The 144,179-nt window shown below is 46.3% G+C and overlaps 1 protein-coding gene across 5 annotated transcripts; it reads right to left on the bottom strand.

The window, feature by feature from the left end:
* Nucleotides 1-56,472: 56,472 nt before the first annotated feature.
* On the bottom strand, nucleotides 56,473-125,768 carry CASKIN2 (CASK interacting protein 2). 5 transcript variants are annotated; one of them, XM_063960624.1, is made up of 21 exons: nucleotides 125,681-125,768; nucleotides 123,016-123,639; nucleotides 107,745-107,796; nucleotides 92,665-92,762; nucleotides 92,411-92,556; nucleotides 90,353-90,448; nucleotides 90,045-90,175; nucleotides 89,787-89,895; nucleotides 89,582-89,690; nucleotides 89,381-89,475; nucleotides 89,164-89,281; nucleotides 86,783-86,905; nucleotides 86,537-86,655; nucleotides 86,350-86,395; nucleotides 86,146-86,219; nucleotides 68,437-68,547; nucleotides 62,572-62,673; nucleotides 61,857-61,995; nucleotides 60,242-61,753; nucleotides 57,050-57,293; nucleotides 56,473-56,950 (listed from the first exon to the last, which is right to left on the bottom strand). In XM_063960624.1, the coding sequence occupies exons 2-21, from the start codon at nucleotides 123,107-123,109 to the stop codon at nucleotides 56,857-56,859; spliced, it is 3,612 nt and encodes a 1,203-aa protein (XP_063816694.1). In that variant the 5' UTR covers nucleotides 123,110-123,639; nucleotides 125,681-125,768; the 3' UTR covers nucleotides 56,473-56,856. The 5 variants fall into 5 exon arrangements, with proteins under 5 accessions (XP_063816694.1, XP_063816692.1, XP_063816695.1 ...); XM_063960622.1 differs by lacking the exon at nucleotides 125,681-125,768 and adding an exon at nucleotides 125,372-125,479; XM_063960625.1 differs by lacking the exon at nucleotides 125,681-125,768 and adding an exon at nucleotides 125,372-125,479 and having other exon boundaries at nucleotides 56,473-56,947.
* Between the last annotated feature and the right edge of the window lie 18,411 nt (nucleotides 125,769-144,179).

Raw genomic sequence — 144,179 nt, 5'->3', positions numbered from 1 at the left:
CGGGTGAATTTGTGAAATGATCCCGGAGCCCCAGTGCAGCATGCTCACTCTCAATGGCTGCCAAGCAAGGCCCCAGGGTTCTGTGTTTCTAGTCAAACCTATTACTCGTGGGAAAGCCAGATAGTTCCTTCTGACTCATCCTCAACCTCAAGTTCCTGAACATTTACCTCCCAGTTCCCAGATTCAAAATGTAGTCTCTCCGGTCTATTGTTCATGCTCTGGAACCAGGGGATTTTCTTGTGTTTCTAGATGTCAAGGACGCTTACCTGCACATCCCAATTTGGGAGGGACACCAACAGTTCCTTTATTTTGCAATTCTCTCAGACCACTACCACTTTCAGGACTTATTTGTTAGGTTGTCCACATAACCTCAAATATCTACCAAGGTTATGTCGTTGATGGGGGCCACTGTACTGCTCCAGGGGGTTAAAATATTTGGACTACCTACTCCCAGCAGGCTAATCAGAAAACATGCTGTAAACTCAAGTCACCATGATGATCCAGGTTCTTCAGTCTCATGGGTGGATCATCAATTAGCGCAAATCCAGTCTGATGCCTTCTCAATAATTGTATACCTGAGGGCCATTCTTGGACACTCCGGCTCAAAGAGTGTTTCTTCCTCGGGACAAGATTATCTTCCTGCAGATGCTGCTCCAGTCCCTGCTCAGATGAGTGTCCTTGCATATTTGCATGCGGGTCTTAGAAAAAATGGTGTCCATCTTCGATGTGGTGGAATTTGCCCAGTTCCATTCAGGTAGTCTCCAGACGGTAATTCTGTTCAAGTGAAACGGCTTTCATTCAGATCAAGTTTTCACTCCTTTTATTTTTCCTAGAGCCTTACCACTCATTTCTTTGGTAGCTTCACACAATTCACATAGACAAAGGCCGTCCAAATGGGGAGAGGTCACACAGTTGCCACATTTTGCTTCCCCTACTATTAATCAGGAGATTGTAGCTCCATCCTCACCAAGTGAAGGAGTTTCTCGGTCGTCTGTTGAATTTTTGGACTTGCTCTCCGCATTTATATGGAAGGTCTAAGACAGAGGTTCTCAAACTCGGTCCTCGGGAGCCCACACAGTGCATGTTTTGCAGGTAACCCAGCAGGTGCACAGGTGTATTAATTACTCACTGACACATTTTAAAAGGTCCACAGGTGGAGCTAATTATTTCACTTGCAATTCTGAGAGGAGACCTGCAAAACATGCACTGTGTGGGCCCCCGAGGACCGAGTTTGAGAACCTCTGGTCTAAGGACTTTTGGTGGTTGTACCCTCTTTGTTCTTTATTTGGTATAGTCGAGGGGTTTGAACGCTTCCAAACAAATGATTGCTAGACAGATTCAGGAAGTACTGTAAGTTGCCATTCTTATATTTTGGCTAACATTTCTGTGGCTCATTCTGTTGCTGCTCATTCTACTTGGTCAATTGTGACCTCCTGAGCGGCTCGGGTGGAGCAACTTTGCAGGGCTGCCACCTGGTCCTCGACCTCACTTTTATAAGGGTCTAGATCCATATTAATTCCTTCGCCTCAAGAGACGCTGGTTTGGATGAAGGGTTCTCCGTGCAGCTCAGGAGACCGTTTCCTCCCTTAGTGGACAGCTTTGGGATGTCCCAATTGGCTGAAAGAGAAAAGATTTTAATTCTTGCCTCATAAATTTGTTTCTTTAATGTGATGGAGGACACTGTATGCTGTAACCATTCGCTCCTGATTTTTGTTATTTGGTTGTGTTTTAGATGTGCCAGGCCACCTGATCCTCACTTGGACGTATTGTGGGCCTAATTCAGAGTTGATGGCAGCAGCAAATTTGTTATCAGTTGGGCAAAACCATCTGCACTGCAGGGGGAACAAATATAACGTGCAGGGAGAGTTAGATTTGGGTGGGGTGTGTTCAAACTGAAATCTAAATTGCAGTGTAAAAATAAAGCAGCCAGTATTTACCCTGCACAGAAACAATATAAACCACCCAAATGTAACTCTCTCTGCACATATTATATCTGCCCCTCCCCCCTCCTGCAGTGCACATGGTTTTGCTCAACTGATAACTGCAGCGCTCAACTCTGAATTGCCCCCTGTGTATCTTGTTTCTTTCTCTTCTCTGTCATTCGGGCCTTTGTTAGACAAAAACTACCTGGCCTGGGCAGAGGGGGTAAGGTATAGGGGAGGAACCGCCTAAGCTGCCCTGAAAGTTTAACTCTCTAGTGCAAAGATTCCTCCAGCACCAACTATACCCCCATGCTCTTAGGGAAACATATTTATCAGGTAAGAATCAAAATCTTATTTTTTTATATGCAGGTGTAACTTAACCACTTCCCATATGAATTCCGGTGGGCAGATCTAAGGAAAGACCTGCAAGTACAAGATCACCTAGTTGCAGGGACTTCCGGGCCTGACACAATAGTCAATCCAAGAGTGGAACTTAACCCCACAGACTGCATGTGTGCCAGCCTCCTGTTCCTAAATGTACTTTTAGCAAACGTTCCTCTCCTATGGTAGAGTGTCATTGAAGGGTCCTCCCCATGATTTAGCCACATCTTTGGATCAAATAGTACATTTTCTCAGGGAAACTAACGGACTAAATTCTCAGTTGAAGTGGGCACCATTTTAGGTGTCCTACTTCTTGGACAACTTATTTCATCTGCTGTGAGGGTTAATGATAGGCAGTATTCTCCTTTATTGGGTATAGAGGTTTCATATTCAGAAGGGGTGGGCCAGTATGATGGGGCCATTTTGGGTCACTCAGGGTCTTGTTAAACAGCTCCCCTTACTAATTGGACTTTAGTGTCCTGGGGGCTAAGACCATGAGTTCAGGTGCCCAGTAGGTTTGTCCTCAGTTTTGACATATCTATGCTGGACACTAGCTGTGGGGGTTTACACACTTTCACTTTCTTTGGCCAGTTTTACCCCTCACGCATTGTTGGTCACGTGGCAGGCAGAATTAGTGTGTAGCCATTCCCAGGGCTTGGGTTTGATTTGCAGAGGTGTCTTTGCCCCTGATTTTTCAGTGTCCCTGAGACAGTGACTCAAGACTCACAGCACCTGATCTGTAGTGATGGGGGAGGGGTGGTGTTGGGGTTAACTGTTAACTCCTCATGGCCAATTCTCTAACTCACTGCCTCGCCAAGTCAGAATTCTGCCAGTCGCACCAGCTTTAAATCTGCACTAAAAACACACCTTATTATGGTCTACCAGCCCTCTTCCTATAGCTCCACTTCCTAGTGACGACTGCTGTTCATCCCTACCATTAGTAAAAAAAAAAAAAAAAGGTCTTGTAGGCAGTACATATCGCCGATAATCCTTTGCATTGTTTCCCCGTCATCTTCTGGGACTTTTATACCGTATGTTCACAGTTCTGATGTGTACAGGCACATTGAGTACTGCACTAAATTTCCCTCCATACAATGCATCGCTGTTAAATGGAATATTTATAGTCCATACACTGTTATAAGAATCTTTTCTATAGTGTATTGCAGAATTTGAATGTTATTTATTGCATGGTGTAAAACTATAATAAATCCAGGCATAAAGTAACACTACTATTTCAATTATCCCAGATTTTTACAGAATGAAACAATATGGGACTTTCATTACAGTGCATCCGGAAAGAATTCACAGTGCTTCACTTTTTCCACATTTTGTTATGTTATGTCCAATCAACTGAATTTACCAGAGGTGAACTCCAATTAAGCTGTAGGAACATCTCAAGGATGATCGGTGGAAACAGGATGCACCTGAGTTCAATTCTGAGCTTCATGGCAAAGGCTCCGAATACTTATGTACATGTAATTTCTTAGTTTTTTCTTTTTAATAAATTAGCAAAAATCACAAAAAAACTTTTTTCACGTTGTCATTGTGAAGTATTGTGTGTAGAATTTTGAGGGAAAAAAATAAGAATTTACTTACCGATAATTCTATTTCTCATAGTCCGTAGTGGATGCTGGGAACTCCGTAAGGACCATGGGGAATAGCGGCTCCGCAGGAGACTGGGCACAAAAGTAAAAGCTTTATGACTAGCTGGTGTGCACTGGCTCCTCCCCCTATGACCCTCCTCCAAGCCTCAGTTAGGATACTGTGCCCGGACGAGCGTACATAATAAGGAAGGATCTTGAATCCCGGGTAAGACTCATACCAGCCACACCAATCACACCGTACAACTTGTGATCTGAACCCAGTTAACAGTATGATAAACGTAGGAGCCTCTGAAAAGATGGCTCACAACAATAAACAACCCGATTTTTGTAACAATAACTATATACAAGTACTGCAGACAATCCGCACTTGGGATGGGCGCCCAGCATCCACTACGGACTATGAGAAATAGAATTATCGGTAAGTAAATTCTTATTTTCTCTGACGTCCTAGTGGATGCTGGGAACTCCGTAAGGACCATGGGGATTATACCAAAGCTCCCAAACGGGCGGGAGAGTGCGGATGACTCTGCAGCACCGAATGAGAGAACTCCAGGTCCTCCTCAGCCAGGGTATCGAATTTGTAAAATTTAGCAAACGTGTTTGCCCCTGACCAAGTAGCTGCTCGGCAAAGTTGTAAAGCCGAGACCCCTCGGGCAGCCGCCCAAGATGAGCCCACCTTCCTTGTGGAATGGGCTTTTACAGATTTTGGCTGTGGCAGGCCTGCCACAGAATGTGCAAGCTGAATCATACTACAAATCCAACGAGCAATCGTCTGCTTAGAAGCAGGAGCACCCAGCTTGTTGGGTGCATACAGGATAAACAGCGAGTCAGATTTTCTGACTCCAGCCGTCCTGGAAACATATATTTTCAGGGCCCTGACTACGTCCAGCAACTTGGAGTCCTCCAAGTCCCTAGTAGCCGCAGGCACCACAATAGGCTGGTTCATGTGAAACGCTGAAACCACCTTAGGGAGAAATTGAGGGCGAGTCCTCAGTTCTGCCCTGTCTGAATGAAAAATTAGGTAAGGGCTTTTATATGATAAAGCCGCCAATTTTGAGACACGCCTGGCTGAAGCCAGGGCTAACAGCATGACCACTTTCCATGTGAGATATTTTAATTCCACAGTGGTGAGTGGTTCAAACCAATGTGACTTTAGGAGACTCAACACTACATTGAGATCCCAAGGTGCCACTGGAGGCACAAAAGGAGGCTGTATATGCAGTACCCCTTTGACAAACGTCTGAACTTCAGGCACTGAAGCCAGTTCTTTTTGGAAGAATATTGACAGGGCCGAAATTTGAACCTTAATGGACCCTAATTTTAGGCCCATAGATAGTCCTGTTTGCAGGAAACGACCCAGTTGAAATTCCTCTGTAGGGGCCTTCTTGGCCTCACACCACGCAACATATTTTTGCCAAATGCGGTGATAATGTTTCGCGGTTACATCCTTCCTGGCCTTGATCAGGGTAGGGATGACTTCATCTGGAATGCCTTTTTCCTTCAGGATCCGGCGTTCAACCTCCATGCCGTCAAACGCAGCCGCGGTAAGTCTTGGAACAGACAAGGTCCCTGCTGGATCAGGTCCTTTCTTAGAGGTAGAGGCCACGGGTCCTCCGTGAGCATCTCTTGAAGTTCCGGGTACCAAGTCCTCCTTGGCCAATCCGGAGCCACGAGTATAGTTCTTACTCCTCTCCTTCTTATGATTCTCAATACTTTGGATATGAGAGGCAGAGGAGGGAACACATACACTGACTGGTACACCCACGGTGTTACCAGAGCGTCCACCGCTATCGCCTGAGGGTCCCTTGACCTGGCGCAATATCTGTCTAGTTTCTTGTTGAGACGAGACGCCATCATGTCCACCTTTGGTTTTTCCCAACGGTTTACAATCACGTGGAAGACTTCTGGGTGAAGTCCCCACTCCCCCGGGTGGAGGTCGTGTCTGCTGAGGAAGTCTGCTTCCCAGTTGTCCACTCCCGGAATGAACACCGCTGACAGTGCTGTCACATAATTTTCCGCCCAGCGAAGAATTCTTGCAGCTTCTGCCATTGCCCTCCTGCTTCTTGTGCCGCCCTGTCTGTTTACGTGGGCGACTGCCGTGATGTTGTCCGATTGGATCAATACCGACTGACCCTGAAGCAGAGGCCTTGCTTGACTTAGGGCATTGTAAATTGCCCTTAGTTCCAGGATATTTATGTGAAGAGACGTTTCCATGCTTGACCACAAGCCCTGGAAATTTCTTCCCTGTGTGACTGCTCCCCAGGCTCTCAGGCTGGCATCCGTGGTCACCAGAATCCAGTCCTGAATGCCGAATCTGCGGCCCTCTAGAAGATGAGCACTCTGCAACCACCACAGGAGAGACACCCTTGTCCTTGGAGATAGGGTTATCCGCTGATGCATCTGAAGATGCGATCCGGACCATTTGTCCAGCAGATCCCACTGAAAAGTTCTTGCATGGAATCTTCCGAATGGAATCGCTTCGTAAGAAGCCACCATCTTTCCCAGGACCCTTGTGCACTGATGCACTGACACTTGTCCTGGTTTCAGGAGGGTCCTGACTAGCTCGGATAACTCCCTGGCCTTCTCCTCCGGGAGAAACACCTTTTTCTGGACTGTGTCCAGAATCATCCCTAGGAACAGTAGACGTGTTGTTGGAATCAGCTGCGATTTTGGAATATTTAGAATCCACCCGTGCTGACGTAGCACTACCTGAGATAGTGCTACTCCGACCTCTAACTGTACCCTGGACCTTGCCCTTATCAGGAGATCGTCCAAGTAAGGGATAATTAAGACGCCTTTTCTTCGAAGAAGAATCATCATTTCGGCCATTACCTTGGTAAAGACCCGTGGTGCCGTGGACAATCCAAACGGCAGCGTCTGAAACTGATAATGACAGTTTTGTACCACAAACCTGAGGTACCCTTGGTGAGAAGGGTAGATTGGGACATGGAGATAAGCATCTTTGATGTCCAGAGACACCATATAGTCCCCTTCTTCCAGGTTCGCTATCACTGCTCTGAGTGACTCCATCTTGAATTTGAACCTTTTTATGTAAGTGTTCAATGATTTCAGATTTAAAATCGGTCTCACCGAGCCGTCCGGCTTCGGTACCACAAACAGCGTGGAGTAATACCCCTTTTCCTGTTGTAGGAGGGGTACCTTGATTATCACCTGCTGGGAATACAGCTTGTGAATAGCTTCCAATACTGCCTCCCTGTCGGAGGGAGACGTTGGTAGAGCAGACTTCAGGAACCGGCGAGGGGGAGACGTCTCGAATTCCAATTTGTACCCCTGTGATACTACCTGCAGGATCCAGGGGTCCACTTGCGAGTGAGCCCACTGCGCGTTGAAATTTTTGAGACGGGCCCCCACCGTGCCTGAGTCCGCTTGTAAAGCCCCAGCGTCATGCTGAAGACTTGGCAGAAGCGGGGGAGGGCTTCTGATCCTGGGAAGAGGCTGCCTGCTGCAGTCTTTTTCCCCTTCCTCTGCCCCGGGGCAGAAATGAGTGGCCTTTTGCCCGCTTGCCCTTATGGGGACGAAAGGACTGAGTTTGAAAAGACGGTGTCTTTTTCTGCTGAGAGGTGACCTGGGGTAAAAAGGTGGATTTCCCAGCCGTTGCCGTGGCCACCAGGTCCGATAGACCGACCCCAAATAACTCCTCCCCTTTATACGGCAAAACTTCCATATGCCGTTTGGAATCCGCATCACCTGACCACTGTCGTGTCCATAAACTTCTTCTGGCAGAAATGGACAGCGCTCTTACTCTTGATGCCAGGGTGCAAATATCCCTCTGTGCATCTCGCATATATAGTAATGCATCCTTTAAATGCTCTATAGTCAATAATATACTGTCCCTATCCAGGGTATCAATATTTTCAGTCAGGGAATCCGACCAAGCCACTCCAGCGCTGCACATCCAGGCTGAGGCGATTGCTGGTCGTAGTATAACACCAGTATGTGTGTATATACCCTTTAGGATATTTTCCAGCTTTCTATCAGCTGGTTCCTTGAGGGCGGCCGTATCAGGAGACGGCAACGCCACTTGTTTTGATAAGCGTGTGAGCGCCTTATCTACCCTAGGGGGTGTTTCCCAACGCGCCCTAACCTCTGGCGGGAAAGGGTATAATGCCAATAATTTATTAGAAATCAGCAGTTTTTTATCGGGGGAAACCCACGCTTTGTCACACACCTCATTTAATTCATCTGATTCAGGAAAAACTATAGGTAGTTTTTTCACACCCCACATAATACCCCTTTTTGTGGTACTTGTAGTATCAGAAATGTTCAAAGCCTCCTTCATTGCCGTGATCATGTAACGTGTGGCCCTACTGGACATTACGTTTGTCTCGTCACCGTCGACGCTGGAGTCAGTATCCGTGTCTGGGTCTGTCCATACGACCATCCAGTCAGGTGTCGACTCCATAGGGGGTGACATCACTATTACAGGCAATTGCTCCGCCTCCACTTCATTTTCCTCCTCATACATGTCGACACAATCGTACCGACACACAGCACACACACAGGGAATGCTCTGATAGAGGACAGGACCCCACAAGCCCTTTGGGGAGACAGAGGGAGAGTTTGCCAGCACACACCAGAGCGCTATATATATACAGGGATAACCTTATATAAGTGTTTCTCCCTTCTATAGCTGCTGTATTTGTATTATCTGCCAATTAGTGCCCCCCCTCTCTTGTTTTACCCTGATTCTGTAGCAGGACTGCAGGGGAGAGTCAGGGAGCCGTCCTTCCAGCGGAGCTGTGAGGGAAAATGGCGCTTGTGTGCTGAGGAGATAGGCTCCGCCCCCTTTTCGGCGGCCTTTTCTCCCGCTTTTTTTAGGAAAACTGGCAGGGGTTAAATGCATCCATATAGCCCAGGAGCTATATGTGATGCATTTCTTTAGCCATATAAGGTTTAAAACGTGTTTTATTGCGTCTCAGGGCGCTCCCCCCCAGCGCCCTGCACCCTCAGTGACCGGAGTGTGAAGTGTGCTGAGAGCAATGGCGCACAGCTGCAGTGCTGTGCGCTACCTTATTGAAGACAGGAACGTCTTCTGCCGCCGATTTTTCCGGACCTCTTCGCTCTTCTGGCTCTGTAAGGGGGCCGGCGGCGCGGCTCCGGGACCCATCCAAGCTGAGCCTGTGATCGTCCCTCTGGAGCTAATGTCCAGTAGCCAAGAAGCCCAATCCACTCTGCATGCAGGTGAGTTCGCTTCTTCTCCCCTTAGTCCCACGATGCAGTGAGCCTGTTGCCAGCAGGTCTCACTGAAAATAAAAAACCTATTTAAACTTTTACTCTAAGCAGCTCAGGAGAGCCCCTAGTGTGCACCCTTCTCGTCGGGCACAGAAATCTAACTGAGGCTTGGAGGAGGGTCATAGGTGGAGGAGCCAGTGCACACCAGCTAGTCATAAAGCTTTTACTTTTGTGCCCAGTCTCCTGCGGAGCCGCTATTCCCCATGGTCCTTACGGAGTTCCCAGCATCCACTAGGACGTCAGAGAAAATAAATTTATTACATTTTGGAATAAGGCTGTAACATAACAAAATGTGGAAAAAGTGAAACGCTGTGAATACTTTCCAGATGCACTGTATTCACACTCAAAGCACAGACATCAGCATTAGCACTTTTCCTACAATCTAACTTGGCTTTAGAAGAATTTAATTTGTTTTTGTATTTTTAGGCAGTGAAGAAAATTAGGCTAGTAGTTATTGTTTGAATAGATTCTGGAAGTCTTTTACTGATACAGTACAGTAGTTTGGAGTGGGAGGTTATGCATCTCAACTTTGAATGTATTCACCTGAATGGTCAACATCCCTATAGTCTAGTTCACAGGTTCTCAAACTCTGTCCTCAGGACCCCACACAGTGCATGTTTTGTAGGTAACCCAGCAGGTGCACAGGTGTATTAATTACTCACTGACACATTGTAAAAGGTCCACAGGTGGAGCTAATTATTTAACTTGCGATTCTGTGAAGAGACCTGCAAAACATGCACTGTGTGGGCTCCCGAGGACCGAGTTTGAGAACCTCTGGTCTAGACTGAATCAAAATAAACATGGGAAAACTGGATTTTGGGATTTGAATCAGGGAACTGAGTGGCACCCCGTCTACGCTTAACTTTAGCACAGTTGAGAAAATGTTCTGTGTACCATCAAGCTTTATTTTTGTGTTTTTCTGGATCTGTTCTGTGTGGTCAGATGGGGATATAGAGGAGGAATTTAAGAAGTTTGTATTCCATAGCCCAGTGTCCTCCAATTGATTACAAAAAATTATATAATGTACTTTAAGTATAGAGGACAGGAAGCCGGCGTTTCTGGGTGGAAACTTGCCGTTTTCTAGGGGTGTCAGAAAATATAGGATTTTAATACCTACCGGTAAATTATTTTCCCGTAGTGAATAAAGGATACTGGGGAACTTAGTATGATAGGGTATAGATGGGGTCCAAAGGAGCTGGTGCACTTTAAAACTTCAATAGTGTGTGCTGGCTCCTCCCCTCTATGCCCCCTCCCACAGCCCAGTCTACGAAAACTGTGCTCGAAGGAGACAGACATACTTGAGAGGAGGAAAATATAACAAGACAACAGAGTGGTGAGATCATGAACCAGCACAAAATATAACAAAAAAAGAAAATCTAGCAACCGCTAACAGAACAGAACAGCAACAGCTGATCCAAACAACTTTCACACAAGAACTGAACTTTCAGGAAAATTTTAAGCACGGAGGTTTGGGCCCAGTATCCCTTATGGAGTAAGAGAAAAGGATTTACCGGTAGGTATTAAAATCCTATTTTCTCTCGCATCCATAAGGGATACTGGAGAACTTAGATGGGGACTTCCCAAAGCTCCCAAAACGGGCGGGAGTGTGCTAAGTTGCCTGCAGGACTGATTGACTAAATTGAGTATGCTCTGTTGTCAGGGTATCAGACTTGTAGAATTTGACCATAGTGTTTGTCCCTGCCCAGGTAGCAGCACGGTATACTTGCAAAGCCGAGACCCCGTGGGCAGCTGCCCAGGAGGAACCCACCAACCTTGTAGAGTGGGCCTTGATTGACTGCGGAACTGGCAAGGCTGCCGAAGAATAGGCCTGCTGGATAGTGAGCCTCAGCCAGTGAGCAATAGACTACTTTGAAGCAGGACACCTTCTCTTGTGAGCATCATACAGCACAAAAAGAGAATCCGATTTCCCGACACGAGCCGTCCTCTGGACGTAAATCTTCAGGGCTCACACTACATCCAACGACTTGGGAGTAGAAGAAGTGTCAGAAAAGACCGGAACCACTATCTGTTGATTGATGTGAAATGCAGAAACCACCTTTGGCAGGAACTGCTGACGCGTTCTGAGCTCAGCTCTGTCCTCATGAAAGACCAAGTAGGGGTTCTTGCATGACAATGCCCCTAACTCTGAGACTCGCTTAGCCGAAGCCAAGGCCAACAAAATGACAGTCTTCCACGTAAGGTACTTTCTTCTACCGTCGTCAAGGGTTCAAACCAAGAGGATTGTAGAAGGTCTGCATACCAAGCCCTTTCCAATCTGGAGCAATTAGAATTGCCTGAACACTTTCCCTTCTGATTCTTTTTAGAACTCTTGGGAGTAATGGAATTGGAGGGAACAGATATACCAACTGGTAACTCCACGGTGCCGTCAGAGCGTCCACTGCTGTCGCCTGAGGGTCCTCCTTTCTGGAACAATAACAATGAAGCATCTTGTTGAGATGAGAGGCCATCAGATCTATCTGCGGGCAACCACACTGATCCGTTATCTGCTGAAACACCAGTGGGTGCAGGTCGTGTCCGCTTAGGAAGTCTGCTTCCCAGTTGTCTATTCCCAGAATGAAGTTGGCCGATATCACCCTTGCATTCCTTTCTGCCCAGAGGATTATTTTGGAATCCTCTCTCATGGCTGCTCTCCTTTTTATTCCTCCCTGTCGGTTTATGTAAGCTACCGCCGTGGCATTGTCCAGCTGGACCTGTAAGGCTCGATCCTGAAGAAGATGAGAGGCTTGAAGCAGAGCATTGTAGGTTGCCCTGAATTCCAGGATGTTTATTGGAAGAACGGCTTTGTGGTTTGTCCACCTGCCCTGGAATTGAGCCCCTTGTGTGACAGCTCCCTAACCCCGGAGACTCACGTCTGTTGTTAACAGAATCTAATCTTGAATTCCGAAACTTCGACCTTCCACCAGATGGCAGGTCTGTAACCACCACAGGAGCGAAATCCTGGCCTGCGGTGAGAGGCATATGATCTGGTGCATCTGCAGGTGCGCACCTGACCATTTGTCCAGGAGATCCAGCTGGAATATCCATGTGTGGAATCTTCCGAATTGCCTCGTAGGAGGCCACCATCTTTCCCAGTAGGCGTATGCAAAGATGTACTATGACCTTGTTCGGTCTCAATTCAGAGCGAACTACGCCTGAAGAGTCTTTGCCTTGTCCATAGGGAGGAAAACCTTCAGAGCTACCGTGTCCAGAATCATTCCCAGAAACTGAAGCCTCTGTGTTGGTTCGAGGTAGGATTTCTGTAAGTTGAGAATCCAACGTGGTATGTTAGTAGTCATGTTGTGAGGCTGATACTGTCCCATCAGCTGTTCCCTGGACACTGCTTTTATCAAAGCACTCCCTGAATCTGGAGTTGGAACATCATTTCCGCCATGACCTTTGTGAATACCCTTGGAGCCGTGGACAGGCCGAAGAGTAATGCCTGAAACTGGTAGTGGCTGTCCAGTAGCGCAAACCTGAGATAAGCTTGATAAGGCGGCCAAATCGGGATATGGAGGTAAGCGTCCTTTATATCTAGCGATACCAAGAACTCCCCCTCTTCCAGACCTGAGATCACTGCTCTCAGAGATTCCATCTTGAACCTGAAAACCCTCAGATAGTGGTTTAAGGATTTGAGGTTCAAAATCGGTCTGACCGAACCATCCAGTTTAGGTACTACAAACAGGATGGAATAATGGCCCTCATTCCGAGTTGATCGCTCGCTAGCTGCTTTTAGCAGCAGTGCAAACGCTAAGCCGCCGCCCTCTGGGAGTGTATCTTAGCTTAGCAGAAGTGCGAACGAAAGGTTAGCAGAACTCCTCGAAAAGATTTCCATGCAGTTTCTGAGTAGCTGCAAACCTACTCCTACCTTGCGATCACTTCAGACTATTTAGTTCCTGTTATGACGTCACATACTTGCCCTGCGTTCGGCCAGCCACTCCCCTGTTTCCAGAGGCACGCCTGCGTTATCTTCTGACACGCCTGCGTTTTTTAGCACACTCCCGGAAAACGGTCAGTTACCTCCCAGAAACTCCCCTTTCTTGTCAATCACTCACCGATCAGCCTAACGACTGAAAAGAGTCGCTCGACCTTGTGTAAAACTACATAGTTTTGTGTGAAAGTACTTTGCACTGCGGCCCATACGCATGCGCAGAACAGCTGATTTTCCCCCCCTGATCGCTGACCCCCAATATCCATTGTTTTTCTGATGAAGTGGAACTAGAACAATGACCTGATTCTGAACCAATTTTTGAATAGCCACCTGTAATGTTTCCTGAATTTCTTTGGAAACTGGTAAGCTTGACTTGAAAATCTGTGAGGTGCAGCAAATTCGAACTCTATCTTGTAGCCCTGGGAGATCAGATCTTTTAGCCAGGCATCCTGGCAGGAGCTTCTCCAAAAATGGCTGAAATATTTGAGATCAGCTCCCACCCAGAGATCCCCCAGTAGTGGAGGGACACTGTCATGCTGAAGCTTTTGTGGAAGTAGAGCTGGTGCTCTGTTCCTGTGAACCTGTGTCAGCTGGTCTGTGTGTCTTTTCTCTAGTGCCTCTGGGTGCGTTAGAGGTGCCTCTGGCTCTGCCCCTAAACCTCGCAGGCCCAAAGGACTACAAAGATGGTCCCGGGATAGTACATCTAGCAGGTGGAGCCGCAGACGGGAGGTATGTGGATTTTCCAGCAGTAGCCTGCGAAACCCATTAGTCCAATTCACCTCCAAATAATACTTCACCTGTGAAATGCAAACCTTCCACACCATTCTAAAGGCCCGTACACACTGGTCGATATATCGGCCGTTCCCTTGAACGGCCGATATATCGCGGGACCGTCGGCCAGTGTGTACGGCCGATACGTCTGTGAACTCCGTCGTTCACAGACGTATCGCGTCGGCCGCGCAGCACAGCCGACGGCCAATATATCTACCGATATATTGGCGCGTCGCTGTGTGTGTACGGGGCGGTCGGCCGACCGCCCGTACACATGCTGCGGCGGCCGGCGGTGATTGACAGCTGAACTTCATGACAGCTGAGGTTCATGACGTCAGTCCCCGACGGATCGGGCAGTGTGTATGCACAGCACACTGCCCAATCCGTCCATAGATATATCTGCAGATCAATTGATCTGCAGATATATCTATTAGTGTGTACCCACCTTTAGATTCAGCGTCAGCTACCCACTGGCATAACCACAAAGCTCTCCGAGCAGAGACTGCCATATTAGTATTTAGGGTATTTATTATGCCGATCTCCTTAATAGTTTCGCATAAGAAACCTGCAGTTTCTTGAATGTGTTATCACCAAATCAGCTAGTGATGCATCCCCAGCAAGGCCCTGTTTGAGGGTACCAGCCCAAGTGTGAATGGTCTGTGTAATCCAGCAGCCTGCTATAATGGGCCTCTGAGACGCCCCTGAAGCAATATAAATAGATTTCAAAGTGATTTCTATTTTCCTGTCAGACGGTTCTCTGAGTGCAATAGCCCCAGGAACCGGCAGCACTGTCTTTTTAGACAAACGTGATACCGACGCATCTACAACAGGGGGAATTTCCCAGAGTTTTCTCCCATCCTGGGAAAAGGGGCCATTAATTTCTTAGTCACATGAAATTTTTTATCAGGATTAATCCAAGGTTCTCTGAAAAGATCATACAATTCCTTTGAGTCAGGAAAAGTAACATTTACTTTTTCCTGCATAGAGAAAAAAAATACTGTGGAACCTCTGCTTCCTTAACTGGGATATTCAACACATCTCTTATAGACTGCATAAGTGACTCTACTCCCTGAGCTGGCGTACCTTCTTCTACTTCATGAGCAGATTCTATTTCCTCCCCCTCCTCCAGTATCTCTTCCTCTGACTCAGAGAGATCAGGTAGCCCCCGTTTTGTGGTAACAGTCTAGGAGGGGGAGGCTCCCTTCTGCCCTCTGTCTGCTTGTTAGTTAGATCAGAGACAGACTGCTGTATATGCAGCTTTTCTGGTTTTGCAGCAGCCAACTCGTATGACATGTCAGACATCATAGATTTAATGGAGGCCAGCCATGCCAGCTCCTGTAAATCTCCACCTGCCGCCACACTGTTCTGTGAGGGCTGGCTACATTGCTCACATCTAAGTGAGTCTGCAGGGGAGAGAGAAATCCTGGAGTAATATGAAAGACACTGATTTCTTCCCAACCCTTCAGACAGGGAGACAAACACCCACACCGGTATAAATCAAGCTTACCCAGCCTAGTATGTGCAGAGAGAGACCCAGAGAGAAGGAACCAGCACACCAGCCTCTATGCAAAATATGTAAGTTTGCTGGGCTGTATATACCAGTAAAATTAATCAGGAGCCTTGTAAAAGGTTCCCATAGCGGGCTCTCCCCCTTATCTAACACCCCAGTACCAGTTCTAGCCATTGGAGTATCCCTGGAGGAGCTGACTTTTCCCCTGCTGCGCTGGAGTGCAGTGAAATTGCGCCAAGAAGCCGCTGGTCCTGCTCTGAGTAAACTCCACCCCCTTCAATGGCACCAGAGCGTATGGTGTTATTTATACTGGCAAAGTCCCTATTTGTGAAGAAAATAAATATCTAAACCTATTTTCCCCCTCAGCGCCAGTGTTCGCACGGGGGGCATGATATCCCCCCATGAGGAGCCTGTATGCCGTCCCCGCATCCGTGCCGCACATGTAACCAGGGAACCCGGTTTTCACTTACCACTCTTCATTACTTCAGGCTCTGGCAGGGGTGTGCGTCGTGCTATGGGTCTGTGTGCTGGAGCGCCATGCCTGCGGTACACTGACACTTAAGGACAGATGTCCTGTCAACGGGATCTGGCTCAGCACCTTTCAGTAGGCCGGTGTCGGCCCCCCCTCTTTCCTAAGTACCCCAGTGCAGGTAGGCCGGTGCCCAGACAGCCTACCTGAAAACAAAGTTTAAATGAAATTGAAGAAAACTCTGTGGAGCTCCAAGAGTGTGTATCCAGCCCTGAGGCATAGAGGGGAGGAACCAGCACACACTAATGACGTTTTAAAGTGCACAGGCTCCTTTGGACCCCATCTATATCCCATCGTACTAAGTTCCCCAGTATCCCTTATGGATGCGAGAGAAACGCATGCGTGCCTAGGTGTTTTTAAGAAGGGTCTCTGACGTCAGCGATGACCACTTCCAACCTCTTGTGTCGCAAGAATTGTGAACGACTTTGCCTGGCACAGATGGGAAAAATCTTGGATGTTCCGGTAATTGAGGATAGTTCGGCGATCACACCGCATATTGTGATGCATTCGCAATTTCTGCAATGGGCGTTTTTCCTCTTTCTGGGCGCAAACTATTAGATTGCAGCAACTGATTTTTAGCAGAAATTGCAATCCTTGTTGAATAAGGTCCTGTGTTCCAAATCTCTAATCAGACCTGCCATTTCAGTGGAAAAAGAGGTATAAGTAATGAAGGCCGGAAAATACAAGATCTTTGATTTTGTAATTATAGTAACAATACACTAAGAAACCTGCAGAATATACAGCCGTGGCCAAAAGTTTTGAGAATAACACAAGGATTGGTTTTCACAAAGTTTGCTGCTTCATTGTTTTTAGACCTTTTTGTCAGATGTTACTATGGTATACTGAAGTAAAATTACAAGCATTTCATAAGTGTCAAAGGCTTTTATTGATAAATACAAGTTTATGCAAAGAGTCAATATTGCAATGTTGACCCTTCTTTTTCAAGACCTCTGCAATTCGCCCTGGCATGCGGTCAATCAGCTTCTGGGCCACATACTGACTGATGGCCACCCATTCTTGCCTAATCAATGCTTGTAGTTTCTTTTTCATCCACTAGGGGTCACTGGAGTACTCTTGGGATATGGACGGCTTCCACAGGAAGTAGGCACTGAATAAATTAATTTTGGAACTATACCTCCCCTCCATATCCCTGAGTACCTCAGTGTTTTTTCTGTGCTCGACACAGTTAGTAGGCTTGTGGCTTTGCTGCCACAGAGGTCCACATTTCATTGGATTTTTTCTAAGTTTTTCTTTTTTCAACGATTTACCACATCCCTTCCCCCCTTCCAATAGGCGTGGGTCCGGGATAAGTGAAGGCTGCTTTAGCAGCTGTGGGTGTCGGACCTCTCTAAAAAGAGCTCCCTCACTACCACCTGCAGGACTAAAACCTGCAGTAAAGGCTGGACGGAACTTACAGAGAAGCCCCGTCATAGCCCTCACCACAGGGTCCATGTATGTTGAATGGGGCGGTCAGCTCACGCTGCCGCCCCACTGTGTGGGATACTGTCTGTGTGTGTGTGTGTGGCCCAGGCCCTCGATGCCGCTTCGGGCTCCCTCTCCACCATAGCCCGGCTCCGTGTATAGAGAACGGTATACGGAGCATGGGGGGACACACAAATGAGAGTCAAAAGGCAGGTTTCTTAGCCTAGTGAGTAACCTTGCTGCCACAGTGATGTTCCCTGCACACAGAAATGTCAGGGTCACTGGATAAAATCTCATGATTCAACTCTTATTGATAAGGGAATACAGCAGCGCTGCATATGTATTACAAAAGGCTATGAAGTCTTTGTTAAAACAAGATTAACCATGTTTCCTGTTGTATTTCCAGAATTTCCTGTGTTACATCTCTCCTCCATTGAAGGCGCAGGGGTGTTAAGGGGAATTTGGGAGCAGGCATATGGCTGGCGTGCACTGCACTTGGCCAGATATATATTTATAGAGACACCTTAGTGCTATTTACTGAGTCGTGCAAGTTGTCTGTCTTTGTTTTTGTTTTGAGTATTGTCCGTCTGCATGAGTAAGACACCAGCAATTACTAATAAGCAGTTTCCCTGCCATGTCTAAAACATGGATATACATAATTATTTATATCATAACTGTTTATAATGATATTATCCTAAAGACTGCAAATCTGAATCATGGTTGTGGCAGCCAAATACTGGCTTTGTTCATTTGTTGTAAAGTAAGATATGTTATAACAATTGGTCAGCACATGGTGCTTATAAAACAGTATCTGTGGAGCCGTGTGAGTTCACTCACCTGCAGCAGCTTTTGGCTTAATTCACTTGGCCACACCACACTGGATACGCCCAATCTCATCTGATTTTGGAAGCTAAGCAGTGTTGGGCCTGATTAGCCACCTGGGAGTACAAGGTGCTGTAGGTATTTTTATTCTACAGCCACACCACACTGGATACGCCCAAACTCATCTGAGCTTGGAAGCTAAGCAGGGTTGCATACTGTTTTGCCATCTGGGGGAAACTGGTGATCCAACTAGATTGCATACTAATACATGCTAGTTTAAACTGTTAAAAATAGCTCAGTTTGGCCTTACACTATCAATATAAACCTACCATAGGTTTTACAGTCAGGATAGCTCTCCAGAGCGCGCTCCCGGCGCCGGCCACTAGAAGGGCCCATTAACTAAGCTGTGGTCAAGCAGCAGTCATCTCAGGTTTTAAGCCTGTGCGAGGTCACATTTAGTTTCAGACTTGTAAAAATGTGTTATACCTGTGTATCAGGGAGACTCTGTAGCCTACTGGTTAGGCTTCCCGCCAACAGTGTAGATGCTGCTTGCAGGGTCATTGGTTCGAATCCTGGGTTCAACTACTGTCTATACACCAGATAGTGTTAACAGTCTCAGTACATAATTGACCATGGGTTTCCTCAGTGAGTACATTGGAAATGCTTCCATATGGCTTAGCATACATGTTCGTGGATGATGGTTGTATCCTCAATTGGATGTTGCACTGTGTTTGATATTATTATAAAAAAAAAAAAAATGTATGTGTGTGTGTGTATATATATATATATATATATATATATATATCATCCAGTAATACGGCACTCTGCGGACTCATTCATCCAGGTAAATGATTCAAATAGTCTTGCTTATCTTTAGCAACGTTTCGGCTTTTTTATTAGCCTTTTTCAAGCAGCATCATAATCAAACAGTGCTCATAATCTTTCTTAAATACCCTTACCTTTCCCCGATGTCCCGGGCTCCAAACCGCGTCTGCGTACGTCACTGCCGGTTTCCTGGTGCAGCCTCATTCTCGCTCCGTGTGTGGAACACTAAACGTTCCCATGGCAACCAACACCAACGGCCCGCGATCACTGCCGTCCAGGTCTCCACACGGCGCCCACACACACAGACGGAACAAGTCCCACAGGTCCACACATGCAGCGATATATCATCACACGGGTCCATAGGAATCCGGGCATCTGTATGAGAAATAAACACCCATTGGAAAAAGTGCATGACAATACATTTAAAACAGTACTGACAACATATAATTAAAAACACATGAATTCACTATGGTTATATCAAGATCTAATATAATGCATCATATTGGTCTAGATTACAGGGTGATGATGTCATACAGTAAACTAGACAATACATGCCTCAAAAACCTCAGCGGCATTTTTTATATGAATATATTTAAATTCAGTTGCTCATTTAAACCTCTTGGTTTGACTGTGTCTAGTAAATAGATCCATCTGGCTTCACATTGCAGGAGCCTTTTTTGCCGATCACCTTGTCTCCCATCATCAGGAATGTGATCTATCACCATATGTCGAAAATTAGCCATATTGTGTCTTGCTTCCCTAAAATGTCTAGCTATAGGTTGGTCAGAACCCTTACCACTCAGGGAGGCTCTAATGGCCGATCTATGTAGGGCCATCCGCTCTCTACATGTGCGGATGGTTTTACCCACATAGCAAAGGCCACAGGGACACTTAATGAGGTAAATAATGTACGAGTTCATACATGTGAGAGAGTGTCTAATCTCATATCTGCGACCCGTGTGAGGATGGAAGAAATATTTGCCCGCTATCATATGGCTACAGGTGGTGCAACCAGTGCATTTATGGCACCCATTCATGCGTCCAGTAACACCATCCTTGATACGCATTTGTTTCGTGATGTCCGTATGTACAGCCCAATCACGGATATTCTTCCCCCTTTGATAACAGTGTCTGATTTTCGTATGTTTAAGGTTTTTGATATCATCCTGCACTATAGGCCAGAGATTTGCACTACTATCTCTGATCTTGTTGTGTGCTACTGTGTACCTATGTGCCCAATTAAGTGCTTTGTTGGACCCATCCACCGTACCTTTGAGAAATGTACTATCCCGTGATCTGGCCATAACTTTATTTCTAGCTGATCCTATGGTAGCATCCTTGTATCCCCGTGATCTAAATTTTTCAGACATAATGTTCAGATTCCTTTCCAATAGATTTTCATCACTAGTGATTCTCTTAACCCTTAAGAATTGGGAAAATGGCAAGCTATTGATGGTAGCTTGCGGGTGAAAGCTATCGGCCCTCAACAAGGTATTTCTGTCAGTGTTTTTAGAATATAAATTGGTATTAATTTTATTGTCCTCATCCAGTGTGATTCTAACATCTAGATACGTGATCTCCTCACGGCTAATAGTATGCGTAAACTTAATCGGACAATCTAAACCATTAACCCCTTCAATTAATTCTACTAGTTGGGAATACGAGCCACTCCAAAACATGGTGACGTCATCAATATAGCGCTTGTAAAACACTACATTGTCACGAACATCACGGTTAAAAAATAGTTGTTTCTCAAGCACTGACATGAATGTATTGGCATATACTGGTGCCACAGGAGAACCCATGGCACAGCCAGAACACTGATTGTAATATTTGCCATTAAAATAGAAATAATTCCGCTTCAATACCAATTCAAGTAATGTCATAAAGAATTCCACATCTGGGCCCTCATATAGTGGATTGTTCCTAATGGTGATAGCAACAGCCTCCAACCCTCCCTCGTGAGGAATGTTGGTATAGAGACTGTTGATATCTAAGGTACACATCCAAGTATTGAGGGGCAAATCACCCAACTCCTTCAACTTAAGCAGTAAATCAGTAGTATCCCTAAGGTATGTGTCTCCCGCCTGTACACAGGGTTGCAAAAAATGATCCAAAAATGTAGATATATTGCTGTAAAGCGAATCCCTGGCCGAAACAATCGGACGTCCAGGCGGGTTACACATACTCTTATGGATCTTAGGCAGGGTATATAGCAGCGGTACCCTAGGATGATCCACCTGTAAAAATCTGCATGTTTCAATATCAATGACACCATCCTGCGTAGCTTTCTCCAAAATTAGATCTATTTCAGATTTATATACAACAGTGGGGTCTGCGGGTAGTATCATGTAGACATTGGTCATAGCTAACTGGCTATAAATCTCAGCACAGTACGTTTCTACATTCATCAATACCACCCCACCCCCCTTGTCCGCAGGTCTGACCACGATGTCATTGTTATTACTCAAATCTTTCAAGGCTGCCCATTCAGATTTGGTTAAATTATTCTTATAGGGTTTAGGTGTTTTTTGGTCATTCAGGACCTGTGAGTCAAGTGCTCTCAGAAAACTCTGGATAGCCATATTGTTCGAAACAGGGTCAAATTGAGACTTCCTTTTAAACGTAGGACCCTCATCAGATCGTTCTCTCTTATCCTGTTCAGAAAAGAATTCTCTCAGTCTCAATTGTCTACCCAGTCTGAACTGTTCCACTTTCCATTCAAAGGCATCGAATGGTGTAGTGGGCACAAAACCCAAACCTTTACTAAGCACAGATTTCTCGGCATTAGACAGCACATGATTGGAAAGATTAAAGACAACCTCTACTTCTTCCCCTTGTTGTTCTTCTTTCCTTTTCCTCCTGCACTGGCCGCCCCTTCTCGTGTATTGCCTCTTCCTCCGTGTCCAGCACGGGTTTTTACCCCTAAAGGGGGCTTTCCTTTAGAAGTTGAGGGACCATCAGCATCAGTGGAATCCTCACCTGAGGATGAAGGGAAGTCACTGTGAGTGGACCGATCTCTAGCTCCTCGAAATCTCTGATTTCTCTGCCATCTCCTTCCAGTGTAGTTGGTATCTTGACTCCCTGCAAGCCACCGGTAGACACTCATCTCCTCATAATCCAAATTGACTCGATCGAATTTACGTTTCTTAAATGCTATTAATTCTTTTTTGTATAGCATAACCTGTGAATTCAGTTTCTCCATCCAGTCACAAGAATGATCTTGTACGAGTTGCTCTTTAAAATCTTTCTCCGTAGTCGTGATCTTACTCCTAATCGACTGTAGTTCCCTAGCAGATTCCTCCACTACCAGTGTCATTAGATCTAGGGAACACTTGTTCAATATGGCAATCCAGCGGCGCACAAATTCTTTGTTGTACCGTCCTATTGTGGGGGTGTTACGTACCCTGAAGCCCCTGGGGATCTGCTTCTCCCTCACATATTCACATCCCGTGCATCAGGAAATCAATTTCTTTCTTTTTCTGCCTTAGCAGCATATTGAATACCTCATCATTAGAGGTGGATCCCTCCGTGTCAGCAAATCTCTCTTTAAATAGTGCAGCTTCCCTCTCACTCTCCGAGAAAGAGAGAGTTTCCCCCGCAGGGACATCAGTCTATGTGAAACCACTGGCTGCATCCATATTCAATTTTCGGCAGCTCGTTATGGAACAGACGCTGTGATCAGACAGAGTTGAAAAATAAATGCTGTTCACTTACTCCTCCACGTGGTGCTTGTGAAGGATATGTAAAAACAACCGTGGGTGCTTCAGGTTTTCCGGGTTATCTATCAGATAAATCTGAACAAACCCAATGCAGCAAACGTGTAACCGGCACTCACACTTCAGTAATCATCCTGCCGAGGTGCACATTGGTGAGAAACACAATATCATCCAGTAATACGGCACTCTGCGGACTCATTCATCCAGGTAAATGATTCAAATAGTCTTGCTTATCTTTAGCAATGTTTCGGCTTTTTTATTAGCCTTTTTCAAGCAGCATCATAATCAAACAGTGCTCATAATCTTTCTTAAATACCCTTACCTTTCCCCGATGTCCCGGGCTCCAAACCGCGTCTGCGTACGTCACTGCCGGTTTCCTGGTGCAGCCTCATTCTCGCTCCGTGTGTGGAACACTAAACGTTCCCATGGCAACCAACACCAACGGCCCGCGATCACTGCCGTCCAGGTCTCCACACGGCGCCCACACACACAGACGGAACAAGTCCCACAGGTCCACACATGCAGCGATATATCATCACACGGGTCCATAGGAATCCGGGCATCTGTATGAGAAATACAGATATATATATATAATATGCTGACATTAAAAGTCTATTTTGCAGTAAGCAAGAATAATTGGTCAGCACTCAGTGCTTATTAACACTATCTGTTGAGCACTGCAAACATGGCCACACTGCAGCAGCTTTGCTTATTGTTTTTACAGGTGGCTCTGTAGCCAAGTGGTTAGGCTTTCCGGCCACAGTGAACATTGTGTTTGCATGGACACTGGTTCAGATCCTGGTTTAACAGGTGTTTAAAAAAAAAAAAAAAAAAATCCATGGTAGGACAATTTTTTTCTTTTAATGTTACTTCCTGGTTCTTTCTCGGAAGTTGCTGCCCTACAACACTTAGACTCTGGAGGAGCGGGGTGTTGTTAGGAGTTTAATTTATTAATTGTTTTTGTACAGCATGACTCTACAGGAAGATTCACTATTGCTGGTAACCACATGCACGGTAATGCAGGTTTATACACACGTTACTTCCGTGGTGTACTTACTGGTTGGAGTACATGATCTCTTGCACTTACATGTGCAGCAGAGTACTGCAATGGAAGCATGCTGGGCCCATAACCCAGAGGTAGGCAGATTGAAACTATCCTCTGCTATATGCATTTATGCATAATCAAACAAGCAGCTTCGCTGCAAAGTCGGTCACACAGTGTGTCGGACAAATACGAATCTGGGCCAGTGGCGCAATGTATAACGCATCTGACTATGCATAACAAGATTGTAGGTTCGTCTCCTACCTGGCTCGTTTAAGTTGCCGTGATCGTATAGTGGTTAGTACTCTGCGTAAAGACTGCACAGACAGTTTCAGTTACATTGTTGCGGTCGATTTGCCGCCAGCCCTCATAGCACCAGGCCAGTACGTCAGGTTCTCAGCGAAGGCTGAACAATTTCCAATCAGAGACAATTGCATTTATTGGGTGTTTTACTACATATCGGAGTATACCCTACACAGCAGTAGGGCTGTTGCTTCGCCCTGCTTTGGTAAGGGTTTGAGGTAACAAGGCTGTAGTGGCAGGGCATTCCAGTTCAGGTTTGCCCTAAATAAAGACCACCTTACACTTCTTGCTGCCTACAGCTTCTTTGGACGTTGGCAGTTGGTTCTTGCGTTTTCAGCTTCGCTAGTAGCGCATAACGTCCACTTTGGCTACGTTCCTAACAGGCGGAGTCGGATTCCAAACGAGATAGATCGCAGACCAAGTGGGGAGGAAAATCTGATTTCCTACCATTGTCTACGCGAATTCCTGAATGATTCCGTCTCAATGACTTCAATTCCTAGGTATGATTCTCAATACGGTAAATCAAAGAATTTACATACCCGAACAGAAAGTACAGGTCATTCGTCATCTGGTACAATTAGTGCTCAAGCCACGCACAGTCTCGGTTCACTTGTGCATTCGCCTATTAGACAATGGTGGCGGCTTTCGAAGCGCTTCAGTTCGGAGGACTTCACTCACGTCCTTTTCAATTGGATGTGTTCGCACAGTGGTCGGGCTCGCATCTGCAGATATACTGCAGAAGTGAGGTTGTCTCCAAGGGCCAGAGAGTCTCTACTCTGGTGGCTCAAAGTACAGAATCTAACCGCAGGGAAACGGTTCGGTGCCTGGAATTGGATAATTCTCACGGCGGACGCAAGTCTCAGAGGTTGGGGAGCTGTAGTTCAAAATTATCAGCTCCAGGGTCTCTGGGCGGATCACGAAAGATTGCTTTCTATAAATGTCCTGGAACTCCGGGCAATTTACAATGCGCTACTATAAGCAGTGCACAGGCTGCAGGCTCAGGCTGTTCAGGTGCAGTCAGACAATGCGACAGCAGTCGCATACATCAACAAACAAGGAGGAACGAAAAACCGTATGGCAATGCGGGAGGTACAGATGTGTCCACGTGCATCTTTGCTGTGTCCCGTCATGTATGGCACGGTTTTGCATGCTATATACTCAGAGATTTAGTCATGTCTTGTGTTTTTTTTTTCTTAATTTGCTGCCTTAATATGTTACTTTATACATATTCTTTTATGGCAAACAAAAATTTTAAAATTCATCTACTCACTTCTCATGAAAAACAGTTTAGCTGTGTTTTGCATGTTGTGCCAAATTTGTAAAAAAACAAAAACAAAGATGTAAGCAGTCACATCTGTAGCTTGAATTCTCTATTGGGCCGAGTATCACCAAATGATATTGTCGGCAGTAGTCATTCCGGGAGTGGACAACTGGGAGGCGGATTATCTCAGCCGTCTGAATTTTCATCCAGGAGAATGGGCATTAAATCCAGAAGTATTTCACAGGCTGGTCCAGAAGTGGAGTTACCCGCAGGTGGACCTGATGGCATCTCGCCACAATCATCAAACGCCCTAGATAGTGTCCAGAACGAGAGATCCAAAGGCAGTGGCGGTGGATGCGCTCACAATCGCGTGGCCATACAGTCTCGCGTATCTATTTCCACCGTTTCCGCTGCTCCCTCTGTGGCTAAAACGGATCAAAGGAGAGTCCGTCACAGTTATACTAGTGGCGCCTCTTTGGCCTCGGAGAGCTTGGTTCTCGGATCTCAGCGGTCTACTCGCAGTCGGTCTTTGGCCGCTCCCACTACGTTCTGACCTGTTACAGCAGGGTCCGTTCCTTTTACCCGATTTAGCGCGGCCGCGTTTGACGGGGTGGCTGTTGAGACAGCCCTCTTAAGAAGAGAGGGCATTCCAGAATCGGGTATTCCAACCATGTTACGAGCTAGGAAGCCGGTTACGGCAGCTCATTATTACAGAATTTGGCGTGCCTAGGTTAGATAGAGGTCTGAGTTTATCCACACTAAAAGTGCGGATATCGGCGTTGTCCATTTATTTTCATAGTAGATTGGCCCTATTGCCGTCGGTTCACACCTTTTATGCAGGGTGTCCTCAGAGTTCAGCCTCCATTCACTCTACCTACTGCGCCATAAGACTTGAATCTGGTTTTTAGATTTCTTAGTCTTTTTATTATGAACCCTTACAACAAGTGGATATTAAATTTCTCACTTGGGAAAATAATGTTTCTTTTAGCCTTAGCGTCAGCAAGGCGTGTTTCAGATTGGGTGCTTTGTCGTGCAAACCACCGTATTTAGTGTTTCATGATGACAGAGCGGAATTCCGAGCGAATTCTGCTTTTCTACCAAAGGTAGTGTCATCTTTTCACATCAATCAACCAATAGTAGTTCCTATGTTAACAGGAGACTCTGGTAGGTTGGATGTGGTACGCGCATTACGCATTTATGTATCCCGAACGTCGACTGTTCGTAAGACGGATAAGTTGTTTGCTCTCTATGATGCTGCCAAGATGGGTTGGCCAGCTTCTAGGCAGACCTTATCCAGTTGGATTAAAGTGACCATACGTCAGACTTACCTTCATGCTAGGTTACAGCCGCCTACATCGATAACAGCTCATTCCACACGTGCTGTGGGAACTTCATGGTCAGCGAGTCGTGGAGCTTCTACGACACAGCTTTGCCGGGCGGCTATATGGTCTTCGGTGCACACGTTTGTGCGCCTCTACAAGTTTTATATGTTTGCGGCATTAGCATCTAGCTTTGGCCGCCTAGTGTTACAGGTGCCAAACAGCTCTCCCGCCCGCGGGGGAAACTTTGGTACGTCCCAAGAGTACTCCAGTGACCCCTAGTGGATGAAAAAGAAAATAGGATTTTGGTACTTACCAGGTAAATCCTTTTCTTTGAATCCATAGGGGGCACTGGACGCCCACCCAGAGCAGTTTACCTGGTTTGGGGTAGGTTCAGTAGATCTTATGGTAACACACTTTCACCGACTGGTTCAGATTAACAAGTTATGGTGTCAACTGTTTAGTTCTCAGTAATGTTGGGTCAACTTTATTGTTGTCCGTTATGTTATATGTAATGCTCCATTGTCAACCTCTCTATCGCTCCTGTTCGGCTCAGTAAAAAACACTGAGGTACTCAGGGATATGGAGGGGAGGTATAGTTCCAAAATAAATTTATTCAGTGCCTACTTCCTGTGGAAGCCGTCCATATCCCAAGAGTACTCCAGTGCCCCCTATGGATTCAAAGAAAAGGATTTACCTGGTAAGTACCAAAATCCTATTTTTTCAGAATTTGCGGGTTTTTGTTTGTCCACCCTCCTCTAGAGGACGGACTACAAGTTCTCAATTAGATTAAGGTCTGAGGCGTTTCCTGACCATGGACCCAAAATTTTGTTGTTTTGTTCCCCGAGCCACTTTATCGGTTTTGCCTTATGGCATGGTGCTCTATCATGCTGGAAAAGGTATTGTTTGTCACCAAATTGTTCTTAGATGGTTGGGAGAAGTTGCTCTTGGAGGATGTTTTGGTACCATTCTTTATTCATGGCTGTGTTCTTAGGCAAAATTGTGAGTGGGCCCACTCCCTTGGCTGAGAAGCAACCCCACTTGAATGGTCTCAGGATGCCTTACTGTTGGCATGACACAGGACTGATGGTAGCGCTCACCTTTCCTTCTCCGGACGAGGGCAGCAAAGAAGCCACTTCTCTCCAGGAAAAACATCAGGTTCAGACTGATATTCTGCAAAAGGTACAGGCATTGGACTGCTGAGGAGTGGGGTAAAGTCATTTTATCTGATGAATACCCTTTCAGATTGAAGCGCAGCGAGACCGCGAGGGGACACGATACGCTCAACGCCAGTATTCCAGCGGTTTGGATTCCGGCGTCTGTCTGCTGACTGCCGGGATCCCAACAGCCGGCATATCATACTGATCCCAATGGATCAATTACTTCTTTACTTGATTATTTTTTTAATGCTGGGATGTGTAGTTTCACATAGAATTTAAGGACAGTTGGTATAACCTCTGACCTCTCCCACCTGTGTCAGCAATGTTACTTACAGAGTGTTTTGGCATAACGCACATCCCCAACACTTTGGTTATGTTCCATACTTACTCTTCACATGCCTCATGGTGAAAACAAGGACACTCCTGAAAATTAACTAATAACGTCACATTATTCACAGCCAATATTGTATAACAGTATAGAACAAAGGAAAAAGGTAGACAGCCATGATACACTGGCCAGAAGTGAGGATGTCCCAAAAAGTACAAAAGTAAAGATGAAAAGGTAATGCTAAGAAAAACATACATAATAAAAATAAAGTGCTGATAAAAAAAAAAAGTGTGTGCATGTCGGGCCCAATGTGCACAGCACACACCTATTGCCAAGTCTTAAAAAAATCAAAAACAGAAAAAAAAACTTCCACACAATAAGCACCCTGCCTCACTCCCCCTATAACAAACACACCAGCCCTCCCTAAAGTTTAAAAACACAATCTGAGCCAGTCAACATAGATTTAGGTCCACAGTGCACAGACAACATTGTTCATTGTGCAAAGCAACATTGTTGCGCTTCTATGAAGCTTTGTTGGAAAAATTCTGTAGGCCACATTGCAAGCTATGAGACCTAACTATGTACTTGTAAAATATGTAGTGGAGCCTTCACACGACTCAACTACATCTTTATTATTAAGTTACTTATATAGCACCAGCATATTCCATTGCACTTTATAATTGTGAACAAAGCCAGTAATAAAACAAGACTGGTTAATAACAGAGAAAGTGGTAAGAGTGCCCTGCTCACAATAGGCATTTGATACATGAGGATACATTCGATGTACTGCATATTGCTCCAGTCAGATTGCAGAGGTTCTTGGTGGGGGTTGTAATATCCAGTCAAGCAGCAATGTTGGCCTAGGGTTAGTGGATTTTAGGAGTGTAGAAAGAGAACATATGTAAAGTTAGGTGTGGACTGTGTGGAAGGGAGGTAATTAGTAGAATAACTTATGTATGTTATGTGGATGGTTCTGGAATTTGATAAGCTTGTCTGTAGTGATGTATTTTTAGGGAAAGTTTGGAGGCTAGAAACGTCTTATTGTGCATAAGAGGGCGTTCTGCAGAGTGGGAGCAGCCCCCAAAAAGTTCTGTAACAATGAATGGGAGCAGGTAATGTGTGTGGATAGATATCTTGGGCAGAGTGGAAGGGTCAAGTTGGGAGGCTGAGAGGCACAGAGTGAAGGGGGAGGCTGGCTTGTTTTTATGTGGATCTGGATTGTTTCAGTGTTTCTCGCCCCCAGTGTGAATAAAACGGGGTGTGACACATGGTCATGCTCCTACAAAGTCATACCGAAGACGGGTGCACACAAATAGGGCGTGGCCTTGTGCGCATGATACTGGCTCTTTGACATGACTATAGATATTTTTGGGCTCTTTTCCTCTGACTGGTTGTCCACCCCTCATCTAGAGCCTTCAGGTCTGGAAGGTTCAGTGGGAAAGGCTGAATAAATACTATTTTTTTGCCTCTTGGTGCTTCTTTCAAAAGGTACTACTGACTCATCTCAATGGCATTACAGTAGTCTGTTTTCCAGTTTAGTTCACTAATCAGGGCTGAACTACATACCCTGTCCCAACCTAATCACAGCAGAACCTGTCTATATACAGATGAAGAGGTGGAGATGGCGATAAATAGAGAAAGAGGGGACATTTCAATTCTTGCTTATATGCTGCCACCTACATATATTAATAATAATGTTATAATAGGATTTTAATTACCTACCGGTAAATCCTTTTCTAATAGTACGTTGAGGATGCTGGGGTCCACATTAGTACCAAGGGGTATAGACGGGTCCATTAGGAACCACTGGCACTTTAAGAGTTTAATAGTGTGGGCTGGCTTCTCCCTCTATGCCCCTCCTACCAGACTCAGTCTAGACACTGTGCCTGAGAAGACGGACAACTTCGAGTGAAGGATTTTACACAGATAGTGGCGAGATTCACACCAGCTCACACAAACAAGGCAAACCAAGAGAACTAGCTTGAAAACTCAGCAACAGCTGAATAACATTACTGAGCCAAGTAACATGGCAGTACTTAACTAAGATCAAAGCAGTACGGAATCAAGTAACCACTGCAAGATAACGAAGCGCTGGGCAGGCGCCCAGCATCCTCTACTGACTACGAGAAAAGGAGTTACCGGTAGGTAATTAAAATCCTATTTTCTCTTACGTTCTAGCGGATACAGGGGTCCACAATAGCACCATGAGGATGTACCAAAGCTCCCAGAATGGGAGGGAGAGCGCGGAGGCTCCTGCAGAACTGATTGACCAAACTTTAGGTCCTCAGAGGCCAAAGTATCGACCCTGTAGAATTTTGCATATGTGTTCGACCCAGACCAAGTAGCCGCTCGGCAAAGCTGTAAAGCCGAGACCCCCCAGGCAGCCGCCCAGGAAGAACCCACCTTACGAGTAGAGTGGGCCTTAACAGATCTTGCACACGGCAGTCCTGCCATAGAATATGCATGCTGGATAGTGAACCTGATCCAGCGAGAGATCGTCTGCTTAGAAGCAGGACACCCAAGTTTCTTGGGATCATACAGGACAAAGAGAGATTTTCTGTGACGAGCAGTCCTCTTCACATAGATTTTCAGAGTCCTTACAACATCCAAGGACTTTGATGGAATTTAGGAGTCCGTAGCAACTTGACACCACAATAGGTTGGTTGATATGAAAAGCCGACACAACCTTTGGAAGGAACTGCTGACGTGTCCAGAGCTCAGCTCTATCTTCATGGAAGATCAAATAGGGGCTTTTACAAGACAAAGCCCCCAACTCCGACACACGTCGAGCAGAAGCCAAGGCCAACAAAGTGACAGCCTTCCACGTGAGAAACTTGACTTCAACCTCTTGTAGAGGCTCGAACCATTTCGATTGGAGGAACTGTAACACCATGTTAAGATCCCAGGGTGCCGTAGGCGGCACAAAGGGAGGCTGGATGTGCAGAACCCTTTCAAAAAAGTCTGAACCTCAGGGAGGGAAGCCAGCAGTTTCTGGAAGAAAACGGATAAGGCCAAAATCTGGACCTTTTCGGATCCCAACCTCAGGCCCATATCCACACCTGCTTGCAGGAAGAGGAGAAACCGTCCCAGTTAAAACTTCACCATAGGAAACTTCTTGGATTCACACCAAGATACATACTTTTTCCAAATGCGATGGTAATGTTTAGACGTTACTCCTTTCCTAGCCTGTATCAGGGTAGGAATAACCTTGTTCGGAATACCTTTCAGAGCTAATATCTGGCGTTCAACCGCCATGCCGTCAAACGTAGTCGCAGTAAGTCTTGATAAGCGAACGGCCCCTGTTGTAACAGGTCCTCCCGAAGAGGAAGAGGCCTCGGATCTTCCAGCAGTAGCCCCAGAAGATCTGCGTACCAAGCCCTTCTTGGTCAGTCTGGAGCAATGAGGATTGCCTGAACTCTTGTACTCCGTATGAGCTTTAGAATCCTTGGAATGAGTGGAAGTGGAGGAAATACGTACACCGACTGGAACACCCACGGAGACACCAGAGCATCCACCACCACTGCTTGCGGGTCTCTCGACCTGGAACAATACCTCTGAAGCGGAAGGCCATCATGTCTATCTGAGGAACCCCCCAAAGATGTTTCACTTCCGTGAACACCTCCGGATGGAGGCCCCACTCTCCTGAATGGAGATCGTGTCTGCTGAGGAAGTCCGCTTCCCAGTTGTCCACTCCCGAAATGAAAATTGCTGACATCGCCAACGCGTGTTTTTCTGCCCAGAGGATGATTCTTGTGTCAAAGTTAGAAAAATATCACTATGCACACTGCCATATTTGCACCTCATGCGAGTGCCTGTTGCACGTTCATGAGCCCTGCCGTACGTGCGCATACTCGCCGTTGCGGGCACCCGCAGGCGCACAGTGTGCGCATTTACGGTAAAGTTTATGTGCGTCTAGCGGGCAACTCGTTCATAACATATTTTAACCATATAATGTATTTTGTAGATCATGGTCCCTTTGATAGATTCTGAAAGTTTAGTTAATATAACATGTTCATGGACAAAGAGATCCCTCTTTGTTTGATACGAAGGGTCAGACATGGGTCATACAGTGGTGTTTAGTATCCATCGGAAGAGTATTTAATTAGCAATATTCCGGTGTTGGTTTGAAGCGGATTAATCGCTCGTGCGAATAGTTATGGACATAAGAAGTTTATGTCCATTTACTATTATTTGCACTTACTTATCCATGCGGCGTGAAACCTAGTTTCCCACCCACCTGAGCAGTTGGAAGTAGACACAGCCCACCTGTATGAATCAACCTATGACCTTCTGTTATAATGTGAAGACGAATTCCTGTGTCCAATGAACAATGAGATTGTAGGGACCATTGAATTGTATTGTGTGTGGGGCATAAATAGACAAGCCGATCATATCCAGCTCTCACTCTTCAACGGTTCTCATTGCTGATAATCGGGAGCTGGATATCCAGAGGCGCATGCGATCGTTCCCCTTTGTGCGTAAGTTTTCTCCGCAATCATATTGTCTTTCTTGTTGTTGTGAGCCATATCTCTCTCTCTCTCTCTCTTCTCTTTCTCTCTCGTTTCTCTTATATAGTTATTGTACGGATATTGTATTTCCTGTGTAGTTATCTGGTTAGTTAGTCTATGTTATATTGGTAGTGTATGACTTGTATTGTATTATTCTTTTGCAAGTATAACATTCATATAAGGCGTTAGACCCTAAGCCCGGTATTTGTGTATTTCTTATAGTGTTAAGTATTCTCAGAGCGTCGGTGACGCTCGAACAGCTTTTAAGTTAATAAGGTTACACTGTGTTGCATCTACACCCTATCACTACACTAAGGTTTTACTGCATATTACATTGTTTATGGTTTAGATAGAAAGGTTTTACACTGTGAGCGTCTGCGCCGCTGGTGATCTCCTCGTGGTCCCGAGCGTCCGCTACGCTGATAGCGTATCATTACGTTAGTCGGCAGCCAATAGCGTGCCTGCCTGTGATCTCTTGGCCGTGAGCGAACGTGACGCTTGAGCGTCTCGACTACGGCTAAGCGATTGTTACGCAACGTGCGTACCCTTACGGTATTCCATACGTTAATAGCGTACAGTGTTCTTAGACCTCTTAAAGGGTTTTAAGTAAGATAAATATTTAGCTTTATCAATTGGCGGCTCGTCCGTCCTTCACATATCTATACTAGGTAATTTCAGCAGACATTATCCATCAGCAAAGGGCGGGAGATCATATTCCTCGTAGTGCTGTCTGGATAAGCGTCTGCTTCGCTTAGTAAAGGGTGCTGAGGGAATCCGGAACCGGAGGTAAGAACAACACGCTAGTGTCTTTTAAAACTGTTTATTTCTATCTTGCGTACGCACACACGCATATCTGCATTTCTTTTTATTCGTGCATTTTCATATATCACTCTCCTGTTTGCCATTTTATAATTGATAAACGTGCTAAGAGAAATTTGTCGCTATTTCATAGTTAAAGTATAAAAGTAATACATTAAGGGATAAATTGCAAAGCACGCACGCAGCTCTACCTAAAGATACAAGGAGAGATTGGTGTGGTGCTCGGTAGATGATCGAGGATCATCTACATTGATAAACGTGTAAAATTGTGTTACGGTGGATATTTGCTTTGTGTACACGTGTCTCTAACAAAGGGTGAGACTCGCGTACGCAACTCAAAGGCCGACGCACGCAGCGTATATTACGCAACGTAGCGTCCGGGTACGCCCACGTAACTCAAATCACACGCTAGTGTTATTGTAACAGGCGAAAAGGTGGCAACGCGATAAATAGCGCAAATCTATTTTAGTGTCCGAAATTTAGACTAACAGATCCTTCTCCAAATTTACAACACATCTGGTCTAAAAGGAAAGAAAATTTCTGCGCAGAAACAGAAATAGAAATAGAAACAAAAGTGTACATGTGGTGAGTGAGTGTTTGCATATATAAGTTTATACAATTTTTTTTTGAGGTTGAACCACAAGAAGTCGAGTTCTCGCAGGGTACATACATGTAAGTGATGTGCATGGTGGCAAGGGAGGCATCCTTTGTTAAACATAGAAATCTGAGTATTAGAGTATAGCAGACCAGGAGGTCATACTGTAGCACAGACCAGGAGGTCCGGAATTGACCAGGAGGTCCAGGTACAGCAGACAAGGAAGTCCGCTATAGAGAAAAGAGCACAACCCAGGGGGTTGGTGCAGAACCCATATAGGCCATTAAAGCTCATGCTGAAGGAATTCGCAGCCGCAATTTTCGATTCCACTGGTCGCTCCGCACATAAGATTAGTTGCTTATGTGCTGAACGATTGTACCGCACGTAATTGTGTGCATTAGTTAATCTGACCAGTACCATTTGTGTACGAAACGGGTCATAAACACTATTTGTACATTCTGACGTGATTTGTGTAATTTTTTATTTTCTAAAGGGAAGTTCGCTGGTGACTCAGGAATTATCCAACAACCAACAGTTACTGGAAAGGGTTAATGCTCTGCGGATCACACTCACATGTTCCAGTAAACAAAGGTTCATAGGGGCCCTGGGTCGAGTACGCCAGCACTAGGGCAGTGTGTAGGTCGTATTGGTCGGCGTGGGCGAGTGAGTGGGGTACTCGGTAAACCGCCACCGTCAGCCTATCTCGAACATTTTGGTTTTGTAAGGGTTCGCTGAAGACCCTGATTGAAGGTCAGAGGTGGTGAAAGCAACACCTACAGGTATGGGGGCCAATTGTTCAGGTAGGGGGCGATCAACCTCGGTTCGGGTTGATTCAGTAAACCGACCAATCGGGTCGGCAAGGTACGTAATGTGTGAAAAATACGGTTCACACACAGAGGTTTTATGTGATGAATGGGAGAGAATGACGGTACAAGACGGGGAGAAGTTCCCAAGAGTAGGCAGCTTTAGCCCAGAAGTGTTACAAAATCTAAGGAGGAGGATATGTCTCATTAAATCAACAAAGAGATGAATCAAACATTATGATTATTTGCAGTTATGGCAACAGGAGAGTGAAATACAGAGAGGATTGGCTCAGGCGGCGGGATCTAATCCTATCAGGAAACTGATAGCCACGGCCCCGCCGCCACCATACATATCAGGAGAGAAATTGGTTGCGGAGAATGACGCATTAGGGTGTAACAAACAAACACTTAGCAACTGTGTAAATGTTAATAAGTTAACCAATGCAAGTATTAACCCGTGCAAGTTGTACCCTGTTTTGAACTTTCCCCAGGAGTGTGATCAAGAGGACGAATCGGCAACAATATCGGCGCTCTCTCTAGCAGCCACCATATCAGAAACAACAGTAGGCACGGCCCAACCCTTAAGATTAGTAACAAAGGCCCCTAGCGGAGGGACAGGTGAGGTCGTATCTACGGGTAAGTACGGCACCATACACTATGCTGAAACCATTTCACCACAGGCTGTAGAATCTACACAGAATGATGTTGCTATACTAAATCCTGTTAGGGTAATAGCAGTGCCAAATGGGAAAACTGACACGTCAGGAGTCACTCCTGTTAGGAACATTGCCATGTATAGCCCATTTTCCCGAATGGAATTAAGAACCATAGTGTCTGAATTCCCTGACCCTAGGAAAGACTTAGTTGCTAGCCAGAAATACATCAGAGACCTAGGGAACACTTTAGAGCCCAATAACAAAGACTGGCAGGTATTGCTGAGGGCTTGTTTACCCTCCAATGTCGACTCGGCTCAATTTTTAGCTGACTGTGGATTGGATCAGGATGTACCTCTTACAGATGTGTACAACAAAGACAATGTAAAAAGGATAAGTTTACAGTTAAAGGAGTATTTTCCAGCTGTAGTTAAATGGAACAAGATTTTCTCCATTAAACAAAAAGAGTCAGAAACTGCTGCAGAATATTTTCACAGGGCATTACTAGATATGGCAAAATACACAGGCATAGAGGACATTAAAACAAACATAAACCATCGAGAAGTAGCAGTATCTGTACTAATGGATGGTTTAAAAGAGGCATTAAAGACAAGGGTACAGACCACGCAACCATGTTGGCGAGGTCTGTCGGTGGCTACTTTGAGAGAGGCAGCTGTGGATCACGATCGGAATATCACCAGACACAGGGAGTCACAAAGTGATAAGTTAATGGCCGTAAGTATACAGGCCCTGACCACAAGGCAGCCTTTGTATAGATCACCAAACCCTGTGGGTAAGTCAAATGTGGTAACCTGTTATTCCTGTCATAGAGAGGGACACTTTGCACGAGACTGTAAATCGAGAAACATACAAAAGTCTTATCAACCCCCTAGACAACGACACGACACACGACATTGGGAGCAGGGTCCGCAGAAACGGAGTTATGAGCCACATGCAGGGGAAACAAAAAGATACCCCCCGAACAGAGACTGGCAAGCCTCTGGTAGTTCCCATTTAACCCCTTCACAAGTAGTTGCTGCCAACGGGATTCAGGGAGGTCACCATACCCAATAGGGGTGTGGCCATACCTGTAATCTGCAGCCAGTAAAATTGATTGCAAGTCTTGGAAGTGAACCCGAAATTGCAATTAATGTAGCTGGTAAATCATTAAACTTTCTTGTAGATACGGGGGCGGCCAAATCAGTGATAAATTCGACAGTGGGCATGAGAACCACTGGTAAGACAATTCCAGCCATGGGAGTAACGGGAGTAGTCCAGCATTACCCTGTTAGCAAACCAGCCGAGATTACAATAGGGCCTTTACATACCAAGCATTCCTTTTTGCTGGCTGCATCGGCACCGACAAATCTCCTGGGAAGAGACTTATTGTGTAAAATGGGGTGCGTCATTTATTGTACTCCTGAAGGTGTATTCTTGGACATACCTGAGAATCACGCTCAGGAAGTGCGAGACATGTTAGACTCCCCATCAAAATTAATGTCACATACCATTATGACAAATAGGACTCCATCCCAAGTAGAAGAAATGACATCCCAGATACCAGAGTCACTGTGGACTAAAGACGGACAAGACACTGGATTGATGGCAAACGTAGCTCCAGTAGTTGTGCAAGTAAAAGATGGTAGGATAGCTCCAAAAATCCCACAATACCCTCTGAAGCCAGAGGTGGAGTTAGGAGTATACCCAGTAATAGAGCGCTTGCTACAACAGGGCATTCTGGTAAGAACGTCCAGCACTGCCAATAGTCCCATCTTCCCTGTGAAAAAGAGTGGGGGGAGGGGTTACCGGCTAGTGCAGGATCTAAGGGGGATTAACAAAATAGTTGAGAGTCAGTTCCCCGTAGTGCCAAATCCAGCTGTCATCCTTATGCAAATCCCTCCCACTGCGAAATTTTTCACTGTTATTGACCTCTGCTCCGCTTTCTTTTCGGTACCCCTGCATCCTGACAGCCAATATTTGTTTGCATTTACATACAGAGGAGTCCAATACACATGGACTCGATTACCACAAGGTTTCATAGACAGTCCAAGTATATTTTCCCAGGCTTTGCATGATTGTTTACAGTCTTTCCAACCAGAGAGTGGATCAGTATTGATACAGTACGTGGATGATTTACTACTATGTTCAGATTCATTGGAAGCATCCCTGAAGGATACGAAACAGCTCCTGTTTCATCTTTCAGACACAGGACACAAGGTTTCCAAAGACAAGTTACAATTATGCCAAACTAAAGTAAAATATTTGGGACACTGTCTAACACAAGGACTGAGACACCTGACCGCTGATAGAATTCAAGCAATTAGAGACATGACTCTGCCACAAACCCAGCAACAGATCAGAACGTTTTTAGGAATGTGTGGGTATTGCCGTAACTGGATCCCAGGGTTTTCCATTCTAGCGTTACCTTTGCAGGAGATGGTCTCCTCAAACAAACCGGATCGGATTTCGCATACAGACGAGTCCGAGATGGCATTTGAGAAACTTAAACAGTGCCTAACACAGGCGCCAGCATTAGGTATGCCAGACTATGGGAAACCCTTTGAGCTGTACGGAACAGAAAGTGCTGGTTGCGCGTCAGGCGTCCTAACCCAAAAGCACGGTGATGCCAGCAGGCCAGTAGCATACTACAGCGCTCAGCTAGATACGGTAGCGCGATCCCTCCCCACATGCTTGCGAAGCGTTGCTGCGATAGCATTGCTAGTAACGAAAAGCGAAGATGTAGTGCTAGGTCACAACCTCACAATTCATACACCACATGCAGTGTCAGCCTTGCTAAATTCTGCCCAAACCAGGCACGTCTCATCAGCGCGGTTTACAAGATGGGAATTGGCACTAATGGCCCCCGTAAACATCACCATAAGGAGATGCAGTGCATTAAATCCTGCAACATATCTCCCAGGTGTGCCTGGACAGGCACAAAGGGTGGAGGATGAGAGTGGTGGGGAAGGAGGATTTAATACAAAGGATGACACACATGATTGTATGGAATATTTGACCCAAAATTTCACGGCAAGGCCTGACATCAGTGACAACCCACTAGAAGATGTAGACTTTACTTTCTACACTGACGGTAGTTGTCACAGACAGTCGGACTCGGGAGACTTGTGTACTGGATACGCAGTCGTAGACGACCAAGGCACCATAGAAGCTGAACCGCTAGGCCCACCTCACTCAGCCCAGGTTGCTGAACTGGTCGCCCTAACCAGAGCATGTGAATTGGCTAAGGGCAAATCAGCCAATATCTACACCGACTCTAGATACGCATTCGGGGTAGTCCATGATTTCGGAGCCCAATGGCGCCTCAGAAATTTCATGACGGCAGCTGGTACACCGGTAGCGCATGCAGCTCACATCAAAAGGCTTCTAACAGCGATACAGGAACCCGACAGAGTGGCTGTTATCAAGTGTAAAGCACACACATATAGCCAGGACCCAGTATCACTTGGTAACAGCCGAGCAGACGAAGCTGCTAAGTTAGCAGCCGGTACCCCCAGACAGACAGACACCACACAATTGATGGTATTCAATACCATCAACACACAGAAGTTGTGTGAGATGCAAAATTTGTGTTCCACACAGGAAAAGGCAGTCTGGAAGGCAAAAGGATATGGCCAGGAGTCCTCAGGACTCTGGACGGATGGACAAGGTAAACCAGTGGCCCCCAGAGCATATCTTCCATGTTTAGCTGAGGCAGCACATGGGCTGACTCATCTGGGCAAGGAGGGAATGTGTAAGTTGGTAAGAGCATATTGGTGCGCCCCAGGATTTTCATCCCATGCAGGTAAGAGAGCAATGTCATGCCTTACCTGTTTGAGAAAGAATATCGGAAAGGCAATACCAACAGAACCATCTCATATCCCACCTACAAGCGGCCCTTTCCAGGTAATACAGATTGACTTTATCCAATTACCCCCTTGTCGAAATTTGAAATATGTACTTGTTTGTATAGATGTGTTCTCAAATTGGGTCGAAGCATTTCCTGCGGCCACAAATACCGCTATGTTTACTGCTAAGAAAATTGTGCAGGAATTTGTATGTAGATATGGTATCCCTAGAATAATCGAAAGTGATAGGGGTACCCATTTTACAGGTGATGTCTTTCAAGGAATGTGTAAGTTGATGGGAATTGATAGCAAGCTGCACACTCCATACCGTCCACAGGCGAGTGCGAAGGTGGAAAGAGTGAACAGCACTATTAAAAATAAACTGAGCAAAGTTATGGCAGAAACAGGATTGACATGGCCAGAAGCTTTACCCATTGTACTATACAGCATCAGAACCACTCCCAGGTTCCCTCTTAATCTGTCTCCCTTTGAAATCTTGTTTGGTCGACAACCGCATGTTATGATTAACCCTCAGGATGATTTGAAGTGTAACAATGAAGTGACTGTAAAATACTTGATTAACATGAGTAAACAGCGAAGGAATCAAAATGATAATTTGAAGTTGGTGATTCCTGATTTACCAGATAGTAATTGTCATGACATTGAACCTGGGGATTATGTAATGATACAGAATTTTCTACGCTCAGGTTGCCTTATCGACAGATGGGAAGGACCATACCAAGTCTTATTGACTAGCACTACAGCATTGAAGGTTGCCGAGAGAGAGACTTGGGTTCATTCGTCCCACTGTAAGAAGGTTGCTGATCCAGAGAGGTCCCGTGATAAGGAACAGACGGTAGAGGAAGTTGTATCACTGGAGTGTCTGTTCCAGGAGGACTGAGGCGGCACCGGAGCATTGAAAATCACAAGATCGAAAGCAGTTGTCGATTCCCTGTTCCCTTTTATTGTTTTTCTCCACTTCCCATCCCCTCTCCCTCAACTATTTTTTTTTTCCCCCTTCTCATTCTTCTCCGTTTCCTCCTACAAGATGGACTTGCCTCAAGAGACTGTGATCCGGATTTTCCTGTTGACCATGATGTTGACCAGAGCAGTCTGTTCCGGCGAGAGTACCATGGAGGTCGAGAGAGGTTCTGGAATGGGTTCTTATGACAGAGATGGAGGCGTAGTTTTCCAAGAACAACTTAATCAACAAGCAAAGGCGAGTATCAGGAAACGATCCGATAACATAGACCATAGAAGGAATTGTGAAGGATTGCTAGCTGAAGAAAACTGTATCTGTAGGCTCTGTGACAATGTAGTTGAGGATGGGTGCATCAAGAAATGCCAATCCAATTTTAATATCCACATGGACCGGCATCCCTTGAGTGACTATCACTCCTTAGTAGGTAGTGTGTTAAATCAAACAGATTGTTGGGTATGTTCTCAAGTACCTCAAGGTCATAGCAAATCAGGACTAGTACCATTTCCTTTAACGGTAGGGGAGGTACTTGAGCTAAAGGGTGGGAGACCGGTGGACAGGAGGTTTAATATCTCCAGTCCTCCTAGTTTGAAGCTCCACCAATATCATGTGGATAGATCCCTAATATGTTTTAACATTTCCAATCCCCGAAAGCCGGGAAATTGGGAAGTGTCATGGAGTAACCAAACCATGACCTTTTCATACAGAGCCGACAGAATGCCAACAGATACAGAGCTTATACGCCACATAGCTGGTAGTGGAAAATATTTCCGATATAGGTATACCCTAGGAAGTAGGATTACGAGAGTTGGAGAGGTATCACCAGGATACTGTGCACATATCGTACAAACTGATACGTGTACTAGACAGATGGGAGAATTAGGGTTAGGAGATTTCACATGGAAGATGTGTAATATGGTTATGTCCTATTCCGTCCCATATGTTCTTCCCGATGATGCATATTTCATATGCGGGAGGAAGGCGTATAAGTGGCTTGCCCCAAACTCTGAAGGATTGTGTTATATTGGAAAAGTACTGCCTGAGGTAATGACTGTATCACATGCCAAAATGAAAGATATACATCGTGTTGCCCAAGCTCCTTATACTCACACTCATTACGAGCACGTAGTTAAACGGCACCTGATAGAAAGGACAGAGCATCCGGCCTCTGACATGATCCATGAATCCACCGGGATTCAGGTTCTACTCGCGTTAGACATCACTCGCACCGCCAGAGGAGTGTTGAATTATAAATACATATCTGCGCTCGCAAATTTGTTAGACAATATCACTGAAATGTATGACGACACTTTTAGGTACACCGGAAGAGAGCTTCAAGCTTATAAAACAGAACTGGTTCAGCATAGGATGGTTCTTAATTATCTCACAGCAGTAACAGGCGGATATTGTGTCACACTGGCAACGCAGTACGGCGTGAAATGCTGCACTTATATTACGAATAGCACCGAGGATCCGGTCGAGGTCATAGACCAAAAGATGGATGATATTCTCCAATTAAAGTGGGAATTTCGCAGGAGACACAATCTCACCCTTGCTGCTGTGGGTAATGAGCTGACTGGTTGGGTGTCATGGTTGAACCCGCGAAATTGGTTCTCTGGTTTAGGAGAATGGGCTCAAGGAGTCATAATGGATGTAGGGAAGTTTCTCCTATGTATCTTAGGTGTTGTCATATCAATTGGCTTGATATTTAGATGCGGTCAGGCTTTAATGAAGTGCAAACGTAGTACCAGGGTAATGAGTCTAAGGAGTGAGGAAATTGTAATTCCAATGGATTTGATTTATGACCCAACGGTAGAAACAATGTGATGAAAATGCGATTATACGGTCCGTTTCTTTCACCTGTTTTTCCGTTTTCTCCAAGGTAAAAAGACCCACTTGGACGAGAAATTTGACGAGCCTGTATACAGACAACAGATGGATTAAAGAAGAAGTTTTGACAACCTTATACACAGATATTTGATGAACTATGCCATAGACCCCCAGTTTCCCTAGAAATTTTAAAATTACGCTAGCCCAACACTTTTGTAAGTCTATGGACATTGACAAAGCTTTTGCTCACACCTATTGGCAAAAGCCCAAAGAAGACTGCATTCAACAGACACCGAACAAGACTTCAACCGACAAATGAGCATTAACCTGACATAGAATACCACTGCATTTACCATAATTGTGTCTTATCTTCATCTCTACAACCTTCAGGTAATAAAACACATAGTCGATAGGGAATACAGGCACAGATATCAGCAATCACATATTCCCCCATTCATGTATCATCAACTAAAATGTGCTTCCCCATTTTGTTACAACCACAGCCGAAAAGAGCTCGGTAGAGTTTGACAGCCCATCCACAGACCCTTAAAACGGGATAAGAAGGAATTCAAATGTATACTTCGCAATACCTCGAAGCTTGATCTAAAACACGTACGGCACGATGATACATGACCCCCCAAACATGGATTCATACACATATGCTTCTGCTATCTCACTAGGTCATATCCTTTTCCTACCTTCTCCTCTCCTCCCCTACCCAACCATAGAAATATTTACACTTGACATATATTTTTCTCATTTTGAAATGTTTTAGGAAGTGGCAGTTATTGTTGACTGCCAAAGGGTGGACTGTCAAAGTCAGAAAAATATCACTATGCACACTGCCATATTTGCACCTCATGCGAGTGCCTGTTGCACGTTCATGAGCCCTGCCGTACGTGCGCATACTCGCCGTTGCGGGCACCCGCAGGCGCATGGTGTGCGCATTTACGGTAAAGTTTATGTGCGTCTAGCGGGCGACTCGTTCATAACATATTTTAACCATATAATGTATTTTGTAGATCATGGTCCCTTTGATAGATTCTGAAAGTTTAGTTAATATAACATGTTCATGGACAAAGAGATCCCTCTTTGTTTGATACGAAGGGTCAGACATGGGTCATACAGTGGTGTTTAGTATCCATCGGAAGAGTATTTAATTAGCAATATTCCGGTGTTGGTTTGAAGCGGATTAATCGCTCGTGCGAATAGTTATGGACATAAGAAGTTTATGTCCATTTACTATTATTTGCACTTACTTATCCATGCGGCGGGAAACCTAGTTTCCCACCCACCTGAGCAGTTGGAAGTAGACACAGCCCACCTGTATGAATCAACCTATGACCTTCTGTTATAATGTGAAGACGAATTCCTGTGTCCAATGAACAATGAGATTGTAGGGACCATTGAATTGTATTGTGTGTGGGGCATAAATAGACAAGCCGATCATATCCAGCTCTCACTCTTCAACGGTTCTCATTGCTGATAATCGGGAGCTGGATATCCAGAGGCGCATGCGATCGTTCCCCTTTGTGCGCAAGTTTTCTCCGCAATCATATTGTCTTTCTTGTTGTTGTGAGCCATATCTCTCTCTCTCTCTCTTCTCTTTCTCTCTCGTTTCTCTTATATAGTTATTGTACTGATATTGTATTTCCTGTGTAGTTATCTGGTTAGTTAGTCTATGTTATATTGGTAGTGTATGACTTGTATTGTATTATTCTTTTGCAAGTATAACATTCATATAAGGCGTTAGACCCTAAGCCCGGTATTTGTGTATTTCTTATAGTGTTAAGTATTCTCAGAGCGTCGGTGACGCTCGAACAGCTTTTAAGTTAATAAGGTTACACTGTGTTGCATCTACACCCTATCACTACACTAAGGTTTTACTGCATATTACATTGTTTATGGTTTAGATAGAAAGGTTTTACACTGTGAGCGTCTGCGCCGCTGGTGATCTCCTTGTGGTCCCGAGCGTCCGCTACGCTGATAGCGTATCATTACGTTAGTCGGAAGCCAATAGCGTGCCTGCCTGTGATCTCTTAGCCGTGAGCGAACGTGACGCTTGAGCGTCTCGACTACGGCTAAGCGATTGTTACGCAACGTGCGTACCCTTACGGTATTCCATACGTTAATAGCGTACAGTGTTCTTAGACCTCTTAAAGGGTTTTAAGTAAGATAAATATTTAGCTTTATCACTTGTTACCTCTGACATTGCAGCTCTGCTCTTCGGTCCGCCCTGTCAGTTGATGTAGGCCACCGTCGTTACATTGTCCGACTGTACTTGAATGGCACAGAAGTCGCAGAAAATGTGCCGCTTGGAGAAGACCGTTGTACACGGCTCTTAGTTCCAGAATGTTTATTGGAAGACTGGATTCCAGACTTGACGACCTTCCTTGGAAGGTTTCCCCTTGAGTGACTACGCAGCAACCCCGAAGACTTGCGTCCGTGGTCAGAAGGATCCAGTCCTGAATCCAAAACCTACGGCCCTCCAGAAGGTGAGGCATTTGCAGCCACCAGAGGAGTGAAATTCTTGCTTTCGGCGACAGACGTATCCTCAAGTGCATATGTAGATGAGACCCCGACCACTTGTCTAGGAGATCCAGTTGGAAGGATCGAGCATGAAATCTTCCATACTGTAGAGCCTCGTAGGAGGCAACCATCTTTCCCCAGAAGGCGAATGCACTGATGAACCGATACCCGGGCTGGCTTCAGGACATCCAGGACCATTGTTTGAATCACCAACGCTTTTTCCTCCGGTAGAAACACCCTCTGCACTTCCGTGTTGAGGATCATCCCCAGGAAAGACAATCTCCTTGTCAGCTCCAAATGTGACTTCGGAAGGTTCAGGATCCAATCATGTTCCCTGAGCAGACAAGTAGTGAGAGCAATGGACTGCAACAAGGTCTCCCTGGTCGATGCCTTTATCAGCAGATCATCCAGATATGGAATTATGTTCACTCTCTGTCTGCAGAGGAGAACCATCATCTCTGCCATCACCTTGGTGAACACTCTCGGTGCCGTGGAGAGATCGAATGGCAGTGCCTGAAACGGATAGTGACTGTCTAACAGTGCAAACCTGTGATAAGCCTGATGCGGCAGCCAAATCAGAATGTGAAGGTATGCATCCTTGATATCCAGGGATACCAGAAACTCTCCCTCCTCTAGACCCGAGATCACCGCTCTTAGAGACTCCATTTTGAACTTGAACTCCCTCAGATAAGGGTTTAACTATTTCAAGTTCAAAATCGGTCTGACCGAACCATCTGGTTTCGGTACCACAAAAAGGGTTGAATAGTAACCCTTGTTTTGCTATTGCGGTGGAACTGTAACAATGACCGCTGAACTTTCCAATTTTTTAATAGCTTCCTGCAGGACAGGTCTGTCCGTCAGTAAAGCTGGAAAGCCTGATTTGAAGAATCGGTGCGACGGGAGTTCTTGAAACTCCAGTCTGTACCCCTGGGATACAATATCCTGCACCCAGGGGTCCAGGCCGGACAACACCCAGACGTGGTTGAAACATCTGAGCCTTGCACCCACCAGACTGTCATGCTGAGGATTTTGAGGTACCAGAAGCAGGTTTCTGGTCCTGGGAGCCTGCAGGTGCAGGCTTTTTGGATTTTGCATGTCCACCTCTAAAGAAAGTGGTAGGGGGCTTGGACTTTTTTGTCTTAGCTGTCCGAAAGGACTGCGATGCAGATGAAGAAAAGGGTTTCTTCGTAGAAGGCGTAGCTGAGGGAAGAAAAGGTGACTTACTCGCGGTTGCCGTGGAAATCCACGCATCAAACGCTTCCCCAAATAGAGCCTGACCTGTGTAGGGTAGGTTATCCACACTTATCCTGGATTCTGCGTCTGCCGAACATTGGAGTAGCCGGAGTCCCCTGCGAGCTGAGACAGACATGGAAGATATCCGTGCGCTTAGCGTACCCAGGTCCTTCATGGATTCCACCATGAACACCGCAGAATCCTGTATGTTACTTAAAAACTGTTCAATGTCACTTCAAACCATTGTATCTAAATCTTCTAGTAACGTGCCTGACCACTTTACTATAGCTTATGAGATCCATGCATAGGCAATGGTAGGCCTTAACGCCACCCCTGAAGCAGTGTATAGGGATTTGAGCATAGTGTCATTCTTATGATCAGCCGGTTCTTTTAACGCGTTAGATCCAGGGACAGGTAAAACCACCTTTTTTGACAGTCTGGAGACAGATGCGTCAACTGGGTTTTCCCATCTTTTTCTATCCTCCTCAGGGAAGGGAAAAGCAACCAGAACCCTCTTGGGGATCTGGAATTTTTTCTCTGGGGTTTCCCAGGATTTCTCTTGCGTCCTAGGGGATGCTGGGGACTCCGTAAGGACCATGGGGATAGACGGGCTCCGCAGGAGACATGGGCACTAAGAAAGAACTTTAGGTATGGGTGTGCACTGGCTCCTCCCTCTATGCCCCTCCTCCAGACCTCAGTTTATTACTGTGCCCAGAGGAGACTGGGTGCATTACAGGGAGTTCTCCTGAGTTTTCCTAAAAAATAAAGTATTTGTTAGGTTTTTTTATTTTCAGGGAGCCTGCGGGCAACATACTCCCTGCAGCCAGGGACTGAGGGGAGAGAAACAGACCTACTTTAATGTTAGGCTCTGTTTCTTAGGCTACTGGACACCATTAGCTCCAGAGGGAACGGAACGGAACGCAGGTCTCACCCCGCATTTCGTCCCAGAGCCGCGCCGCCGTCCTCCTTGCAGAGCCGGAAGACAGAAGCCGGGTGAGTATGTGAAGAAAGAAGACTTCAAAGGCGACAGAAGACTTCAGATCTTCACTGAGGTAACGCACAGCGGCAGTGCTGTGCGCCATTGCTCCCACACAGCACACACAAACGGCAGTCACTGTAAGGGTGCAGGGCGCAGGGGGGGCGCCCTGGGCAGCAATATGGACCTCCAAAGGTGGCAATAAACTTATATACAGGCTGGGCACTGTATATAAGAGAGATCCCCCGCCATATTTTGAATTTTTAAGCGGGACCGAAGCCCGCCGCTGAGGGGGCGGAGCTTGTTCCTCAGCACTCACCAGCGCCATTTTCTCCACAGCACACCGCTGAGAGGAAGCTCCCCGGACTCTCCCCTGCATACACGGTGAAAGAGGGTTTTAAAGAAGGGGGGGGGGGCACATAATTTGGCGCAAATAGATAATTACAGCGCTACCTGGGTAAACATATAGTGTGTTTTTTCCTGGGTCATTAGCGCTGGGTGTGTGCTGGCATACTCTTTCTCTGTCTCTCCAAAGGGACTTTGTGGGGGAACCGTCTTCAGATAAGAGGTTTCCCTGAGTGTGTGGTGTGTCGGTACACGTGTGTCGGCATGTCTGAGGTAGAAGGCTTTCCTAGTGAGGAGGTGGAGCAAATGAATGTGGTGTCTCCGTCGGCAACGCCGACACCTGACTGGGTGGATATGTGGAATGTTTTAAGTGCTAATGTAAATTTATTGCACAAAAGGTTGGACAAAGCTGAGTCCAGGAATTATGCAGAGAGTCAGGGCCTGCCTGCCCCTATGTCGCAGGGACCCTCGGGGTCGCAAAAGCGCCCACTATCCCAAATAGTAGACACTAATACCGACACAGATTCTGACTCCAGTGTCGACTACGATGATGCAAAGTTACAGCCAAAATTGGCTAAAAGTATTCAATATATGATTATTGCAATAAAGGATGTTTTGCATATCACAGAGGAACCCCCTGTCCCTGACACGAGGGTACACATGTATAGGGAAAAGAAACCTGATGTAACCTTTACCCCTTCTCATGAGCTGAACGAGTTATTTGAAAAGGCTTGGGAATCTCCAGACAAGAAACTGCAGATTCCCAAAAGGATTCTTATGGCGTATCCTTTCCCGACTAAGGACAGGATACGGTGGGAATCCTCCCCGAGGGTAGACAAAGCGTTGACACGCTTATACAAAAAGGTAGCACTGCCATCCCAAGATACGGCTACCCTCAGGGATCCTGCTGATCGCAAGCAGAAGGCTACATTAAAGTCCATTTACACGCACTCTGGTACCTTACTCAGACTGGCGATAGCGTCGGCTTGGGTTTGTAGCGCTGTAGCAGCATGGACAGATACCTTATCTGCGGAATTGGATACCCTGGATAAGGATACCATTTTATTAACCCTGGGTCATATTAAAGATGCTGCCTTATATATGAGGGATGCTCAAAGAGACATTGGCCTACTGGGTTCTAGAGTCAACGCTATGTCGATTTCTGCTAGACGAGTCCTATGGACCCGGCAATGGACAGGTGATGCCGACTCAAAGAGGCATATGGAGGTTTTACCTTACAAGGGTGAGGAATTGTTTGGGGAAGGTCTCTCGGACCTGGTCTCCACTGCTACGGCAGGTAAATCAAATTTTTTGCCTTATATTCCCTCACAGCCTAAGAAAGCGCCACATTATCAAATGCAGTCCTTTCGGTCACATAAAAACAAGAGAGCACGAGGATCGTCCTTTCTTGCCAGAGGTAAGGGCAGAGGGCAAAAGCTGCCATCCACAGCTAGTTCCCAGGAGCAGAAGTCCTCCCCGGCCTCTACAAAATCCACCGCATGAGGCTGGGGCTCCGCTGAGGGAGTCCGCCCCAGTGGGGGCACGTCTTCGACTTTTCAGCCACATCTGGGTTCACTCACAGGTGGATCCCTGGGCAATAGAGATTGTTTCCCAGGGTTACAAGCTAGAATTCGAAGAGGTGCCTCCTCACCGGTTTTTCAAAACGGCCTTACCAGCTTCTCCCCCAGAAAGGGAGATAGTTTTAAATGCAATTCAAAAATTGTGTCTTCAACAGGTGGTGATCAAAGTTCCCCTGCTTCAACAAGGGAGGGGGTATTACTCAACCCTATTTGTAGTCCCGAAACCGGACGGTTCGGTCAGACCCATTTTAAATTTAAAATCCTTGAACCTATACTTGAAAAGGTTCCAGTTCAAGATGGAATCGCTCAGAGCGGTCATCGCCAGCCTAGAAGAGGGGGATTTTTATGGTGTCCCTGGACATAAAGGATGCATACCTTCATGTTCCCATATATCCACCTCATCAGGCGTACCTGAGATTTGCAGTACAGGATTGTCATTACCAATTTCAGACGTTGCCGTTTGGGCTTTCCACGGCCCCGAGGATTTCACCAAGGTAATGGCGGAAATGATGGTGCTCCTGCGCAAGCAGGGGGTCACAATTATCCCATACTTGGATGATCTCCTAATAAAAGCGAGATCACGAGAGCAGTTGTTGAACAGCGTGTCACTTTCACTGGAGGTGCTACAGCAACACGGCTGGATTCTCAATATCCCGAAGTCACAATTAGTTCCTACGACCCGTTTGACCTTCTTAGGCATGATTCTGGATACGGACCAGAAAAGGGTTTATCTTCCGATAGAAAAGGCCGGGGAACTCATGACTCTGGTCAGGGACCTATTGAAGCCAAAACAGGTGTCGGTGCATCACTGCACTGGAGTCCTGGGAAAGATGGTGGCATCTTACGAGGCCATTCCTTTTGGCAGGTTCCATGCGAGGACCTTCCAATGGGACCTACTGGACAAGTGGTCCGGGTCACATCTACAGATTCATCAGTTGATCACCCTGTCCCCCAGGGCCAGGGTATCTCTCCTGTGGTGGCTGCAGAGTGCTCACCTTCTGGAGGGTCGCAGATTCGGCATTCAGGACTGGGTTCTGGTGACCACGGACACGTGCCTCCGAGGTTGGGGAGCAGTCACACAGGGAAGACACTTCCAAGGTCTTTGGTCAAGTCAAGAGACTTGTCTCCACATCAACGTCCTGGAACTAAGGGCCATATAAAACGCCCTTCGTCAAGCGGAGACTTTGCTTCGCGACCTACCGGTTCTGATCCAGTCAGACAACATCACCGCAGTAGCTCATGTAAACCGCCAAGGCGGCACAAGGAGCAGAGTGGCTATGGCGGAAGCCACCAGGATTCTTCGCTGGGCGGAAAATCAAGTAGGCGCACTGTCAGCAGTGTTCATTCCGGGAGTGGACAACTGGGAAGCAGACTTCCTCAGCAGACACGATCTACATCCAGGAGAGTGGGGACTTCATCAGGAAGTCTTCGCACAGATTGCAAGTCAGTGGGGCCTGCCCCAGATAGACATGATGGCGTCCCGCCTAAACAAAAAACTACAGAAGTATTGCGCCAGGTCAAGAGACCCTCAGGCGGTGGCAGTGGACGCCCTAGTGACACCTTGGGTGTTCCAGTCGGTCTATGTGTTTCCTCCTCTTCCTCTCATCCCCAAGGTGTTGAGAATAATAAGAAAAAGAGGAGTACAGACAATTCTCATTGTTCCAGATTGGCCACGAAGGGCCTGGTATCCGGATCAGCAGGAAATGCTCACGGAAGATCCGTGGCCTCTTCCTCTAAGACAGGACCTGCTACAACAGGGGCCCTGTCTGTTCCAAGACTTACCGCGGCTGCGTTTGACGGCATGGCGGTTGAATGCCGGATCCTAGCGGAAAAGGGCATTCCGGATGAGGTCATTCCTACTCTGATAAAGGCTAGGAAAGACGTGACAGCTAAACATTATCACCGTATATGGCGAAAGTATGTTTCTTGGTGTGAGGCCAGGAATGCTTCTACGGAGGAATTCCATCTGAGCCGTTTTCTTCACTTCCTACAAACTGGAGTGAATTTGGGCCTAAAATTAGGCTTCATTAAGGTTCAGATTTTGGCCCTATCTATTTTCTTTCAGAAAGAATTAGCTTCTCTCCCAGAAGTACAGACTTTTGTGAAGGGAGTGCTGCATATTCAGCCTCCTTTTGTACCTCCGGTGGCGCCTTGGGACCTTAACGTGGTGTTGAGTTTTCTTAAGTCGCACTGGTTTGAACCACTTCAAACAGTGGAATTAAAATATCTCACTTGGAAAGTGGTCATGTTGTTAGCCTTGGCTTAGGCTAGGCGAGTGTCGGAATTGGCGGCTTTGTCTCATAAAAGCCCCTATCTGGTTTTCCATATGGATAGAGCGGAATTGCGGACCCGTCCTCAATTCTTGCCTAAGGTGGTTTCCTCTTTTCATATGAACCAACCTATTGTGGTGCCTGTGGCTACGCGAGACTTGGAGGATTCCGAGTCCCTTGATGTGGTCAGGGCTTTGAAAATTTACGTAGCCAGAACGGCTAGGGTCAGGAAAACAGAGGCGCTGTTTGTCCTGTATGCTGCCAACAAGGTTGGCGCTCCTGCTTCAAAGCAGACTATTGCTCGCTGGATCTGTAACACGATTCAGCAGGCTCATTCAACGGCTGGATTGCCGTTACCAAGATCGGTTAAGGCCCATTCCACTAGGATGGTAGGCTCTTCTTGGGCGGCTGCCCGAGGGGTCTCGGCGTTGCAATTGTGCCGAGCTGCCACTTGGTCGGGTTCAAACACCTTTGCAAAGTTCTACAAGTATAATACCCTGGCTGAGGAGGATCTCCTGTTTGCTCAGTCGGTGCTGCAGAGTCATCCGCACTCTCCCGCCCGTTTGGGAGCTTTGGTATAATCCCCATGGTCCTTACAGAGTCCCCAGCATCCTCTAGGACGTAAGAGAAAATAAGATTTTAAACCTACCGGTAAATCTTTTTCTGCTAGTCCGTAGAGGATGCTGGGCGCCCGTCCCAAGTGCGGACTACTTCTGCAAGACTTGTATATAGTTTTTGCTTACATAAGGGTTATGTTACAGTTTTCATCAGTCTCGGTCTGATGCTGTGTTGTTTCATACTGTTAACTGGTTCGTATATACCCTAGTTATACGGTGTGAATGGTGTGGGCTGGTATGAATCTTGCCCTTGGATTAACAAATCCTTTCCTCGTATTGTCCGTCTCCTCTGGGCACAGTTTCTCTAACTGAGGTCTGGAGGAGGGGCATAGAGGGAGGAGCCAGTGCACACCCATTACCTAAAGTTCTTTCTTAGTGCCCATGTCTCCTGCGGAGCCCGTCTATCCCCATGGTCCTTACGGAGTCCCCAGCATCCTCTACGGACTAGGAGAAAAAGATTTACCGGTAGGTTTAAAATCTTATTTTTTCAAATAAAGCATTTAATTCTTTAGACGCAGGAAAGGTTAGCGAGGCTTTCTTATTATCTGTGAAGTAAGCCTCCTCAATCTGCTCAGGTGGTGTCCGTAATGTTTAACACATCTCTAATGGCCTCAATCATGAGCTGCCCCCCCTTAGCCAGGGATGCCGCCCCCCACAGCACATTCCCATCACCGTCTGCCGTGTCAGAGTCAGTATCCATGTCATCTTGCATAATCTGGGCAAGTGCACGTTTCTTTGGTCAAGTTCTGTTCCTATTCCTTTTCAATCCCCTAGCATATTCCCAAACAGCCATAGAATTCTTTAAAACCTGAGTTTCCGTCTCAGTATGAGCTACCCTAGTAGAGATCTGAGAAATCATTCCCTTAATAGAAGTCAGCCATTCTGGCTCTTTAATAGGAATCTGAGACAATACATTACATTCCTGGGTACATGGAATGGATTCCTCTGGGGAAGAAATATCCTCTGCAGCATAAGACACAGAGTCCCTGGACATGGCTATGTGAGAGAGCATACACCCACACACACACAGGAAATGTCAGACACAGTTTTTTCCCCAAGAACTTTCAGAGAAACACAGAGCTTGGAGCCTGCCCAGACCCAGCGCTTAATTATGTAGATACAACAAAATACCTGGCGCTGACTGTGTACCCTTAATAGACTACACAGAAATTTACAGCCTCCCCCCCTTCTACAACCTCTTGGTACCACACAGGATAGCTGGAGTCGTGTGGAGGGACAGCACTCCCTGTCAGCGTCTCTGGATCTGTCTCTGCAGGGAGAAAAGGTCGCTGACCGCTGCTGGGTCCGCTCTGAGGAGAAGCTCCGCTCCCTGGAAATGGCGCCTCTTCCCGCACTTTCAAAAGATTATACTGGCCTGAGGATTTTGCGAACAGCGTCACAGAGGTCCCTGCTAGCCTTGAGTGACCAATGTAGGGTATCTGCGCTGGCTCAGGGCGCCACCTTACTGCACCGCACTGTGTACCGCTGAGCTCTCCGGAGCGCAGTTAGTACTGCGCTCCTACCCTGTTGCCGCCATTCACACCGGCTCCCCACTTGTCAGGGGCGCCGGTGAATCACTTGCCACTGGAATCTTCTGGCTCTGTTAGGGGGTGGCGGCATGCTGCGGGAGTGAGCGGTCGCCTCGGGCGGCTAACGATCATCACCCTCAGAAGCTCAGTATCCTGTCAGCGGAGATAGTGGCCATTAACCTCTCAGGGTTGGACACTACTCCCCCCCTAAGTCCCAAGAAGCAGGGAGGCTGTTGCCAGCAGCTTCCATGTGCCTAAACTCTAATGAAAAAAATAAAACTAGAAAAAGCTCCCCTAGCTGGGACCGGCTCCCCCGGGCACATTTTCTAAACTGAGTCTGGTAGGAGGGGCATAGAGGGAGGAGCCAGCCCACACTATTAAACGCTTAAAGTGCCAGTGGCTCCTAGTGGACCTGTCTATTCCCCATGGTACTAATATGGACCCCAGCATCCTCTAGGACGTAAGAGAAATATATATATATAGCACTTTTCTCCTAACAGGCCTCAAGGTGCTTTACATTTGCCTTTACAGCACAAAATACAAAACAAACTGAACAGTAGATATTGTTGAAATGCTTGAGTAAATAGGTAAGTATTTAGTCTATTTTTGAAGGATCCTAGAAAATGTATAAGGAACATTTAAACTGGATGGCAAATACACACACAAAATAAGTCAGTTACACAAAGTCAGCAATCTGAACTACTTGGTGCTTAGCTACTGCCTTTGGCCTGGGTGTATGTGGCCTTTTTATGGTTCTGGGCCCAGAAGCAAAGTTCTTTTGTGGTGTAATTATGGAATTCTCATGCAAGGTCCTAGGGCTAGGAGACATTTAAAAATCCACTAACATGTTAACATGTGCGGATTAGTAAAAATACCAAATTGAAAGTTACGTGAAAATATGATGGTGGTTTAAGACAATGTAAATCAGAAACCAAAAGCAATCCCCCCAAATTCAAATCTACTGCAATCAAGAAACACACCAAGTGCTCAAAACAATCAGTGTATTCAATTGATGGAATACGTATAACCCTAAGAGTTGACTAATGCAGTCATGGTATAGTAAGTGTGTATGTATGTATGTATGTATGTATGTATATATATATATATATATATATATATATATATATACACACACACACACACTGCTCAAAAAATAAATAAAGATAACACTAAAATAACACATCCTAGATCTGAATGAATGAAATATTCTTATTAAATACTTTGTTCTTTACATAGTTGAATGTGCTGACAACAAAATCACACAAAAATGATCAATGGAAATCAAATTTATTAACCCATGGAGGTCTGGATTTGGAGTCACACTCAAAATGAAAGTGGAAAAACACACTACAGGCTGATCCAACTTTGATGTAATGTCCTTAAAACAAGTCAAAATGAGGCTGAGTAGTGTGTGTGGCCTCCACGAGGCTGTATGACCTCCCTACAACGCCTGGGCATGCTCCTGATGAGGTGGCGGATGGTCTCCTGAGGGATCTCCTCCCAGACCTGGACTAAAGCATCCGCCAACTCCTGGACAGTCTGTGGTGCAACGTGGCGTTGGCGGATGGAGCGAGACATGGATGTCCCAGATGTGCTCAATTGGATTCAGGTCTGGGGAACGGGCGGGACAGTCCATAGCATCAATGCCTTCGTCTTGCAGGAACTGCTGACACACTCCAGCCACATGAGGTCTAGCATTGTCTTGCATTAGGAGGAACCCGGGGCCAACCGCACCAGCATATGGTCTCACAAGGGGTCTGAGGATCTCATCTCAGTACCTAATGGCAGTCAGGCTACCTCTGGCGAGCACATGGAGGGCTGTGCGGCCCCCCAAAGAAATGCCACCCCACACCATTACTGACCCACTGCCAAATCGGTCATGCTGGAGGATGTTGCAGGCAGCAGAACATTCTCCTTGGCGTCTCCAGACTCTGTCACGTCTGTCACATGTGCTCAGTGAGAACCTGCTTTCATCTGTGAAGAGCACAGGGCGCCAGTGGCGAATTTGCCAATCTTGGTGTTCTCTGGCAAATGCCAAACGTCCTGCACGGTGTTGCGCTGTAAGCACAACCCCCACCTGTGGACGTCGGGCCCTCATACCACCCTCATGGAGTCTGTTTCTGATCGTTTGAGTAGACACATGCACATTTGTGGCTTGCTGGAGGTCATTTTGCAGGGCTCTGGCAGTGCTCCTCCTGTTCCTCCTTGCACAAAGGCGAAGGTAGCGGTCCTGCTGCTGGGTTGTTGCCCTCCTATGGCCTCCTCCACGTCTCTTGATGTACTGGCCTGTCTGCTGGTAGCGCCTCCATGCTCTGGACACTACGCTGACAGACACAGCAAACCTTCTTGCCACAGCTCGCATTGATGTGCCATCCTGGATGAGCTGCACTACCTGAGCCACTTGTATGGGTTGTAGACTCCGTCTCATGCTACCACTAGAGTGAAAGCACCACCAGCTTTCAAAAGTGACCAAAACATCAGCCAGAAAGCATAGGAGCTGAGAAGTGGTCTGTGGTCACCACCTGCAGAACAACTCCTTTATTGGGGGTGTCTTGCTATTTGCCTATAATTTCCACCTGTTGTCTATTCCATTTGCACAACAGCATGTGAAATTGATTGTCAATCAGTGTTGCTTCCTAAGCGGACAGTTTGATTTCACAGAAGTGTGATTGACTTGGAGTTACATTGTGTTGTCTAAGTGTTCCCTTTATTTTTTTGAGCAGTGTATATATATATAAATATATACAGTGTATATATATATTATATATATATAGAGAGAGAGATCCAAAAGAAACAGCGGCACTCGAGGATTTTCGTGAAGCAATGAAAATTGTATTCAAAAAAGGTTACAGATAGCCAACGTTTCGGGGCTTACATGCCCCTTTGTCAAGGTGTATATACACCTTGACAAAGGGGCATGTAAGCCCCGAAACGTTGGCTATCTGTAACCTTTTTTGAATACAATTTTCATTACTTCACGAAAATCCTCGAGTGCCGCTGTTTCTTTTGGATCTCTGCATTTCTTCCACAGAAGGCACCGGGGTACCTTTACGCCAGTCAGGAGAGTGCCAGTCCCATTTGGGATATATATATATATATATATATATATATATATATATTTAGATAGACATATATTTGTGTATTTTTTTTTATATACTGTATGTATGTATGTATGTATGTATGTGTGTCTGTGTAATATATATACTGCACACACATGCATACACACATTTTAAAATAGACTTCTTGAAAAAAACATTTACAATTTCATTTTAAGAATGAGAGGGTAATGCAGTTTAATGAGGCTGAAATGGGTGTGGCAGTATACACACAAGCTTGGGTGAGGAGCATTATAGAAGATACATAGTTCTTTCAGATGGTTCCGCTCTTTAATCACCGGTCATCAGCACATCAGGGAAATTCAGAGCTGTATGAGCCTCTCTTCTGCTCAAGCCATTATGATCGGGATAACGCAGTGTGGCTGCTGCACAAGAGTTCCAATATAATCACAGCAAAATTCATGACCGTAACTAGTGTGCAATAGGTGGAGTCACACCTGTAAATTTAGGATGCCCAGTTTAATGTTAGTGGAGCTGTGCTGTCATGCAGTCCCAGCTAAAGTGCCAAAAAAACAAGTGAGCAGGCATCCTCAATCCAACATGGCTTCCAACTGCTCAGCAAGGTCATCAAACATTGTACTGATGTCATCTAGGATGTTCTTGGTCAGTGGCGCAGTCTCACTGCTGGGAAAAGCAAGACATGTTACACCAGCTGTCACTGAGTAGGACTCCATACTCCCGCCCAAAGAGACATTTTGTTTTTAATTCTTCCCTTGTAATTACCTGATACTTTCTTCCCTCAGCACTTGCTTGTCTTCGGTTTTCGGTTGGGAGTTTGCATACATCAACTGTCCAAGTTGCGAGTTTTCGTTGCTCTGTGGAGGCAGTATGTTCCATTCTCTAATGACAGCGCAAGGCTCGTTCCTCCATAACGTCGGTTTTGCACTAGCGGCAGGACCACCTTTCCCCCATGATGGCTTTTGTAACACTAATTCTGGCCCGGATATCACCAAGTGAGTCTGATAGCCTGTAGCACATTAAAAAAATATGAATTATGTTTCTGAGAAACTACGACATAAATATGGAATAAATATTCCCGAACACATAAACTACATCATAATTTGTGGCAAAAAAAACCCCAGTGGGAGTGGTTTCCATAAGTAAATATTTAAAAAGTATCTGAAAAAGTAAAGAATAAGTAAAAACATTTCACTTGTTGTTAATTATTGGGTAAATCAAAATGAGATACAAAGCAGACTATTAATAACTGGCGAGCATATTCAGGTAGAACAACTAGAAGATATTCTGTGGGTATTGTCTGGGTTATTTTTACTCCAGAAGAGTGGAGATTGGAGGCCACACTTTTAATCTGTTAAACGCTCCAACGGGTACAGGTTAAACGCTCCCACAGGTACAGTAAAGGCTGGGCAGCCTAATTCAATGTTAGAGGAAGATGGCTCTAAATCCGCCAGTAGTCCAAATCATCTCAATGAGGATCTGATTTTGATCAGGACTCCATGGAAATGTAACCAGCAAATAAACATTTTATCAGAGTGAGCCTGTCTGTATGGTGTGCCATCACCACTACATTTGTTGAAGTAAAATGTAAATAAAAAAATAAATCTAACCCCACTAAATATATTGCACAACGTGTAATGTGCCACATTAAATAGATTTGGAAACCACCTATTCTGATTCTGGGGTCTATTTACTAAGCCTTGGATGGAGATAAAGTACCAGCCAATCAGCTCCTAACTGCTATTTCACAGGCTGTGTTTGAAAAATGATAGTTAAGAGCTGATTGGCTGGTACTTTATCTCCATCCAAGGCTTAGTAAATAGACCCCTCTGATTTTAGATATTTTTGTACCATCAATTTTATAAAAAAAACAATGTTTGGCGACTATGGCCACTGCTCTGTTGCTTTATCAGGGCAGAATAAGATGTATCTGTTCTGCCTTATAGCACACTACAACACTGCTGTGTATGCTAAATTAGACAACCAATTACAGCTCTGAACTTATTAGCAGCTGTTGGGTGTCATTCCGAGTTGATCGCTCGCTAGCAGTTTTTAGCAGCCGTGCAAACGCTATGCCGCCTCCAACTGGGAGTGTATTTTAGCTTAGCAGAAGTGCGAATGAAAGGAACGCACAGCGGCTACAAAAACATTTTGTGCAGTTTGAGCAGCTTCAGACTTACTCAGCGCTTGCGATCAACTTCAGACTATTCAGTTCCTGTTTTGACGTCATGAACACGCCCTGCGTTCACCCAGCCACGCCTGTATTTTTCCTGGCACGCCTGCGTTTTTCCGAACACTCCCTGAAAACAGTCAGTTGACACCCAGAAATGCCAACTTCATGTCAATCACTCTGCGGCCAGCACTGTGACTGAAAAGCTTCGCTAGACCCTGTGTAAAACTACATCGGCCGTTGTGAAAGTATGTCACGCGTGCGCATTACGCCGCATGCGCAGAACTGCCATGTTTTTGCATCGTCGCAGCGCAGCGAACATTTTCAGCTAGCGATCAACTGAGAATGACCCCCGTTATCCGTTTTATTGCACAAAAGCAGAAATCACTCCAACAGTAGCTCATACCGTAACATTCATCTCTGCCAATTTAAGACAAATTGTTCCCATAATTCGTAATTTATTATATGATCAACAGTATCCTCTGATAATTAATAAAACAGGCCTGCTATTACCACACAAAACGACACTGGTGTTTTTAAAATGCACAAACCAACAAAGCTTTGTCTGGTTGACTTGTCTGCTAAAGATATGAAGCTTTAACAAATAACTTTTCTGTGGAAGTGGAATAATAGATCTACAATGTCTAAGTCAGTCAATAGATCAACAAAATATGGTCGATATGCATTAGGTCAACAAGTACAAAAGGTTGACATTGGTTAAGGTCGACAAGGTGAAAAGGTCAACAGGACAACGGTCGACCCAACTTTTGGGTTTTTTTCCGGCCAAATCAGTACAAATATGTTCTCTCGCCACGCTTTGGGCAAGGCTACTATTCTCAATAAAGGTGCACGTGGATAGTAAATCAAGCAAAGGTTGGGAAAACATGTAAAAGAAAACCCCCAGAAGGTGTTGACCATTGTCATGTCACTATTTTGAGCCTGTTAACCACATCGTGTGGACCTATTGACTGCTGACCAATACATTGTCATCTTGATCTCCTTTTCTATCCTCAGTACAAACCAGAGTGTCAGTGGCCATCTTCATTTCTAAGCAAGAAAGCGGAATCTGGTTCCTCTCTTCTACTTACCATGGGTATGTCGCCAGCAGTAGGCAGGAAATGCCAGAAGAAAAAAGGTGAGAGACAGATAAAAAGGCAAATAACTTAAATAGTATGTCTTAAACAAATATGAAGACATTTGAACTATGCCAATAGGCTTCACGGTGCATTTAGCCACATTGTGTGTATAAATTATACACAGAGAGAGAGAGAGAGAGAGAGAGAGAGAGAGAGAGAGAAATACTTGTTACTAAGGGGTAGATGTACTAAGCCATGGAGAGTGATGAAGTGAAGAGAGATAAACTACTAACCAATCCCCGTCTATCATTTTACACCGCCTGCAACAGGACAGTTAGGAGCTGATTGGCTAGCAGTTTCTCTCTCTCCACTGCTTAGTAGAACTCTCACTAATGCTTGATTCATTTCCCCCTTTAGTGTGATGACTGTGGCATCTGAACTTAAATTTTGCTATGTCCCCCTAAAGGAGATTGTATGGCCAAAAATAAATTGGAGCATGGCAAATTATCCATCTGAGTGCATACTCCATCACTCGGGGGAGGTAATCTGTTCATTTCATATGTACCAAAGAAACATGCTTCGTCTACAGTGCAGAAGTGAGTGGATAGGACATTTTTGCTTCCAGTGAATTAAACAAACCCTCATTTACTTTCCTTTTGCAAAGTATAAAGTAACTTAATATCACCAAATGCAAGCTATAGATTACGGTACCTGCTCTCTCAGCTTTCTCTCCCGATATCGCTTCGTAATTCCCTCCTCTCTCAAGCTTCGCTATTCTGGCAACAACAGTTTCTTGTACTTGTGGACCATTCAATGTGATTGTATCTGTTGACACAGGTGTAACTGGGGTCTTTTGGTTCTCCTCATACAGACCACATGCATCTTTGTCTTTGACCTTAGGCCTTCTCTTCACTGTGTCGGACTCGGTGAGATTGAATTCAGGCTCCACATTAACTTTAGAATCAGGAGTCCCAGGTGGCTGTTTAGCCTCTGTGTTTGGCTTTGGGCTTAGTTGGGGTTTGGCTCCTATTTGTGGTCGTGCTGCAGGCTGTGAAAAAAGTTGGGCCTCAGGGCTCGCACATGGCTGCTTTTTCGTTACTGGAAAGATCTGAGTCTCTGATCTGGCCTCTGAGTTCACGTACATTTGTGGTTCTGTAGTTAACACTTCTGGTGTTGCCCCAGATTCTTGTTTGGATGCTGGTTGTTTGGGCCTTTGTTTGATGGTAAGGTTTCCTTCCTCTGCAAAAGGAATGCTCTCACTGGAACTGTGTTGTGAAGAGATCGTTTCCTCTTTTTTCTCATCTTCCTGTTTCACTGCAAGTGGCACAGATAATCTCCCTCCCACCCCAGCGGCAGACTCACTTACGGTCCTTCTTCGACCACCAGGACTATCTAAGACCTCTTTTTTGCAAAACTCAGATGGCCTTAACTCTGACCCACCCTCCAGCTGTGCTGCAATGCTTTTCACCAAGCTGTGCCCCCCAGCTGAGCCATCTACACTAGACATAGAGCTTAGTCTCTTAGGAGGTGGAGGAGGTGGTCCTTTTCTGCGTGCTCTTACAGCAAACGATTGACTCCGCTGGACTTTCTTATCAGGCTGTCCATTTGCCAGGGAGCTACGACCTGGACGGCGGGTTAATGTAGCATAAGACCCCAACGTTCCGGTGCCTGATGTAGCACCTTTCTCCTCCTCCTCCTCCGGCTCTCCATCTGACAATGCATAGCGGCACACACTTAGTGAGCGCTTTTTAATAGAGGGTTTTGGAGGTGGTACCGGTGGCTCTGAACGGACTAAACAACCATTTTGGACCCCAATAAGCCACTGAGATTGGTCCATCCCCTCAGGCAAATTCCTCTCTGGTAAACTATTTGATTCTAACACTTGAAGGTTAGGGAGCAGTGGTGTGCGGGAAGTTGCAGAGTCTTGAGAGTTACCAGAACCCTGTGAGCGAGAACTAATACTCTCCTGACTGTATGAGCGCCTTTCTGCACACAGCGATTCCCCTCCATGAGTTAGCGCACGCTGCAGTTCCCGGCTCAATTCCACATTCTGAAATGTCTGTAGTTTAGGTGTAACCGGTGGTTCTCCATTCTCCAGAGGCTCAGCAACAGGGGCAGTAGTCCGGGAATAAGGTATCCTGGATCTCAAGGTGCCACCTACTGTGTATCCTTTCTGGAGATCTAGCAAACGTTTCACACCCAGGAGTAACTTCTTCTGGTGTCCTAAGGAATAAACAATTGGTCAGTTAAACAAATAGATACTAGATACTAAATTTCCCTGTTCCAAGATGAAAATGGGTTGTTTGCAAGTTTAACTTTCTCCCACCTAATTTGTGAATTCCTATCTCTTGCAGGTCCTCCCAGGTAAGTTCAGTCACATTGCTCAGAGATTCATATCCATTCTCCGATAGTTGTTTGTGGTACTCGGGAAGGCCCAGGTGAGTTAACCAATCCCACACGTCTGCCTAATTATGCATAGGAGAACAGAAAATATCAAATAAGCAGCACAAATAGAACTTATGTTATGATCACTGTGGGGACTGAATCAAGTTCATGATTTACAATGATCTAACCTAAAATCGTGAGCTATAGTCTTGGGACACACAAACTGAAAGGATTGCAAGTATAGTTTACGATTACAACTCTCTAACAAAACCTACGTCTCTAATTTTATTGCATTGCTTAAATTGAACAGTTAGAGCATACATATGTGAGCAAACTGTATTTTATATATGTAATTAAATATATTTATGTAGGTTATTTGTACCAGGTATATGTACTCTGTAATCCCATATTGATAAAGTAAATATTATACAGAGAACTCTGTGGATGTTGTATGATATTTCATGTGGTGAAAGGGCTAAATCAGGAAAGATTTATAAGGTATCAAGGTTGGTTTAGAAGCAATCAAGGAACAGCGTAGGGAAAGAGTGAAGTTATAATCATCCTCTTATAAACGAATGTAACAAATCTGTTGAGAAATGTGTGTGGGGACTGCAAAGTATGGGTTGGTAATTGTGGTCATATAAAAGGATTCTCACAGGTGTTTTATGAGGAAGTCCATCTGCCACACTCAGCTTGCTGATCTCAGTGGAAATTTTCTTCCTGTGCCCAGGTTTTGTCACCCCAATGGCTGTCAGGTCCTGTAGAATAAAATAAGAATTTACTCACCGGTAATTCTATTTCTCGTAGTCCGTAGTGGATGCTGGGACTCCGTAAGGACCATGGGGAATAGCGGCTCCGCAGGAGACTGGGCACAACTAAAGAAAGCTTTAGGACTACCTGGTGTGCACTGGCTCCTCCCACTATGACCCTCCTCCAGACCTCAGTTAGGATACTGTGCCCGGAAGAGCTGACACAATAAGGAAGGATTTTGAATCCCGGGTAAGACTCATACCAGCCACACCAATCACACCGTATAACTCGTGATACAATACCCAGTTAACAGTATGACAACAACTGAGCCTCTCAACAGATGGCTCAACAATAACCCTTTAGTTAAACAATAACTATATACAAGTATTGCAGACAATCCGCACTTGGGATGGGCGCCCAGCATCCACTACTGACTACGAGAAATAGAATTACCGGTGAGTAAATTCTTATTTTCTCTGACGTCCTAAGTGGATGCTGGGACTCCGTAAGGACCATGGGGATTATACCAAAGCTCCCAAACGGGCGGGAGAGTGCGGATGACTCTGCAGCACCGAATGGGCAAACTCTAGGTCCTCCTCAGCCAGGGTGTCAAACTTGTAGAATTTAGCAAATGTGTTTGACCCCGACCAAGTAGCTGCTCGGCAAAGTTGTAAAGCAGAGACCCCTCGGGCAGCCGCCCAAGAAGAGCCCACCTTCCTCGTGGAATGGGCTTTCACTGATTTAGGATGCGGCAGTCCAGCCGCAGAATGTGCAAGCTGAATCGTACTACAGATCCAGCGAGCAATAGTCTGCTTAGAAGCAGGTGCACCCAACTTGTTGGGCGCATACAGGATAAAGAGCGAGTCAGTCTTCCTGACTCCAGCTGTCCTGGAAACATAAATTTTCAGGGCCCTGACTACGTCCAACAACTTGGAAGCCTCCAAGTCTTTTGTAGCCGCAGGCACCACGATAGGTTGGTTCAGATGAAAAGCTGATACCACCTTAGGGAGAAACTGGGGACGAGTCCTCAATTCTGCCCTATCCATATGGAAAATCAGATAAGGGCTTTTACATGACAAAGCCGCCAATTCTGATACACGCCTGGCCGAGGCCAAGGCCAACAACATGACCACCTTCCACGTGAGATATTTCAATTCCACGGTTTTAAGTGGCTCAAACCAATGTGACTTTAGGAAATCCAACACCACGTTGAGATCCCAAGGTGCCACTGGAGGCACAAAAGGGGGCTGAATATGCAGCACTCCCTTAACAAAAGTCTGAACTTCAGGTAGTGAAGCCAGTTCTCTCTGGAAGAAAATCGATAGAGCCGAAATCTGGACCTTAATGGAACCCAATTTAAGGCCCATAGTCACCCCTGACTGCAGGAAGTGCAGAAAACGGCCCAGCTGAAATTCCTCCGTTGGGGCCTTCCTGGCCTCACACCACGCAACATATTTTCGCCAAATGCGGTGATAATGGTTTGCGGTCACTTCTTTCCTAGCTTTAATCAGCGTAGGAATGACTTCCTCCGGAATGCCCTTTTCCTTCAGGATCCGGTGTTCAACCGCCATGCCGTCAAACGCAGCCGCGGTAAGTCTTGGAACAGACAGGGCCCCTGCTGCAGCAGGTCCTGTCTGAGCGGCAGAGGCCATGGGTCCTCTGAGATCATTTCTTGAAGTTCCGGGTACCAAGCTCTTCTTGGCCAATCCGGAACAATGAGTATAGCTCTTACTCCTCTTCTCCTTATTATCCTCCGTACCTTTGGTATGAGAGGAAGAGGAGGGAACACCCACGGTGTCACTAGAGCGTCCACAGCTATCGCCTGAGGGTCTCTCGACCTGGCGCAATATCTTTCTAGCTTTTTGTTTAGGCGGGACGCCATCATGTCCACCTGTGGCTTTTCCCAACGGTTTACAATCAGTTGGAAGACTTCCGGATGAAGTCCCCACTCTCCCGGGTGGAGGTCGTGTCTGCTTAGGGAAGTCTGCTTCCCAGTTGTCCACTCCCGGAATGAACACTGCTGACAGTGCTAACACGTGATTTTCCGCCCATCGGACAATCCTTGTGGCTTCTGCCATCGCCGTCCTGCTTCTTGTGCCGCCCTGTCGGTTTACATGGGCGACTGCCGTGATGTTGTCTGACTGGATCAGTACCGGCTGGTTTTGAAGCAGGGGTTTTGCCTGACTTAGGGCATTGAAAATGGCCCTCAGTTCCAGAATATTTATGTGTAGGGAAGTCTCCTGACTTGACCATAGTCCTTGGAAGTTTCTTCCCTGTGTGACTGCCCCCCAGCCTCGAAGGCTGGCATCCGTGGTCACCAGGACCCAGTCCTGTATGCCGAATCTGCGGCCCTCCTGAAGATGAGCACTTTGCAGCCACCACAGCAGAGACACCCTGATCCTTGGAGACAGGGTTATCAGCCGATGCATCTGAAGATGCGATCCGGACCACTTGTCCAACAGGTCCCACTGAAAGGTTCTTGCATGGAACCTGCCGAATGGAATTGCTTCGTAGGAAGCTACCATCTTTCCCAGGATCCGCGTGCAGTGATGCACCGACACCAGTTTTGGTTTTAGGAGGCCTCTGACTAGAGATGACAGCTCCTTGGCCTTCTCCTCCGGGAGAAACACTTTTTTCTGTTCTGTGTCCAGAACCATCCCCAGGAACAGTAGACGTGTCATAGGGACCAGCTGTGACTTTGGAATATTTAGAATCCAGCCGTGCTGTTGTAGCACCTCCCGAGATAGTGCTACACCGACCAACAACTGCTCCCTGGACCTCGCCTTTATCAGGAGATCGTCCAAGTACGGGATAATTAAAACTCCCTTCTTTCGAAGGAGTATCATCATTTCGGCCATTACCTTGGTAAATACCCTCGGAGCCGTGGATAGACCAAACGGCAAGGTCTGGAATTGGTAATGACAATCCTGTACCACAAATCTGAGGTACTCCTGGTGAGGATGGTAAATGGGGACATGCAGGTAAGCATCCTTGATGTCCAGCGATACCATGTAATCCCCCTCGTCCAGGCTTGCAATAACCGCCCTGAGCGATTCCATCTTGAACTTGAATTTTTTTATATATGTGTTCAAGGATTTCAAATTTAAGATGGGTCTCACCGAACCGTCCGGTTTCGGTACCACAAACATTGTGGAATAGTAACCCCGTCCTTGTTGAAGTAGGGGCACTTTGACTATCACCAGCTGGGAATACAGCTTGTGAATTGCCTCTAACACTGCCTCCCTGCCTGAGGGAGTTGTTGGCAAGGCAGATTTGAGGAAACAGCGGGGGGGAGACGTCTCGAATTCCAGCTTGTACCCGAGATACTACTTGAAGGATCCAGGGATCCACCCGTGAGCGAGCCCACTGATTGCTGAAGTTTTTGAGACGGGCCCCCACCGTACCTTGCTCCGCCTGTGGAGCCCCAGCGTCATGCGGTGGACTTGGAGGAAGCGGGGGAGGACTTTTGCTTCTGGGAACTGGCTGTATGCTGCAGCTTTTTCCCTCTACCTCTGCCTCTGGGCAGAAAGGACGCGCCTTTAACCCGCTTGCCCTTATGGGGCCGAAAGGACTGTACCTGATAATACGGTGCTTTCTTTGGCTGTGAGGGAACATGGGGTAAAAATGTAGACTTCCCAGCTGTTGCTGTGAAACGAGGTCCGAGAGACCATCCCCGAACAACTCCCCACCCTTATAAGGCAAAACTTCCATGTGCCTTTTAGAATCTGCATCACCTGTCCACTGCCGAGTCCATAACCCTCTCCTGGCAGAAATGGACATTGCACTTATTTTAGATGCCAGCCGGCAAATATCCCTCTGTGCATCTCTCATGTATAAGACTGCGTCTTTAATATGCTCTACGGTTAGCAATATAGTGTCCCTGTCTAGGGTATCAATACTTTCCGACAGGGAATCTGACCACGCAGCTGCAGCACTGCACATCCATGCTGAAGCAATAGCTGGTCTCAGTATAATACCTGTGTGTGTATATACAGACTTCAGGATAGCCTCCTGCTTTCTATCAGCAGGTTCCTTTAGGGCGGCCGTATCCGGAGACGGTAGTGCCACCTTCTTTGACAAGCGTGTGAGCGCTTTATCCACTCTAGGGGATGTTTCCCAACGTGACCTATCCTCTGGCGGGAAAGGGTACGTCATTAGTAACCTTTTAGAAATTACCAGTTTCTTATCGGGGGAAGCCAACGCTTCTTCACACACTTCATTTAATTCCTCAGATGGAGGAAAAACTACTGGTAGTTTTTTCTCTCCAAACATAATACCCTTTTTTGTGGTACCTGGGGTAACATCAGAAATATGCAACACAATTTTCATTGCCTTAATCATGTAACGTGTGGCCCTATCGGAAGTTACATTAGTCTCATCGTCGTCGACACTGGAGTCAGTATCCGTGTCGACATCTGTGTCTGCCATCTGAGGTAGCGGGCGTTTTAGAGCCCCTGATGGCTTTTGAGACGCCTGGGCAGGCACATGCTGAGAAGCCGGCTGTCCCATATTTGGTATGTCGTCAAACCTTTTATGTAAGGAGTCGACACTGTCGCGTAATTCCTTCCACATAGCCATCCACTCAGGTGTCGACCCCGCAGGGGGTGACATCACATTTATCGGCATCTGCTCCGCCTCCACGTAAGCCTCCTCATCAAACATGTCGACACAGCCGTACCGACACACCGCACACACACAGGGAATGCTCTGACAGAGGACAGGACCCCACAAAGCCCTTTGGGGAGACAGAGAGAGAGTATGCCAGCACACACCAGAGCGCTATATAACACAGGGATTAACACTATAACTGAGTGTTTTCCCTTATAGCTGCTTATATATATATATATATATATTGCTGCGCCTAAATTTAGTGCCCCCCCTCTCTTTTTTACCCTTTTGAAGCTTGAAACTGCAGGGGAGAGCCAGGGAGCGATCCTTCCAGCGGAGCTGTGAGGGAAAAATGGCGCCAGTGTGCTGAGGGAGATAGCCCCGCCCCTTTTTCGGATTACTTTTCTCCCGCTTTTTTTATGGATTCTGGCAGGGGTATTTATCACATATATAGCCTCTGGGACTATATATTGTGATTTTTTGCCAGCCAAGGTATGAATATTGCTGCTCAGGGCGCCCCCCCCCCCCCCCCCCAGCGCCCTGCACCCATCAGTGACCGGAGTGTGAGGTGTGCATGAGGAGCAATGGCGCACAGCTGCAGTGCTGTGCGCTACCTTGTTGAAGACCGAAGTCTTCTGCCGCCGATTTTCAGGACCATCTTCATGCTTCTGGCTCTGTAAGGGGGACGGCGGCGCGGCTCCGGGACCGAACGATCGAGGTCGGGTCCTGTGTTCGATCCCTCTGGAGCTAATGGTGTCCAGTAGCCTAAGAAGCCCAAACTATCTCCAATCAGGTAGGTTCGCTTCTTCTCCCCTTAGTCCCTCGTAGCAGTGAGTCTGTTGCCAGCAGATCTCACTGAAAATAAAAAAACTAAAATATACTTTCTTTTCTAGGAGCTCAGGAGAGCCCCTAGTGTGCATCCAGCTCAGCCGGGCATAAGATTCTAACTGAGGTCTGGAGGAGGGTCATAGTGGGAGGAGCCAGTGCACACCAGGTAGTCCTAAAGCTTTCTTTAGTTGTGCCCAGTCTCCTGCGGAGCCGCTATTCCCCATGGTCCTTACGGAGTCCCAGCATCCACTTAGGACGTCAGAGAAAAGTGGATAATAGAGACCTTGCATGGGTATACAGTTTGACACTGCATATGAACCTTCACGCACTCTCACCTCTGGGGTCATGCGACTGATTGTGGAAAGGTCGTAGCCTGCAGATAAAAAGTTTCCAACGTACATGTCCAGCTGGAAACTACGAAGCCAGCAATAGATGAGTTCTGCATCCTATGAATCACAGTAAGACAAAGTGTCAATGAGATGCTGAAATGGAGAAGAGAAGGTGTTGTGTAGGTGGAAGGTGTTAGCTTGGCTTAAGTTCTCTATCTACTACTAATAGATTTACATTCTTCTGAGAAACTAAAAAGTAGAATTATATGCACATTCTCATATAGTTGAAAAGAGTGGGACCCTAGTACTGTCTCCAAATACTATTATCTCCCTTTCCACCTTTCAACAAAGTTCCTGTAAGAGTACCAAGGATGATGCAATTTAATTCACAAAAGGTCTTACCAAATTTTGTTTGCCCTTTAAAGCAATTATACATTTTTGGATTAATATATTTGTAATAATAAGAATTTACTTACCGATAATTCTATTTCTCGGAGTCCGTAGTGGATGCTGGGGTTCCTGAAAGGACCATGGGGAATAGCGGCTCCGCAGGAGACAGGGCACAAAAAAGTAAAGCTTTACTAGGTCAGGTGGTGTGCACTGGCTCCTCCCCCTATGACCCTCCTCCAGACTCCAGTTAGGTACTGTGCCCGGACGAGCATACACAATAAGGGAGGCATTTTGAATCCCGGGTAAGACTCATACCAGCCACACCAATCACACCGTACAACTTGTGATCTAAACCCAGTTAACAGTATGACAACAGAAAGGGCCTCTTAAAGATGGCTCCTTAACAATAACCCGAATTAGTTAACAATAACTATGTACAAGTATTGCAGATAATCCGCACTTGGGATGGGCGCCCAGCATCCACTACGGACTCCGAGAAATAGAATTATCGGTAAGTAAATTCTTATTTTCTCTATCGTCCTAAGTGGATGCTGGGGTTCCTGAAAGGACCATGGGGATTATACCAAAGCTCCCAAACGGGCGGGAGAGTGCGGATGACTCTGCAGCACCGAATGAGAGAACTCCAGGTCCTCCTTTGCCAGGGTATCAAATTTGTAAAATTTTACAAACGTGTTCTCCCCCGACCACGTAGCTGCTCGGCAGAGTTGTAATGCCGAGACCCCTCGGGCAGCCGCCCAAGATGAGCCCACCTTCCTTGTGGAGTGGGCTTTTACAGTTTTAGGCTGTGGCAGGCCTGCCACAGAATGTGCAAGTTGAATTGTGTTACAAATCCAACGAGCAATCGACTGCTTAGAAGCAGGTGCGCCCAACTTGTTGGGTGCATACAATATAAACAGCGAGTCAGATTTTCTGACTCCAGCCGTCCTTGCAATGTATATTTTTAAGGCTCTGACAACGTCCAACAACTTGGAGTCCTCCAAGTCGCTAGTGGCCGCAGGCACCACAATAGGTTGGTTCAGATGAAATGCTGATACCACTTTAGGGAGAAAATGCGGACGAGTCCGCAGTTCTGCCCTATCCGAATGGAAGATTAGATAAGGACTTTTATAAGATAAAGCCGCCAATTCAGATACTCTCCTGGCAGAGGCCAGGGCTAGTAACATAGTCACTTTCAATGTGAGATATTTCAAATCCACCTTTTTCAATGGTTCAAACCAATGGGATTTGAGGAAATCTAAAACTACATTTAGATCCCACGGTGCCACCGGAGGCACCACAGGAGGCTGTATATGCAGTACTCCCTTGACAAAAGTCTGGACCTCAGGGACAGAGGCCAATTCTTTTTGGAAGAATATTGACAGGGCCGAAATTTGAACCTTAATGGATCCCAATTTGAGACCCATAGATAATCCTGATTGCAGGAAATGTAGGAAACGACCCAGTTGGAATTCCTCCGTCGGAACCCTCCGATCCTCGCACCACGCTACATATTTTCGCCAAATGCGGTGATAATGTTTCACGGTGACTTCCTTCCGTGCCTTAATCAAGGTAGGAATGACTTCTTCTGGAATGCCTTTCCCTTTTAGGATCTGGCGTTCAACCGCCATGCCGTCAAACACAGCCGCGGTAAGTCTTGAAAAAGACAGGGACCCTGCTGTAGCAGGTCCCTTCTCAGAAGTAGAGGCCACGGTTCGTCCGTGAGCATCTCTTGAAGTTCCGGATACCAAGTCCTTCTCGGCCAATCCGGAACCACTAGTATTGTTCTTACTCTTCTTTGCCGTATGATCTTCAATACCTTTGGTATGAGCGGCAGAGGAGGAAACACATACACTGACTGGTACACCCAAGGAGTTACCAGTGCGTCCACAGCTATTGCCTGTGGATCTCTTGACCTGGCGCAATATTTGTCCAGTTTCTTGTTGAGGCGAGACGCCATCATGTCTACAATTGGTCTTTCCCAACGGTCTATTAACATGTTGAATACTTCTGGATGTAGACCCCACTCTCCCGGATGAAGATCGTGTCTGCTGAGGAAGTCTGCTTCCCAGTTGTCCACGCCCGGGATGAACACTGCTGACAGTGCTATCACGTGATTCTCCGCCCAGCGAAGAATCTTGGCAGCTTCTGCCATTGCACTCCTGCTTCTTGTGCCGCCCTGCCTGTTTACATGGGCGACCGCCGTGATGTTGTCCGACTGAATCAACACCGGCTTTCCTTGCAGGAGAAGTTCCGCCTGGCTTAGAGCATTGTAGATTGCTCTTAGTTCCAGAATGTTTATGTGAAGAGACTTTTCCAGACTCGTCCATACTCCCTGGAAGTTTCTTCCTTGTGTGACTGCTCCCCAGCCTCTCAGGCTGGCGTCCGTGGTCACCAGGATCCAATCCTGAATGCCGAATCTGCGGCCTTCTAATAGGTGAGCCTTCTGCAACCACCACAGAAGTGACACCCTTGTCTTTGGTGACAGGGTTATTCGCAGGTGCATCTGCAGATGCGACCCTGACCAATTGTCCAACAGATCCCTTTGGAATATTCTTGCATGGAATCTGCCGAATGGAATTGCTTCGTAAGAAGCCACCATTTTTCCCAGGACTCTTGTGCATTGATGTACTGACACTTTTCCTGGTTTTAGGAGGTTCCTGACCAGATCGGATAACTCCTTGGCTTTTTCCTCTGGAAGGAAAACCTTTTTCTGAACCGTGTCCAGAATCATTCCTAGGAACAGCAGACGAGTTGTCGGGATTAAATGGGATTTTGGAATATTCAGAATCCACCCGTGTTGTCTTAGCACCTCTTGAGATAGTGCTAAAGCTGTCTCCAGCTGTTCTCTGGACCTTGCCCTTATTAGGAGATCGTCCAAGTATGGGATAACTAATACGCCTTTTCTTCGAAGAAGAATCATCATCTCGGCCATTACCTTGGTAAAGACCCGAGGCGCCGTGGACAATCCGAACGGCAGCGTCTGAAACTGATAGTGACAGTTTTGAACAATGAACCTGAGGTACCCCTGGTGTGCGGGGTAAATCGGAACGTGTAGATACGCATCCTTGATGTCCAAGGATACCATAAAGTCCCCTTCTTCCAGGTTCGCTATCACTGCTCTGAGTGACTCCATCTTGAACTTGAACTTTTTTATGTAGAGGTTCAAGGACTTCAGATTTAGAATAGGCCTTACCGAGCCATCCGGCTTCGGTACCACAAATAGAGTGGAATAATACCCCTTTCCTTGTTGTAATAGGGGTACTTTGACTATCACCTGCTGAGCGTACAGCTTGTGAATGGCTTCCAACACCCTCTCCCTTTCGGAAGAGACGGTTGGTAAGGCAGACTTCAGGAAACGATGAGGAGGATCCGTCTCTAATTCCAACCTGTACCCCTGAGATATTATCTGCAGGATCCAGGGGTCTACCTGCGAGTGAGCCCACTGCGCGCTGTAATTTTTGAGACGGCCCCCCACTGTCCCCGAGTCCGCTTGAGAGGCCCCAGCGTCATGCTGAGGTTTTTGCAGGAGCCGGGGAGGGCTTCTGTTCCTGGGAAGGAGCTGCCTGTTGGTGTCTCTTCCCTCTTCCTCTGCCTCGTGGCAGGTACGACAAGCCCTTTGCTCTCTTATTTTTGTAGGAGCGAAAAGGCTGCGGTTGAAAGGTCGGTGCCTTTCTCTGTTGGGGAGTGACTTGAGGTAAAAAAGTGGATTTCCCGGCAGTAGCCGTGGCCACCAAGTCTGATAGACCAACTCCAAATAACTCCTCCCCTTTATACGGCAAAACCTCCATGTGACGTTTTGAATCCGCATCGCCTGTCCACTGTCGTGTCCATAAGGCTCTTCTGGCTGAAATGGACATAGCACTCATCCGAGATGCCAGTGTGCAAATATCCCTCTGTGCATCACGCATATAGATAAATGCATCCTTTATTTGTTCTAACGACAGTAAAACATTGTCCCTATCTAGGGTATCAATATTTTCAATCAGGGATTCTGACCAAACTACTCCAGCACTGCACATCCAGGCAGTTGCTATAGCTGGTCGTAGTATAACACCTGCATGTGTGTATATATTCTTTTGAATAACTTCCATCTTTCTATCTGATGGATCCTTAAGTGCGGCCGTCTCAGGAGAGGGTAACGCCACTTGTTTGGATAAGCGTGTGAGCGCCTTGTCCACCTTAGGGGGTGTTTCCCAGCGCGCCCTAACCTCTGGCGGGAAAGGGTATAATGCCAATAACTTTTTTGAAATTATCAACTTTTTATCAGGAGCAACCCACGCTTCATCACACACGTCATTTAATTCTTCTGATTCAGGAAAAACTGTTTGTAGTTTTTTCACACCATACATAATACCCTGTTTTACGGTATCTGTAGTATCAGCTAAATGTAACGTCTCCTTCATTGCCAAAATCATATAACGTGTGGCCCTACTGGAAAATACGTTTGAATTTCTACCGTCGTCACTGGAATCAGTGCCCGTGTCTGGGTCTGTGTCGACCGACTGAGGCAAAAGGCGTTTTACAGCCCCTGACGGTGTTTGAGGCGCCTGGACAGGCATTAATTGATTGTCCGGCCGCCTCATGTCCTCAACTGACTGTTTAAGGGAAGATAAACCATCACGTAATTCCACAAATAAAGGCATCCATTCTGGTGTCGACCCCCTGGGGGGTGACATCTGCATATTTGGCAATTGCTCCGCCTCCACACCAATATCGTCCTCATACATGTCGACACCACGTACCGACACACACCGCAAACTCACAGGGAATGCTCTAATGAAGACAGGACCCACTAGCCCTTTTGGGGAGACAGAGGGAGAGTCTGCCAGCACACACCACAAAACGCTATATATACAAGGGATATCCTTATATTAAGTGCTCCCTTATAGCTGCTTTAATATATATATATATAGCCATTAATGTGCCCCCCCTCTCTGTTTTACCCTGTTTCTGTAGTGCAGTGCAGGGGAGAGACCTGGGAGCCGTTCTGACCAGCGGAGCTGTGACAGAAAATGGCGCCGTGTGCTGAGGAGATAGGCCCCGCCCCTTTTTCGGCGGGTTCTTCTCCCGCTATTTTTCCAGTCAGGCAGGGGTTAAATATCTCCATATAGCCCCTATGGGCTATATGTGAGGTATTTTTAGCCTTGTATAAGGTTTATATTTGCCTCTCAGAGCGCCCCCCCCCAGCGCTCTGCACCCTCAGTGACTGCCCAGTGAAGTGTGCTGAGAGGAAAATGGCGCACAGCTGCAGTGCTGTGCGCTACCTTATGAAGACTGAGGAGTCTTCAGCCGCCGGTTTCCGGACCTCTTCACGCTTCAGCATCTGCAAGGGGGTCGGCGGCGCGGCTCCGGGACCGGACTCCACGGCTGGGCCTGTGTTCGATCCCTCTGGAGCTAATGGTGTCCAGTAGCCAAGCAGCAAATCCACTCTGCATGCAGGTGAGTTTACTACTTTCCCCCTAAGTCCCACGTTGCAGTGATCCTGTTGCCAGCAGGACTCACTGTAAAGAAAAAAACCTAAACTAAACTTTCTCTAAGCAGCTCTTTAGGAGAGCCACCTAGATTGCACCCTTCTCGTTCGGGCACAAAATCTAACTGGAGTCTGGAGGAGGGTCATAGGGGGAGGAGCCAGTGCACACCACCTGACCTAGTAAAGCTTTACTTTTTTGTGCCCTGTCTCCTGCGGAGCCGCTATTCCCCATGGTCCTTTCAGGAACCCCAGCATCCACTTAGGACGATAGAGAAAAATGTTATTGTGAAACCCAGTTATATAGACAATTCCTTGGGAACCATTCGTGATCTGTGACTTTAGAGCTGTCTGGCATCTCCAGATTATATTTTAAACTCGGTAGCCCTGGTGTGTCTGTGAAAGGGTGGTAGGTGCATTAGTCATGGTGCTATGAATTAGGTCATGGCAGCGCATTCAGACTCTTGGGGCTGGTGTCATCATGAGAAGTTGTGCCTATAAATACGATTTTTAATAAGCTCTTGTTTTAATTGCGGAAACCAATTATGACCATTTATTATTAATTTTCATCCTTACACAAGGATGTTGATTGCCTGCCTTGTTTCTTTGTTAGAGGCAAGGGAGTTTTATTGGACAAAATAGCATTGGCTGAAACCACAACAGTTGGCATTACACAAGAAAATAAAAAAGTTACATTATATTAAACATATGGTCAGCGGGTGGCAGGGAGATTTGGAGACAGGAAAACAAATAGGTAAGTGAATGTCTGGAGCCGATTTAGAATAAAATATCGTGAGGAGTAGAAGGACTTAAAATCTGAAAAGTAAAAGAAGTGGTGTAACTGCAAGGATTAGATACAAACAGTAAACTAAATAACAACATTAAATAATAAAGGAGTAAACTAAAGTAAAGGGGTTGCAAAAATAAAACAGATCTAGCAAAGGGGGTGCAGCTCATGATTGAATTTGAGGCCATTAGAGATGTGTTAAACATTACTGACACACCACCTGAGCAGGCTGAGGATGCTTACTTCACAGACAATAAGAAAGCCTTGCTAACCTTCCCTGCGTCTAAAGAATCAAACGCTTTATTTGAAAAATCCTGGGAAACCCCGGAGAAAAAATTCCAGATTCCCAAGTGGGTTCTGGTTGTCTTTCCTTTCCCTGAGGATAGAAAACTATGGGAAAACCCGCCCATAGTTGACGCATCTGTCTCCAGACTGTCAAAAAATTTGGTTTTACCTGTCCCTGGAACTACCGCTTTAAAAGAACCGGCCGATCATAAGATTGACACTACACTCAAATCCATATACACTGCTTCAGGGGTGGCCTTAAGGCCTACTATTGCCTGTGGATGGATTTCTAAAGCTATAGTAAAGTGGTCAGGCACATTACTAGAGGACTTAGGTACAATGGATAGAACTGACATTGACCTGTTTTCACGTAATATACAGGATTCTGCGGATTCATGTTGGAATCCATGAAGGACCTGGGTACAATGAATGCAAGGATATCTTCCATGTCGGTCTCAGCTCGCAGGGGACTCTGGTTACGCCAATGGTCTGCAGAAGCGGAATCCAGGAGAAGTGTGGAGAACCTACCCTACACAGGTCAGGCTCTCTTTGAGGAAGCGTTGGATGCGTGAATTTCCACAGCAACCGCGGGTTAGTCACCTTTTCTTCCCTCAGCTACGCCTTCTGCGAAGAAACCCTTTTCCCCTCTGCATCACAGTCCTTTCGGACCGCTAAGACAAAAAAGTCCAAGCCTCCTACCACCTTCTTTAGATGTGGGCGGGCAAAATCCAAAAAGCCTGCACCTGCAGGTTCCCCAGGACCAAAAGCCTGCTTCTGGTACCTCAAAATCCTTAGCATGACGGTGGACCACACAGCCTAGAGGACGGGCTGGTGGGGGCGAGACTCAGACGTTTCAGCCACGTCTGGCTGTCATCCGGCCTGGATCCCTGGGTACAGGATATTGTGTCCCAGGGGTACAGACTGGAGTTTCAAGAACCCCCCGCCTCACCGATTCAGGAAGCCATCCAAAAATTGGAAAAGTCAGGGGTCATTGTTCCAGTTCCACCTCTTATGCAAAACATGGGATACTATTCAAATCTTTTCGTGGTACCAAATCCGGATGGTTCGGTCAGACCAATTTTGAACTTGAAATCACTAAACCCTTATCTAAGGGAGTTCAAGTTCAAAATGGAGTCTCTAAGAGCGGTGATCTCAGGTCTGGAGTGGGGGGGGGGGGGTTTCTGGTATCCCTGGATGGCAGAGATGAAGGTTCTCCTCCACAGACAGGGAGTGAACATAATTCCATATCTGGACGATCTGCTGATAAAGGCGTCGTCCAGGGAGAAGCTGTTGCAGTCCATTGCTCTCACGACTCGTCTGCTCAGGGACCATGGTTGGATCCTGAACCTTCCAAAGTCACATTTGGAGCCGACAAGGAGATACTCTTTCCTGGGGATGATCCTTGACATGGAAGCGCAGAGGGTGTTTCTACCGGTGAAGAAAGCGTTGGTGATACAAGATATGGTCCGGGATGTCCTGAAGCCAGCCCGGGTATCGATTCATCAGTGCATTCGCCTTCTGGTGAAGATTGTTGCCTCTTACGAGGCTCTACAGTTCGTAAGATTTCATGCTCGATCCTTCCAACTGGATCACCTAGATAAGTGGTCGGGTTATCATCTACATATGCACCTGAGGATACGTCTGTCACCGAAAGCAAGGATTTCACTCCTCTGGTGGCTGCAAATGCCTCACCTTCTGGAGGGCCGCAGGTTCAGGATTCAGGACTGGATCCTTCTAACCATGGATGCAAGTCTCCGGGGATGGGGCACAGTCACTCAAGGGGAAACCTTCCAGGGAAGGTGGTCAAATCTGGAATCCAGTCTTCCAATAAACATTCTGGAACTAAGAGCCGTGTACAACGGTCTTCTCCAAGCGATACACCTTCTGCGAGATCGGGCTATTCAAGTACAGTCGGACAATGTGATGACGGTAGCCTACATAAACAGACAGGGCAGAACGAAGAGCAGAGCTGCAATGTCAGAGGTAACAAAAATTATCCTCTGGGCAGAAAAGCATGCGGTGGCACTGTAAGCAATCTTCATTCCGGGAGTGGATAACTGGGAAGCAGACTTCCTCAGCAGACACGATCTCCATCCAGGAGAGTGGGGCCTCCATCCGGAGGTGCTCACGGAGGTGACAGATCTTTGGGGTGTACCTCAAATAGATATGATGGCCTCCCGTCTCAACAAGAAGCTTCAGAGGTATTGTTCCAGGTTAAGAGACCCGCAAGCAGTGGCGGTGAATGCCCTGGTGACTCCGTGGGTGTTCCAGTCGGTGTACGTGTTTCCTCCACTTCCACTCTTTCCAAGGATTCTAAAACTCACAAGGAGAACGAGAGTTCAGGCAATCCTCATTGCTCCAGACTGGCCAAGAAGGGCTTGGTACGCGGATCTTCTGGATCCACTGTTTGAAGATCCGAGGCCTCTTCCTCTTCGGAAGGATCTGCTGCAGCAGGGGCCTTTCGATTATCAAGACTTACCGCGGCTACGTTTGACGGCATAGATGTTCAACGCCAGATATTAGCTCGGAAGGGCATTCCGAACAAGGTTATTCCTACCCTGATACAGGCTAGGAAATTTGGAAAAAGTATGTATCTTGGTGTGAATCCAAGAAGTTTCCTACGGTGGAGTTTCAACTGGGACAGTTTCTCCTCTTCCTGCAAGCAGGTGTGGATATGGGCCTGAGGTTGGAATCCGTGAAGGTCCAGATTTCTGCCTTATCCATTTTCTTCCAGAAACAGCTGGCTTCCCTCTCTGAGGTTCAGACTTTTTTGAAAGGTGTTCTGCACATCCAGCCCCCCTTTGTGCTGCCTACGGCACCCTGGGATCTTAACGTGGTGTTATAGTTCCTCCAATCAAAATGGATTGAGCCTCTACAGGAGGTTGAGGTCAAGTTTATCATGTGGAAGGCTGTCACTTTGTTGGCCTTAGCTTCTGCTAGACGTGTGTCGGAGTTGGGCGCTTTGTCTTGTAAAAGCCCCTACTTGGTCTTCCATGAAGATAGAGCTGAGCTCCGGGCATGTCAGCAGTTCCTTCCGAAGGTTGTGTCGGCATTTCATATCAACCAACCTATTGTGGTGCCAGTTGCTACTGACTCCGCAATGTCATCAAAGTCCTTGGATGTTGTAAGGGCTCTGGAAATCTATGTGAAGAGGACTTCTCGTAACAGAAAATCGGACTCTGTTTGTCATGTATGATCCCAAGAAACTTGGGTATCTTGCTTCTAAGCAGACAATCTCTCGCTGGATCAGGTTCACTATCCAGCATGCGTATTCTATGGCAGGATTGCCGTGTCCAAAATCTGTTAAGGACCACTCTACTCATAAGGTAGGTTCTTCCTGGGCGGCTGCTCGGGGTGTCTCAGCTATACAGCTTTGCCGAGCGGCTACTTGGTCTGGGTCGAACACGTTTTCTAAGTTCTACAAGTTCGATGCTTTGGCCTCTGAGGACCTAAAGTTTGGTCAATCAGTCCTGCAGGAGCCTCCGCGCTCTCCCTCCCGTTCTGGGATCTTTGGTACATCCCTATGGTACTAATGTGGACCCCAGGATCCTCTAGGACGTTAGAGAAAATAGGATTTTAATTACCTACCAGTAAATCCTTTTCTTGTAGTCCGTAGAGGATGCTGGGGTCCACATTAGTACCATGGGTACAGACGGGTCCACTAGGAGCCACTGGCACTTTAAGAGTTTAATAGTGTGGGCTGGCTCCTCCACCCGTGTGTATACCCCCCTCTTTCATGGAGGCTGTATTTATACTAAAATATATATATATATATATATATATATATATATATATATATATATATAGAGAGAGAGAGATCCAAAAAGAACAGCGGCACTCGAGGATTTTGATGAAGTAATCAAATTGTATTCGAAAAAATGTTTACAGAAAAGCCAACGTTTCGGGGCTTACATGCCCCTTTGTCAAGGTGTGTTGACAAAGGGGCATGTAAGCCCCGAAACGTTGGCTTTTCTGTAAACATTTTTTCGAATACAATTTGATTACTTCATCAAAATCCTCGAGTGCCGCTGTTCTTTTTGGATCTCTACATTGCTGCTACCACAGAAGGCACCGGGGTACTTGAACGCCAGTCAGGAGAGTGCCAGTCCCATTTGGGATACATACATATATATATATATATATATATATATATATATATATACCAAAAGATTGAAGAAGCAGGGAGCGCCAATAGTGCATTAAAAGAGTACAATGATTTTTATTTTAAAAATCCAGATCGGTTACAAGTAAAAAACCCGTACCATAAAAGGCGGTCAAACCACCGCTCGTATAACCAGCATATGATTTTACCCCACTGTGCAAAGCAGCATTCTCAGTTTCAAATCCAAAACTTGGGCGTGGTCTGACGTTTTGGATTTGAAACTGAGAATGCTGCTTTGCACAGTGGGGTAAAATCATATGCTGGTTATACGAGCGGTGGTTTGACCGCCTTTTATGGTACGGGTTTTTTACTTGTGACCGATCTGGATTTTTAAAATAAAAATCATTGTACTCTTTTAATGCACTATTGGCGCTCCCTGCTTCTTCAATCTTTTGGCAGGACTACCACCCGTTCGGGATCGGGTAACATTGGGGAAGCGACAGCTGGAAGTTCCAGAAGTGCACACTGACAAGTCTTTTCTTTACCAAACAATATTGGCTGTCAGCGAGTTTGAGGAACATTGCTTCTTGTTCAATTCTCTGGAATTGTAGTTCCACGGGACTATATATATATATATATTATATATATATATATATATATATATATATATATATATATATATATATATATATATATATACATATACACATATACACATATATATATATATATATACACATATATATATATATATATATATATATATAAAAGAAAGTTTATTACCTTGTTGTTTGCGCTCATACTATCTGTCTATATATATATCTATATCTATCTATCTATCTATATCTATATCTATATATATATATATATAAAATAAGATTTTACTCACCGGTAAATCTATTTCTCGTAGTCCGTAGTGGATGCTGGGGACTCCGTAAGGACCATGGGGAATAGACGGGCTCCGCAGGAGACTGGGCACTCTAAGAAAGATTTAGTACTACTGGTGTGCACTGGCTCCTCCCTCTATGCCCCTCCTCCAGACCTCAGTTAAGGAAACTGTGCCCGGAAGAGCTGACATTATAAGGAAAGGATTTTGGAATCCAGGGTAAGACTCATACCAGCCACACCAATCACACCGTATAACTTGTGATAAACTTACCCAGTCAACAGTATGAACAACAACAGAGCATCAACAATGGATGCCCACATAACATAACCCTTTATTAAGCAATAACTATGTACACGTATTGCAGAAAATCTGCACTTGGGACGGGCGCCCAGCATCCACTACGGACTACGAGAAATAGATTTACCGGTGAGTAAAATCTTATTTTCTCTAACGTCCTAGTGGATGCTGGGGACTCCGTAAGGACCATGGGGATTATACCAAAGCTCCCAAACGGGCGGGAGAGTGCGGATGACTCTGCAGCACCGAATGGGCAAACACCAGGTCCTCCTCAGCCAGGGTATCAAACTTGTAGAACTTAGCAAATGTGTTTGTACCCGACCAAGTAGCTGCTCGGCAAAGCTGTAATGCCGAGACCCCTCGGGCAGCCGCCCAAGAAGAACCCACCTTCCTAGTGGAATGGGCTTTCACGGATTTTGGATGCGGCAAACCAGCCGCAGAATGAGCCTGCTGAATCGTGCTACAGATCCAGCGAGCAATGGTTTGCTTTGAAGCAGGAGCACCCAGCTTGTTGGATGCATACAGGATAAACAGCGAGTCAGTCTTCCTAACTCCAGCCGTCCTGGCTACATAGATCTTCAAAGCCCTGACTACATCAAGCAACTTGGAATCCTCCAAGTCACGAGTAGCCGCAGGCACCACAATAGGTTGGTTCAAATGAAAAGATGACACCACCTTCGGCAGAAATTGCGGACGAGTCCGTAATTCTGCCCTGTCCATATGGAAAACCAGATAGGGGCTTTTACATGACAAAGCCGCCAATTCTGACACACGCCTAGCCGAAGCTAAGGCCAATAGCATGACCACCTTCCACGTGAGATACTTTAGCTCCACGGTCTTAAGTGGCTCAAACCAGTGGGATTTCAGGAAACCCAACACCACGTTGAGATCCCAAGGTGCCACAGGTGGCACAAAAGGGGGCTGAATATGCAGCACTCCCTTAACAAACGTCTGAACTTCAGGAAGAGAAGCCAGTTCCTTTTGAAAGAAAATGAATAGGGCCGAAATCTGGACCTTTATGGACCCCAACTTCAGGCCCATAGTCACTCCAGACTGTAGGAAGTGCAGGAACCGACCCAGCTGGAATTCCTCTGTACGGGCCTTCCTGGCCTGACACCAGGCAACATATTTTCGCCATATACGGTGATAGTGTCTTGCTGTCACGTCCTTCCTAGCCTTTATCAGCGTAGGAATAACTTCCTCCGGAATACCTTTTTCCGCTAGGATCCTGCGGTCAACCGCCATGCCGTCAAACGCAGCCGCGGTAAGTCTTGGAACAGACATGGCCCCTGTTGCAACAGGTCCTGTCTGAGAGGCAGAGGCCACGGGTCCTCTGTGAGCATTTCTTGCAGTTCCGGGTACCAAGTCTTTCTTGGCCAATCCGGAACAATGAGTATTGTTCTCACTCCTCTTCTTCTTACGATTCTCAGCACCTTGGGTATGAGAGGAAGAGGAGGAAACACATAGACCGACTGGAACACCCACGGTGTTACCAGTGCGTCCACAGCCATCGCCTGAGGGTCTCTTGACCTGGCGCAATACCTTTGTAGCTTTTTGTTGAGACGGGACGCCATCATGTCTACCTGTGGCAGTTCCCATCGATTTGTAATCTGAGTGAATACTTCGTGATGAAGTCCCCATTCTCCCGGGTGGAGGTCGTGCCTGCTGAGGAAGTCTGCTTCCCAGTGGTCCACTCCCGGAATGAACACTGCTGACAGTGCTTGCACAAGATTCTCCGCCCAACGAAGAATCCTGGTGGCTTCTGCCATCGCCACTCTGCTTCTTGTGCCGCCCTGGCGGTTTACATGAGCCACTGCGGTGATGTTGTCTGACTGAATCAGCACCGGTTGGTTTCGAAGCAGAGGCTCCGCTTGACTCAGGGCGTTGTATATGGCCCTTAGTTCCAGGATATTTATGTGCAGACAAGCCTCCCGACTTGACCACAACCCTTGGAAGTTTCTTCCCTGAGTGACTGCCCCCCACCCTCGGAGGCTCGCATCCGTGGTCACCAGGACCCAGTCCTGTATGCCGAACCTGCGGCCCTCGAGAAGGTGAGCACTCTGTAGCCACCACAGAAGAAGATTCGATCCGGACCACTTGTCCAACAGATGCCGTTGAAAGATCCTCGCATGGAACCTGCCGAAGGGAATGGCTTCGTATGAGGCCACCATCTTTCCCAGGACTCGCGTGCAGCGATGCACCGACACCTGTTTTGGTCTTAAGAGGTCTCTGACTAGAGTCACGAGCTCTTGAGCCTTCTCCGCCGGGAGAAATACCTTCTTCTGGTCCGTGTCCAGAATCATGCCCAGAAAAGGCAGACGCGTTGTAGGAATCAGCTGCGACTTTGGGATATTCAGAATCCAGCCGTGCTGTTGCAACACTTCCTGAGAGTGTGCTACGCTGATCAGCAACTGCTCTCTGGACCTCACCTTTTTTGAGGAGATCGTCCAAGTATGGGATAATTGTGACTCCTTGCTTTCGAAGGAGCACCATCATTTCTGCCATTACCTTGGCAAATATTCTCGGTGCCGTGGAGAGCCCAAACGGCAACGTCTGGAATTGGTAATGACAGTCCTGTACCACAAATCTGAGGTACTCCTGATGAGGTGGATAAATGGGGACATGCAAGTAAGCATCCTTGATGTCCAGAGACACCATAAAATCCCCCTCTTCCAGGCTTGCAATGACTGCTCTGAGCGATTCCATTTTGAACTTGAATCTTTTCAGATAAATGTTCAGGGACTTTAAATTCAATATGGGTCTGACCGAACCATCCGGTTTCGGTACCACAAACATTGTGGAATAGTATCCTCTTCCCTGTTGAAGGAGGGGAACCTTTACCACCACCTGCTGGAGATATAACTTGTGAATTGCCTCTAACACTACTTCCCGTTCCATGGGGGAAGCTGGCAGGGCCGATTTGAGGAATCCCAGCTTGTATCCCTGAGACACAATCTGTATAGCCCAGGGATCCACCTGTGAGCGAACCCACTGGTGGCTGAAATTTCGGAGACGCGCCCCCACCGCTCCTGGCTCCTGTGGAGCCCCAGCGTCATGCGGTGGATTTAGTGGAAGCCGGGGAGGACTTCTGTTCCTGGGAACTAGCTGTATGGTGCAGCTTCTTTCCTCTACCCCTGCCCCTGGCAAGAAAGGACGCACCTCTGACCTTCTTGCTTCTTTGTGATCGAAAGAACTGCATTTGGTAATACGGTGCTTTCTTAGGCTGTGAGGGAATATATGACAAAAAGTTTGACTTCCCAGCCGTAGCTGTGGAAACTAGGTCCGAGAGACCGTCCCCAAACAATTCCTCACCCTTGTAAGGTAACACCTCCATGTGCTTTTTGGAGTCGGCATCACCTGTCCATTGCCGAGTCCACAGGACCCTTCTGGCAGAAATTGACATTGCATTTATTCTAGAGCCCAGTAGGCAAATGTCCCTCTGGGCATCCCTCATATATAGGACAGCGTCTTTTATATGCCCCAGGGTCAGTAAAATGGTATCCTTGTCTAAGGTATCCATTTCCTCAGACAGATTATCTGTCCATGCTGCTACAGCACTACACATCCAGGCCGACGCAATTGCCGGCCTCAGTAGAGTACCTGAATGTGTATAAACAGACTTCAGGATACTTTCCTGCTTCCTATCTGCAGGATCCTTTAGGGCGGCCGTATCCTGTGACGGCAGGGCCACCTTCTTAGATAAGCGTGTCAGAACTTTATCTACCCTAGGGGAGGATTCCCAGCGCATCCTGTCCGTTGGCGGGAAAGGGTACGCCATAAGTAACCTTTTGGAAATCAGCACTTTCTTATCGGGGGAATCCCACGCTTTCTCACATAATTCATTTAACTCATGTGAAGGGGGAAAAAAGTCACCTCTTGCTTTTTCTCCCCATACATATAAACCCTCTTGTCAGGGACAGGGTTTACCTCTGATATGTGCAAAACATTCTTCATTGCTATAATCATGTAGCGGATGGCTTAAGCCATTTTAGGCTGCAATTTTGCATCATCGTCATCGACACTGGAGTCAGAATCCGTGTCGATATCTGTGTCAACAATTTTGGATAGTGGGCGCTTCTGAGACCCTGACGGCCTCTGCACTATAGGATCAGGCATGGGCTGAGACCCCGACTGTCCCAAGGCATCAGCTTTATCCAACCTTTTGTGTAAGGAGTTTACATTATCATTTAACACCTTCCACATATCCATCCAATCAGGTGTCGGCGCCGTCGGCGGAGACACGTCATTCATCTGCACTTGCTCTGCCTCCACATAGCCCTCTTCGTCAAACATGTCGACACACGCGTACCGACACACCACACACACAAGGGATTCTCTATATGAGGACAGGACCCCCACAAGGCCTTTTGGAGAGAGAGTATGCCAGCACACACCCCAGCGCTATATGACCCAGGAATCACACAGTAACTTAGTGTTCACCCAGTAGCTGCTGTATATATAATTAATGCGCTAAATTTATGTGCCCCCCCCCTCTCTTTTTACCCTCTCTACCGTGAGTCTGCAGGGGAGAGCCTGTGGAGCTTCCTCTCAGCGGAGCTGTGGAGAGAAAATGGTGCTGGTGAGTGCTGAGGAAGAAGGCCCCGCCCCCTCAGCGGCGGGCTTCTGTCCCGCGATTTTGTGTAAAATTAATGGCGGGGGCTCATGCATATAACAGTATCCAACTGTATATATGCTGCTTTTGCCAGGAGGTACTTAATTGCTGCCCAGGGCGCCCTCCCCCTGCGCCCTGCACCCTACAGTGACCGGAGTGTGTGGGTTAGTGTGGGCGCAATGGCGCACAGCTGCAGTGCTGTGCGCTACCTCATATGAAGACAGGAGTCTTCTGCCGCCGATTTTGACGTCTTCTTGCTTCAACCCGCCGGCTTCTGTCTTCTGGCTCTGCGAGGGGGACGGCGGCGCGGCTCCGGGAACGGACGACAAGGTCAGGTTCCTGTGTTCGGTCCCTCTGGAGCTAATGGTGTCCAGTAGCCTAAGAAGCGCAACCTAGCCGCAGTTAGTAGGTTTGCTTCTCTCCCCTCAGTCCCACGTAGCAGAGAGTCTGTTGCCAGCAGAAGCTCTCTGAAAATAAAAAACCTAACTAAAATACTTTCTTATTAGCAAGCTCAGGAGAGCTCACTAAAATGCACCCAGCTCTGTCCGGGCACAGATTCTAACTGAGGTCTGGAGGAGGGGCATAGAGGGAGGAGCCAGTGCACACCAGTAGTACTAAATCTTTCTTAGAGTGCCCAGTCTCCTGCGGAGCCCGTCTATTCCCCATGGTCCTTACGGAGTCCCCAGCATCCACTAGGACGTTAGAGAAATATATATATAGTCGTACCTAGTTAATATATACACTGTCACTAGTCATGACTTTGATGTAACAAAATTCACCTGAATCCATAGTTGTGCAGCATTTTTACAAACACATTCACTTACAACAAGCTACTAATATGTATTTGTAGCCCTAGAACAAAGCTATACGTAAAGCAGGTACATACCTTTCCTTGCAGATGCGCTCCTGGGTCTTTCTCCACTGCATGGCCTGTAGGCATCGTATGACCGGGCACAGTACCTAAACATCAAGGGTAATCTTTTTTTATTGTAATTGTGCCATGATACACGGGTGACAAAACAAAAGAAAAGACATAATGGAGTCATGTACAAATTAGACAGAATAGAATTAGGACAGTGTGGATCCTCACCAAATGATATTCTGCTGTGATGGTCACCATATCCAACATGTAGATTCTATAACAAGATAACCAAAATGTCCAATCAAATTGAGGTTTACATGCTCAACCCCCCAAACTACCTGCCCCCTATTGAAATAAAAAGCTAAAAGAAAACAACAGAAGACAAAAGGAAAGTTAGGTTAATATGTGCAGCTACCTGAGCATTCTCTATGAGCACAGCAGAACTAAAACCATTCCCCTCGTAGCTCTGGCCACTTCCAGCACTGCGCACACTGCCTAGACTCCCCTCGCTGCCCACACTGTGACGGTCACCAGCTGGGGTTAGAGATAAAACAAAAATGATATTCAATCATCTCAGTAATTCTAGAGCACAAACTCATATTAATGATCCACCATTAGGATGACCAAAACATGCCAAGACTATCTAAGCCTGTTCATTTACCTCCAATGTACTCTGTGGTATTGCCCACACCGGGGACTGTGTTGTATTGGTGGGGTAGATGTAGTGGCGGCTTTACAGAACGCTGATGAGAAGGTATTGTGGTATTACGGGAGAGCGTGGAGCCTGGAAAGTGAAAAGTACTTGGTCAATCAGGTGATAATGAAATACTGTTTGTGGGACTTGGATTTACAGCCACTTGCACTATATTAATGTGGGTTGTGATACCCACGCTCACCTATTGCTTAAGTGGACTTATGTGTAAGTGCAAGAATGTTCACAAGTGTGTCTGTAGTGCCTATTAGAGATAGAGTGCTCGGGTAGGTATCAGGTCTCTAGGTCGACAGTAACTAGGCCGACACCATCTAGGTCGACCACTATTGGTCGACAGTAACTAGGTCGACCGGGTTTCTAGGTTGACAGGTCGACATGAGTTTTTCACGATTTTTTTTCTTATTTGGAACCTTTTCATACTTAACGATCCACGTGGACTATGATTGGAACGGTAATCTGTCACCTTGCCTGAAGCATGGCGATCGAAGCGAGCCATGCGAGGGGACACGGTGCATTAAATTTGGTTTTGCCGGTCACTCTACGAAGAAAACGACACCAAAAACACATGTCGACCCTTTGACCTGTCGACATAGACCATGTCGACCTAGTTACTGTCGACCAATAGTGGTCGACCTAGACACTGTCGACCTAGTTACTATCTACCTTCCATACCACACCCGCTCGGGTCACATACAGATATATATGAGGGTAAATACATTAACATGTTTTCTGTATAGCATGCAGATGACATGAGCCTGTGGTTCAGTCTCAGCAGGGTGCCTTCATTATTGTCCACAGACCGGGGTCTGTTCATGAAGCAGTGAAAAGGGTAAAGAAGTGAGTCAGTGGAGAAGTTGCCCATGGCAACCAATCAGCACTGAAGTAACATTTATATTTTGCATACTATACAATTGTACAGAGCCGCTGATTGGTTGCCATGGGCAACTTCTCCACAGGCTCACTTCTCCACTCTTTTCACTGCTTCATGAATAGACCCCTTAATGTTGGTCTCACAAATAAAGGCCCAAATGTATTAAGCCTTAACAATAGATAAGGTTTAGACGGATAAGGAGTGATATGCAGAAACAGAAACAACCAATCAAATTGGAAGGGGCGCTCAAGCTGTGGTTCCAATTAGTATATGTTAAAGCAGCTGTCTGAATAGGCTAGTCACACCTATAACATCATACACAACAAAAATAACCAAAATAAGACAGCGCTGACTGAGATGGATTGTCAAAATTACAGTATTATTTAATATTAAAATTACAATAAAATGCCTAGAATAATATAATAAAATGAGATAGGTCTCACTGCACTAATGAGCTCATAGTCACCATACATATGTTGTTAATCACTTGCTGCTTTATCCAATGTCCCTCATGGGGTCCGCACATTTGAATGTCCCTTATACTGGGGTTGTGGCACAATCCCCGGGCCGAAATACTTGAAATGACGACGCTGGAGGAATAACTGTCCCAGTAGTGTGGCAATACAACAGGAATGTCCTCACTAGTAGTGCGTAGTGATGTATTGTTCGGTCCTTGTAGATGGATATGGGTACAAATAGCGTTATTTGGCGGAATCCTCAGGGGTCCAAGCAGTGATAGATATTCAGTGAAGGTGACACAGGCTCACACCTGACGCGTTTCCCAGCTGACTGCGGCTTTATAATGTGGATAAGGAGTGATGGATGACCAGCTAACCAGTTCCTAACTGTCATTTTTTAAACACTCAGCCTGTGACATGGCAGTTAGGAGCTGGTTGGCAGGTAATTTATCTCTCTTTATTCGTCTCCACTTTATCTCTTGTTAAGGCTTACTACATTTGGGACAAAGTATCTAATTCTATTGTTGTCACAATGGTGTCTCCAGTGTACGGTACAACTAATATGCCACCCAGATGCAGAGTTCAGGTGAAGTTCCTTTTCCTAGGAGTTGCGTGTTGGGAAGCTGGCATCCCAGACCTCCAGTTGCAGCAACTTACCCAAGTGAGTGTTGTGATATGAACCCGCTGCTTGTTCTAGCCGTGTACCACTGATCCCGACAGGCGGCGATACTTGCAGGATGGTATGCAGCAAGTATCAGCGCGGTCAGGATCAGTGTCTCTAATAAAATGCACTACAAACACACTTGTGTACATTCTTGCACTTATACTTAAGTCCACATAAGCAATAGGTGAGCGCAGGTATCACAACCCACATTAATATAGTACGATTCACTTGAGCTGGGACAACTCGCCAGATACGAACTGCTCCCGAACCAGGGGACAAAACATAGTGCTGCGCTGATCACCCACTCTCCTCTCCAATACTAGCCACATGCACTCACCAAGTCTTTTACTGATGACCTCTACAATTGCTGGAGGAAAGAAGCCCACTCTGTCAGTGCCTTTCTGTGCATCGTGGATATGACCTTTCCAACGGCCATCTGGATGTTGTTCCAACACCTGCAGTGAGAGAATAGAGAGATGCCATTGTAAGGCATAGCTGATCACAGAATCAAGGGAAATTAAAAACCACAGAAAGTTTGAACATTTTTTACTTACTGTTATCAGGTCCCCAGCTCGGACATTCAGAGCAGTCGGATCATGGGTGTTCCAGAAATCCTTTAAAGCTCGAACTTTAAGAATCCCAGAAGCCTCTACAAGGGTGAGAGCAACATTAGAGGACAGACCTAGATCTAGCTCTCCCATATAAGGAGCAAGGGCCAACCTGCCATGAAACCCTCGCACCATGCACACAATTACCTCTGAGAAGCTGTTTGATGTCTGTGCTGGCATGGGTGGTAGTGAACTGGTTGACAATATCCAGCGCAGTCTGATTGTATGTGTTCCGAATATTTACATCTACACCGTTCTAGAAGAGAATAGTAATGCTGGTTTACACCTAAAGAAAGTCATCTTCCTCCTTTCATTAAAGAAACAATCCCCTTCATTACTTAAAACTTCTTACCTCTATTAGCAGCTTCACAACCTCGGTCTTCCCACACAGAGATGCCTCGTGTAAGGCAGTACCCATCTTTGTCACTTTGTTAATCTCTATACCAGATTTCAGGAGTAGCCTGTTAATAAGATGTCATACAATGCAAAGTGAGTTTTCTAATACCAAACACCATGCTGTTTCCCCTTTTATATTAGTCACTACATAAGCCCATTTTTACTGTAGCTTAGAAAGGAGAGTCAAGCTAAAGGCAGTGTCTACACCACTCACCCCAGGACCTCTCGGTGACCATTTTTTGCAGCCAAGTGCAAAGGTGTGGTGAAATTGGGATCTGTGGGGTCTTTTGTAACCCCTTCCAAAAGAGAGACACACAGGTGGCTATTCAGCAGCAACTGCACCACCTTAGGAAGAAATAAAAGTAAACAATTTATGTTGGAAAGAGAAGTATGTAGGCCAGGGTCATGCACTAAAGGAAACAGAAAGAGGCAGCTAATAACAATTTGGGAAGGTTGAAAAGGAAGACAAACAATTAGAAGTCCTCTCAGAGAGAAGATAAAGCATTCCATACCCCTTCTTACCTTCACTCTCCCAAATTCACAGGCCAGATCCAGAGGAGTTTTCCTGGCTTTGTTGACATGGCATGGGTTTGACTGGTGCTGCAACAGGGTTTCTGACTGGTGGAGGAGAAGAGAGGCTCAGAAACATGTTGAAGGCAATGTATACATCATTTCATATTAAATACCACCAAAGATTAGTAGCCCAATGTTGAGACACTGCTCTTGTGCAATACAACACCACCCATTCTCTCCTGCAAAATTCTGAAGTTCAAGGTTTCTGATACACTCCACAACGGGATTTAGTATGATATACTGGTGGGCGGGATGACGGCTGCCCATATCCCAACAGCGGCATTCCGCCCACCAGAATGCCGGCACCTGTGCGAATGCAAAGTCCCACTGCGGGCTTGCTTAGGCTCGCCATGCTGCAGGCTCGCCACAGGATCTATTCCCACTCTATGGGTGTCGTGGACACCCATGAGTAGGAATTGTCCTGTTTTGCCGGGATTCTGGCTGGCGGCATTGTCGGCTGTCTGGATTCCGGAGTCGATATTCTGACCGCTGGGATCCAGACAACTGGCAAACTGAACGTATCCCCCACAAAGGATATGAATGTTGCAGCAGCCCACATCTTTTGGTCTTCAGATCTAATCCTACACTTTTAAGTTGACCAATTTTGCACCTTTAGGAGGCAGTTTGGTGGGCAAACACCGAGCAGAAAAAAATGCCAAATTTAATAAAAACAGTCCTGATGTCACTTCGCTCTCATGGTCATCAATGTAAGTGAGGCTCAACATCAGAATTTCAGGAGTAACATGAAAACTTTTTTTTATATCGTTTGGGTGTAACATAAGTGGGAACTCTGGAGAGGTTTATGCCTCTCCCCAAACCAAGAACCAAGTGGTTCTATGTTTTGTGGGAGTATCCAGAGATTAGCAGCTCACCTTGTTGTATGTTGAGCAGACAATACAGACACTGAATGTACATGAGTGCTCTGTAAATTCTCCTGTCCTTAACAGCAGGAGACTCAGCCATTAGAGTGAGGCCAGGGTAATGATACATGAGGGGAGAAGATTTATTAATGAATAGTGTGTTTGGGAGAGATACTTCTTTTACTCTTTAATGTCTGGGCACTTTGCAGCTTTGTGACCAGACACCTTTTTATTTGTTAGAGCAGGGTTTCCCACCTCCAATCCTCAGGTAACCCTAACAGTGCATGTTTTCCATATATTGTTGATGGAGCACAGGTGTATCCATTACCGACTGATACATTTTAAAAGATCCAAAGGTTGTCCTTATTTAACTTGTGATTTTGCAAGATAAATCAGTTCAAAACAACATTTTGGGGCAGATGTATTAAGCCTGGTGAAGTGATAAAGTGGAAGGTGATAACGCACCAACCAATCAGCTCCAGTCCTGCCATTTTTAAAACCCAGCCTGTAACATAGCAGTTGGGAGCTGACTGGCTGGTGCTTTATCACCTTCCACTTTATCATTTCACCATGCTTAATACATCTGCCCCTTTATTCCCTAAAATTGCATGAATATTTAAAAACAAATAGTGCAATCCTAGAAATGTGTACTTAAAACATATTACTCTTATTTGTAAACATCATCCATTTATTTGATAACTAATATGTATAATTTCCTCCATTCAGGGTAAGTTATAAGGCTATAATTGAATTGGACTGTAAAGTGAATAGGAGTTGGCACCTAGGCAGATGAACACGAGGTACGTTAATGACGTGTGCTTTAAGCTGCTCACATATACAGAGCCATCTTAACGTACAGGCACACTGGGCAGCTGCCCAGGGCCCCACTATTCCTTGAGCTGGGCCAGGGGGCATCTAAACCCACATGGAACACACATTCAGTGCGGCCAGACAGTGAATGCCTGGAGCTATCCAATAATCAGAATGCTGAAAGCTATTCACTGCATGGAAGCAGGGGGAGAGACGGCACGGGACAGCAGGTTTGGTCATTTATTCCTGTGAATGGGTGGGTAGGGGCCTCAATGCATTGCTTTGCCTGGGGCTTACAATGCTGTTAAGACAGCCCTGCATAAATCCAGTCACTTACCACCTCATAGTGCCCGTACTGTGCAGCCAAGTGCAGGGGGATCTGGCCATCATTGGACGCAGCATTGACACTTGCAGCAGCTCGGAGCAGGAGTCGCACAGGCTCTGGCTGACCTTGCCATGCAGCATAGTGTAAGGGGCGCATTCCTGCACAGATGAAGACAAACTGTTACTGACTTTTATGACAAAATAACTGTAACACGCATTTGTTTACATTGCCCTCTTACTGTTAAAGCACTTTAATTACACACTCACCATTGCCGTCCTTGATATCCACAGCTGCCTGTGTTTCCAGCAGCAGCAGCAGAAGCTCACAGTTCCCGCTGAGGGCAGCATGGTGCAGAGCGGAAAATCTGTGAAGAGAACACTGTTCAGAGAGTCTGCAATATGAAAAAAGACTTTTAAAGCTCACAACAGCCAGAAGTTGCTCAGTATATGGAACGATAACGAAATTGCTCTCTTTGAGACACATGGAAAGCTATAGCATTAGCCCCTTCACATCAGCCTTCAGCACATATAAACAGAAATACAATCAGAATCATCTTACATAGTTGGGGAAATAGATAGAAGATAGTGATTTAAACTGGACTTGCTGTATAAAGTAGTTATATATGGCAAAATCAGGGTTGGGTGCGTTGAGTAGTGTAACGCTATTAATTAATATTTAAAATGTTGTAAATATCAGAATCAGATGCAATGTACAACTATGAACAACTGACACATAGACCTTATATAGAGTACTTAGGGCCTTTTTCAAAGTTGATTGCAAAACAACATTTTGCTCTAATGGGCAAAACCATGTGCACTGCAGGGGGGGCAGATATAACATGTGCAGAGAGAGTTAGATTTGGGTGTGGTGTGTTCAAACTGAAATCTAAATTGCAGTGTAAAAATAAAGCAGCCAGTATTTACCCTGCACAGAAGCAATATAACCCACCCAAATCTACATCTGCCTCCCCTGCGGAGCACATGGTTTTGCCCATTAGAGGAAAATGTTGTTTTGCAATCACTCTTAAATTAGGCCCTTAGACAACTTCATATATAATTTAACAATTATAAATTAGGTTTTTAATAATTAGCTGTAATAATTCAGACACAATAACTGATTGTTCTGTGTAGTTTGCAAGCACGTGTACTAAAATAAAAGGTTCAGTGTGTGTGTTAAGGCAATTTGGAAGAAAGTATCCAGAAATCAGCCCAGCAGAGATACAAAGACGTTTCACCTACTTCCCACAATTTGACAATACAGTATACTCCACTTAGGCGCTTTCCAAATTTAACATGTCATATTGCAGATGTTTTTCTTCAATCATTTACTTTGTTTTCATAACCTATACAAATGTGGATTTGTGTTCACCCTTTGGTAAAAAACATCAAATACCAAAAAGGTTATATCCGAAACGCGTTAAGCGGTACCGTGTCCATTGTATCCGGACGGATTCCTGCCTACCATCTGCACAGTGCTTGGAAGGGTGAGCTGTGGGTAAACCGGGACTCATACTCACCTGGCTGTAAAGTGACCATCTCAGCAATACAGTGTGGTGTTCTCTTGGGGGATTACAGGAAAAAGCCATGTGATACGCTTTTTATTCTTTTTTATCATGTGAGTGCATCCATGTAAAAAATTAAAAATCTTTTTTTAAGGCAATATTGCACTATTGGTCTGTCTTTCTGCCATATGTGTGTCGGAGGCGACTCTGACACATATTCTACAGGTTGGAAGCACTAAGAAAGTCTGGTCCACTTCGATTTCTTGTGGAGTCTGTTTAATGAGATCTTGAACATAAAGATACCATGACATGCCTGAAATCTCTGAGAAATTTGTGAGTGAGATGCGATAAATATATATATATATATATATATATATATATATATATATATATATATATATATATATATATATATATATATCACAAAAATGCCCGGCACTCCCACCAAAACAGCATAAATCCGGGTGCCCTCCGCAGCAAATGGTACAGTGAAAAGCAAAAAGAAGGCAGCGGCACTCCGTCAAAATCAAAACCGTGTATTAAATCGGAAAAAACAGTGGTCACATATCAACCCAACTCGGTTGATATGTGACCACTGTTTTTTACGATTTAATACACGGTTTTGATTTTGACGGAGTGCCGCTGCCTTCTTTTTGCTTTTCACTATATATATATATATATATATATATATATATATATATATATATATATAAATAAATAAAAAGGACTTCTACACTATTGTGTTTTCTTCTTTCTTCATTTGGTATTTGATGTTTTTTTACGTAAGGGTGAACACAAATCCACATTTGTATAGGTTATAAAAACAAAGTAAATGATTGAAGAAAAACATCTGCTCCAGTGCGCCGCGTCATTTCCTGTGGGCGGAGTGACGTCAGGACCGGGACCCGGGCAGCGTGGCTGGAGGCGGCGGTGAGGACCTCCTCTCCTCTTTAAGGTATTTAAACACTTTATTGTACACATTGGGGTTATCCTGACGAAGGGGCTGCGTCCCCGAAACGTTGATGAAATAAAGACACGGCTTATTCACCATTACTGCAAAGACTCCCAGTGCCGCACTTATTTTCCATTGCTGTTTATTGGATCCAGGTCCTAGGAGGTGAGGGCACGGGAGCAGATCGCTGTTACGCTGGGGAGCGTGAGGAGTGCCGGGTCATCCAGCATCATATATATATATATATATATATATATATATAAAACACAACAGGGTCCCCTGGGTGAGAACGTGGCAGTCCCCGAAACAACACAGGAACCAGATGGCACTCATTGAATATGCCTCACTCTATTTGAATATACTAGTACATGGAGTGCCTATCGTGTCTCTCTCTCTCTATATATATATATATATATATATATATATATATATATATTTATTAGGTGATTCAGCGCGCCCTACAGGAGCTCTTCACACTGTCGCAAGGGGCTACGCCCCTTTGACCCTTGCACGCCCTTGGGGCGTGCAATATTTTTATTATATAGAGTATTACCTCCAGTTATAATTTTGTGAGTGGTTAAATATTGCACAGACAAAAGGCGTGCAATGGTTAAGGGGCCGTAGCCTAGTAGGTGCTGTGGTTGGGGGAGTGGCGGGTGCATGGGAGACACGGATGGGGAGGGGGTCCGGGGGTGGGACGGTTGGGGGGTGCTGCGGGTACACTGTATATACATTTTAAGAGGATCACAAAAATGAAAAAACTTTAATTTAGGCTAGCTTAGTGATTATACCTATGATGTATTGTAAGTCCTAAGATAGGTTACAGTTTGTACAGCTTTGTAGGGCACTTTTTCAGCATTAGTTACGAAATGAATGTAATGCAGCACAGATTTTATTCTGTGGAGGAGGCGCACGCCCGCTGTGCTCAGGCAGTGAGCCAGGTTCACATTCTCATAATAAACACTTCCAAGAGTTTGTTGATAGGGATGTTAGCAGTGTCTAATGCACAAACTGGATCAACTGCTGACAGAATTACTGGCATGGAGGGACAGTGATTAAAAGGTAGATACTGTATGTGGGATCAGTAGCATAAACACAGATACTACCATGACAGCAAGAGAACATAGGTTAGCAGCAGCAAAACAAAACCTGCTAATATCATCACCTACAAGGGGTACATAGGGGGAGGGAGTGGATCTCTCTGACCATGTAGAAAAACTATAGAAGAACACCTTGTAGAAAGCACTTAGATGAGTCAGAGCAGTTTTGGAGGCACGATGCAGAACTACACGCTCAACGCTGACGCTCAATGCTGCCGGCATTGAAAAAACAAAGGGGGCCGGCTTATTCCGAAATCCCCAGGATTGGAAGCTCCAATCCTGGGATTGAATCTCGGCCAATTTTTGCCCACAATCCCGAGATCCCGCCAATCCCGTTCCCAGGATTGGCCACGATAGTCGAAATTAAGTCAGTGACTGGGTTGGCAGCGGGAGCCCACCGATCATGGCCCCCAGTGCTGGTCTTACTAGGCAGCAGCTGACTGTATAGGAGGACAACACAGGAATCAGTAAGTATACAGGCCAAGATTGATGTAAGCAGAAAGGTTTCAGAAACATAACGAGTCAGGCTCAAAAACCAACAAAAATGTTCAAGAACAAGGTGAGAAAACTTAAAAAATGTGAGACAGAAAAATGGCTAAGAACAAGAGAATAATTAGGGGGCATTTCAATTCTGCTCCAAGGTCGTGAGTTGCCGGCATTACAAACGTTCTTCCAGCACCTCACAACTGGCAACAATTAAAAAAAAATTCTCACACCCCATAGAGGTTTGCAGGAAAATATGTGATGCTCGGCTACTGTAATTCTGAGTGATGCACGGAACCACACCACTCAGAATTCAACTGACCCCCAAAGTCGATTAAAAAGATAGCACCAATTGTAACCAGCCATATACTGCCTTATCACACTGTCATATGGGGCAGACGTACTAAGCCTTGGAGAGATAAACTACCAACCAATCAGCTTCTGTCATTTTTCCAACACAGAGGCTAATTTATCAACGAGTGATAAAATAAGAATTTACTTACCGATAATTCTATTTCTCATAGTCCGTAGTGGATGCTGGGACTCCGTCAGGACCATGGGGAATAGCGGGCTCCGCAGGAGACAGGGCACATCTAAAAAAGCTTTTAGGTCACATGGTGCGCACTGGCTCCTCCCCCTATGACCCCCCTCCAAGCCTCAGCCAGGTACTGTGCCCGGACGAGCGTACACAATAAGGAAGGATCTTGAATCCCGGGTAAGACTCATACCAGCCACACCAATCACACCGTACAACTTGTGATCTGAACCCAGTTAACAGTATGATAACACAAACGAAGTAGCCTCTGAACAGATGGCTCACAACAACAGTAATAACCCGATTTTTGTAACAATAACTATGTACAAGCATTGCAGACAATCCGCACTTGGGATGGGCGCCCAGCATCCACTACGGACTATGAGAAATAGAATTATCGGTAAGTAAATTCTTATTTTCTCTAACGTCCTAGTGGATGCTGGGACTCCGTCAGGACCATGGGGATTATACCAAAGCTCCCAAACGGGCGGGAGAGTGCGGATGACTCTGCAGCACCGAATGAGAGAACTCCAGGTCCTCTTTAGCCAGAGTATCAAATTTGTAAAATTTTACAAACGTGTTCTCCCCTGACCACGTAGCTGCTCGGCAAAGTTGTAATGCCGAGACTCCTCGGGCAGCCGCCCAGGATGAGCCCACTTTCCTTGTGGAATGGGCCTTTACAGATTTAGGCTGTGGCAGGCCTGCCACAGAATGTGCAAGTTGGATTGTACTACATATCCAACGTGCAATCGTCTGTTTAGACGCAGGAGCACCCAACTTGTTGGGTGCATACAATGTAAACAACGAGTCAGATTTTCTGACTCCAGCTGTCCTTGAAATATATATTTTTAATGCTCTGACAACGTCCAGTAACTTGGAGTCCTCCAAGTCGCTAGTAGCCGCAGGCACCACAATAGGCTGGTTCAAGTGAAATGCCGAAACCACCTTAGGGAGAAATTGAGGACGTGTCCTCAATTCTGCCCTGTCCGAATGGAATATCAGATATGGGCTTTTGTATGACAAAGCTGCCAACTCCGAAACTCTCCTGGCTGAAGCCAGGGCCAACAGCATGGTTACCTTCCATGTAAGGTATTTTAAATCTACCGATTTTAAAGGCTCAAACCAATGAGATTTGAGAAAATTTAGAACCACGTTCAAATACCACGGTGCCACTGGAGGCACTATTGGGGGTTGTATATGTAGTACACCTTTGACAAAAGTTTGTACTTCAGGCACTGACGCCAATTCCTTCTGGAAGAAAATTGATAAGGCCGAAATTTGAACTTTAATGGACCCCAATTTGAGGCCCATAGACAATCCTGCTTGCAGGAAATGTAAGAATCGACCCAATTGAAATTCTTCCGTTGGAGCCTTCTTGGCCTCACACCACGCAACATATTTTCTCCAAATGCGGTGATAATGTTGTGCGGTCACTTCTTTCCTGGCTTTAATTAAAGTAGGAATAACTTCCTCAGGAATGCCCTTCTCTTTTAGAATCCGGCGTTCAACCGCCATGCCGTCAAACGCAGCCGCGGTAAGTCTTGGAACATACAAGGTCCCTGCTGAAGCAGATCCCTTCTTAGAGGTAGAGGCCACGGATCCTCCGTGAGCATCTCTTGAAGTTCCGGATACCAAGTTCTTCTTGGCCAGTCCGGAGCTACCAGTATTGTTCTTACTCCTCTTTTCCGTATAATTCTCAGTACCTTTGGTATGAGAGGCAGAGGAGGGAACACATACACTGACTGGTACACCCACGGTGTTACCAGAGCGTCCACAGCTATTGCCTGAGGGTCTCTTGACCTGGCGCAATACCTGTCCAATTTTTTGTTGAGGCGAGACGCCATCATGTCCACCTTTGGTTTTTCCCAACGGTTCACAATCATGTGGAAAACTTCTGGATGAAGTCCCCACTCTCCCGGGTGAAGGTCGTGTCTGCTGAGGAAATCTGCTTCCCAGTTGTCCACTCCCGGGATGAACACTGCTGACAGTGCTACGACATGATTCTCCGCCCAGCGCAGAATCCTTGCAGCTTCTGCCATTGCACTCCTGCTTCTCGTGCCGCCTTGTCGGTTTACGTGGGCGACTGCCGTGATGTTGTCGGACTGGATCAACACCGGCTGACCCTGAAGCAGCGATTTTGCCAGGCTTAGAGCATTGTAGATCGCTCTTAGCTCCAGTATATTTATGTGAAGAGACGTCTCCAGGTTTGACCACACGCCCTGGAAGTTTCTTCCCTTTGTGACTGCTCCCCAACCTCGTAGGCTGGCATCCGTAGTCACCAGGACCCAGTCCTGTATGCCGAATCTGCGGCCCACTAACAGATGGGCAGTCTGCAACCACCACAGGAGAGACAACCTTGTTCTCGGTGACAGTGTTATCCGCTGATGCATGTGCAGATGCGATCCGGACCATTTGTCCAGCAGATCCCACTGAAATGTTCGTGCATGGAATCTGCCGAATGGAATCGCTTCGTACGAAGCCACCATCTTTCCCAGGACTGTTGTGCATTGATGTACTGACACAGTTCCTGGTTTTAGGAGGTTCTTGACAAGTTCGGATAACTCCCTTGCTTTCTCTTCCGGGAGAAATACCTTTTTCTGAACCGTGTCCAGAATCATGCCCAGGAACAGCAGATGTGTTGTCGGGGTCAATTGAGATTTTGGAAGATTTAGAATCCACCCGTGTTGCTGAAGCACTACTTGTGTTAGCGCTACACCGACTTCCAGCTGTTCTCTGGACTTTGCCCTTATCAGGAGATCGTCCAAGTAAGGGATAATTAATACGCCTTTTCTTCGTAGAAGAACCATCATTTCGGTCATTACCTTGGTAAAGACCCGAGGGGCCGTGGACAACCCAAACGGCAGCGTTTGAAACTGATAATGACAGTCTTGTATCACGAACCTGAGATACCCTTGGTGTGAGGGGTAAATCGGGACATGTAGATAAGCATCTTTTATGTCCAAGGACACCATGAAGTCTCCTTCTTCCAGATTCGCTATCACTGCTCTGAGTGACTCCATCTTGAACTTGAATTTCTTTATGTACAGGTTCAAGGATTTCAGATTTAGAATAGGCCTTACCGAACCGTCCGGTGTCGGTACCACAAATAGTGTGGAATAATACCCCTTTCCCTGTTGTAGGAGGGGTACCTTGACTATCACCTGCTGAGAATACAGCTTGTGAATGGCTTCCAAAACCGACGTCCTTTCTGAGGGAGACGTTGGTAAAGCAGACTTTAGGAACCGGCGAGGGGGAGACCTTTCGAACTCCAGCATGTAACCCTGAGATACTATCTGCAGGACCCACGGGTCCACTTGTGAGTGAACCCATTGATTGCTGAAAATCTTGAGTCGACCCCCCACCATTCCTGAGTCCGCTTGTAAAGCCCCAGCGTCATGCTGATGGCTTTGTAGAAGCCGGGGCGGGCTTCTGTTCCTGGGCAGGGGCTGCTTGCTGCCCTTTCTTACCCTTTCCTCTGCCTCGCGGCAGATAAGACTGTCCTTTTGGTCGCTTTTTATAGGAGCGAAAGGACTGCGGCTGAAAAGACGGTGTCTTTTTCTGTTGGGAGGGGGTCTGAGGTAAAAAAGTGGATTTGCCGGCAGTTGCCGTGGCCACCAGGTCCGAAAGACCGACCCCAAACAATTCCTCTCCTTTATATGGCAATACTTCCATATGCCTCTTGGAATCCGCATCACCTGACCACTGTCGCGTCCATAAACTTCTTCTGGCAGATATGGACATCGCGCTTACTCTTGATGCTAGAGTACAAACATCCCTCTGAGCATCTCGCATATAAAGGAAAGCATCCTTTAATTGCTCTAGAGTCAATAAAATACTGTCCCTATCCAGGGTATCAATATTTTCAGTCAGAGAATCCAACCACACTACCCCAGCACTGCACATCCAGGCTGAGGCTATTGCCGGTCGCAGTATAACACCAGTATGTGTGTATATACTCTTCAGTGTAGTTTCCAGCCTCCTATCTGCTGGATCCTTGAGGGCGGCCGTATCAGGAGACGGCAACGCCACTTGCTTTGATAAACGTGTGAGCGCCTTATCCACCCTAGGGGGTGTTTCCCAGCGCGCCCTAACCTCTGGTGGGAAAGGGTATAATGCCAATAACTTCTTGGAAATTAGCAGTTTTCTATCGGGGTTAACCCACGCTTCATCACACACGTCATTCAATTCCTCTGATTCTGGAAAAAATACAGGTAGTTTTTTCACCCCCCACATAATACCCCTTTTTGAGGTACCAGCAGTATCAGAGATCTGCAAAGCCTCCTTCATTGCCGTGATCATATAACGTGTGGCCCTATTGGAAAATACGTTTGTTTCTTCACCGTCGACACTAGATTCATCTGTGTCGGTACCCGTGTCGACTGACTGAGGTAAAGGACGTTTTACAGCCCCTGACGGTGTCTGAGACGCCTGAACCGGTACTAACTGGTTTGCCGGGCGTCTTATTTCGTCAACTGACTTTTGTAATGTGCTGACATTATCACGTAATTCCATAACTAAAGCCATCCATTCCGGTGTCGACTCCCTAGGGGGTGACATTACCATCATCGGCAATTGCTCTGCCTCCACACCAACATCGTCCTCATACATGTCGACACACACGTACCGACACACAGCAGCCACACAGGGAATGCTCTAATCGAAGACAGGACCCCCTAGCCCTTTGGGGAGACAGAGGGAGAGTTTGCCAGCACACACCAAAAGCGCTATAAATGTATATAAACAACCCTAGAAGGTGTTGTTTACTATATATGCGCTCTTAATATATAAATATCGCCAATTTATGCCCCCCTTCTCTTTGTTACCCTGTTTCTGTAGTGCAGTGCAGGGGAGAGACCTGGGAGCCTTCCTCACCAGCGGAGCTGAGCAGGAAAATGGCGCTGAGTGCTGAGGAGAATAAGCTCCGCCCCTTTTTCGGCGGGCTTTTCCCCGGTTTTTAAGAAACTGGCCTGGGTTAAAATACATACATATAGCCTTAATGGCTATATGTGATGTATTTATTTTGCCACTAAAGGTAATTATATTGCTGCCCAGGGCGCCCCCAGCAGCGCCCTGCACCCTCCGTGACTGAGTCAGTGAGCCGTGTGACAACAATGGCGCACAGCTGCCGTGCTGTGCGCTACCTTCAAGAAGACTGAGGAGTCTTCTGCCGCCTGCTTTCCGGACCTCCGTTCTGCCGTCTCTTCAGCGTCTGTAAGGGGGATCGGCGGCGCGGCTCCGGGACGAACCCCAGGCTGACCTGTGTTCCGACTCCCTCTGGAGCTAAGTGTCCAGTAGCCTAAGACTCCAATCCATCCTGCACGCAGGTGAGTTGGAAATCTCTCCCCTAAGTCCCTCGATGCAGTGATCCTGTTGCCAGCAGGAATCACTGAGATTGAAACCTAAAAAAACTTTTCTAAACAGCTCTTTAGGAGAGCCACCTAGATTGCACCCTCTCGGACGGGCACAAAAACCTAACTGAGGCTTGGAGGGGGGTCATAGGGGGAGGAGCCAGTGCGCACCATGTGACCTAAAAGCTTTTTTAGATGTGCCCTGTCTCCTGCGGAGCCCGCTATTCCCCATGGTCCTGACGGAGTCCCAGCATCCACTAGGACGTTAGAGAAAACTAGTTGTGAATGATAAATGGCGCTCCAGTCAATCAGCTCCTAACAGTCATGTGTTTGAAAAAATGACAGTTGGGAGCGGAATGGCTAGAGCACCATTTATCATATGCAAGACATTTTATCATTCACAACAAGTTTTATCACTCGTTCATAAATGGGTCCCACAGCCTGTAGCATGGAAGTTAGGAGCTGATTGGCCGGTACCTATCTTTATCTACTTTATCACTCTCCAAAGCTTAGCACATCTTCCCCTGTACTACCTGAGTGGGAGCCTCTACACCAGTGATTCACAACCTTGGTCCTCAAGGCACACTTATACCCCTTTCACATCGCACAAATAACCCGGTATCGACACGGGTCAGTGTGCTATGTGAAAGCACTTTGGCCGAATTAGCGGGTCGCCTGACCCGGTAATTCAACCCGGTAAAAAGAAGGGTTATTACCGGGTTGAATACCGGGTCAGGCGCAGTGGGAATGGGAGCCGTTTCGATGCGACACGGCTCCCATTCACAGCATAGGGAGAGGCGGCGCAGGAGATGAGCTTCTCTCCCAGCGCCGCCTCCACCCCTGCCCCTGCTGCTGCGCCCCCCTGCTGCTATGGCAACCGACCCAGTATATTGCCGAGTCGGAAAGCCACCAAAGCAGAGCAAATGGCGGATCCCACCCGGTAAGGACACGTTTCTCTTACCGGATGGGATCCGGCATTTGCGATCTGAAAGCGGCATAATAGTCCAGGTTTAAGTGCTTGATCACAGATGGTAAAATCAAAATAATCAAGGCACTAATAAATCACTTGTGCTCAAATCTGGCTATCCTTAAAACCTGGACTGGTAGTGTGCCTTGAGGACTGTGGTTGGGAACCTCTGATCTAAACAATAAGAGCCTATCCCAGCATGTGCGCTGAAATTATGTTCCATCCGCAGGGAACTACCAAAAGGGTACACACATTGAAGCAGTGTCTGAAGTTGCCAGGACACACCCCAATCCACATTCCCCTTGAAATGCCACACAAGCCAGAGGCATATTTATAAGAAAAAAAAAGACTTCAAATATATTCTAACTATGCTTTTCTATGTCTCTTGTGCGGTTTCTATCATCCACCAGGAGTCACACAACTAGGGTGACCATATTATCCCTTCAATCTTGACGCCTATGATTTACATAGCTTCTGTGGCTGGCTAAACTCTAGCCTGAATTTCACCTGCTTTTAGCCAGCCACAGAACCTGTGTAAATCATAGGTGTCCCAGATTAAAGGGATATTATGGTCACCCTAACACAACCCTCCAAATATTATTTCCTATAATAGGAGAATTGGCTATATACATTTTGCCATGGCTGAATATATAATAAAATCACACTATAATTGTCCTTTGTGTGGAAAATGAAAATAAACCTCCTTACCTAAATTTAATACAAGTTGTGTCAAAGACTGTTTAAAGTGTTTTAATTAAAATTCTAAAATGTACTGAGATGTAAACTGCTTTGTCATTTGCTAGATAACATACTAATTTTGTCCTGTTATGGCACAGTAGCCCAACACCAGCAGCCTGACTTTATACCTAGAAATTGTTATACCAAGGTATACTTGGGTGCTAAATGACATGAGATTCCTTACTTAGCAGCTGCCTCTAAAATGGAGGAAGTCACTCCCACAATAAACAATAAAAACAACAGAAGGGAAGGCTGCGCTCTAATAAAACAATATAATGAACAATGTCCAGGAGCGAATAAACTTCTCTGAATTTGTAATTTAATGAAATAAACATATATAATAAAGCAGAAAATGCATGCATATAATATATATATATATATATATATATAGTTAAAAAGTATGAATTCATACACATGTAATTTTAATATTGTTACCCAATGTGTAGGTCAGGAACTATATGGTTTTTTGCTATAGTTACCCCTGTATTGAAAATGCTTGGCCGGACAAGCACTGGACTCATCTTTACGTAGGAACATTGCTGTCCGGACAAGCATTTTCAATACAGGGGTAACTATAGGAACGGACTCCTCCAACAAAAAAACATATAATTCCTGACCTACACATTAACAATATTCATATTACATGTGTATGAATTCATACTTCTTAACTATATATATTATATGCATGAATTTTCTGCTTTATTATATATTGTTATTTAATTAAATTACAAATTCAGAGAAGTTTATTTGCTCCTGGACAGTGTTCATTATATTGTTGTATTACAGCGCAGCCTTCCCTTCTGCTATTTTTATTACTTTATACCTAGTTCACGTACAATTCTGCTGCAGCTTTCTGCTGTCTTCCAGTTCAGAACATAGAAACGAGTACTGGCTTAAAATATTCTGTCATCATCTATTGTTATTACATTTTCATTGTTGCCAACATTTTAAAATACTTTCCAGGGATGTTTTGCAGTTGTGCCAGTGTAACTAATTACATCACACACACTGCAGTGTTGGTGGACATTGTGGTACTACACTGCCTAACATCTTATATGCTTACTAAGGAATACATACTATTTCCTGGAGGACGGGATGCCAGCTGTCAACATTCCGACAGCGGCATCCCGCCCGCTAGAATGTTGGCAGCAGGGCGAGCGGTACGAGTCCCCCTGCGGGCTCGGTGGCTCTCTACGCTCACCACAGGTTCTATTCTCACTCCATGTAAAATAAAAACTAGTATGCTTGGTTCTAGCCCATGTAACATGCACAATTATATGGTATCTCCAGTAGCGAATCTTGCCACGGGCAAGCAGGACTTTTGCCCAGGGCGCCGCCTTCCGGAGGGCGCCGCACCATGGCAAGATCCGCTACTGTGCCCCCCCGCTGTGTCCCCTGCTGGTCCCCCGTTGTGAAGGGAACTAGACGCTACCCGTCTAGTTTCCCTTCGTGGAGAGGACCTTTGCTGTGCGGTGTGCGATGACGTCATCGCGCACCGCACAGCATTGTGGGACTGACACAGATGCTAGGGGTCATAATTGACCTCTAGTGTCTATCTGTCCCATAGATCTGAGGAGAGGAGCGGCGCCGGCGGAGGTCTGCAGCGGTCGGGAATCAGGAGCGGGGATAGTAAGTATAAAAATTTTTTTTGTGTAAGCGGTGCTACTCCTACAGGGGGCACAACTCTACACGGGGCGTGGTCAGGCCCCCTGTATGAAGCCACGCCCCTATTTTCCGCCCGGGGCGCCAAAAGGGCTAGAACCGGCCCTGGGTATCTCTGTACACAGGACAAGTGGACACCCACGAGTGAGCAGAGTTCCTGCGTGCCGGGATTCCGGCGTCGGTATCCTGGCTGTCGGGATGCCGGCAAATTGATTGCATCCCCTTACTAAATGTGGTTAGAATTTCATGCAGTCATGATTTTCAGATTGTCAATAATTTTCTTATTAAAATGTAAAAATAAAATGGGGAAATATGGTCTGTGGCAACTATGCATATGGCAAATAGCAAACAATACATCAGGTGCTAATGAATCATTGACAAATCTTTATTTTTATTTTACAAAATACTTCAGCAAAACAACAAAATGGCCAATGCTTTCGAAATATCTTGGACAAATTAAGTGGAGCTGCAACAAATGGCCAATGCTTTTAAAATATCATGGACAGATTAAGTGGAGCACCTTTGTATATTTTAAGCTTTGGTCTATATATTAAAAATGCATGCAAAACAAATAAAAGTAAAATAAAAACTAGTATGCTTGGATCTAGCCCATGTAACATGCACAAATATATGGTATCTCTGTACACAGGACAAGTAGCTCAATACTTGTTGAGGGTCTCTCACTCTCTTTGCTCACAATGGGGGTCATTCCGAGTTGTTCGCTCGTTATATTTTTCTCGCAACGGAGCGATTAGTCGCTAATGCGCATGCGCAATGTCCGCAGTGCGACTGCGCCAAGTAAATTTGCTATGCAGTTAGGTATTTTACTCACGGCATTACGAGGTATTTTCTTCGTTCTGGTGATCGTAATGTGATTGACAGGAAGTGGGTGTTTCTGGGCGGAAACTGGCCGTTTTATGGGTGTGTGCGAAAAAACGCTACAGTTTCTGGGAAAAACGCGGGAGTGGCTGGAGAAACGGAGGAGTGTCTGGCCGAACGCTGGGAGTGTTTGTGACGTCAAACCAGGAACGAAACTGACTGAACTGATCGCAGTTGCCGAGTAAGTCCCAAGCTACTCAGAAACTGCTAAGAAGTGTCTATTCGCAATTTTGCTAATCTTTCGTTCGCAATTTTGATATGCTAAGATTCACTCCCAGTAGGCGGCGGCTTAGCGTGTGCAAAGCTGCTAAAAGCAGCTTGCGAGCGAACAACTCGGAATGAGGGCCAATGTACCAAAATTGAACGGCAAAACCGACAAATTCTATTAAAATCCAGGAAAATCTCCCAGATTCAATTATAATAGTTATAATAATATACAAGTGGGCTTATACTTTTGGAAACTAGTTTTTTTTTTAGACAGGGTTGGCTTCTAAGTTGTAGCACAGTGCGGACTCTACAGTACAAAGCCAAAAATTCAGCTTTGCAAAAATGGCACCTAAAAGCCAAAATACACACCACTGTCGTGACATACTGGGGTACACTTACCCCTTGCCTCATGTTATATCTGAAAAAAACATACCACTGAATTTTCTATTTAAAGCACCACATTTCAATGAAGAACAAGAAAAACACAGGAGGTACACGTTTTAAAATACCCACTTGTAAAAAAAAAAAAAAAAGCTCCATATGCTAGAGAAATATACATTTCTCAGGTTACAAAGTATTATCAAAATACTCAGTGCAGTAAAAGAGGGAAAATGCAACTTTTTCATTTATACAAAAATTGAGCGTGACAAAAGAATATTAACAATCATATTTCCAAAAGCCATTTATCTAGATGGAGTCAACATTTTTTTATGTTACAGGGGGAGATGTATCAAATCTTTGATAGAGATAAAGTGGACAAGCTGCCAATTCTTGTTATCACTCGTTACTAATTTTAAATGGTGCTTCAATCAATCAGCTCCTGTCATTCTTGAAACGCAGCCTGCAACATGACAGTTAGGCGCTGATTGGCTGGTACTTTACCTCTGTTCACTTGATATCACTCCAAGGCTTAGTACATAGACCCCCTATTTATTCAAACAATATGTAATAAAAAAAATAATGTCAATACTTACCCATCACCATCCTGATAATTTACATTCAATCTCTTGGTTGATCCGAGGAGTTCTGCAAGGAAAGGACAACTGGTTATTATCCAATGCTCTTCTGAACTGTCAGCCCATATAAATGACATGAGATGATGAACAAATAGTACAAGCTAGAACACAGTAAGGTTTGCAGAGAAGCCTCCAAAGATCTGGCTATGCCACAAGTCGTGATACTCCCTAGAATACAAACTTACTGGCTGCAGATACAGCAGAGAACAGGACCTGTCCCATGTGGCTTAACTCAAAGATGTGCTATAGATGTATTTTGTGTTGTTCTATTTGTCCTATGTAAGAATTGTGCTGTTCTCTCATCTTTATTCTCCCAGACTAGATTCACTATCCATTCCAATGTTTATTCTTCAATCCCCTCTGCTTTATTTTCTGTCTCTCTACTACTGCAGAGATGGAGGATTTTTTTGTACTTGTTCACAGCCCACGGAAATCATTGACATTTTGCATACACAGACTGGATTGTATCTGCTGTTTGCAGACAAGAATGAAGGTCTATTGCCATGCTCTGCATGCTTGTGGTTAATCACACAGGCACTCTGGGCATGCACAGGGATCGGTTAGAAAGTGAGGTTTGTCCTATATCATTAATTCCACTGTGCGTGATTCAGTCAGCAAAAGGGTGTCACTCTACCCAGTGCAGGGCTGAGACAGGAAGGAGGTCACATCACCACACTCTGCAGGACTTGTGGTCTCTGCAACAGTTTTCCACTTCTATTGCAGGATATGATCTCAAAGCTGTCGCTTTGCTAAGACAATTGAAAATAGAGGTATCTCACTTCCACAAGGCTACGGCAATGGTCCAAGATAAAGTAGGATATGTAATGTTTGTAGAGGGAGCAGATGTGTGTATGCAGAGGTATGTTCCAGGTGGGCAGAACTGCCATGGTGCCTTACACAGAATGACTCGTGCTCAGTCATAGCAGTAAGAATGTTGGTGTACATTCTATACTTGTGTATGGATGATCACCATAAGCAAAACCAAATTCAGTATAGCCAACTTACCTTTAGCTGCAGTGTTTAAAATAAAAGAGGCTGCATATAAAATAACGGCACATAAGTATGCTCTTTATTCTGATTAATTTGTTTAGAGCATATATAATGGTATACAGCACAGGTTCTGAAACTCGGTCCTCAGGACCCCACACAGTGCATGTTTTGCAGGTCTCCTCACAGAATCACAAGTGAAATAATTAGCTCCACCTGTAGACCTTTTAAAATGTGTCTGTGAGTAATTAATACACCTGTGCACCTGCTGGGTTACCTGCAAAACATGCACTGTGTGGGGTCCTGAGGACCGAGTTTGAGAACCTGTGGCATACAGAAATATTCAGATGCACGTTCAATATGCAATAAAACATACAATTTAGTGTGGTGCCATGGGCTGATCTGACACTGGGATACATTGTACAGGGCAGACGCATACAGATAGTTGTACACCTACAGAAGTGACATGCAGTGGGGTCAATGGCTAGTATCACAGCAAGATTTACACACATATAATTTGGTGGTGGGTTTTGACTATAAAAATTATTCATATGATGCAAAGATGATATGAATAATACAAAGATAATACAGGTTGAGTATCCCATATCCAAATATTCCGAAATACGGAATATTCCGAAATACGGAATTTTTTGAGTGAGAGTGTGATAGTGAAACCATTGTTTTCTGATGGCTCAATGTACACAAACTTTGTTTAATACACAAAAGAATTACAAATATTGTATTAAATGACCTTTAAGCTGTGTGTAGAAGGTGTATACGAAACATAAATTAATTGTGTGAATGTAGACACACTTTGTTTAATGCACAAAGTTGTTAAAAATATTGTCTAAAATGACCTTCAGGCTGTGTGTATAAGGTGTATATGTAACATAAATGCATTCTGTGCTCAGACTTAGGTCCCATCACCATGATATCTCATTATGGTATGCAATTATTCCAAAATACGGGAAAATCCCATATCCAAAATACCTCTGGTCCCAAGCATTTTGGATAAGGGATACTCAACCTGTATTTGTAAGTACAGGTTAAGTATCCCTTATCCAAAATGCTTGGGACCAGAGGTATTTTGGATATCGGATTTTTCCATATTTTGGAATAATTGCATACCATAATGAGATATCATGGTGATGGGACTGAAGTCTAAGCACAGAATGCATTTATGTTACATATACACCTTATACACACAGCCTGAAGTCAATTTTATCCAATATTTTTAATAACTTTGTGCATTAAACAAAGTGTGTCTACATTCACACAATTCATTAATGTTTCATATACACCTTATACACACAGCCTGATGGTCATTTAATACAATATTTTTAATAACTTTGTGTATTAAACAAAGTTTGTGTACATTGAGCCATCAAAAAACAAAGATTTAACTATCTCACTCAAAAAAGTCCGTATTTCGGAATATTTGGACATGGGATACTCAACCTGTATTAAATATCTCTTTTGTATTATTCTAGTCATTTTTATAGTCAAAACTCTGCAGTGTCCAGGAGCATGACAGGCGAGGCTCTGCCGCCCCTGCCTGCATGTCACTGACCTATAGTACTATGGAGCAGAAATATATTTGGGAAATGTGCAGTGATGAACATACTCCAGTGGCAAGGTCAGTTGGAGAGAGAATGACCTTGTGGGAGGACAACTGGGCAAGCTCAGATATCAGCTCATTTACATATGTTAGGAAAAGCTGTACGCTACAGTGTCCAAATATGTTTGTACAATAGTTACATAAAAAAAAAAAAATAAGAAAAAATAGTCTGCATAAATGTTTAGCATTGAACGTTATTATAAACTATAGGAAGAGTGTCAGTAGCCAGGTTGTGCAATCTCTTAACACTGGAAATATACAAAGACAATTAGAATCTTTTAGGGAACTGTAATGAGAAATCCCGACGACATTCTAATATGTTTGGTAACGGCAACGAGGAGTCAGCACAATATGCAGTATAAAGTCAGTATAAGGAGTTTCTAGTCCTGCTCAGACATGTGCCGCTGCTATCAAACCAGTTCCTGTGCATTCCTCTACAAGCAGCATCCTGCACCAAGAGCACCAGAAGAGAGTGATCTCAATGAAATGAGAAATCAGGACCCTCAGGGTACAAGTTATACCCCAAAATAGGGGTGTTTTCATTGTTTATATTTTAAGAGCGGTCGCTGATCAGTCCTTCACATTAATCACAATCTGGTTTGAAAGAACAAATCCCCACCAATTATTTTGTATATCATCATCTTGCCGAGTGAGTGCTTCAAACATTAGGACTATTAAATTGTTAACCTACATCCCTTTATAGAGACGTAACATATTAGCCATGGCTGTAGCGAGGTTTTTTTTCATTATTCACTAATCCCTTCCTCAATTCAGTTTATGTCACACTCAGTAGTCGAAGTGGGGCGGTATACGGCGGTATGGTATACCGCCACTTCTTCCACTGACCCAGAAATGAGCAAATGAAAGTGCAGCAAGAGGCGAGGGAAGCGGCCATCCTGCTGCACATGTTGCTCCCCGTCCCTGCGCGGCGGCCGGCGGCTGTGTAGAGTGCTGTACTAGCTCACAGCCACTCACCGCCACCAGCCGCCCACTGCAGCCAGCCACCATCTGCTCACCACCACCAGTCACCAGCCGCTCACCCGCAACAAATGTTCCCCTGCTGTCACCTCTCTCCCTGTCGTTACCGTCCCTATCCCTACTGTCACTCTCTCTCTCCCAGCTGTCACTGTCGTCACTCTCTCTCTCCCTGTCGTCACTCTCTCTCTCCCTGTCGTCACAATTTCAGCTCATTCAGTGTGCTACAATGTGAATTCCGGCTCATTCAGCGTGCTATAATGTGAATTTCGGCTCATTCAGCGTGGTACAATGTGAGTTTCGGCTCATTCAGCGTGCTACAATGTGAATTTCGGCTCATTCAGTGTGCTATTAATGTGAATTCCAGCTCATTCAGCATGCTATAATGTGAAGTTCGTCTCATTCAGCGTGCTACAATGTGAATTCCGGCTCATTCAGCGTGCTACAATGTGAATTCCGGCTCATTCAGCGTGCTGCAATGTGAATTCCAGCTCATTCAGCGTGGTACAATGTGAATTCCGTCTCATTCAGCGTGCTACAATGTGAATTTCGGCTCATTCAGTGTGCTACAATGTGAATTTCGGCTCATTCAGTGTGCTACAATGTGAATTTCGGCTCATTCAGTGTGCTACAATGTGAATTTCGGCTCATTCAGTGTGGTACAATGTGAATTTCGGCTCATTCAGTGTGCTACAATGTGAGTTTCGGCTCATACCGTGTGCTATAATGTGAATTTCGTCTCGAACCGTGTGCTATAATGTGAATTTCAGCTCGTACCGTGTGCTATAAGGTGAAAGGGGCACCAGTACTAGATAGTATAAGGGGTTCTACTACACTGGACACGCCCCCTTTTGGGTGACCACGCCCCCTTTTCTGGAGCACGCACATTGCGTCCTTGACTTTTGCATACCCCCACTTCAAAATTTCCACTTCGACCACTGGTCACACTGAATGGGAGTGCTAAATCACCTAAGCATGGGGATTAATGATTACATAGAGAAGACATTTTTGAAAAGCACATGATGCATGGTGAACAGAGCATGCACCATGTTTCACTGCTCAGGGTCAATGAGAAGCTGTCTGACATGCCTGGGTACACTGAAGACCTACTAAGCCTAGGGGTCATTAGCTTCAAGTCTGGGTCAGATAGCACTCACTGTGACAATTGTGTGCCCTAGCCCTGAGATAATGAGCAAACTATTATGTGTGGCAAGCATCTGAAATAATAGCTATACAGGTGCAGCTTCTAGTATCCAGACTTCTTGGGACACTTCTAAGTGCATCTGTCATGCTCAGCACTGGTTCTAGTGTTACCCTCATTTTCTTACTTATTTCTTTTTGGAACTTTATGGATAACAGGTCCCATATCTGTATGATTTGTTATTATCTATGAAATGAGAGATTCTCGCAAGGTTTGCCCAGTCAGGTGATGTTTAGTGTACAACTCCCTTTGAATATGAACTGAACTTTAGAGGCACCAAGAGGGAGGGGAAGAGTTGGTACAAAGTATCAGGGCCTGTCCTGGGTCGCCAAAAAGGTGCAATCACATACCCAAGATGGTGTGACAGAGGCCTAATTCAGATCTGATCATAGATGTGCCCGCCCCCGCAATGGTCCGGACACGCCTGCATCGTCCGGACCACGTACCGCCAACGGCGTTCTAACGATATTGGCACACCCCCTCCTGCCCCGTGACCGCCTCTGTCTGTCAATCATGTAGAGGGAATCGCAGCCCTGAGATGCTTTTCCACAAAGCACTCCACAAAGAAATTCAGACTGCGATCGCCGCCGCTGCAGTGATCCAGTCTGAATTACCCCCCAAGTCCCCTCTATTTGGCAGCACAGCATGTAAACAGGGATGGTTTTCCCAACAGGGTGTGACCACAACCCCACACACCTGACTAGAACCTACTAGCACCAGGACCCAATCGATCCCTCAGCATCCTGCCCTGCACACCCATTAGGTATAAAATAAAAAGCCTGTTCCAGGGCTGTCATCAGAAAAACTGAAGAATTCAAGCCTATGCTAGTGGGACAATTTCCCTTTAATGGCTGGCCATTTTAGCTGCCAAATAACATTATTCTGGAACCCAAATGAATTATAGTGTATTACATTGCCCTATCTAACAATCAACACACACATATATTATGGGACTTCAACTGAGCTCTCAAGTCACAGGTTGACCCCTCCTGACATAGAAAAAATGAGATTTATGGTAAGAACTTACCATTGTTAAATCTCTTTCTGCGAGGTACACTGGGCTCCAGAGGGAATAACATCGGGGTATAGAGTAGGATCTTGATCCGAGGCACCCACAGGCTCAAAGCTGTGACTGTTCCCAGAATGCATAGCTCCGCTTCCTCTATAACCCCGCCTCCGTGCACAGGAGCTCAGTTTTGTTAACCAGTCCAATGCAGTAGCAAGTAAAAGAGACGACAACCGTTTGTAGCCACATACACCACATTCTCACGACAGGAGAAGGTGTCAGCGGCTGATGCCATACAAACCCAAAGAAGCTAAGTGCGTCAGGGTGGGTGCCCTGTGGAGCCCAGTGTACCTCGCAGAAAGAGATTTAACAACGGTAAGTTCTGACCATAAATCTCATTTTCTGCTGCGGGGTACATTGGGCTCCACAGGGAATAACATCGGGGATGTCCTAAAGCAGTTCCTCATGGGAGGGGATGCACTGTAGCGGGCACAAGAACCCGGCGTCCAAAGGAAGCATCCTGGGAGGCGGAAGTATTGAAGGCATAGAACCTTATGAACGCGTTCACCGAGGACCACGTAGCCGCCTTGCACAATTGTTCAAGGGTCGCACCAAGGTGGGCCGCCCAAGAAGGTCCAACCAACCGAGAAGAATGGGCCTTGATGGTAGCAGAAGCTGGAAGGCCAGCCTGTACATAAGCATGTGCAATCACCATTCTAATCCATCTGGCCAGGGTCTGCTTATGAGCAGGCCAGCCACGTTTGTGAAAACCAAACAGTACAAAGAGAGAATCAGACTTCCTGATAGGAGCGGTCCTCTTTACATAGATACGGAGAGCCTGTACCACATTCAAAGACCGCTCTTTGGAAGACGATTCATGAGAGACAAAGGCCGGAACCACAATCTCCTGATTAAGGTGGAAAGAAGACACCACCTTAGGTAGGTATCCGGGACGTGTCCTAAGAACCGCCCGGTCACGGTGAAAAATCAGATAGGGGGACCTACAAGACAAGGCACCCAAATCCGACACCCATCTAGCAGAGGCAATAGCCAACAGAAACAATACCTTAAGAGAAAGCCACTTAAGGTCCGCAGATTCAAGAGGCTCAAACGGAGACTCTTGTAATGCCTCCAGAACCTCAGACAGATTCCAAGGAGCTACAGGCGAGACGTAAGGAGGATGAATCCGTAAAACACCCTGAGTGAACGTATGAACATCAGGCAGAGTGGCAATTTTACTCTGAAACCAAACCGGCAAGGCAGAAATATGAACCTTGATGGAGGCCGGACAAAGGTCCAAGTCCAGGCCCTGTTGTAGGAAGGCCAAAAGTTTGGCCGTACTAAACTTGTAGGCATTGTTAGATGCGCACCATCTAAAGTAAGCATTCCAGACCCTATGGTAAATCCGAGCAGAAGCCGGCTTACAGGCCTTCAACACAGTCTGAATGACCGCCTCAAAAAAAACCTTTGGCCCTCAGTACGGAAGCTTCAAGAGCCACGCCGTCAAAGCCAGCTGGGCCAAATCCTGATATACACAGGGGCCCTGAACGAGGAGGTCTGGGTGCTGTGGAAGTAGAAGGGGACGCTCTATCGATAGACCCTGAAGGTCGGAGAACCAATGCTGTCTGGGCCACGCCAGGGCAATCAGAAGCAGGAGTCCTTCTTGCTTGAACTTCCTTATTACCCTGGGCAGAAGCGACACCGGAGGGAACACGTACGGCAGCCGAAAGTTCCATGGAATTGCCAGTGCATCCACGAACGCTGCTTGAGGATCCCTTGTACTTGCTCCGAAGACCGGAACCTTGTGACTGTGTCGAGACGCCATCAGGTTTACATCTGGGAGACCCCACTTGTCCACTAGGAGTTGAAATACTTCTGGATGGAGGCTCCACTCCCCGGCATGTACGTCCTGACGACTGAGGAAGTCCGCTTCCCAGTTTAGGACCACCGGAATGAACACTGCCGATATGGCTGGCAGATAAAGTTCCGTCCACTGAAGAATCCTTGATACTTCCCTCATTGCCAGGCTGCTTCGAGTGCCGCCTTGATGATTTATGTACGCCACCATGGTGGCATTGTCCGACTGCACCTGAACAGTCCTGTTCTGTATTAAATGCTGGGCCAGGTTCAGAGCATTGAACACCGCCCGCAGTTCCAGAATGTTTAAATCGGGAGGAGAGACTGCTCCTTGGTCCACCAACCATGAAGGGAGTGTTGCTCCAAAACCATGCTCCAACCTCTCAGACTGGCATCCGTCATCAGGAGGACCCAGCTGGAGATCCAGAAGGGACAACCCCTGCGCAATTGATGGTCCTGCAGCCACCAGCTCAGTGACAGACGGACCTCCGGAGACAAGGAGATCATGCGAGACCTGATCCGGTGAGGCAGGCCGTCCCACTTGCCTAAAATCAGTTTCTGTAGAGGGCGGGAATGGAATTGAGCGTACTCCACCATGTCGAAAGCCGACACCATGAGACCTAGCACTTGCATCGCCGAGTGTAGCGACACTTGCGGACGGGACAGGAAGCATAGAATCCTGTCCTGAAGCTTCAGGACCTTCTCCTGAGACAAGAACAACCTCTGGTTGTGAGTGTACAACAATGCCCCTAGGTGCACCATGCTCTGAGCAGGGACTTCTTCCAGTTGATGAGCCACTCGTGGGCTTGCAGAAACTGGAGCGTCAGATCTAGATGACGTAGGAGAATTTCCGGGGAATTTGCCAGGATCAACAAGTCGTCCAGATACGGGAGGATCCCGACCCCTTGACGGCGAAGTACAGCCGTAATTACTGCCATGACGCGGGGCCGTGGTCAAACCAAAAGGTAAAGCCCAAAATTGATAATGGAGGTTGCCCACTGCAAACCTCAGGTACTGCTGATGCGACATTGCAATAGGAATATGCAGGTAAGCATCCTGTATGTCCAGGGAGACCATATAATCCCCAGGCTCCAAGGCCAGAACAATAGAGCGAAGAGTTTCCATACGAAACTTGGAGACTCTCACAAATCTTTTCAAAGGACTGGAGGTTGAAAATGTGCCGAGAGGACCTACTCCGTTTCGGGACTAGGAACAGCGGTGAATAGCACCCCTTGCCTCTCTGAGCCAGAGGCACCTGTACTACCACTCCTGTGTCCAGGAAAGACTGTACCACCAAATGAAGAGTTTTTGCCTTCACCTGATCCAAAGGGACGTCTGTCAGGCAAAAATCGATGAGGGGTATGGCGTATCCGTGAGTGACGACTTCCCATACCCAGGCATCGGAAGGAAGTGGTCTTCAACCATTCCTGGGTAAACCCTAGAAGTCGGCCTCCCACTCTGGGATCCCCCAGATGGAGGCCCGCCCCGTCATGCAGCAGGCTTGTCAGTTTTGGAAGCAGGCTGACGGGCAGCCCAGGCCTGTTTAGGCTTGGGCTTAGGGGTTTTGGAAGTGCGAGCCTGTTTCGGGTACGCCTGACCTTTTGCTTTACCTGAAGGATGAAAGGAGCGAAAGGAAGTACTCTTAGCCTTCGGTACCGAAGGAGCAGTACTAGGTAGACACTATTTTAGCAGTGTGTCTACCTAGTTTTTTTTTTTTTAAGTCAGCCACTATCTTGTTGAGGTCCTCTCCAAAAAGAATGTCTCCCTTAAAAGGGAGCACCTCCAGGGTTTTCTTAGAATCCAGATCCACAGACCAGGACCATAACCATAGAATCCGGCGGGCTAAAATGGACGTAGTAGAAGCCTTGGCCGCCAGAATACCGGCATCAAAAGCTGCCTCCTTAATGTAATGAGAGGCTGTGACAATATACGAGAGGCATTGTCTAGCATTATCAGAAAAGTTGGAAAGCAGCTCTGCTTCCACCTCCTGAGCCCACGCTTCAATAGCTTCTGCAGCCCATGTCGCTGCAATTCTGGGCTGATGCACAGCACCCGCTAGAGTGTAAATTGCCTTTAAACAACCCTCTACACGCTTATCCATCGGTTGTTTCAGAGAAGTGACGGTAGTTACCGGTAGAGCTGAAGATACCACCAGCTGTGCCACTTGCGAATCCACTGGCAGGGGTGTTTCCCAATTTTTACTTAGCTCCGCCTTGAGGGGATAGCGAGCCAGCATCTTCTTATGAGGTGTAAATTTCTTCCTGGATTTTCCCAGGATTCCTGACGTATGTCAACTAAATGGTCAGAATGAGGTAAAACTTGTTTAAAGACTTTTTGACGTTTAAATCTGTCCAGTTTCTTAGGCTCTGGATCATCAGAAATTTGAAGAATTAGCCTGATAGACTCCAATAAGTCAGGAACATCCACCTGAGAGACCGATTCCCCATCAGAATCATCAGGGTCAGTGTCTGTGGGGTCAGTATACACGCCATTCTCATCAGACAAGGTGTCAGGGACGTGGGTGGATTGTGAGGAAGTAATAGCCCTCTTAGAGGACCCCTTGGTTTTGGGCGGGCGAGGGTTAGATTTCTGTTTAGTCAGTGATTGGTTCAATTGCTGTAACTGATTGGACAGGTGATCTGCCCACGGCGGATTAACCGCAGGGACCATAAGCGGTTGTACCGGCACATGAGGTCCCATAGGGGGCGTAAGTTTAGTTACCAGCGTACTTAATAACGTGGAGAAAGTAGCCCAAGGCGGGTCATTTTGAACCCCCGTTGCGATGGTCCCACTGGGGGGGCAAGGAACTCCCAGAACCTGAACCCTCTGCTGCTATGTTTTCCTCTAACGTGTCTGCAGCGTCACCACCACGCAATGTGGGATCAGCCCCAGCGCCGTCGCCCCTTGTAGCTGACATAACTGAAAGCTCAGTCTATGGGCAACCCAGTAAAATATCAGCAGCCTAATACCTTAACAAGAAGTCCCTGTGCAGTGTAAACACAATCAGAGAAATCAAGAGGTATATGGTGACTGAAAATCAGAGAAAAATACACAATAAGCATATCCTGTGAAACACCTATATTAAATAATAACCCTGACGCACCTAGCCCCCTTAGGGTACAGAATATAGGGTTAGCAATGCGAGTGAGATACACAAAATGGAAGTCACGCCGCAGCTGTATATGCATACACACAATCAAATGTACAATGCAGAAATTTTGAAATGCAATAAAACTGCACTGTACTAGCAATACTAAGTAATACTAAGTATAGCTATACAATCAATAGATATATCAATGCACAGTAAATACTGGATGTATATCACAGGGTACTTGTACTACATAACCCTGACTAAATGCACTGTTTCTTAACCAACACTATCAGCAGACATGTAGAATACTTAAGTGTCCTGTAAAATGCACAGCGCTGAAATGCAGGCGGCTTTACAGAGGAGGATTTGCCCAAACAGTCCCAAGATCAGCTCACCCAAACGCTGACAGGGAGTAAGGGAGAGAGAGAGATGCAGCTCCAGGGCGGGAACATTTACTCTAAATTTTGCCCTGGGGCTGGGGGAGGGGCTACATGTGAAAGCCTTATTCCCTTGCTGGGCTTCACCACCGGGTACTGCGGGCAATGTAACAAACGGTTTTTAGTAAAACCCGACCTGTGCCCTTGTCCTGGTGGTCTAGTGGGGTCCCTGTACTACCACAGTGTCCATGCCAGCGCGCTCGGCCCGCCTCCCACCGTCCGTGCCAGATCGTGATTTCCAGTGGGTCTCGCTTGGGGGACCCTCTTACCTCCTCCCAGAGTGCGGCCACGCGATCCTGGAGAGCTGCGTACCCGGCAACCAGGGCACGGGAGTATACAGCGCCGCTGGGGGAGGTGATGGAGCTGCATCAGGAAATGTCAGAGTGACATCGAACACTCACAGTGTCTCTGCTGCAGCCCTTGAAGTCTTCAAAGTTCATTTAAGAAAGCTCTTCTGAGGGCTGCTGGAGGAGCCCACCTGTTGTATGCCTGCACTGCATGGCACCAACTACAAAACTGAGCTCTTGTGCACGGAGGCGGGGTTATAGAGGAGGCGGCGCTATGCATTCTGGGAACAGACAAAACTTTTAGCCTGTTGGTGACTCGGATCAAGATCTTACTCTACACCCCGATGTTATTCCCTCTGGTGCCCAGTGTACCCCACAGCAGAAACTCATATTTGAGGTTCGGGCTAACGCTGCTCCTCACCTCTATGGGGGAAATTCAACCGTTTTGTGCGCCAGCGGCTACTCGATGGCACCTAATGGAGAAATTCAAGTGTAAAGCCCCATACACACTAGACGACAAAGTGAAAGATCTCGCTCAGAAGGGCCGATCTGAGCAAGATCTTTCACAATCTCGTCCAGTGTGTACACTCAACATTGTTAACGGACCCCTCCCTAATCTGAACATGTACAGACGAGGGAGGTCTCGTTAACGACAGCCATGCTGAGAATGTAGCATGGCTGTCACACACACACACACACAGTCGCTGCTTGACCTGGCCGCAACTGCAGTGCAGGGATCGGGTAATGTGTATGGGCCTTTATTCCGGTCGACATTAGTGCTTTGTTGTTTGTCATTTTGATGGGCTAATAACTAGTATTTGCATAATAACTTAATAACATATTTCAGTCCACATCCACATTAGGGAAATAAACTCCACAGGTAAGGAGAAGTAATAATTGTGAACTCAAAGCAATTGGCAAAAGTATATGAGGAAATAAGTGTACATAGTCCGAGCTAATCTCATACTAATATGCTATCTATGACCCCTGATCACAAGTGTCATACTGGCATTATCAGGCAGTACGGATGGTGCAATGGTTAGAATTACTTCCTCACAGCACTGAGGTCATGGGTTCGATTCCCACCATGGCCCTAACTGTGTGGAGTTTGTATATTCTCCCCGTACTTGCGTGGGTTTCCTCCGGTTTCTCCGGTTTCCTCCCACAGTCCAAAAATATACTGGTAGGTTAATTGGCTCCCAGTGTGCGGCACAATTGCCCTACCTCCTTGTGCGGGCTAATTTGTAGCCACTCTAACAGTGGAGGAAAAGCACGAAAGAGCTCCTGAAGACCGAAGACACCGGAAGCTTTGGGGTGGTGGTGGCCATACCAAAGAGCTTACAGGCCACCATTCACTCAACAATCCACATCCCAGCCCTTGTATTATCCCCAATTACAGTATGTATTGGGGTTCGGTATAAGCAGAGGCATGACTTAATATTTCCAGATTTTCAAATCAGGAATGTTGGCAACATTGTAATATCAAGACACAGTTTATTTATTCCACCCACCCATTAAACATATTAATATTGCAATATTTTGAATTCATATCAATTCTTTACAAAACATCTACGAACAACATACTAGAGCAGGCATTCCCAACCACGTGCCTCAAGGCACACCAACAGTGCAGGTTTTAGGGATATCCAGGCTGCAGCACAGATGGTTAAATCAAAATAACTGAGCTACTAATTAAGTCACCTGTGCTGAAGCCTGGATATCACTAAAACCTGCACTGTTGGTGTGCTTTGAGGACCGTGGTTGGGAAAGCCTGTACTAGAGTAAGCATGGAAACAAAGTGCGTTCATGAGTCAGACACACTTGTTCCTAGTTGGATACTGTTCATGTCACGCAGACTCATGTAAATGTTTAACTATGCTGGGAGCATGCATAGAGTCAGGTAAGCAGGTGGTGACACGGTGTACGTGTGTGACACTGCAACCGTTGGTCTTATCCGCATATAAAAGTGTCTGGCATCAGTGCAGCTAAACACGCAGGCCGTTCATTTATCACTGTCCCTTTCATACAGATGTCGCACACCAGACACACAAAGCAGACAAGCAAATTCATTGTCTCAACATAAACACACACTCAACCCATCAACCCTCTACAACATATAAACATCTAATGACTAACACTCTGGACCTCTATAGGCAAATGGAAAGGAAAAATATATTTCCTAGTTCCGACAAACAAAATTATATTTAAAAGCTATTTGTAGCAAAATCTTAAAACTTGAATAGAAGATTCTCTTGGGCCAAGGGCATTCTGCTGTAAGTATGAAATCCTTATGAGTATGTACTATACAATTCTATAGCTGCAATCCATGTCACAATAACTGCATGCTGAAAAGAGAATTTATAAACTAACAATTTCATCTGTATTCTCCGGAGCCGCCCGCTTCCCAACCAGACTGCCCTTCAGTCATTCTATTATAGGAGGTTCCCAAATATGGTCCTCAAGGCGCTACAACAATCCAGGTTTTACGTGCATCCATGGCTCAGCACAGAAGGTTAAATAAAAATGAATGAGGTACTAATTAAGTCACCTATGGCCAAACATGGATATACTTAAAGCCTGGACCGTTGGGATACCATTTGGGAACCTCTGTTCTATTGTATACTGTAGTAATCTGAAATTCAAAGTGTAAGTTTAATGCAAAGTTCAGCTAAATACTATCATATTCTTCATAAGAAAAAAATAAATCAATTTAAATAATCACGTTTACAATCGTTTATTTTTAGAATACGCCATTTGTAATTTGTTTCAGTTCACTAAACACCATTTATGGGGTATATTCAATAACTGTCGGAAGCTGCGGTCTTGTCGGAAAGACGGCAGCTTTCGACAGTTTTAGGTCGGAAGGGGTTCCGTCCTATTCATTAGGGCCCCGTTTTTTCCGACAAGTCGGGAAAATCGACTTGTCAGAATGCTGTCGGAATGCACGTTGATCGGCGGCTTCAGCTGCCGATCAGCGTGCATTGTCGGAAACGGGGCCAAACCCGACAGGTTTTAGCCCCGTTTCAGACAATATCAATCCGACTTTAAAAAAAGTTGGATTGAGATAAGTGAGCGAGGTCCCGCTTGCTGGAGCCGGGTGGACGCTGCCGTGAGCCTCCTGTTGTCACGCTGCTGCAGCCGCTGCCCCCCCCCCTTCCGTCTCCTCCTCTCCTCCCCACCCGCTCCGTATCCACTGTTGCGCTGTCATTAACACCTCCCGGTGTTAATGAATAAATATAATTTTTTTACCCTTCGGGTTCCTCGTCTACTTAATGACTTTTCCAGTAGCACACCATTATCCCTCATCAAGAGACGGATTCAGAGATGCACGTAAATGCATTCGCAGATACCAATTTGCACACAGCAGCTGTGCGAAAATATTCAAATGTCACAGTCACCTGGATTTGTATTGAAATGCCCACCTGATGCAAATCCCTGCAGCTCTGTACAGAGACGCAATATCGGTCCAAGAACAGCCAAAGTATCGAAGTTTACCTAGCCCTATGGTCAAGCAGCATGACCCTTGCAGCCTCAAACATGCTCCCAAAATGATAGCGATACACCTGCGTTTTTGCCGCGACTCTCCTTTACCTCCCCCAAATTAACCCTAACTGTCAGTCACTCTGCAATAGCCGTCGCAAGACTGTCGCGGCACATACACAGTGCAAGTTAGACACGTGCACAGAAGCTCAACTACAAAAAAGTCAGGTTTCTACATGTCTGAATTAGGCCCCCAGTGCGCGGCTTCCAAATAGCAAGAGAAAACTTACTGTTTTTTGAAGTCCGAACTTTTGCAAGCAGTTTCTGAACAGTGACAACATCTCCACTCTTGACAGCCTGGATCAGTTCATTCTCCCGACCCATCGCCAAACAGGCTACAAAGTCATGTCCTGAGTTCTTCTTAAGTATATATTCACAGGTCCCACAATTTATTTCCTTTTAAAAAAGGCAGAGAAAGCTGTTCTCCATTTACACGAACGCTATCCACATCAGGAGTTCTGTTCTAGACACTTTATTTTACATATGTCAGAAAGTAACAGGGTGCCAGTGACCTGGGGGGAAAGGTATTTATTGTCAGAGCTGTGTTCCCCCCTTCCGCTCTGTGGTCACTGGGACAGTTCCCATATCACATACGAGTAAGAGGGCACATCTGCTGCAGTGCCAGGTCCACAAGATAAGGCAGGTTGCAACGTTTTGGAGCACTCCATCAGATGGAAATAATAAATCCTGCTTTAAGGGCTTCAAGAATTATCTCTATGTTTTCCCTTTAATGAGAGCACAGGAACTCTTCTTTCCTACTAGAATTGTTCTGTTCATGCGCAGCCTCTCAACGCATTTCTCATTAGGAAAAGTTCACTTGAATAAAGCCACTTCTTGGCAGCTATATGACATCACTGCAGAAAGAGAAAAAAAAAGACAAATATTTGTGTTACTGAGTAAGCCTTACACCTAGTAACCCCTCAGGTGTGAGGCAAGTAACATGCAGAGGCCCGCGCTCTCCCCTTTGTCTTATGAGGAAAAATGTTTAAGGGCCAGGGAGGTGTGTTGTGCATCTAAATGTCATTTATGACAAACGTGATTAACGTCAGAAAGCAGAACACTCGCATGAAGTGTCTTAGGTAATAAGTGGATTATTTACTATCCCGTGCACATTGGTTAGAAGTGTACACCTATGTCTTCACAAGAAGGGTTAAAAGAAGCTAGCAGAGGCTTTTTGTTGCTCTGCTACTTCCAAGCTGCTGGATCCCATTCATAACCCAGAAGACAGGAAGCTCATGGGACCCCCTCCCCTGTTAGCGTGCATACAGTATCTTCCTCCTACAAGCCAAACTAAATGCGAATGGAAGGAAGAAGCAGTAGTACATTTTGTAAAGCAACCCAATACTAACAGCCACTCTGTTACTGTAATATTTTGTGCTGTCCCCATGCAATTCTTTCTAATTGGTGTTGCGATAATCCAATCTACCAACACAGTGGTCTAAAAGCCATTATATTCCATTTCCCTATTCAGAACTGCTTAATATTCAAAACTGCACTAGCCGAGCCAAGGATACATGAACAAGCTATACATGTACCACCAATATATACAAATGTAATTGGGCGCTGCGGATCCCTTGTGCCGCCATATAAGTACAATAATAATAATAACTGAGAAGGTGGTAGATGAGTAAGTATAGATGGTAGAGTGCGCCTAACACAGAAGACATGAGAACAGTACAGCTTTGAAAAGGACATTTGAACAATCAATTCTTTAAAAAAAACCCTGTAACTTCAATGATCTTTTTACTGTTTAGAAATAAGAGTGAACACCTGATATAACAAATAATATCTCGAGGTCCACTGATGTCCTAGAACAAAACGTCATTGCATTTTCCTGTGCCTGAGGCTCCACAATCTTGTGGCAATCCATTACAACATGTATATCTATAGTGTACAGATGGTGAGATACAGCATGGTACACAAGCAGGGTAAACATTAATGATGAACCACGTCAGAAGCAAGAGGACCTTAGGTAAAACCCACACACATAAAATTGTTTTTCCAAGTTGGAACTAAAATCTGGGTATGAATTATACAGAATAAGATGTGGTGCAAAGAACGGCAGAATTGTACTGTAACACTGAGCATAAATGAAGCAACAGAGCCAACACAACATCAGATAAGACTGTCAACAAACTCCTAACAAGTTACTAGTGATTACATGTGAACAAACATTTCCAAACAATGAGCTATTCTGAGCATCATAATTTTATACATATACACTCATATTACATCATTTTTCTATTCATGTTCGGAACATGGGACCCAATGGATTAGCATAACTGAACTGCTTCAGATCATCAGATACCAGAACTAGCCTCGCTTGCCACAGGTTATTATTCCCCATAGATGCCCACTTGGTTAGGGTAGTGTCTATGTTCCCTTCGTGATCAGGACCAGGACGCTACCACTTGGATAGTGTTCTGACACACAATACTTACTGTGAGAGATGTGCCTATTACTACAGCAGCTAATCCCAAACAGCGCCCCCGTCCTCCTCCACTCCCCTTGCTGGATCGCTTTGATCTCTCCTCCCGGGTAAATGGTGGAGACCCCAGAGGAGGTACGTAGGTGACTGTGACTTACCGGGAGGCTGTAGAGGAAGGGAGATCTATATTCAGACCGCAGATTACTTTATCCTAAGTTTTCAGAGAAGTCAGCCAGCTAGTTCTCATTCCCTGCAGGAAATCCCTCCCTTTCCTTGTCCTGCTTGCCTCCCTTCCTCCTGCTGGCCCTGCTCCTCCCTCCTCCTCATCTTCCCCATAGAGGAGAGAGGAGGAGGCCGCCAGGCTTGGCCGCAGTCCAGCCTTGTGTAATACGTTCTCCCACCCCCATCTGGTCAGACTGACATTGTATGGAGACGTGGAGAAGCTGCTGCTGTATGTTAGTACGCACATTTGGGGGGAGACGTGTCTTTAGTCTGGGCTCACACGGGATTGAACTCTTCATACTGCTGGATATACCGCACACAGCCATTGCCTTATGTAGGCAGCACGTTCATTCAAAGCGACTCTTCCTGACTGGATTCATATGCAACAGGTGTCTTTCTACTATTAGTCCTGCTGTTTGCTATTAGGACGGACAAAGCCTTTCTCTTCTACCAGCTGGGCACGGTGGGCATGGAGTGACTGTTGTGCCACAGATGTGGCGTGCTCTTGGATCCCATGCCAAATAAGATTGTTATAGGGTTCGCAAGCAAACACCGCTCCCGACATTCCAGGCAGCAAGCCGGGGTTATACTGGAATCACGTGGGGGCGGGTAGAATTGCTATTGCATTATACTGAGCATAACTAAGAGCAATCTGTGTGACAGGGGACGTATCCTTTTTTTGTTTTTTGTTTGGGGGGGGGGTTGTTGGGAGTTAACTTTAAATAAATGATCGCACTTTCATATTTGCACATTAAAATATCATTTAGAATTTTTTGTCCAATTGCAAATAAAAATTCTATTTTTTTCATTTATTTTAGATTAACATAGGACCTGATTCAGAGATGGACGCAAATGCCTTCACAGCTGCAAATTAGTACACAGTGAATGAATATATGCAAATGCCATAGCCACCTGAATTTGTACTGACGCTCATCGTTAGCTTTGCAGAGCCGAGCAACTGCCAACAAAGACGCAGCACCATTTGTAGAACAGTTGATTATGGAACTTCTGAGTACAGTCAGGGCCATCTTTACATATGGGCTCAGCACAGGGCCGGATCTAGGGGGGGGTGAAGGGGGCGACCGCCTACCATAACACAGTCATAGCCAAGCCCACTTTTGAGCTGAAGAGAGCTCTCCGGGGAGAACCTGAGGCAGAACAATGTGCTGCAGCTTATACCACAGCAGCACAGAGGAGCCAGGAGAGCAAGGGTTACAGAGCATTTGCCCCTCACTTGCTGGTGTGTGGGTACTAGGGTTAATAAATACAATAACCCCATAGCACAGTCACATGTACATAGAACAATCACAAAGTTCTATTTCAGTCTCAAAAAGTTCATTCAGAATTGAGAGGAGTTAGGATTGCACATGGGAGGAGTTGGGACTGTAGAGGGAGGAGTCAAGATTAAACAGTAAACTGCCCCCCCAAAGAAAAGTCTAGATCCGTACCTGGCTCAGTGGGCACTTGCCCAAGGGCCCCAGGAGTATAAGGGCCCTAGGCTGATAGCTGAGGGTCCCCTCTTCCCATGGGTACCATATTTTTGAAAATTGGCCCTGGGGAACCGGAGATATCCGACTTCAAAGCAGTGGCCCCCATCCAAGCCTGTTAATTGCTCTTCCCAGTCAGATATCTTGGGTTTTGTCTAACTTAGAGTTTTCTGAGGATATACTCCAAAAGCTGGGACTCTCCCCTTTCGGAGGACACTGGCAACTTGTCTCTGTTATGCCCAGTACCAGAGATATCAGCCTTCAAGCAGCTGGTCCCTGCTCCAGCTCTTATATGCAGTTTTATATTTTCATTAGTGGATTGCTCTGGCTCTTGAACTCTGGTCTCCAAGTTCCCAGGACCTCCTGAAAGGTGTGACTCTCTAGTTTTTTTAGCCGATTCAAAGGTAACTTGACTTAAGATATCTGCAGTCAAGCAAGCTGCCCTCAAACCAGAAAATGATGAATATTAAGCCCACTTCACTATCCACCCCTCTGCTACGTATTAAACACCCCCTACGACCCTGGAAGTCATGTACCAGGTCCCCTTCATTCAGCCCAACGCCCCCTGCCACAGGTTAGTGTTCTCCCTCCCGCACCATCTCCCACCATCTGTGCAGTAAAGGAGTAATTAGCAGAAATTACTGCTCCAGGTCCTGCATGCTGAGCGGAAGATAGAACACCCCCTACCACCTGCTGGACATCTTATCTGCCGCTGATTGCACCCCCATCCCTACCGCTGGTGGATGGGTAGGGGGGCCAGTGCATTGCTGTGCCCAGGGGCCTACACTGCTGTTAAGACAGCCCTGAGTAAAGTTGCCCTACAGTCGCCTCTCCCCCGTTACCTCCCACAGATGGTCCCTTAGCTGCATACACATGGTACGATTTTCCATGCGATATGGACTATATAGTCCATATAACATCGGCATCGCAAGAAAATATAGTGTGTACAGGCAGGGGGTCATACTGACAACATGCCTTCAGGCACAATGTAATCAGTATCGGCCGTTAACCTGCATCTATGCATGTATATGCACTTTTACTGTCAAAAACTTTGTAAATAATTCCTCTCTGTTACCAGCTTGCAAGACCATTGCGGCACATAGGTAGTGCGACTTACACGAATCCACAGTGGGAAGAAATCATTCCACTGTGTGCTATATTCTGTCTGCAGAGACGTTCCCTGCGGTACTACGAAGGGGTAAGTGTCAATTTATGTGTGCGGTTTGTGGGTTCCCCTGAGCCACACACTTTGCACTCATATTATATACACTGCTCAAAAAAATAAAGGGAACACTAAAATAACACATCCCAGAACTGACTGAATGAAATATTCTTATTAAATACTTTGTTCTTTACATAGTTGAATGTGCTGTCAACAAAATCACACAAAAATTATCAATGGAAATCAAATTTATTAACCCATGGAGGTCTGGATTTGGAGTCACACTCAAAATTAAAGTGGAAAAACACACTACAGGCTGATCCAACTTTGATGTAATGTCCTTAAAACAAGTCAAAATGAGGCTCAGTAGTGTGTGTGGCCTCCCTACAACGCCTGGGCATGCTCCTGATGAGGCGGTCTCCTGAGGGATCTCCTCCCAGACCTGGACTAAAGCATCCGCCAACTCATGGACAGTCTGTTGTGCAACGTGGTGTTGGTGGATGGAGCGAGACATGATGTCCCAGATGTGCTCAATTGGATTCAGGTCTGGGGAACGGGTGGGCCAGTCCATAGCATCAATGCCTTCATCTTGCAGGAACTGCTGACACACTCCAGCCACATGAGGTCTAGCATTGTCTTGCATTAGGAGGAACCCAGGGCCAACAGCACCAGCATATGGTCTCACAAGGGGTCTGAGGATCTCATCTCGGTACCTAATGGCAGTCAGGCTACCTCTGGCGAGCACATGGAGGGCTGTGCGGACCCCCAAAGAAATGCCACCCCACACCATTACTGACCCACTGCCAAACCGGTCATGCTGGAGGATGTTGCAGGCAGCAGAACGTTCTCCTTGGCGTCTCCAGACTCTGTCACGTGCTCAGTGAGAACCTGCTTTCATCTGTGAAGAGCACAGGGTGCCAGTGGCGAATTTGCCAATCTTGGTGTTCTCTGGCAAATGCCAAACGTCCTGCATGGTGTTGGGCTGTAAGCACAATCCCCACCTGTGGACGTCGGGCCTTCATACCACCCTCATGGAGTCTGTTTCTAAACGTTTGAGTAGACACATGCACATTTGTGGCTTGCTGGAGGTCATTTTGCAGGGCTCTGGCAGTGCTCCTCCTGTTCCTCCTTGCACAAAGGCGGAGGTAGCGGCCCTGCTGCTGGGTTGTTGCCCTCCTATGGCCTCCTCCACATCTCCTGATGTACTGGCCTGTCTCCTGGTAGCGCCTCCATGCTCTGGACACTACGCTGACAGACACAGCAAACCTTCTTGCCACAGCTCACATTGATGTGCCATCCTGGATGAGCTGCACTACCTTAGCCACTTGTGTGGGTTGAAGACTCCGTCTCATGCTACCACTAGAGTGAAAGCACCGCCAGCTTTCAAAAGTGACGAAAACATCAGCCAGAAAGCATAGGAGCTGAGAAGTGGTCTGTGGTCACCACCTGCAGAACAACTCCTTTATTGGGGGTGTCTTGTTAATTGCCTATAATTCCCACCTGTTGTCTATTCCATTTGCACAACAGCATGTGAAATTGATTGTCAATCAGTGTTGCTTCCTAAGTGGACAGTTTGATTTCACAGAAGTGTGATTGACTTGGAGTTACATTGTGTTGTTTAAGTGTTCCCTTTATTTCTCTGACGTCCTAGTGGATGCTGGGTACTCCGTAAGGACCATGGGGAATAGACGGGCTCCGCAGGAGACTGGGCACTCTTAAAAGAAAGATTAGGTACTATATCTGGTGTGCACTGGCTCCTCCCTCTATGCCCCTCCTCCAGTTAGAATCTGTGCCCGGCCAGAGCTGGATGCACCTAGTGGGCTCTCCTGAGCTCACTAGAAAAGAAAGTATTTGTTAGGTTTTTTTATTTTCAGTGAGATCTGCTGGCAACAGACTCACTGCTACGAGGGACTGAGGGAAGAGAAGCAAACCTACCTGCTTGCAGCTAGCTTGTGCTTCTAAGGCTACTGGACACCAATAGCTCCACAGGGATCGAACACAGGGCCCGACCTCGATCGTCCGTTCCCGGAGCCGCGCCGCCGTCCCCCTTGCAGAGCCAGAAGACAAAGATGAAAAACGGCGGCTGAAGACTCCTGTCTTCATTAAGGTAGCGCACAGCACTGCAGCTGTGCGCTATTGCTCCCATAGCACACCACACACTCTGGTCACTGTTGGGTGCAGGGCGCTGGGGGGGGGGGGGCGCCCTGGGCAGCAATTAGTTTACCTTTTTGGCACAAATAGCACATAATACAGTGTATAACACTGTATATGTGCAAAAACCCCCGCCATTAATATTATAAAAAGCGGGAGAAGCCCGCCGCTGAGGGGGCGGGGCTATCTTCCTCAGCACAGCCAGCGCCATTTTCTCTATCGTCCTAAGTGGATGCTGGGGTTCCTGAAAGGACCATGGGGAATAGCGGCTCCGCAGGAGACAGGGCACAAAAAAGTAAAGCTTTACTAGGTCAGGTGGTGTGCACTGGCTCCTCCCCCTATGACCCTCCTCCAGACTCCAGTTAGATTTTGTGCCCGAACGAGAAGGGTGCAATCTAGGTGGCTCTCCTAAAGAGCTGCTTAGAGAAAGTTTAGTTTAGGTTTTTTTCTTTACAGTGAGTCCTGCTGGCAACAGGATCACTGCAACGTGGGACTTAGGGGGAAAGTAGTAAACTCACCTGCATGCAGAGTGGATTTGCTGCTTGGCTACTGGACACCATTAGCTCCAGAGGGATCGAACACAGGCCCAGCCGTGGAGTCCGGTCCCGGAGCCGCGCCGCCGACCCCCTTGCAGATGCTGAAGCGTGAAGAGGTCCGGAAACCGGCGGCTGAAGACTCCTCAGTCTTCATAAGGTAGCGCACAGCACTGCAGCTGTGCGCCATTTTCCTCTCAGCACACTTCACTGGGCAGTCACTGAGGGTGCAGAGCGCTGGGGGGGGGCGCTCTGAGAGGCAAATATAAACCTTATACAAGGCTAAAAATACCTCACATATAGCCCATAGGGGCTATATGGAGATATTTAACCCCTGCCTGACTGGAAAAATAGCGGGAGAAGAACCCGCCGAAAAAGGGGCGGGGCCTATCTCCTCAGCACACGGCGCCATTTTCTGTCACAGCTCCGCTGGTCAGAACGGCTCCCAGGTCTCTCCCCTGCACTGCACTACAGAAACAGGGTAAAACAGAGAGGGGGGGCACATTAATGGCTATATATATATATATTAAAGCAGCTATAAGGGAGCACTTAATATAAGGATATCCCTTGTATATATAGCGCTTTGTGGTGTGTGCTGGCAGACTCTCCCTCTGTCTCCCCAAAAGGGCTAGTGGGTCCTGTCTTCATTAGAGCATTCCCTGTGAGTTTGCGGTGTGTGTCGGTACGTGGTGTCGACATGTATGAGGACGATATTGGTGTGGAGGCGGAGCAATTGCCAAATATGCAGATGTCACCCCCCAGGGGGTCGACACCAGAATGGATGCCTTTATTTGTGGAATTACGTGATGGTTTATCTTCCCTTAAACAGTCAGTTGAGGACATGAGGCGGCCGGACAATCAATTAATGCCTGTCCAGGCGCCTCAAACACCGTCAGGGGCTGTAAAACGCCCTTTGCCTCAGTCGGTCGACACAGACCCAGACACGGGCACTGATTCCAGTGACGACGGTAGAAATTCAAACGTATTTTCCAGTAGGGCCACACGTTATATGATTTTGGCAATGAAGGAGACGTTACATTTAGCTGATACTACAGATACCGTAAAACAGGGTATTATGTATGGTGTGAAAAAACTACAAACAGTTTTTCCTGAATCAGAAGAATTAAATGACGTGTGTGATGAAGCGTGGGTTGCTCCTGATAAAAAGTTGATAATTTCAAAAAAGTTATTGGCATTATACCCTTTCCCGCCAGAGGTTAGGGCGCGCTGGGAAACACCCCCTAAGGTGGACAAGGCGCTCACACGCTTATCCAAACAAGTGGCGTTACCCTCTCCTGAGACGGCCGCACTTAAGGATCCATCAGATAGAAAGATGGAAGTTATTCAAAAGAATATATACACACATGCAGGTGTTATACTACGACCAGCTATAGCAACTGCCTGGATGTGCAGTGCTGGAGTAGTTTGGTCAGAATCCCTGATTGAAAATATTGATACCCTAGATAGGGACAATGTTTTACTGTCGTTAGAACAAATAAAGGATGCATTTATCTATATGCGTGATGCACAGAGGGATATTTGCACACTGGCATCTCGGATGAGTGCTATGTCCATTTCAGCCAGAAGAGCCTTATGGACACGACAGTGGACAGGCGATGCGGATTCAAAACGTCACATGGAGGTTTTGCCGTATAAAGGGGAGGAGTTATTTGGAGTTGGTCTATCAGACTTGGTGGCCACGGCTACTGCCGGGAAATCCACTTTTTTACCTCAAGTCACTCCCCAACAGAGAAAGGCACCGACCTTTCAACCGCAGCCTTTTCGCTCCTACAAAAATAAGAGAGCAAAGGGCTTGTCGTACCTGCCACGAGGCAGAGGAAGAGGGAAGAGACACCAACAGGCAGCTCCTTCCCAGGAACAGAAGCCCTCCCCGGCTCCTGCAAAAACCTCAGCATGACGCTGGGGCCTCTCAAGCGGACTCGGGGACAGTGGGGGGCCGTCTCAAAAAATTACAGCGCGCAGTGGGCTCACTCGCAGGTAGACCCCTGGATCCTGCAGATAATATCTCAGGGGTACAGGTTGGAATTAGAGACGGATCCTCCTCATCGTTTCCTGAAGTCTGCCTTACCAACCGTCTCTTCCGAAAGGGAGAGGGTGTTGGAAGCCATTCACAAGCTGTACGCTCAGCAGGTGATAGTCAAAGTACCCCTATTACAACAAGGAAAGGGGTATTATTCCACTCTATTTGTGGTACCGAAGCCGGATGGCTCGGTAAGGCCTATTCTAAATCTGAAGTCCTTGAACCTCTACATAAAAAAGTTCAAGTTCAAGATGGAGTCACTCAGAGCAGTGATAGCGAACCTGGAAGAAGGGGACTTTATGGTATCCTTGGACATCAAGGATGCGTATCTACACGTTCCGATTTACCCCGCACACCAGGGGTACCTCAGGTTCATTGTTCAAAACTGTCACTATCAGTTTCAGACGCTGCCGTTCGGATTGTCCACGGCGCCTCGGGTCTTTACCAAGGTAATGGCCGAGATGATGATTCTTCTTCGAAGAAAAGGCGTATTAGTTATCCCATACTTGGACGATCTCCTAATAAGGGCAAGGTCCAGAGAACAGCTGGAGACAGCTTTAGCACTATCTCAAGAGGTGCTAAGACAACACGGGTGGATTCTGAATATTCCAAAATCCCATTTAATCCCGACAACTCGTCTGCTGTTCCTAGGAATGATTCTGGACACGGTTCAGAAAAAGGTTTTCCTTCCAGAGGAAAAAGCCAAGGAGTTATCCGATCTGGTCAGGAACCTCCTAAAACCAGGAAAAGTGTCAGTACATCAATGCACAAGAGTCCTGGGAAAAATGGTGGCTTCTTACGAAGCAATTCCATTCGGCAGATTCCATGCAAGAATATTCCAAAGGGATCTGTTGGACAAATGGTCAGGGTCGCATCTGCAGATGCACCTGCGAATAACCCTGTCACCAAAGACAAGGGTGTCACTTCTGTGGTGGTTGCAGAAGGCTCACCTATTAGAAGGCCGCAGATTCGGCATTCAGGATTGGATCCTGGTGACCACGGACGCCAGCCTGAGAGGCTGGGGAGCAGTCACACAAGGAAGAAACTTCCAGGGAGTATGGACGAGTCTGGAAAAGTCTCTTCACATAAACATTCTGGAACTAAGAGCAATCTACAATGCTCTAAGCCAGGCGGAACTTCTCCTGCAAGGAAAGCCGGTGTTGATTCAGTCGGACAACATCACGGCGGTCGCCCATGTAAACAGGCAGGGCGGCACAAGAAGCAGGAGTGCAATGGCAGAAGCTGCCAAGATTCTTCGCTGGGCGGAGAATCACGTGATAGCACTGTCAGCAGTGTTCATCCCGGGCGTGGACAACTGGGAAGCAGACTTCCTCAGCAGACACGATCTTCATCCGGGAGAGTGGGGTCTACATCCAGAAGTCTTCAACATGTTAATAGACCGTTGGGAAAGACCAATTGTAGACATGATGGCGTCTCGCCTCAACAAGAAACTGGACAAATATTGCGCCAGGTCAAGAGATCCACAGGCAATAGCTGTGGACGCACTGGTAACTCCTTGGGTGTACCAGTCAGTGTATGTGTTTCCTCCTCTGCCGCTCATACCAAAGGTATTGAAGATCATACGGCAAAGAAGAGTAAGAACAATACTAGTGGTTCCGGATTGGCCGAGAAGGACTTGGTATCCGGAACTTCAAGAGATGCTCACGGACGAACCGTGGCCTCTACCTCTGAGAAGGGACCTGCTACAGCAGGGTCCCTGTCTTTTTCAAGACTTACCGCGGCTGCGTTTGACGGCATGGCGGTTGAACGCCAGATCCTAAAAGGGAAAGGCATTCCAGAAGAAGTCATTCCTACCCTGATTAAGGCACGGAAGGAAGTCACCGTGAAACATTATCACCGCATTTGGCGAAAATATGTAGCGTGGTGCGAGGATCGGAGGGTTCCGACGGAGGAATTCCAACTGGGTCGTTTCCTACATTTCCTGCAATCAGGATTATCTATGGGTCTCAAATTGGGATCCATTAAGGTTCAAATTTCGGCCCTGTCAATATTCTTCCAAAAAGAATTGGCCTCTGTCCCTGAGGTCCAGACTTTTGTCAAGGGAGTACTGCATATACAGCCTCCTGTGGTGCCTCCGGTGGCACCGTGGGATCTAAATGTAGTTTTAGATTTCCTCAAATCCCATTGGTTTGAACCATTGAAAAAGGTGGATTTGAAATATCTCACATTGAAAGTGACTATGTTACTAGCCCTGGCCTCTGCCAGGAGAGTATCTGAATTGGCGGCTTTATCTTATAAAAGTCCTTATCTAATCTTCCATTCGGATAGGGCAGAACTGCGGACTCGTCCGCATTTTCTCCCTAAAGTGGTATCAGCATTTCATCTGAACCAACCTATTGTGGTGCCTGCGGCCACTAGCGACTTGGAGGACTCCAAGTTGTTGGACGTTGTCAGAGCCTTAAAAATATACATTGCAAGGACGGCTGGAGTCAGAAAATCTGACTCGCTGTTTATATTGTATGCACCCAACAAGTTGGGCGCACCTGCTTCTAAGCAGTCGATTGCTCGTTGGATTTGTAACACAATTCAACTTGCACATTCTGTGGCAGGCCTGCCACAGCCTAAAACTGTAAAAGCCCACTCCACAAGGAAGGTGGGCTCATCTTGGGCGGCTGCCCGAGGGGTCTCGGCATTACAACTCTGCCGAGCAGCTACGTGGTCGGGGGAGAACACGTTTGTAAAATTTTACAAATTTGATACCCTGGCAAAGGAGGACCTGGAGTTCTCTCATTCGGTGCTGCAGAGTCATCCGCACTCTCCCGCCCGTTTGGGAGCTTTGGTATAATCCCCATGGTCCTTTCAGGAACCCCAGCATCCACTTAGGACGATAGAGAAAATAAGAATTTACTTACCGATAATTCTATTTCTCGGAGTCCGTAGTGGATGCTGGGCGCCCATCCCAAGTGCGGATTATCTGCAATACTTGTACATAGTTATTGTTAACTAATTCGGGTTATTGTTAAGGAGCCATCTTTAAGAGGCCCTTTCTGTTGTCATACTGTTAACTGGGTTTAGATCACAAGTTGTACGGTGTGATTGGTGTGGCTGGTATGAGTCTTACCCGGGATTCAAAATGCCTCCCTTATTGTGTATGCTCGTCCGGGCACAGTACCTAACTGGAGTCTGGAGGAGGGTCATAGGGGGAGGAGCCAGTGCACACCACCTGACCTAGTAAAGCTTTACTTTTTTGTGCCCTGTCTCCTGCGGAGCCGCTATTCCCCATGGTCCTTTCAGGAACCCCAGCATCCACTACGGACTCCGAGAAATAGAATTATCGGTAAGTAAATTCTTATTTTCTCTTCACAGCTCCGCTGGAAGGACGCTCCCCAGGCTCTCCCCTGCAGTATCCAGTACAACAAGGGTAAAAAAGAGAGGGGGGGGGCACATAAATTTAGGCGCAATTTGTGTTAATAAGCAGCTATTGGGAAAATTCACTCAGTATAGTGAAAATCCCTGTGTTATATAGCGCTGTGGTGTGTGCTGGCATACTCTCTCTCTGTCTCCCCAAAGGACTTTGTGGGGTCCTGTCCTCAGTCAGAGCATTCCCTGTGTGTGTGCGGTGTGTCGGTACGGCTGTGTCGACATGTTTGATGAGGAGGGCTACGTGGAGGCGGAGCAGGAGCCGATAAGTGTGATGTCGCCCCCTACGGGGCCGACACCGGAGTGGATGGATATGTGGAAGGTATTAACCGACAGTGTCAACTCTTTACATAAAAGGTTTCGATGACGTAACAGCCTTGGGACAGCCGGCATCTCAGCCCGCGCCTGCCCAGGCGTCTCAGAGGCCATCAGGGGCTCAAAACGCCCGCTAGCTCAGATGGCAGACACAGATGTCGACACGGAGTCTGACTCCAGTGTAGACGAGGATGAGACAAATGTACAGTCCACAAGGGCCATCCGATACATGATTACGGCAATGAAAAATGTGTTGCACATTTCTGACATTAACCCGGTTACCACTAAAAAGGGTATTATGTTTGGGGAGAAAAAGCAGCCAGTGACTTTTCCCCCATCTGATGAATTAAATGAATTGTGTGAAGAAGCGTGGTGTTCCCCTGATAAGAAACTAGTGATTTCTAAGAGGTTACTGATGGCGTACCCTTTCCCGCCAACGGATAGGTTACGCTGGGAGACATCCCCTAGGGTGGACAAGGCGCTCACACGATTATCTAAAAGGGTGGCACTGCCGTCTCAGGATACGGCCGCCCTAAAGGAGCCTGCAGATAGAAAGCAGGAGGCTATCCTGAAGTCTGTATATACACACTCAGGTACTATACTGAGACCTGCTATTGCTTCAGCATGGATGTGTAGTGCTGCAGCAGCATGGTCTGATACCCTGTCAGACAACATTGATACCCTCGACAGGGATGCTATTTTGCTAACCATAGAGCATATAAAGGACGTCGTCTTGTATATGAGGGATACACAGAGGGACATTTGCCGGCTGGCATCTAGAATTAATGCAATGTCCATTTCTGCCAGGAGAGTATTATGGACTCGGCAGTGGACAGGTGATGCTGATTCTAAAAGACACATGGAGGTTTTGCCTTATAAGGGTGAGGAATTGTTTGGGGACGGTCTCTCGGACCTCGTATCCACAGCAACAGCTGGGAAGTCGACTTTTTTACCTCAGGTTCCCTCACAGCCTAAGAAAGCACCGTATTATCAAGTATAGTCCTTTCGGCCTCAGAAAGGCAAGCGGGTCAGAGGCGCATCCTTTCTGCCCAGAGGCAGGGGTAGAGGAAAAAAGCTGCACCAGACAGCCAGTTCCCAGGAACAAAAATCCTCCCCTGCTTCCACTAAGTCCACCGCATGACGCTGGGGCTCCACAGGTGGAGCCAGGTGCGGTGGGGGCGCGTCTCCGGAACTTCAGCGACCAGTGGGTTCGCTCACAGGTGGATCTCTGGGTTCTACAAGTGGTATCTCAGGGATACAAGCTGGAGTTCGAGGCGACTCCCCCTCGCCGTTACCTCAAATCAGCCTTGCCAGCGGCTCCCAGGGAAAGGGAGGTAGTACTGGCGGCTATTCACAAGCTGTACCTTCAGCAGGTGATAATCAAGGTTCCCCTCCTTCAACAGGGACGGGGTTACTATTCCACAATGTTTGTGGTACCGAAACCAGACGGTTCGGTGAGACCCATTCTAAATTTAAAATCCTTGAACACTTATGTAAGGAAGTTCAAGTTCAAAATGGAATCACTCAGGGCGGTTATTGCAAGCCTGGAAGAGGGGGATTTTATGGTGTCGCTGGACATCAAGGACGCTTATCTGCATGTCCCCATTTACCCACCTCACCAGGAGTACCTCAGGTTTGTGGTACAGGACTGTCATTACCAATTCCAGACGTTGCCGTTTGGTCTGTCCACGGCACCGAGGGTATTTACCAAGGTAATGGCCGAAATGATGATACTCCTTCGGAAGAAGGGAGTTATAATTATCCCGTACTTGGACGATCTCCTTATAAAGGCGAGGTCCAAGGAGCAGTTGTTAGTCAACGTAGCACTTTCTCGGGAAGTGCTGCAACAGCACGGCTGGATTCTGAATATCCCAAAGTCGCAGCTGATTCCTGCGACGCGTCTGCTGTTCTTGGGCATGATTCTGGACACAGAACAGAAGAAGGTGTTTCTCCCGGTGGAGAAGGCCCAGGAATTGTCATCTCTGGTCAGGGACCTCCTGAAACCAAAACAGGTGTCGGTGCATCACTGCACGTGATTCCTGGGAAAGATGGTAGCTTCTTACGAAGCAATTCCCTTCGGCAGGTTCCATGCAAGGATCTTTCAGTGGGATCTGTTAGACAAGTGGTGCGGATCGCATCTTCAGATGCATCGGCTGATCACCCTGTCCCCGAGGGCCAGGGTGTCTCTGCTGTGGTGGCTGCAGAGTGCTCATCTTCTCGAGGGCTGCAGATTCGGCATACAGGACTGGGTCCTGGTGACCACGGATGCAAGCCTCCGAGGTTGGGGGGCAGTCACTCAGGGAAGGAACTTCCAAGGACAGTGGTCAAGTCAGGAGACTTCCCTTCACATAAATATTCTGGAACTAAGGGCCATTTACAACGCCCTGAGTCAAGCAGAACCCCTGCTTCAAAACCAACCGGTGCTGATTCAGTCAGACAACATCACGGCGGTCGCCCATGTAAACTGCCAGGGCGGCACAAGAAGCAGGATGGCAATGGCAGAAGCCACAAGGATTCTTCGATGGGCGGAGAATCACGTGCTAGCACTGTCAGCAGTGTTCATTCCGGGAGTGGACAACTGGGAAGCAGACTTCCTCAGCAGGCACGACCTCCACCCGGGAGAGTGGGGACTTCATCCAGAAATCTTCACGCTGATTGTAAATCGTTGGGAACGGCCACAGGTAGACATGATGGCGTCCCGCCTCAACAAAAAGCTAAAAAGATATTGCGCCAGGTCAAGGGACCCTCAGGCGATAGCTGTGGACGCCCTGGTGACACCGTGGGTGTACCAGTCGGTTTATGTGTTACCTCCTCTTCCTCTCATACCCAAGGTACTGAGGATAATAAGAAAGAGAGGAGTAAGAACTATACTCATCGTTCTGGATTGGCCAAGAAGATCTTGGTACCCAGAACTACAAGAAATGATCTCAGAGGACCCATCCTAGGAAGGATGTGACAGCAAAACATTATCACCGCATATGGCGAAAATATGTTGCTTGGTGTGAGGCCAGGAAGGCCCCAACAGAGGAATTCCAGCTGGGTCGATTTCTGCACTTCCTACAGTCAGGAGTGACTATGGGCCTAAAATTGGGATCCATTAAAGTCCAGATTTCGGCCCTGTCTATTTTCTTTCAAAAAGAACTGGCTTCACTACCTGAAGTTCAGACGTTTGTGGACAGGGCAGAATTGAGGACTCGTCCACAATTTCTCCCAAAGGTGGTGTCAGCGTTTCATTTGAACCAACCTATTGTGGTGCCTGCGGCTACTCGGGACTTGGAGGATTCCAAGTTGCTGGACGTAGTCCGGGCCCTGAAAATCTACGTTTCCAGGACGGCTGGAGTCAGAAAAACTGACTCGCTATTTATCCTGCATGCACCCAACAAGCTGGGTGCTCCTGATTCAAAGCAGACTATTGCTCGCTGGATCTGTAGCACGATTCAGCTTGCGCATTCTGCGGCTGGACTGCCGCATCCTAAATCAGTAAAAGCCCATTCCACGAGGAAGGTGGGCTCTTCTTGGGCGGCTGCCCGAGGGGTCTCGGCTTTACAACTTTGCCGAGCAGCTACTTGGTCGGGTTCAAACACTTTTGCAAAATTCTACAGGTTTGATACCCTGGCTGAGATGGACCTTGAGTTTGCTCATTCGGTGCTGCAGAGTCATACGCACTCTCCCGCCCGTTTGGGAGCTTTGGTATAATCCCCATGGTCCTTACGGAGTACCCAGCATCCACTAGGACGTCAGAGAAAATAAGAATTTACTCACCGGTAATTCTATTTCTCGTAGTCCGTAGTGGATGCTGGGAGCCCGTCCCAAAGTGCGGACTCTCTGCAATACATGTATATAGTTATTGCTTAACTAAAGGGTTATTGTTATGAGCCATCTGTTGACTGAGGCTCAGTTGTTGTTCATACTGTTAACTGGGTATAGTTATCACAAGTTGTACAGTGTGATTGGTGTGGCTGGTATGAGTCTTACCCTGGATTCCAAATCCTTTCCTAGTAATGTCAGCTCTTCCGGGCACAGTTTCCCTAACTGAGGTCTGGAGGAGGGGCATAGAGGGAGGAGCCAGTGCACACCAGATATAGTACCTAATCTTTCTTTTAAGAGTGCCCAGTCTCCTGCGGAGCCCGTCTATTCCCCATGGTCCTTACGGAGTACCCAGCATCCACTACGGACTACGAGAAATAGAATTACCGGTGAGTAAATTCTTTTTTTTTTTGAGCAGTGTATAATATTTGTGGCTAGCCCCAGAAAACTAATGATTTCGGGGACAGAGCCTCAAATATTGTTTGACAAATGGGCCCAATAATCCTTTTAAAGCGTTCTAAAAGAGTTATAGTTTGTCCTTGAATGGTGCCCTATATGCCTTGGCCGGAAATCTAGGTGTAGTTTTGCAAATTGAGGGTTAAGGGGGGATTCAATTGGGTGCAAGATTTTCTACACAAAAAAAACTTCAATGATTCCCTGCTCTCTGTCCGGGACCTGGCGCTGGCTCCGCCCCCCTCACCTCCCATCAACCACTGCAGCATCCCGGGAAGTCAGCCAGACTCCTAACACCGCAGAGGACCACAGCTAAAGACGCCACCGCTGGAGCCCTGGATACTGCATTCCATCGCTGGAGAGATGAATATACATGAACTGCTACTTATCAAAGCTATACATCACATCGAACTCATGCGATGTATAGTGTGTGATAAGTAACAATTCATTTTTAATTTTCTTTATGAATAGACACCAAAATGTCCCTTCCTGCTTTGCCTCGGTAATAATATGTTCCATCCATTTCTGTACAATTTCCCGTTCTTTCTATCTGTATTTAATTCAACCACTGGTAAAGATAGTGTTAAAATAATCTGGCTTTGTGTGTGTTTGAAAAGGTTAGAGTTTTCGCAGGTGTCTTGTATTACAGAGTGACTGGTGTTGCCAGCCAATGGCTTCTTTTCTGGCATATCACAAATAAAGAGATAATCCCTCTGACCATCATCCAATCAGAATGGTTTCTGTGTATTAGTTTGTATAACAGGAGAGTGTAAATGTGAAAGGAACATACCATGCGCAGGAGCAGTTTCTATGTCAACAGCCCCCTGTCATTAGCAGACACAGGATAAAGACACAATCAGATTGTTAGTGTTTGTCTATATAGCTCATATGGAGTCCTGTACCCTGTCTGTCATCCCTAGTATCCTCAGCTGATCTGGAGAAGACCTCCCACCTTAGACTGGAGTTCAATTCACTTGTCTCAAATGTCACAAACAGTATTTTGTTTTCTTGTGTGTTATACATTACACACCCAGCATAGATGCCAAGTGTTGTCCAATGGTGTACTAAAACTAGAAATATTTTCAAGTTGTGTCACCTAAATCGATAGAGCCTTTGTAGAGAGAACCGTCCATTGCTTGTATTACACATAAGTGTGCAGTACAGTCAATTCAAGCACCTACCTATTGTAGCTAGTGTTGGCAGCTGCAGCAGCCTCTCTGCTGCTGTTGGCAATATAACAACTCTGAAAGATCCAGAGAAAGAATCTTAAAAAAGACAAACCCCCAACGTCAGGTAAACTCATTTTCTCCCTGCACATTTTATTTTTCCATTCTCATGTCACATCCTTCTGCATTCCCAGCATTGCAAGCTGCTGCTCTGAATATTTTACTGAAAGCAGGCATTCACAACAAAGGCTATACAGTGTGAGAAGGAAGGCCCTGCAGTTATTTTATATGCACAGCTTATTAACCATTTACTGTCAGCTTGTTCTGCAAATGGACAGACCTGTTTTTATACATGGAATATACACTGAATTGGGTACCTTTTCCCGTAAAAAGACACAGGCATTTTTCTATTACCCTTATTACTGCTGAGCCTATTTGGGGTGGTCACATTCAGACATCAATATCAGTCATTATTTATTCAGTTCCCACACAAATGATACCTGTTTTTATTATTATTTATTATTAGCCAAAGTAATAAGGGGTACAGAAACAAAAGAGAAGGGAAGTGACAATGCAGTGGAAATGGATGCACAAAAGCCACACAGATATGTTATACCATGTACTAACAATACATAGAAGAAATCACATGACAGTACAGAATTTAGGGCCTAATTCAGTCCTGATCACTGTGCTGCAAATTACACTGTCCTGCGATCAGATAGTTGCCGCCCAGGGGAGTGAAAATTCGCCCTGTGCAAGTGTGCGAATGCATGTGTACGCTGTGCGAAAATTCCCTCAGTCAGCGAACAGCTGCAAAACCGTTTGCACCACACTCACCATCAAATGTTTTTCCCAATCTGTGCGTAGCTCAATACTTACTCCTCCAGTGCGAAGAAATCAGGCTGATTGGGGCCGGAGCTGACGTCACACACCCTCCCTGAAAACGCTTGAGAATGCCTGCGTTTTTCCAGACACTCCCAGAAAATGTCCAATAACCACCCACAAACTTCCTTTTCCTGTCAATCACCTTGCGAACAGCCATGCGATCAAAATTTTCACACTATCCTGTCACTGTTTGGTGACGTTGCATGCACAGTAGTTCGATAATTGCCTGCTGTGCGAAAACGCACAAAAGTGAGCAGGTCTGAATTGGGTCCTTAATTACAAATACTCCATAGGCTGTAACGGTTATACTCCTCTAAATGAACAGTCCCAGCATAAGACAGAGACAATAAATAAATCTTAAATGGTGCTCCAATATATTAGAGAAGAGATAGAAGAAGCAGAGATTGGGCATACAAGTGTCTCCATCTCAAAACTTCTATTTATTTTAACATATCTGTAGAGATGATTGGGATTAAACCTTTCTCCACAACTTACGTATTCTCACAGCAGCAACTTCTGACACTATGAGGAAAGGGCCGAGCATATACCTGGCATCCCTAGACACATCTATCGGATAGAGTGATGAGGCCTTCAGCTTCCCTCCCGTAGGGTCTAATTCCAGGACACTGCAAATACTTTTTTCTTTTTCTTCCGAAGACTGGGATTTTCAGAAAATATTGGGATACAGGGAGACTTCACCCCGCTTCCAGGATCGATGAAAACGTTAGTGAACACTGAGTGGATCCAGACGCTATTTGTGTACACAACCGCCTGTCACGAACCGATCTCTCACCTCTGCGGGTTCTGGGGTTCATCCGTTGCCGGTGCGGTTGCTCGCGGTGCTGTGCGGCCGTGTGGGGACGCGGCGTGATCAGTGGCACAGGTGATGCAGGATCTGGGAGCTGGGAGTGCGGGGACCAAATGGCCAAAGGCACCGCTGTGTGTCTGCAGTATAGGAGGCGGCCATGTTGGAGACCAAATAACCAATACAGAGCACTTGTGAAAACACCTGTGGGTAAGTGTAAGCCAATCCCGTGCTTGTGCTGCCTTTAAGTAGGCTGGGATTATGCTACTCTGGGCCAGTGCTTTGTTGTATCTACTCTATGTCCTAGCTCTGTGCTCTCTCCGTGCATTCCTGTGTGATTCCCGTGGTCCAGATATCGCCTTCGCTCCCAGAGGTCCGTCTGCAGCCTTCACTGCTAAAGATCCTCCAGCTCCCTGCTGTGCTGTCAGTCAATCACTCTCCCAGTGGCAAACAAGTGGATTCCCAGAGCCTTACAAGAGGTTACCCTGTCTGCCTGCTTCAACCACACAGACTTTGGAGGATTCTACTAACATCAGCTGTTCGTTTGCTCTGCTCTAA

This window comes from Pseudophryne corroboree, chromosome 3 (assembly GCF_028390025.1).
Source record: "Pseudophryne corroboree isolate aPseCor3 chromosome 3, aPseCor3.hap2, whole genome shotgun sequence".
Classification (NCBI taxonomy): Eukaryota; Metazoa; Chordata; class Amphibia; order Anura; family Myobatrachidae; genus Pseudophryne; species Pseudophryne corroboree.
Note: the sequence above shows the minus strand (reverse complement) of the source record. Positions and strands in the feature narration are given on the sequence as shown.

What these genes read in the sequence shown, in the direction of transcription:
- CASKIN2 (XM_063960624.1), bottom strand. Translation starts at nt 123,109, where the DNA reads ATGGGTCGGGAGAATGAACTGATCCAGGCTGTCAAGAGTGGAGATGTT. An exon ending in AGTACGGGCACTATGAGGTG is followed by an intron (nt 90,449 to 92,410) that starts GTAAGTGACTGG and finishes CTCCTCCACCAG; the next exon opens with TCAGAAACCCTGTTGCAGCA. An exon ending in TCAGTCGCATGACCCCAGAG is followed by an intron (nt 62,674 to 68,436) that starts GTGAGAGTGCGT and finishes TTTATTCTACAG; the next exon opens with GACCTGACAGCCATTGGGGT.